The 131898-nt window shown below is 32.8% G+C and overlaps 2 protein-coding genes across 3 annotated transcripts; both read right to left on the minus strand.

Annotated features, from left to right (window-relative positions):
- Positions 1–14418: 14418 nt before the first annotated feature.
- On the minus strand, positions 14419–38616 carry VIP (vasoactive intestinal peptide). Of its 2 annotated transcripts, none has more exons than XM_074309492.1 (6): positions 38517–38616; positions 21126–21239; positions 18471–18611; positions 16632–16751; positions 16196–16269; positions 14419–15243 (listed from the first exon to the last, which is right to left on the minus strand). In XM_074309492.1, exons 2-5 carry the CDS (start codon positions 21227–21229, stop codon positions 16239–16241), a joined length of 396 nt encoding a protein of 131 aa, XP_074165593.1. In that variant the 5' UTR covers positions 21230–21239; positions 38517–38616; the 3' UTR covers positions 14419–15243; positions 16196–16238. The 2 variants fall into 2 exon arrangements, with proteins under 2 accessions (XP_074165593.1, XP_074165592.1); XM_074309491.1 differs by lacking the exon at positions 38517–38616 and adding an exon at positions 22467–22659.
- A 39022-nt stretch (positions 38617–77638) lies between these two features.
- MYCT1 (MYC target 1) lies at positions 77639–107293 on the minus strand. Its single transcript, XM_074309490.1, has 2 exons — positions 107127–107293; positions 77639–80243 (listed from the first exon to the last, which is right to left on the minus strand). The coding sequence occupies exons 1-2, from the start codon at positions 107176–107178 to the stop codon at positions 79732–79734; spliced, it is 564 nt and encodes a 187-aa protein (XP_074165591.1). The 5' UTR covers positions 107179–107293; the 3' UTR covers positions 77639–79731.
- Between the last annotated feature and the right edge of the window lie 24605 nt (positions 107294–131898).

Here is a 131898-nt window from a genome sequence, read left to right on the forward strand (position 1 = left end):
CATTTTCATGGGTCTCATGTTCAGAAGCATTGTTTAGTGGGATCATTTGTCAAAATCACAACCAATTCCCTGTGTATTGTATCTGTCTACTATCTTTGAATTTTTCTAATTTGCCAAGTTTAGTGTTTCATCAAGAAGTGATTGAGATGATATGTGGTATCCTCAGACACCATGAAAGAGATAGGATCCTTAAGACAACTCTGTCTTGGATTCTAAAAAGTCATGTTAACAATTCATAGTAACATGTTGCTGTGCTGACTCTGTAGAAGGAAATGGAATATTTTTACTTGACTTTGATTGATTCCTGAAGAGTTATATAGCAACTCTTAGAATTTCAAAGACAAAAGAAGCTCATGCTTTAAAATGAGTTTAGAGTTTAGAGTTCTGCCTACAGGTGACTAACTGCTTTAGTTAGAACAGCCATACTTTAGTTTGCTCAACCTAATCTATGAAATTTGTTGACATATCTTTGACATTTGGCTAATGCAATACATCTTCTTCCCATAAGGCTTTGCTATTCACTTTTGTACTAATAGTTTGGAACATAGTATATATAGTTAGTTCTCTTTTTACTCCAGTTCACTCTTGGTATATGTAGTAAGATTAATTTTAGCTTCAGATTTCACATTCAACAGGCACAGACTTAGAAAGAAAGGTGTAGAAATCAGAACCTTACAGTAAACAAGATATAGGGGTAAAAGAAGCTTCCTAGTTGTGTGATCCTGGGCAAGTCATTTAACCCCAGCCTCAGGAAAAAATAAAATAAATAAATAAATAATCTAGACATAAGGGATGTAATTCTAAAAGATAAGGAAGATGTTGTTCTTTTTCTGTAAAACACTAAAGTTTATATAATAAACATAAATACATTTTTAACTGTATGCAACATATTAACAATAGCAAATTACTTTAATATTTCAAATATCTATAGTTTTGTTTGGGTGTAAATACACTCTATAAAGCAGATTACCACCCCACGATACCATAATAGATGATTTTCATGACTTGCTACAATATAAAATATTTCAGGACCTGATAGCCATCTTTCAGATAATGAGTTTAGTTCAATCTTCAGATCTTGGCCAATCATCAGGATGATGACTAAAGAATTTCCAGTTGTAATCTGTCAAATTTTCTGCTTTGTTTGTACAGCTTTTAAAAGCCTATGCACTATGGTGGGGCAGTGACAGTAAAACTTTGAGGAAATAACTTAAATAATAAAATTCCAAATGTTGATTTCCCAACTATTGTCAAAAATACTCAAATATTATTTAAATGGGATAAATAAAATGTTCACAATTAGGAATTTCTTCATAATTGTGAAATATCATACTCATAGATTTAAAATATATTTATGAAAATATTCCATTGAATAGCACTAACTCATCTTCTGTTCTATTCATTATTATAACTAAATATTTGTATTAATTAATTAGTAGTTGCCTAGAATCTTCCCATTCAATAGGTCAGCCTGACCTCAAAGGCAGGTTTTGTCTCAATTCTAATTCTGTTCTACCAGAGTCTCTTGGTTACTCCTTTCCTATTTCAGAATTTAATTTCATTTGGTTCTTCTTAATTTAATTTCTTATCTTTACATGCTTTCCCATGGTTAGTTCCCTAAGCCACTCCAAACCAGTTTTACTCAGTGAAGGACAGTCATTCTGTATCAGTCCAATTTTGGGAGAAGTATACAAGTATGACCATTGTTATACAAAATGAAAACATATCAAAATATCTTGTCTCTTATAATTCACACAGCACTATATATATAGGCATGATATAGGAATAGAGAATTGGCCTTAGAACTAGAAAGACCTAGATTCAATTTCTCCTTTTAACACATCCTGGCTATGTGAACCTGATCAGATCACTTTAATTTTTAATTTCTGTAAACTCTCTAAAACTGTAAGTTACAGAGAAGGTGACAGTCTACATTGGGAAAGGGAATTTCCTCACCTATGAGTTCTCTATATTAATAAAATCATAGGCATGCCTTTATCAATATGTATATGTCTATATGTGCATATTTATATATGTGCATATGTGTATGCGGATGGATTCTACAACCTTTAGATTTGTGGATTATCTATCCACAAAATGCCCTGGGGAATTTATATTTAATCCCACTTTGGAAAGAGAAAAATAAGTGAAATCGTCCTTATGTGATGAAGATTAGAGGTTTGTCACATTAAATGGGTGATAAGAAAGACAAAAAAGTGAGAGCAAATGAAAGTCTTATGACAATGGTGTGATAGAGCTGCAATTATTTTTTCCATAAATGCAGTTCCTTTTTTCTTTTTTTTTTCTTCCTTTTTTTAAGAACATAAGAGATTACATCTATCTAAATGGACAAACCAAGAAATATGTGTGTTTTAAAGAGGTTAGAGGTTTGAAGCAATGCTAACTTAAGAAAAAAGAAACCAGCAGGGTAGACTCTATCCTGATGCAACTTTACTTCCATTTGTGTTTTTATTAGATTTCTTCTGTTAAAGAAAGTATCTGTCAAATTTGATATTATTTCCCATAACCACCTCTAGGCTAGCCTATTCTCATGTTGCTAGATGTCCCTTTGTTTGCAGCATGAAACTGCATGAAAAGTACACAGTAGGGAGTCAAGTCAAGTCAACAAGCCAATAAAGCAGTTGCTATGTGGTAGACACTGCTGAGATTTAAAGAATTTTTATAACTGTGGACATAAGCACAAGCCATTTCATAATCAGCCTTTTAAGTGCAAAATTACTAAGAATTTAGGCCCTATTTTATAAATCAACCTTATAGATGCATATATATATATGTGTGTGTGTGTGTGTGTGTGTGTGTGTGTGCAATAGACTATATGTATATGCAATAATTTATATCTATATATACACATATAATATATTGTTTCAGGAAGTAGGTAGAATGCAAGATCTGAATTTAAGAAAACCTGAGTTCAAATTTGGATAGATGATACTGGGTATGTCACTTAACCTCCTTCTGTCTCAGTTTCCTAACTTTTAAAATTGCTACAATAATACCTCCTAGATTTATAGTGATGATAATGAGATAAGGCTTACAAAGTGATTTGAGAACCTTAAAGTATTATGTAACCACTAGTTATTATTGTTGTTAGTATTTTACATATCTGTGCATATATGTATATATTCATATATGTACACATACATACATATGTATATACAAACACACATATAAATATATACATATGTGTATATATGTGTGAATATGTTGTGTGTACCTCAGTTTCTACAACAAAAAGAATTGACTAGTAATTTCATTAGTACAAGAAACTCAAAATGAGAAAACTCCTTTTAATAGGTCATCACCTCTGAAATTTAGTTGTACAAAGTTATCTAGAAGGAGTCACAAACCAGGCCTTTGCTCATTATATTTAAAAACATACAAACCATTCTTATTTGGTGGACTATTTAAAATCATATAGGTAATTAACACAAGGCAATGTCTACATCTTTATCGAGAGCATGAAGAGGTTGTTACCTGCGCAGGGTTGGTATTACAACTATTATTGGCAGAGGTGGCAATGAAACTCAGCTCCAAGATTATTTACTATCTATTTTATTATTCCACCATTCAATTTTTATTTCATGACTTTGAAAAATAAATGCCTTAGGAATGAAAATTAGAAAATGTACTTTTCAGAGAAAAGAAAGGAAAGAAGTTTCCCATCTGCAAAATAAAGGATCACATGCTCTTTGAGGGCCCCTTTCATTATTAACATTTTCTAAAATTCCATTATCCCAAGTAAGATACATACTTCTAAAAGATGTAAAAAAAATCAAAATTAAGAAATTGAATTGTAGTGCATTACAGAGAAAGAACCTGAGTAAAGATAAATTAAACTTTTAGAAGAAGAATTTCTTTCCTAGCACAAAAGCAAACCAGCATGTGAGAAGGGTAAGAAACATATAGCAAGATATCAAACTGGCTAAACCCATAACTATAAAGAGTAGAACAGCAAATGAAAAAAAAAAAAGTAGAAAGTTGGAAACAACAATATTGGAGGACACCAAGGAAATATATAAAGAAAGAGCTCTCTTCTATATTAAGAAGTGAAATGAGAAAAGTTAGACTTAGAATAGAGATGCAGCTCATTAAGAAGAAAGAATAGAAAAAAAAAATCAATTACCTAAGGAGAAAGAAAAGGACCAAGGAAAATGTCTCTGCATGAATCAAGTAGGGACAGTTGTTAACAGAGGACTATTAAAAGGCAGACACTTGTGTGTGTGTATGTGGAGGAGGGGGGGTTAGTCATCTAGATTGATCTCTAAAGCCAAAGCATAATAGACAAAAACATAATCAAAGTTTAAAAAAAAATTTAAAAAACTATAGCAATATGTAATTTTAGCATTCTTAGGAATTAGAGGATCCTATTATATAGCTACAACCCATAACTAGCAAGAATTCTTGAATTATGGGGAAAGTCCCTGAATCCAAAAAAGGAGTAAAATACTAATTGTTCTCTCAAAACAGAAGAAATCAAGAATCAAAAAGAAAATAAACTTTATTCATTACATACTAGATAAGTACCTCCTATGTTATTACTCATAAAATATCCTTCAATGTCCTATCAAATATAGAACAACAGATTAGATTAAATTATTATTTAAATTTTTTTGGAGGTGGGAGTAAGGGATATCAAATCATGACAAATTATTATCCTGAATCAGCAAGAAATTACTAACATTTGTGGTTAGGTTCAACTCAGAAACTTATTAGTGCCTACTTTGTACAGACCACTGTGTTAGGCTCTATGGAAGAGGAACAAAGTTTAGATTAAGACATGGTCCATGCTTTCATGTAATTTACAATCTATAATATGCATACAACATATGCACAAATCATAATTTAAAACATTGGTATGTGTTTATTAGTGATGCACAAAACAATGTGCTCCATGAAATGTGAAGCAGAAAAGATCATTCACTGAAAATTAAAGTGAATGAATAACAAAGTAAATAATAACAAACAATAAGGCAGTATTGAATTGAATTTTTAAAGATTGGTAGGAATCCTTAATTCAAAAAGGTAAGGGAGAACAAATATTCAAGCAAAAAAGAATAGCATAAACTAAGGCACAGAAGATGGCAGAATAGGTTTTTCTCAATTGACCAAATTTGGTTAGAATGAAATATATGTCTGAGATAAGGGAAATAATTGAATGGGACCAGATTATATAATGTTTTGAAATGGAGGCAAAGGAATCTGGATATTACTCAGTAGCTATTAGGAAATCCCTGAAGATTAGTGAATAAAGAAGTTTATCTACCAGATAACCTGAGCCTGTTCATATATATATATATATATACCCAGCTTTAAGAAGTCCTATACTCATCTAGGTGATTATGATGTCCTTCTCTCTTTCATTTAATGCAAGTGCTGTGGTTGGAGAAAGTGGGTAGCATAGGTGATCGAAATTCTCTTTGGTTCCCATGGAACATACCAGATTTTATCTTCCACTCACAGACAATTCCAAATCAAGGAGTTTAGAGGATAACTGCAATTCAGTTTTTGTACTCCCATAGTTTATCTTCCTGCAAACCTCCAAAGAATTATAGACAACATAAAATAGTTTGCGGATAAGGTGGTAAACAAAGAAATATGGTAAGAAATTGGTAGAAGTTACTGTGTGAAGCAATAAAAAGAGTATTCAAATTGTAATCAAAGAACCTTCATTCAAATGTTGCCTTTGCCACCTACTATCTGTTAGGGCAAATCATTCAACTTCTCTGCACTTTGATTTTTTCCCCTTATAAAGTGAAGGAGTTGAAATGATTTCTAATTTAAGCTCTAAATCTTCAATTTTGTCATCTCTTAAAGGCATAGAGTTCATAGATTCAGGATTTGGTGAGAATAAGCATTTTTACAGTACCTCCAATATGGCAGGGTTACTGTGTGCTAGGCATTGTGTTCAGTACTATAACAATAATGATGATAACAATTACGGAACCATGTTAAACACTATGATAACAACAAAGAAACAATATGCTCACTATCTGCTAGACACTGTTAATACATTACATTTATTATCTCATTTGATTCTTATAATAATGTCATTATTTCTGTTTTATAATTGGGAAAACTAAGTCAAATAGAGATTATGTGACTTGCCCAGAAATATATAGCTACTAAGTATTTGAGGCCAAATTTGAATTCAGGTTTTACGATTCTTATTCCAGTGCTGCATCTACAATGCCATCTAGCTGGTTCTTGGAAGAAGAGCCAAAAATATGTTACTATAACTATATCTCCATTCTACCCTGACACTTCTCTTTGATTTTGACATCTTAAATCATGGCACAACTTTCTGTGACCATTTCTCACCACTTTTCTGATGTATACTTTGTCTCATTTATCCATGGGCCAAAACTGTCTCTATGGACATGGCTGGAAGGTAACAAAACAGAGCAGAAAGTTACTACATTAGTCACATGATCAAATTTTAAAGTAAGAAAAAATATCCTTGAAGACCTATTGTTAATATATTTGTTATTTTTTAAAAATTGATAAACATGCTTCACTATAGTTTCCTTTGTAATCCTGTGCATTTTAAAACCACTATTTTGTGAAGGGATCTGAATTTTTTTCATCAGATTTCCAAACATTTTCATGAAACAAAAAAATTGTATAGACACCCTAATTAGATTGAGATAAGAGGATTACAGAGAAAAACTATTAGAGGACTACTATTTTAGTTCAGATAAGAATGAGGGCCTATAGTAAAGAGATGAAAAAATAGAGAAAATAGGACAGTTGCAAGAGAAATTGTGAAGGTAGAATGACAGGTTATTATAATGGGTTGGATATAAAAGAAGGAGGGAATTATAAAGGATAAGACCAAGTTTTTGAAGCAACTAGTTTATTCAGAAATATGTTTAGGAGGCAAATGAAGCAAGTCTATTTTGAACCTTATATATTTGAGATTCTGATGTAATGTTCATAATTCATGACCAAACAAAGGTTAAAGAAATTCAAAATAGAAAATAGAAAATTTTGATTGCATAAATTTAAAAGGCTTTGCATAAAAAATTGTCTGTCTCCTACCCAGGGCATATAGGGAACTAATTCAATAATAATAGCTAATTATTCATCTAACAACAATAATAACTATATTTATATGGTGTTTACTCTATACCAGGCACCGTGCTGTATTCTTCACAATCATTTTGTCATTTAGTTTTCACAACAGCCCAGGGAGGTAAATATCATTATTATCTCCATTTTACATTTGAGGAAACTAAGACAGACAAAGGTTAAGTTACTTATGCAAAGTCACACAGCTAGAAAGTGTATGAGGTAACATTTGAATTCAGGTCTTTATGTTCCAGACCTGGTGCTCTATCCACTGTGGTTTCTAGTTGTCATATAGTCTTTAATATTTGCAGATTACTTTACAAATATTATTTTATCCTCACAACAGCCATGTTAGGGAAGTGCAATTATTATCTCCATTTTACAGATGAGGCAACAGAGGTTAAAAGACTTGCCTAGGGTCATATAGTTACTGAGGCCAGATGTAGCCTCAGAACTTCCTGACTCCAAGTCTAGTATTCAATGTACTGCACCATTTCACTTCCTCAATTCAAAGGCATAAGAGCAAGTGCCATTTCCCAATTTTTAAAAAAAATGGTCAAAAATGTGGTCAGTTCTCAATGGAAGAAATCAAAGTTATCAGCATCTATACTTTAAAATCCTGCTTCAAATCACTAATATTTATAAAATATACTTTTAAACAATCCTGAGATTCTACCTTAGACTTATCAGACTACCAACAATAATTAAAAGAAAAAAGAAAGAAATGAGGTGAGTCATTATGAAAACTAATTGTAAACTATACCCCACAGAGCACCAAACTCTTTCTAAAAATTTTATAGCACTTTTTCCAATTATACATAAACATAATTCTTAGCATTCTTTTTAAAAAGTGTTTCAAATTTTCTCCCTCCCTCACATTCTACTTTCTAAGAAGGTAAGCAATTTGTTATAGGTTATATATACACAATCATGTGAAACATTTCCATACTATCCATGTTGAGAAAGAAGAAACAAGTCAAACATAAAGAAACATTGAAAAAAAATGAAAATAGTATGTTTTAATCTGCATTCAAACTCCAGTATGAATGTGGATTGCATTTTCTATCATAAGTCCTTTGGAATTCACTTTTATCATTGAATTGCTGAGAAGAGCTAAGTTGTTCATTGTTGATCATCACACAATATTCTGATACTTTGTACAATGTTCTGTTCTGCTCAGTTCAATTTGCATCAGTTCATGTAAACTTCTGCAGGTTTTTTCTGAAATCTGCCTACTCATAATTTCTTATAGCAAAATAGTATTTCATTACATTCATATACTACAATTTGTTTAACCATCCCCCAATTGATGTTTAGCCTTCTATTTCTAAATCTTTGTTCTCACAGAAAGAGCTGCTATAAATATTTTGAACATCAAAATCCTTTTACCTTTTTGGTAACTTCTTTGAAATACAGACTTAGTAGTAGTGTTGTCGGATCAAAGAGTATGCATAGTTGAATTGCCCTTTGGGCAAAGTTCCAAATTTCTATCCAGGATGGTTGGGTGAGTTCACAACTCACCTAGCAATTGTGTCCCAATTGTCCCATATTCTCTCTAACATATATCATTTTCCTTTTCTTTCATATTAGCCAATCTGATATGAGCTTTTAATTTTTTAATTTGCATTTCTCTAATCAATAATAATTTAGAGTATTTCTTCATATGACTATAGAAAGCTTTGATTTATTGATCTCAAAACTACCTGTTCATATTCTTTGACTATTTATCAATCAAAAGTTCAATCAAATCAAAAGGTTTAATATTCTCTCAAGGTACAATGCTGACTTTAAGTAATCTTAAAGGGAGATTCTTCACTCTCTAATTTCCAGACACAGTTTAGTAAGTACTCCTTGAGGGTGTGATTCATTTTCTCCACCTTTCTAGAAGATTGAGGATACCAGGCCGAGTGGAGATGATAAGTAATTTTAAGTGCCTCAGTCACAGGTTAGATTATTTGAGAAGTTAAGACTGGACCATTGTCGCTCTCAAATTTGCCAGTGTATATAGAAGAGTCACCACCTTCAAGGATGATGACATCAGTCTTGTCTCCCAATATCATGATTCTGAAAGCATCCAACACCATTAACTACTTGATTGAAAAAGGCCTCCTGCCCACTTTCAGCCTGCAATTGAGCTCCTCTGTTTTTGGAAGGGTCTAGCCTTTTCCATCAGTCTCTAGATGCTCTCTCCCACTTTAATGGTTTCACACTCTCCTTGAGAAGAAGAAAGTAAAAATTGTTTTGGGATTTTTGTTGTTATTGTTGTTCTCCAGGTCTAGGAAGGAATGGAAATGAATGGAAAAATACCTTATGGAAACTGTCTTGCCATACATTGATCCATGTAAGAGTCTTATTGTTATTTAAACTGAAATAGGTCCATGATATTATTGAGGCAGAAGACACTCCAACAAGATTAGGGTCCCTGGGAGATGTTTTGAGTATGGTGAAAGAATCTGCAAAATCAGTCTCCAGATTAGGATTTATTATGTTACTTAACAGTGGACTAATTTCCAATGAAATTTTTGCAGAGTCAGATTCAAGAAAATAATTTTATTGGAAAGAGAAACAAAGATTAGGTTGAAAGCTAATATTATGGCTTAGAAGTATAATTGAGAAGTAGTAGGGGTAGGTTAGTTCTCATCATTGAGTTCTACAGCTTACTGACCAACAGATTGTTCTCTGACAGCTAGCGTTGTTTGTGACACTCCCAAAGCCAAGTAACCTTAGGATTTTTCAGAAATTACAATTTTCTCGTACTTTATCATTCTCCCTTCAAGCAATCAAAACCCAAATTCATTTGGGACAAAGGGATGAATGTCTCATTCATCTTCTAAAGCTGTTTCAGGCTGACAAAAGATGTAGAGTTGGCCCTGCTTATCTGAGTTCAGACTGAGGTGAGACTTGAAGATGGCAACAGCAGCATCCAGGGAGTGTTGTGTTTTAGGATTAGGGAGCTGCTGATATTCATGGCCTGAAGTCTGGAATATAAAAAGTTTAAAAGTAGTGAGGGAGAAAATAATTAACTTGGAGAAAGTGGAGGATAACAAAAACACAATTTCACCCTTCTCTGTCCAATGTGTTTTTATTGTTTCCATGAGTCATGCAGAACAATAATTTCAAGACGTATTGTTCACAGACATATCTAGGAAGTTCTAAGGAGAAGAGGTAACAGGAATGGCATTTTTAATTCTAGAAACATGAGTCCATCTGGGAAGGCCTTCGAGGTTAACTGAAGATGAAGTAATCAGAATGAACCTGTATAGTCCTTTTCATTTTATATCCAGGGAGCCAATACCTTGGGCCTTCCAAAATTTTAAGTATACCATGTCCCTTGTATTTACTGGAGTGACAATCTGAGCATGAGCATTTGTAGGTTTAGGGATATGTTTTTTGGCATATTCAGAAAAAGCCTTCTGAACTGCACCAAGCTGTGTGGCAAACTGAGTGATAAGGTGCAGTTCTGGATCTACAAGAATATCAGAGGTTGAGAAGGGCCTCCCATGCAAAATTTCAAAGGGACTAAGCTTAATATTCTCCTGGAGTACAATGCAGGACTCTAAGTAACCCTAAAGAGAGATTCTTCACCCAATCCTCTGGAGCCTGTTGGCCTAGTTTTGTAAGAATTCTCTTGAGGTTGTGATTCTTGATTACACCTATGTAAAATATATCTGCCAGTCCTCCCCTAGTATGTATCCCTCCTCCAGACAGGATTCAAAGAGGAGGGAGAGTTTTAACAGCCCCTTCAGGATTTACTTAGGCACAAACAGGACAGGCCTAGCAGACCTGTATAATTGTTTTTTTCCAGCTTGAGACCAATAAAAATAAGTTTTACAAGGGATTGGAGAACATTTTTTCCCAAGTAAGTAGCTAGATGTAGGTTATAAAGAAGTTTCCAATGGCTTACCTCTGGAATTAGAAGTTGATCTGTGGGTGTTTGAAATCACTCAGAAGAAGAAAGAGTATATAACCTTTCTTTAGCAAGGACCTGTTCCTAGAACGTATATGAGGGAGTATAGGAATTGCTTACTAAAGGTACCATAAGGAACAACAGGGCAGCAGTATGGGCAGGTGAATCTGCCAATCTGTTTCCCTTGGCCTGAAGTGAATCCTCTTTCTGATGCTCTTTACAAAACATAACAGAAATCTTTCTAGGTCCATGGACAGCTTTCAATAATTGTAGAATTTCACCTGCATACTTAATGGGGGAATTTTTGGCTCTCTTGGAAAAGGACCCACCTGTACAAAAATGTTTATAGCAGCCCTTTTTGTAGAGGCAAGGAACTGTAAACTGAGTGGATGTCCATCAGCTGGAGAATGACTGAATAAGTTATGGTATATGAATATTATAGAACATTATTGTTCTATTAGAAATGAACTCAAGCAAAGTAAAATATACTGTATACAAAGTAACAGCAATATTCTGGGATGAGCAACTGTAAATGATTTTGCTATTCTCAGTAATACAATAAAATAATACAATAAAATTGTAATACAATATTATCTCTCTCTGTTTCTTTCTCTTTCTGTCTTTATCTCTGTCTCTTTTTCTTGAAGGTTTTTTTTTTTTAAGGGTTAGAGATCTATGTTTTCTTTCACAACTTGACTTAATTTATGGAAGCATTTTGCATAACATCATGTGATTGTTTTAATGGAGGTAGGGATAAAGGAAAAAATCTGGAACTCAAAAAAGTTTTTTAAAAAATGTAAAAATTGTTTTAAATGTTACTTGGAGAATATATTAAATAAATAAAAGAAACATTTAAAGCTTTAATCCCATGATAGTAATTTAGTGTAATATTTATTCTTAAACTTTTATAAGTAATAAAGAACATCATTGAGTATGAGCTCTGAATTCTGCCCTTTCTGCCAAGTAACCCCTATAGTCATCTATTAGCTAGGTCCTGAATCTTCTCATGTTACTAAGAAGATAAGAGACTTCATCAAGATGACACAAGTAAGTGAATGTCTTAATTAGCATTTGAGCAAAAAATTTATTACATTATTTAAATTATTACATCCCAATATTCTTATTACATTATCCTTCCTCTGCTACTTACTTTCTGTGTAACTGGAAAACTTCATCACTCTGAGTTTCATATTCATCAATCAAATAAAGGAATTTGGATTAGAAAATTTCTGAATTTTTTTTCATCTCCAAAAGTCAATATCATAGCAAGTTAATTATTATAATGGGAGAGGTAGCATAACCTAAGTGATAGCACATTGGTCAAGAACATCTAAGCTGTACTTCACTGTACAAATGATAAATGAATTGCTTAATTTCTTTGAACTTCTTATTTTCCCATCTATAAAATGAGGAGACAAAATCCTGTAGTTTGTATTTCACATCTTTTTCTGAGTGTCAAGAGAAATCATATATGGAACAATCTTTGCAAATAAAAGTATTTTTATATGAACTTTAATTAACTACATAATATTCACTGAAGATAATATGCAATGAGTCACATCTTTAAAATGGATGAGGGAAAATGTAGAAACCTTCAATTTTTTGTTCTAGTACAATAATATCTAACTCTCCATGACCCCAGAGACCACAGATATCCACTGAGTTTTCTTGGCAAAGATGCTGGAATGATTTGCCATATCCTTATGGGGTGGATTCAGTGGATCCTTTTATCAGTCGTTTAGAGATTAAGTCATTTGCCCAGTGTCACACAGCTAAGAAGTGTCTAGGGTTGAATTTGAACTCAGGTCTTTCTGATTGATTTCATGCTCAGTACTTTACTAATCCATCAGTGACCTGTGTGGCTTCAATTTCAGGGAAAACTTAAATGTGAAAACTGAATTGAATGATTCATTGAACACAGAACTTGTTTGGAAATCACTTTTTTAAAAATTTATTTTAGAAATCACTATATATTTTTTTCCAATCTCATAACTGCTTTTAGCATTGTACTTTTTTGGGATTAACCAATTTGCCCAGGGTCACACAGATAGGAAGTGTTAAGTATCTGAGATTGGATTTGAATTCAGGTCCTCCTGACTTCAGGGCTGGTGCTCCATCCACTGCAACACCTAATTGCCCCCTAGCATTGTACTTTTAAAGGGGAATTTTTGTTTTTGTTTCTGTTTTGATAAGATCACTGATCATGTCTGTTCTCTGCTATGACCAACTTTATTCTCATCCCATAATGAAACATATCCTTGACTTCTCTTGAGTAAAGCATGGCAATTTCCCAATCTTGTGGTACTGGGTATTAGAAACAGCAAAAAAAGAAAAGAAGGAATAGTAATATTTTTTTATTTATTAAGAATCTATTTACATTATGTTTCCATGACCCCCCCCCCAAATATCCAGCCATTTACCAAATCCTACTCTTTCTTTTTGTATTTTTCAAATCTATTACTGTTCTTTTCCATTCAATTGTCACCATAGAAATCCAGGTGAACATGCTCTTACATTTATAATATTGCAATTTCATCCTTATTAATCTTGACAATTTAAATCTTTTCTTTTTGTTTAAATTCTTTAAATTGCTCTTAGAGCATGGTGCTAAAACAACAGTTTCATTGCTCAAAAATCCCTCAAATGACTTTTTCATATCCTCTACAATTATGTCCCAGCCTCCCTACCTTTTCAAAGTCATCTTTCCTTTAATATTCTAGATGGACACATTCTGTTTCTAACAAATTGGTCTGATTGAGCCAATAATTATGCTTCAAGTATCCCCTGTGATTTTTTCATCTGTTATTCATAGTATTCCCACTTCTTCCACTACTTTTGAAATTCTTGTATCTATAATTTTAAGGTCCAATTCAAATTTTAATTTCTTTTGCAAAGTCTCCCTCACTCCTGGAGCTTCTAGTAAGTTTACTTAGGGTCTCATTATAATTTTATGTACATATTTTTTAGAGTCACAACTTGGATGTTACTAAAAAGCATTAAAGGCATTTCAACCTTCTTTTTGTATCCCATAGCATGATGCCTTACACACAATTGGTGTTCAATAGTAGACATTCATGGGTTGGCCATAGTCAGATCCAATATAAGCAAAGGATATAGAGATTACAATTCACCATTGCTGGTGAAGCTACCCATTCAGTGGTAGAATCTGATATTTGTGACATAGCTTCTACTTTTGAATCATTATGTATTGGTTATGGTGGCTACACTTGAATTAGCCCAAAATATAGATTTTTGTTTCAATCTTTTTTTTTTAAGTACAAATCTAAGTAATTACTTTTTAGTTAGTTCTCTAAATATTTACATTTTTCTGAATATGCTTTTCATAATTGGCAGTGGCATGGTATCAAGAGTTTGGAAACTCACAACTAAGTCGATCCATTAAATCAAACACATAAAAGATATTTGCAGTGAAAATCAAATGTCTTTATTGTCTTCATTTTGTTAGTTACATTCATTTTGGAAAAAAAATATTTTTATCTCTGGATCTACCTTCTTCATAAAGCTGCTGATGTCATTGATAACCTATACTGAGTGTTGATGGAAAAAAAACTTTGCAACTGTAAAGCAACACACCTTTCTCAAAATCATTGCACACCTTCACAAACACAGAATAGAGTGAGAATTACATACCCCAGAGCTACATAGAGTTAAACTCCTAACTCAAAAGTGAATCTTTTCCAATGCATATTCATGTTTTAGAAATTATAAAGCCAAATGTGGGTAGTTTCTAATGATGTTCTAATGAAGGTTGCCTTTTAGAATTAGAATTTTAAAAAGGTTCCATGAACATGAGGGAATACATTAGTTTTCTTTTTGGAATGAATAATTTTAGTTACACTCATGAATTATGAATGGTCTATAAGTTAACCATCACAACACAGTTCTTTATGTTGTTTTTTTCTAGCCATCTTTCTAAATATTGTCAGGGATAATGGAATATTGAATCCCAGTGTGCACTTCCTTTTTTTAATGCATTTATTAAAATAAAGAATACATAGCATATGAAGCAATGGGGCTTTTCTAATTTGAAGATAAGATTTAGATAAAGATCTCTAAAATGATATTTACAGGATTACATCACTTTCATTACATGAGAAACAAATAAAGCACAACTTTTACTACAACATATATTCGTTTTGGTTTTGATATTGAAGATGTTCTTTGATAGATTTTCATAGAACTCAAAAAATATTCAATTTGTTCATCATAGATTTCTTTAAAGAATTCTGAAAAATAAAAAAAAATAATTTTAAGAACAAGCCTCATTTTATTTAAAAATTTCAGTTTCATTCTTATAATAAAGATCTTAAGGTTAATCAACACAATCTTGAGGTAATTATGCTAGCTCAGAGAGAGGTCTACTTTTCAAAGAATGTGATCCTTAAACAAAGAAATGAAGTATTAGAAGTCTAGCATCTAGCAGATATGTTATTAAACATTGGTCACTTCCACACAATGAATCATTAAATATTCTGCCTCAGAGAAAATTCACATATATTAAGAAGATATTTAATCAGAGAGAAAAATTAAAGATGGACCTTGGATTAAGAAAAAATAAATCATGATTTGGTTCTCAAAAGAAAATTCAATTTCTATTCTACATTTCAGCACAAGTAAAAAGTGAGTTTGGGGGAGAAGGGGAAGAGAAATCAGGACACTATTGAAAGTATCAGACTGCTTGCTTTTAACTCTTAACACAAGTAATGGTAAAAAACCAAAATGAATTATTTTAAGCTCATTATTGGTTTGGGTTCTACTGCAATAGAAAGCAGAACTGTAAAGAACTAAAGTGGTCCACTAAAATGAAGTGCTCCACTCTTATGGTAAAATATTTCCCTCAAGGAAGAAGCAAGTTCATGCAAAATGACTCTTGGTTATAGAAGGAGGAGAAATGAATATGCATATAGTGCCTACTATACACCAAGTAGTATGCTATATTTATGCTATAAAGTATTTGGCATACTATATATATAATTTATCTGTCCCATACAACAAAGCTGGAGGTCAATAATGTCATCCCCATTTTAGCTGAGGCAACTAAGGCAAATAAAAATTAAGTGACCTCCTGAAGGTCACACAACAAGTGTCTGAGGCTAGATTTTAACTCAAGTTCTCCTCCCTCCAGTGTGAATAAAGCAATTATCCCTAGAGCAGAATGATTAATATTTAGTAACTTACCATTAGGAAGGAATGCATCAGCTCTACTTCTAGAGTATAACTTTTAAGATGTTGAAGCAGGGGGATTTTCTTCACTGTGATAGATTAGAGAGGGGGAAAATTCATTTTGAGATTTAGATAATCACAACTTCTTTTACTGAAGATTGGGGGCCTCTTTACCAATATTTGGGAAAACCTATTTGGAAAAATCTATGTGAGCTACCTCCTGAGTATCTTTAGAGTTTTAACTAGAGATGAAAGCAATGAACTATCATGAGAAGATGCTCTTCTTGCGATTAGTATCTTACACTGGAACCAGTACACAGAGGACAAAGTCTTGGCTTTTATACCCATGTAGATACATAAGAAAATATACAGATAGGTAGCTAGGTAGCTAGGTAGCTAGGTAGGTAGGTAGGTAGGTAGGTAGGTAGGTAGACAGACTTTTTTCTTTTACCTTCTCTTTCCATTAAAAGCATTTTCAAAATATTTTCTCAATGCCTCCCTCCTCAGGAATTGGGTGTAACTGTCAGTGAAGACTGAATCAGAGTGACGTTTTTCTAGGTTACGAATGTTGCTATGGATAAAGAAGGAAAGGAAACACATCAGATTTTAAAGTTTTGGCAAACACATCAATAAAGCAATAATTTATGAATATAAATAGGCCAAAACATTAAAATAATATCCATTTATTACACAAAATGAAATATAAATTCATGACTAGTAGATTAAAATGAAATTGGTGAAATAAATAGCTTGCCCAACTCTTTTTTCAATAAGATCTGTCTTATCTGTCTAGCAACATGTTACTCCAGGTGTTTGTTAAATTCATTTGTGAATACCCCATCAACATACTTGCTTTTTCTAAAATGGGGGGAAAGTCACTTAAAGTTGAAAATATTCATATTTTCAAAAGATAATAGAAAATAAGTATTGTCTTTCAACATCATGAGGAAATTTATTTGGAATAAATTTTTACTTAAAAAGTCTTATTCTAATCACCTTAAATACAAAATAATCTTTATCCAAATTTTATGACAATGATTTCTACTTGTTCAAGTTCCAATATATCCAATTAGAACTTTAAAATAAATTGGAAAATAAAAGAAATCTACCTATAGTTAAAACTATAGCAATGCTTTCTTTCTTTTTTTTTTTTAAGGTATCATACAAAATCAAGTAAATTCTTACAACTAACTGCATTCATTGTTTTTAGTTCTTATTGACTGACAGTTTTGTTTATTCATTATGTTAAGGCAAATAGAACAAAATGCATTTATAACCATGGAATAGTGGAATGAAAATAGACATTAATGTCTATACCAATTTGAGTAAAGAATCTTCCACTCTCCCATTCTCAACAAATGGTTGGTCAGTCAAATACAAATATTTCTAGTGACAGGGAACTCACTTTTTCAGACAGTAAGTTCAAATTTTAGTTTACCTTTAGTTTTTTAAAGTTCTTTGGATACAGCTAAGATTTCTTGGATACATTGACAGCAGCTTTGATGTAGCCCTTGAACATTTAATGTTCTTAGTGGATAACACAGACTAAGACATGAATGAGTATTGTAGCACTGGTGCTATTGGCAGATTTGATCAATCTGACTTATTATAATATATCTAGCAAACACATATAATTGTAGGAAATTTAGAAATAATAAATGAATGAACTTCAGTGAGGTAGATCAGCCAACTTTATGGTACACATCGTACGACCAGCTTAGTGCAGGAATGGCCTTCAATAGTGTAGTATATGGCATTTTAACATAAAAATAATAGTGCTGATAACAATGATAATAACAATAGCTCTCATTTACAGAAGATTTTATTGTTTGCAAAGCAGTTTACAAATGTGATCTCCTATTATTCTCTCAACCAGCTTGGGAATTAGGTGGTTCTATTAGGTGGGGATAGAGTACTGAGACTAGAGGCAGGAGGAATTGAATTCCCTCCCAGTAGCAGACACTTGCTAGCTATGTGACCCTGGTCAAATCTCTTAACTTTTTTGCCTCAATTTCCTCAGCTGTAAAATGGGAACCCTGGAGAAGAAAATGGCAAAGCACTCCAGAATATTTATCAAGAAAATCCTATTTACAGTATGACATGACTAAACAACTTAATAACAATAACAACATTATATGTTATAGAGGAAACTAAGACAGACATTGTGATCTACCTAGATTTATAAAGCCAGTGAGTTTCTGAATCTAGATTTGATTTTAGTCTTTCTGATTTCAGGTCCAGAACCCTATCTAAAATCTCAGATAACAGAACAGAGTTTGAATGAACTCACCTGTTCAAGGCTCTGAGAACATCCAAAGAAGACAAACCATTTGCAGGTAATGCGTTTCTCAGACGATCATTTTCTAATTTTAATAAAACTAGATTTTGATCAGGTTCATTAGGGCCATCAAAGAGCACATCATTGCCCTGCCTGTTGGAAAGAAAACTATAATGAGTTTGCTATAAACTATCATATTACAAAACATCTCTAGAAACACTAAAGACCATTCAAAGCTTATCTTACAAATTCTTAAAAATAATTCTCTATTGATAGAGAATAGATAAAAAATACAAACAGTTCTTCACTATCCTATGATGTATGTAATAGAGATTGTACAAATTTTAAAACTATGAAGTAAGACCTGAAGGATCTATTTCTATCATGGGGTAAAATGAAAAACAACAAAAAGGAAGTCAAGAATTAGTATGACTAAAAGAAAAGCAAAATATAGGGAAGAGTGGGAAAAAATAATATAAAAGATGAGAATGGCTTGTTTTATGCAAAAAAGGAAAACTGGTCTCCTAACTTCAGGTTCACCAGTTTTTCTCCTTTTTCCAGCTATATCTCATCTCGCCTATACAAGCCATAATTGTTTGTGTATACGTGCATGTGTGTTTGTGCATGTGCGTATATACAAATATAGATATATACATATTTAGAAAAATATGATATTTCATATGCACAATGATATACAGATAGATTAAGTGTATTCATATTATGGATGTAATAAGAATATAAAGAGAAATAAGATAAGTATATGAATATACTTTTTTTCTCCCTAAGAAAGACATTCTTTACATATACAAATTCAAGGAAATGATTATTAGATTTCCCATTACAAGATAGCAATATGTTTGTTGCAATAGGCATTTGTAAATGGATCATGCAGCCAAACTCTACTATTGTATTTTCCAAAATTAGCACTCAAAACAATTTCATATGGGACTTCTTGAAAGCAGAATAGTAACTTTATAGATATGGTAATTTTGCCCTCTGTTGAATAGTATTTTTTGAGAACTTGGTGTATGTCTAACAAAAGTTTTCTCACAGAAACCATGAGTTTATTCTTCCATTTACTTGAATTTAAACTTGTATAAAAATGAGAGGAACTCTTCTTGTAGCTAGTTTCCTAAGCTTCACTGGGAAACACAGGCTTAGCACTTGTTATTCTAGATATCTTTGACTGGCAACTTATGTATTTTCTGAAATAATGCAATAGCATGAAAGAGATATCATCTCTTAGCATTCATGTGAAAATAAATAATCTCTAGGGTTGTTTCTGGTAATCATTGCATTTGGCAGATAGTTGTCCTCTATATTTGTGAATGAGAGTACTTTTACTCCAGGGAAGGTACCATTATGAAATAGACAAATGGAGAAGATGTTCATATGAAAAAGGAACATTTTTTAATTCCAAATTTAAAAAAAACAACAACTATGTTTCTTAGAATGGAATTTGGAATGTTAGTTTGAAAAAAATAAGATGATAAAAATTATATGATCTTATTTAATTACATTAGCTTATTCAAAGCAAAATCCTCAAGTTCTTCCCAAAGTTCTTAAAATGTACAATGATGCAACACCCTACATAGGAATGTATCCCTCAACAAGTAATTTTGTTCAGGATTGCAATCTGGGCCAAGAAGGTGAATAACTATCAATAATTTACACTCCAGAGTACTCTGTTGGTGCTGCCTTAGAACTTACTGCTTTCTGGATAGCTTTCAGAGATATACAGGAGCTAGCCTTGATGGGTTACCTTAGAGGTTGAGAACTCTTGACAAAAGTGTAATTTTTATTCAGCTGGATAAAAGTCTTATGTGTAGGAAATGAGGAATAAGGAAAGGCTAAGAGAATGATAAAGAATGGAAGATTCAGACTAAGAATTTTTTTCTTTTCCTTTTAAAGATTTAGCATAAAATTACTTTATACAAAAATCTGAAAGATATACCTTTTGCTTGACCTCCATTCAGTTTGTACAGGAATTTTTTTTTTAAATTATGAAATGTGGCATCCATCAGAGAGGATGGAATAGCTAAATATTTATGAATAAAAATCAAATCATATCATAAATCGTTTGTTTTATATATGATTTACTTTTTAAAAGACACATTAAATTAATTCTGTCAATATCTATGATTTAAAAGTATGTCACTTTATTCATATATGACCAAAGTGCTACAAGAGGAAATTTTAAAATGACAACAATAACATTGATATCTGTGATATTTCCTGAAATTTTTATCTAATGTATTTCAAAAGAAAGCAACTGAAATGAAAATATCCCACCCAGGTAATTGATGTTACATGAAAAAGTGCACCAAGTTAGATAGTTTTTTTTTTTTAATTGTACAAGTGAGACCTTAACATTGAAAAAAAAAGAAAGGCCTTTTTGGAGATGTGCTATGACCTACCTATGGCCTTCATCCTACTGCTTTACTTTATGTTAGAACAGTGAATTCTAGACATCTTTATAATTACTTATATTATAGTTTAGAATTGACTGGGAACTACAATGAGCAAGTACATCACATCATTAAAGATCAGCAAATAAAAGTCTCATTTTCAAATAGCTCTAATTTTAAGTAGTCACCAGGATATGGCCTCTCATTTAATTTGAGAAAATTGGGAGATAGTAACTTTTCAAGTTAAAAGACATCTTACCTCATGGTAGAATAAATTTCAAGAGGTAATGCCAGTGTTTGTGAGCAAAAGACACTAAGAAGCATCAGTGATACCAGGAGCTGGGAGTTACTTCTGGCTTCCATCTTTTTGGATCTGAAATTAGGAGAGAGAGAGAGAGAGAGAGAGAGAGAGAGAGAGAGAGAGAGAGAGAGAGAGAGAGAGAGAGAGAGAGAGATCAATTTAAATGACCTTCAGGTGCCATAGATATCATCTTTAAAAATAACTAAGAATATCAGAGTATCATGTAGAGAAATACTGTTTTTGTCAAGTTCAAAACAAGTGACTGTCATTGCATCTAAAGAAATAAAATTGTATCATAATTATAGATTCAGCCTATAGAATTTCTGCCATTTCCTTCCATCACTTTGAATATAAATTAGCCTCCAGCTACATGCAGCATACTACAAATGAATTTCAAACAATTACATACTATGTGCTATTTTTTTCAAAGAAACATATATGAATTCAAGGCACATTAATTCCCCTCCCCCCCTTTTTTTGAACATAGGCATAAATAAGCAATTAAACCAAAATAATTTTCTAACTAAAGGAATGAGTTTCAAAGAAGGGAATCAATAAGTAATTGAACTCTCATCCAGTTCTTATTTTAATTATCTAGTAGGATGAGAAAGTTATGGAGAGACATATAAACAGAGTTGTTGAAACATAAAAAGATTACTCACAACTCTCTTCCTTTGCTCTGCAGTCAAACATTTTAAACAATAGGAAAAAAAATAAAAGCCAAGTTCTCATTGAAGAGTATATTATCTTTAAACATTTATTCCTTTAGGGAAAAAAGTGTATGGAGGAAATATTTATATTCATTCTCTTAATATATTTCTGAAAATTTCTAGAAAGAAAAGGAGGGTTTTTAATTCTTCTAGAAGAGAAATAACAAAATGTGAAGGCTTAATTACAATCATAATGAAGCAATTGATTATAAAATGAAAACTTCAGTGCTTGAACAAGACACAAGTTAAAATCTTGTCACAACCACTGATTAAGGAAAGTTCACCTGTAAGACAGAAAGGAGTCAGTCTGGAAGCAAGAGAAATCATGCAATAGTAACTATAACTGAATGAAGAAAAAAATCAGGATAAAATATTTACAAATTAATAGAGTGAACAAAAATATATAATCTGAAATAAGCTTTCTCATTTCATATTATTATCTGAGGAACTTGGTTTTGTTATTCATGTAAAGAGAAAGAAAAAACAGAAAACTTATTGCTACAGAGAGCTGTATAATCTGTATGATATTTCTGTATAACCTGTGGGAAATTCCAGGGAAAAGATAAAGACAAGTAGAGTTTCTACTTACCCTGACATGTAATGAGGTGTACTCCTCTCTCAAAGATGCTGGTAAATGTTCAGAATCTTCCTGTGCAGTGAATTCCTGTAGAGCCACAGGACTTCACCTATTCACTGAAGTAGATCGTAAGCTTGGCTACAAGGAATTCTGTTCCTCCTAACTCCTGAGTCTGACTCCTCGTCTCCTCACTATACTCTGACCAGCATTTCAAACACGCTCCTTTTTATAGGGCTTACACATGGGACCAAGCAATCACATAGCTATCTGTGATAGACGTCACCATTGTTATTTCCCCGGAGATGAATAGATGATTTTCGTGCTTTATGAGGTAGAAGATCCTATGTAATCCATGAAGAACACTCAATATTCTTATTATGAATGATTTATATTATGTTGAGTAAGTTCAAGGGGGAAACTCAACTTATTTAAATAACCACTAGGCCCACGCTTAGTAGGAAATTATTTTTTATTCTTTAAATGAATGTGAATATAATAAGATAATGAAAATTTAAGTGGATTTTGCTGGTCATGAAGCAATATTTCACAAGAGAGATTTTTCCTAAAAAACGTTTCAAAGGAATTGGAAATAAGATCATCTTGTGAATCAAACTAATGCAATTGTTTGGAAACTGTCTATGTCTGTATAATTTCATGTGAAAAGACATGTATCACATTTATAAAATGTTAACTGTGTATTATTGCTTATTCTTATTCTAAGAGGAAAAAGTATTGTTCATGTTTTAGTTATTTGCATTTCATTCCTATTACTACAATTTTCTGTTTAGTGAGATTTGTGAACTATACCGAGAATTTCAAAATAGCTGCAGGATAATTTGGATATTCAAGAGTTACTGATTATCCCCTAAAGAATACTGTTTTAGGATATTAAGTTTCTGAAGTTTCATTTCTTTGAAATAAGTTATTTTACCTTTTTATCCAGGTCTCATATTGTAGAGATATTTTATTTCACATGTTAAATTTTAATTTATTATTGTAATATACACTTATTGATATTTTCTGACTAATAACTTAGTGCATTATATATATATGTACATACATATATATGTGTATATATATCTATTTAAATGTACATGTACAACTCTTAAGTTCTAATGTTTTACCACTGAACTTCAAAAAAAAAAAAAAAGAAAGAAAGAAACTAATGAGATGCCTCTCTAATAGGGAGGTTCTCTTGGAAATAGGTTGTAAGATGGATTTTTGGGAAGGAAATGAGATTTAGAGTCAAAGGCCTAAGATTTGAATCCTCCCTCTTCCACTAACTAGCTGTGAATTCCTAAGACAATAACTTATGACTCAATCATTTAGCAGAGTAATTGATCTCTAAGCTCCCTTCTACCCCTAGAATGATTACTTCATCACCTATTTTCCCCCAGTTTCTTTCCCAAATATTTTGCATCAGAATAGATTTCCTAGTAAAGAATGTAGATTAATTTTTTTTTACCCTCCAAACAGTTCAAAATCAATCACTATGACTTAGAAATTTACAAACAAAAAATGGAAAAGGGATTTTATAATAATCTCATTTCTATTTATGAAATATGCACATTATGGAAGCAGAACGTAAGGGAGTCAAAGATTCAGTTAAACAACTTTATGGACATCTAAGCAAACTGATCCATCAACCCTTAGTTTTCATTTCCTGTGACTAATCTTTGTGTGTTTGTTTGAAGTTACCTAATGGAAGAATGACTAAATCTCCCTCTTCTTCTTTTAAGGTTTTAGCATATCTGTTTGATCCATTCTAAGACAGCTTGGAGTAGCAAAGGAATATTTTGTAATTCCTAATCACATCTTCTAATCCATTTACATGAAAAATTGAATGAATTAAATTTCCTAATTCTGGAAATTTGTTTCCCAGCTGACAGCTCTGACTTAAACCAGAGTTCCTGTGATGGCTTAATTCCAGGAAATAGTTGGGTTGTTTTTTAACCTTATTATTATAAACTGGAGATCAAAACAATTCTCATTTGGATGGGAAGATTTGAAGATGGAATTATTTTTCATCCCTCAGTACACAGTGAAGCAGTTTTGTTTATGATATAATCTGTATTGTATTGGATTTGATTCATTGGGATAGATAGTGTAACAGATTGAGCAATGAACTTGGAGTCAAGAAAACTACAATTCCAAACTAATCTCAAACACTTAATATTTGACCACAGACAATGTGTACCTCATTTTTCTCATCTGTAAAGAAAGTTAACACTAACTCTTGCTTCCAAAGGTTTTTGAGAGAATCAAATTACATAATATTTATAAAGCAGTTCACAAATCTTGAAGCATTAAATAAATATTATTGTTATTGTTAGAGTCACAGGGTTTTCATTGATAGGTATATATCATGGGAAGAACGAAGAAAAAATATAGAAAAATTTCACTATCTAACTAAAATGATAACAAAAACACTTAAAAAGGGAGAATACTTACATTTTTTTCAAAGTAAAAATCAATTAAAAGATGTTTTATCAGTTAATTTTTTAATGAAAATTAAGGAATTAAAAAATTATTATTGGAGATGTAGGAACTAAAATTTTTAATTTAAATAGAGGTCAACAACACTGAAATAAACTAAAGGATATTATGGTTTCCCAAAAATGGAATCTTTAAAAAAAAAAAAAAAAAAAAAATCAATCAATAGTTCTAAATGATATGAGAGCACCACCTACAGGCTGTGACTCTCAATTCATATTTTCCTAAAAATGTAGTGATCCAATCTCCAACTTTTCTAAGATATTTGAGTGATGGTATTTATGTGGTTTTAAAAAAACAAAAACAAAAAATCTATAAAGATAGATGTGGGGAGAATGTTAGATTAAATCTTAATATCTTACTATTTATAAATATCTTACAAATCAAGAAAATGCAAAATGTTTACTGTGCACAACCATGTTTTACAGTTTTAGATCATATCTAATCTGATCCCACAGTATTTTAAGAATTTAGGAGTCTAATACCAATGCACATCTTTTTATAATATTTCATTTTCTAGCTGAAGGATCATCAGCATGGCAGTACTTATAATGCATAGACCCATCACCAAATTTTAGAGCTCATTCTGGAAGATTATCTTGTCCAACCCCTTTCATTTTACAAATGAGGAAACTGAATTCTCAAGAGATTTTAGAACTTGTTCAATGTTATACCAGTAGTTACTGGTAATGTTGGGATGAGGACAAAAATCTTTTGACTCTTGGTTCAATGTTCTCTCCATCATACCAAAATGCTTTTGAATAATTTGCAAAATATGAAAAAAATTAAAAGGGACACTATCCTATTTTTAAATGGGAGAGAAAGTAGACATATATAACTTCAGAATTCTTATTGAAGATACTGAAGGGAGGTTGAACCAAGATGGTCAACTAAGGCAGGAACTTGCCTGAGCCTCCCCCTAAACCCTCCAAATACATTTAAATGATGACTGAATAAATTCTAGGTGTCAGAACCTACAAAAGGATGGTGTGGAGCAATTTTCAGATTGACACAAGTTTCCAGCCCAGGATAATTTATAAAGTTAGCAAGAAAGTTTTGTTACACCAGAGAAAAAGTGGAACATAGTTCAGTGCCTGCCATCCAGTGCAGACTTGCAAATCAACAGACCAGGAGCAGACTTTGGGGCAATTAGATTAGTGGCTGTAATGGTGGTTTCCAGGCCTTTCATCCCACAACACCACAGAATGTTGGCAGGAAAGTTCTGTCACACCTGGGTTAGAGTGTAATACAGTCCAGCATAAGCCATGCTAGCTCAGCCCTAGCCTTAACAAACCAGGAGCAGGCTTTATCAATAGCTGCTACTGATACTTGAAATCAGCACAGGGATGGTAAAGAGGTCAAATAACTGGTCAGATGGAAATTACTGGGGGGTTTTTGTTTGTTTTTGTTTTTTTGTTTTGGTTTGTTTTTTTTTTTTTTTTTTTTTTTTGGGGGGGGGTGGTTTCCTTGTTAGCACTGAGGCCAGACTCTGTTGATTTCCCCGTGCTTGGATCTGATTGTAATTCTGAGTCACTGAGTAAGTGGTCACAGTGGAGCAGGTACCTACCTCACAGTTCTAGAGCAGAAAAGAGTGCTTGTAATCATTCACAGACCAAACCACAGGACAGAAGAGGAGTAAATTCCTTTTCTTCAATCATACTTACTTGAAGAACTGAAAAGTTAACAGATCTCTAGAGGTATCTCTGACACTAAGGCAAGATTCCTATTGTTTTTCCCATCTTCAGATTTGAGTAGCAGTGCTGAGTTACAATAGAGGTCCCTATAAGGATCTCTGGAAATAGCTGAACAAAAATTCAGAAGCTTGGAGCTATGTATCCCCCCTACCGTAGAAGCAAAGTCCTATTTTAATAAAGAGTTAGAAGTAAAATAATAAACTGGGAAAATTAACAAATAACAAAAAATTACTCTGACTATATGAAGTCATTATGGCAACAAGAACATCAAAACACACTCTCTGAACAAAGTCCCTACTGCCAAAGCTTCCAAGAAAAAAATATGAATTTGTCTCAGGCCACAGAGGAGCTCAGAAAAAAAAAAATTGAAAAATAGTGTAAGGAGTAGAGAAAAAATTGGGAAGAGAAATGAGAGTGATGCAAGAAAATCAACAATTTAAAAGAGACAGAAAAATAATGAAGAAAATAGCACTTTAAAAATCAGACTAAGCCAAATGTTGATTTAGCCAATGAGCCAATGAGAAGAATATTTTGTTTGTTTGTTTGTTTTAGTAAGTTTAGTTTTAGTATACATTGCTTTATGAATCATGTTGGGTGACAAAAATCAGAGCAAAAGGGAAAAATCATGGGAGAGATTTTAAAAATAGAAATAAAAACAGAAAAACAGAAAATAGAAGTGAACATAGCACATATTGATTTACAATCAGTCTCCTTAGTTCTATTTCTGCTTGCAGATGGCATTTTCTGTCCAAAGTCTATTGGGATTGCTTTGAATCACTGAACTACTGAGAAGAAGGAAAGAAGGAAGGAAAGAAGGAAGGAAGGAAGGAAGGAAGGAAGGAAGGAAGGAAGGAAGGAAGGAAGGAAGGAAGGAAGGAAGGAAGGAAGGAAGGAAGGAAGGAAGGAAGGGGGGAAGGAAAGAAGGAAGGAAGGAAGGAAGGAAGGAAGGGGGGAAGGAAGGAAGGGGGGAAGGAAGGAAGGAAGGAATGGTGAGGGAAAGAAGGGATTTCTTAAAATAAATTTTTATTTATGCCTTCTATTATTTTCCAATCATCATAGATATCTCTATTATCTTTCCCACTAAATATCCCAGAAGCATCCCATAGCTAAAAAAAAAAAAAAAAAAAAAAAAAAAAAAAAAAAAAAAAGGAAAAGAAAAGAAAAGAAATTAGCCCAACTAATCAGTACATTGAAAAAGTCTGAAAATATGTGCAATGCGTAACAATTATGGACTTCCCTCTTCATTAGAGCCATGTTTTACCTTGATAATTGTTAATTTAATTTTTACTTTTGAGTATATGTGTTATTCTTTCCATATTGTAGTAATCGTGTTTTGCTTACTTTAATATAAATCAGTTCATGTAGATCTTTCCATGTATCTCTATGCATGACAGTTTTTTGGGTACAGTAATTATGTATTATATTTAAACCACTACTTTGTTTCCAATACTGTGCTATTACAAAAAGTGTTGCCACAAATATTTTGTTTTATTTGGAGACTTTTTGTCAATTTGGCCAATTTGTAGGGTGTGAGGTAAAATCTTAGTGATTTTGATTTTCATTTCTATTATTATTAGTCATTCAAATAATTTTTTCATGTGGTTATGAATACTTTGTAATTCTTCCTATGAGAATTGTTTGTTCATATCTTTTAACTTTGTATACATAGGCCTATAACTATTGGATATAGATACAGTTTCTTATAAGCACCATATTATAATTTTTTTCTTATCTAATCTGTTACTCTTTTCCTTTTTTGCTGAATTGTTTAATTTAATCCAAATGCATTTAAGTGTATGAAATTATACTTATGTTTGTTCATTTGTCTCTAATATTTTTAAAGAATTCTTTATTTTTTATTTAAAATTTAAATAGAAAATAGAAAAAATGTCACAAGAAAACAAAATGATTTAAAATATGTAACAATAATTTTCCATTTCAAGACATTGTATATAACAGAACACATTGTATTTTGAACTATTTTTACTTCTTTGTACATTTTCTTTTTTTCTCTGCTGTGCAATTTTAATCTATTCCTTTTTCTCCTTTTTCCCCTCCTCCCACTTTCCTGAAGCAGACTATAGTTAAGCATGATGACATTTATCTTCACACACACACACACACACACACACACACACACACACACACACACACACACACCTCTTTCTTGTTTCCTATCTCTGCCAACTCTTCTACTTACTTCTAGTTAAATTGTCTTGCTATTGCTTAATTTCCCTTTCCCCACCCCAAGGCTTGCTCCTTTATCCTTTACCCCATCTTTTCCTTCCCTCTTTATCCCTTTCCCATTAATCTAAACACTTTATTCCACTTTTATTAATCTCCCCACACTTCTATACCCTATCTTATTCTATTCCCTTGCCCTTATTTCTTTGTAGATTTTGGAGGGTGAAAAAAAAAAATATATATATATATATATTCATCTCTATCCTAATCATTCTTTTGTATTACCCAATTGCTTATGCCAATCTTAGACATATGATTTGCTTTTTAACATATAAAACACAAACAGATTATCCTTACTGAGCCCCTTGAAATTACTTTATATTGGCTCTTATATCTCAAATTTTCTATTGAGTTTAGGTTTGTCTGCAATGAAATCTTGAAAAACTGAAAATCCATTGAATGTTCATTTTTTAAAATTTTATTTTTATTTTGTAAAATTTTGTTATTAAAGCCATTTATTTTCAAAATATATGCACAGATAATTTTCAGCAAAACCTTGTGTTTCAAATTTTTTTCCTCCATTCCCTTCACCCCTTCCCCTAGATGGCAAGTAATTCAATATATGTTAAACATGTGCAATTTTTCTATATATATGCTGTACAAGAAAAATCAGATCAAAAAAGATAAGAAAGAAAATAAAATGCAAGCAAACAATAAAAACAAGTGAAAATACTATGATACTTCCCACAGTCCTCTCTCTGGGTGCAGAGGATCTCTTCATGTCAAGGCCATTGGAACTGACCAGAATCACCTCATTGTTGAGTCAACAAGCTGGTTATGTGCATAGAGAACCAGCCCTGAAGTCAGGAGGACCTGAGTTGAAATCTGCCCTCAGGCACTTAACATATCCTGGCTATGTGACCCTGAGCAAGTGATTTAACCCCAATTGCTTCAGTAAAAATAAATAAATATATAAACAATGGCAATAATAATAATAATAAAGAAAAAAAGAGCCACATGCCTCAGAACTGATCATTTTATAATCTTGCTATTGTCATGTACAGTGCTCTCCTGCTTCTGCTGACTTCACTTTAGCATCTGTTCATATAGAACAAAACATAATTTACCTCTCAGATCTGTGAAAAAGGAAGGAATTTTTGTCCAAAGAAGAACTGGAGTACATGATTGACTCTAAAGTAGATAATTTAGATTATATTAATGTAAAAAGTTTTTATACAAACAAAACTAATGCGGACAAGATTAGAAAGGGAGCAATAAACTGGGAAAAATTTATATTCAAAAATTCTGATAAAGACCTCATTTCTAAAATAAAGAGAGAATTAATTCAAATTTATAAAATTTCAAGCCATTCTTCAATTGATAAAATAGTCAAAAATATGAACAGACAATTTTCAGATGAAGAAATTGAAACCATTTCTAGTTGTATAAAAAGGATTGATAGATCAGAGATAGATAGATCACTACATACCTCTCAGATTGGCTAAGATGACAGGAAAAGTTAATGAGGGGATATGGGGAAAATGGGATACTGATACATTGTTGCTGGAGTTGTGAATTGATTCTTACATTATTATGTCAAGATTCTTTTTTTTAACATAGCTTTCTGGTATTCTAATTATTTTTATGTTTTCTCTCCTTGTTCTGTTCTTCACATCTTTTGTTTTTCTTATGAGATATCTCACAACTTCTTCTATTTTATATTCCATATAATTTGTTTTATCATTACTTGGTCTCATAACTTCATTGACTTTACCTATTCTAATTTTCAGAGAGTCATATTCTTCCTTAAGATTCTAGATCTCCTTTTCTAGTTAGTTGACTTTTCTTTTCATAATCTTATTTTTCTTGGATTGCTCTTATTTAAATTTTCAATCTCTGTATTTGAGTCTTAAAGGTTTTTTTAAAGTTATATGAATTCTTTTTTGGGTAAATGGCCTTTTGACATTATTCTTTAATGTGGAAGAAATTTTGTTTTGTTTTTATTTGGTATCCTCCTCTGAAGATGAACTCCAATCTTCCCTATTCCCATAGCAACTTTTTCTAATTGTGTTCTTTCTCCTTTGTCTACTTATAAAAAAAAAAAAAAAAAAAGCTTGTTTGTGTTTTCACTTCTAGTCCTGAGATGGTTGGGATGGTGCCTCTGGCTTCAGATCTTTCTTCAGTTGTCCTTTCTGTCCTGGAACCCCAAACCAAGAACTCTACCCTCCTATAAATGGCCACAGCCAGCAGTTTTTGGTATTATTTATCAGGAGAATTTCCCTCAATCTTCCTAGACTCTTGAAAGGTGAAAGTTCCTGTGGCTGAATCTAAAGCTATCTCAAAACCCAACTAGTTCAAGACTCACTAGCTGTTTCAGCAAAACTAGCTTGGAGGTGTTTTCATAACACACTGGCCAAACTTCCTTCCTCGGGTCTTTCTTTGGATCTTCTTGGGTTGTCTCAGAAGGACCTCTGTTCTTCTTTAATTCTTAGTTGTTTTTCACAGGTCTACATTTACTTTGAGATGCAATTTTACTTTATTTGGAGGGGAAATTTGAAGAGTTTGTAATTTTCTTACCTTCTCAACTATCTTCCTTAATGTTATTTTTTAAGTTATGATTTTCCCCCCCTTCCTCTGTATACTAAATCAGTGTGATATCTATACAGTTACTTAGTTTAAATTTTTTCAAGGTGGCATGCATTCTCTTCCTTCCCTCTAATCTCCTTCTCTCTTTGGATTTCCAATGCCAGGTCATCTTGACAACCTTGTCAGGTTGAGGGTAAGTGATAGGCCTCAACCTCATAAATGAGTTAGGAGGATGTCTACTCTGAGCATGTGAAGACTTTCCCCAGGAGAATGGATGAATGAGAATAATGTCAGGCACTACATTCAAGACCTTGCAAAGATACTCCCAAAATACAAGCCAAAAAAAAAGGCTAAATACCATAATGTCAGAAAAATATGAGAACTTTCAGAACTTCTGAAGATAGAAAATGAAATACTAATTAACATAATGCATAGATCACCTTAAAAATTTACCCATAGCTAAAAATTCTAAGAAGTATTATAGTTAACTGTAACAATTTAATTCAGAAACAACAAATCCTGCAAGTAGTTGGGAGATCTCCAAATATAAATGAAAGGAAATTCAAATATTACAAGACTTTTCTGTGCCCATTAGAAAGGAGAAAATAAAATAAATGTGTTTCTATTTTTTTCTATTTTGCATTTGTTTTAAACAAATAAGTAACTTTAAAAATAGATAAATAAAAAAGACCCTGGGGGAAAAATTTTTAAAAGGGTAGAATAAAGAAGAATTTGTTTGAGCAAGCCTAAGCAGAAACTATTGTTTTTTCTTACATTTGCAAAGTATTGTTTTATTTTTTCTGGTTATATAAGTACACTAACTTTTTTTTTTAATTTTTATTTTTTTTTATTTAGAATTTTTTTCCCACAGTATATATGCATGAGTAATTTTTTTTATAATATTATCCCTTGTATTCATTTTTCCAAATTACCCCCCCTCCCTTCACTCCCTCCCCCCAATGACAGGTAATCCCATACATTTTACATGTGTTACAATATAACCTAGATACAATATATGTGTGTAAATACCATTTTCTTGTTGCACATTAAGTATTAGATTTCGAAGGTATAAGTAACCTGGGTAGATAGACAGTAGTGCTAACAATTTACATTCACTTCCCAGTGTTCCTTCTCTGGGTGTAGTTATTTCTGTCCATCATTGATCAATTGGAAGTGAGTTGGATCTTCTTTATGTTGAAGATATCCACTTCCATCAGAATACCTCTTCATACAGCATTGAAGAGTACACTAACTTTTTAAAATACACATTTATTTATGAATCATCTTGGGAGAGAAAAATCAAAATAAAAGGGAAAAACCATGAGAGAAGAAAAAAAATGGAAAAAAAGAAGTGAACATACTTCAACATAGAACACAACAAATGTGTTGATTTACATTTAATCTCCATAGTTTTGTTTTTTGTTTTTTTTTTTTTGTTATTGGTTTTGTTTTTGTCATTGTTGTTGTTGTTGTTGTAGTTTTTGGCTGGATGCAGATGACATTTTCTATCCAAAGATTATTGGGATTGCTTCAGATGGAAGCATCAAAAAGAACCAAGTCTTTCACACTTGATCATTTCACAATTTTACTTTTCCTGCACAATATATTCCTGGTTCTCCTTGTTTCATTCAGCATCATTTCATGTAAATCTTACCAGGACTTTCTAAAAGCAGCTTGTTCATCATTTTTTATATAATAATAATATTCTATTATCTTCATATACTACAACTTATTCCATCATTCCCCAATTGACAGGCATCTACTCCTTTTCCAATTCCTTGCTACCACAAAAAGGGCCGCTACAAACATTTTTGCACATGTGATTCCTTTTCCCTCCCTTATGATTTCTTTGGGATACAGACCCAGTAGTGGTACTACTGGGTCAAAGGGTATGCACAGTTTTATAGCCTCTTGAGTATAGTTACAAATTGTTCTCCAGAATGATTGGATCATTTCACAACTCCACCAACAATGTATTAGTGTCCCAGTTTTCCTACATCCACTCCAACATTTATCATTATCTTTTCCTGTCATCTTAGTTAATCTGAGAGATATGAAGTGATACCTCAGAGTTGTTTTAATTTGCATTTCTCTAATCAATAGTGATAGAGAAAATTTTTGTATTACTATAGATGGCTTTCATTTTGTCATCTGAAAATTGTCTATTTATATTCTTTGACTATTTATTAATTGGGGAATGACTTGTAGTCTAATAAATTTGACACAGTTCTTTATGTATTTTAGAAATGAGACCTTTATCAGAAACACTGACTATAAAGATTTTTACCAATTTTATACTTCCTTTTTTTTTTTTCCTGAGGCTGGGGTTAAGTGACTTGCCTAGGGTCACACAGCTAGGAAGTGTTAAGTGTCTGAGACCAGATTTGAACTCGGGTCCTCCTGAATTCAAGGCTAGTGCTCTATCCACTGTGCCACCTAGCTGCCCCTGTACTTCCTTTTTAATCTTGTATCTCTTTGTTTCAAATGTATTTCTTGTAAACAACATATTATAAGATTCTATTTTTTAATTCACTCTGTTATTCAATTCCATTTTCTGGCATAGTTCATCCCATTTACATTCACAGTTATGTTTGCCAGCTTTATATTTCCCTATATCCTATTTTCTCCCCAATATATACCTTTGTTCTCTTTCCATCCTTTACCTCCTTAGTAGAGTTTTGTTTTTAACCCATACCACTCACTACTTGTTCTATCTCCTATCATCCCTCCCTCCCCTTTCTTATTTCTTTTTTCCTAATGTTCCTGCCCTAATGTTGTATCTAGCTCCTCTTCTTTCCTCTTTCTCCCACTTTTTTATAGAGTAAGATAAATTTCTGTACCCAATTGAATGATTAATTTATGCCCTCTTTGAACCAAAATTGATGAGATCAAGCTTCAGACAATGCTTATTCCCCTCCCTTTTTTCCCCTTTATTGCAATAGAACGTTTGTGCCTCTTCATGTGATCTTATTTGTCCCATTATATCTTCCCTTTCTTCTTCTTCCAGTACAATTTTTTTCCATCCCTTAATGTCTTTTTTATATCACTGCATTAGAGTCCATTCACAATCCTCCATCCATGTAATTCCCTCCTCTTAACTGCCCCCAAAACAGATACAGTTCTCAAGAATTGCAGATATAATTTCCCATCTAGGGATATAAACAGTTTAACCCTTAAATAATGTATATTTTAATGATTAAATAATGCATATTTTCTCTCTGTTTACCTTTCTATGCTTCTCTTGAATCCTGTATTTGAAGATCAAATTTTCTCTTGGGTTCTGGTTTTTTCAATAGAAATGACTACAAATCTCTTACTTCATTGAAGATCCACTACCTCCCCTAAAAGATGATGCTCAGTCTTGATGGGTAGTTAATTCTTGGTTATAACCCAGATCCTTTGCCTTCCAGAATATGACATTTCATGACCTTTGATCCTTTATTGTAGATACTGCTATATCTTGGGTGATTCTTACTGTTGCTCCTTGATACTGGAATTGACTTTGTCCTGTAGTTTGCAGTATTTTTTTTTCCTTGAAATTGTAGTTCTAGAGTTTTGCAACAATGTTCCTTGGGGTTTTCCTTGTGGGATCTCTTTCCAAATGTGACTAATGGATTCTTTCAATGACTATTTCCTACTCTGATTCTAGAAGATCAGGGCAATTGTCCTTGATGATCTCTTAAAGAATGCTATCTAGATTCTTTTTTTGGTCATGGCCTTCAGGAAGGCCAATAATTTTTAAATTGTATCTTCTAGATTAATTTTCCAGGTTGGTTCTTTTTCCAATGAGATATTTTGCATTTTCTTCCATTTTTTCCTTTCTTTTTAGTTTGTTTGACTGATTCTTGATGTTCCATAGAGTCATTAGTTTCTATTTGCCCCATTCTAGGTTTTTTTTTTCCCCATTCTAGTTTTTAATGTGTGGTTTTCTTCAATTAGCTTCTCTTTTTTCCATTTGATTAATTCTACTTTAGAAGGCATCATTTTCTTCAGTTGATTTTTTTTTCATTTAGTTAATTGTATTTTTAAAGGAATTGCCTTCCATTTCCAAGTTGTTAACTTCCCCTTGCATACCTCTCATTTCTTTTCTCATTTTTTTCCCTTCTACTTCTCTTATTTGCTTTTTAAACTCTCTTATAAATATTTCCAAGAAGCCTCTTTGTGATTGAGTCTAATTCATATTACTCTTTAAAATTTCTTCTGTGGACATTTTGTTCTCATCTGAATTGGTGTTTTGGTCTTCTCTATCATCATAGTAGCATTCTGTGGTCAGGATTCTCTTCTATTTCTTGCTCATTTTCTTTCCTTTTTTTTTTGTACTTCCTCTCTTTTTATTTTATTTTATTTTTTTTACTTTTGTGGTCAAACTCTGCTCCTGGGGTGCAGGAGGCATAGTCCTAAGCTTCCTATGGAGCTTTGTGCCTTGGCTTTGAGCACAGGGACCCCTTATGTTTGTTATTTTGCTCTCAGCAAGGGGTAATTTTACCTGCTTTTTTCAGGAAATAATGTGGTTGAATTTGACTTCTGAGCTACCCTACTGGTCCACTATTCCAATGAGCTAAGATCTAGGGGTCTCAGTTGCTGATCTGTTATGCTTAATATTCTTTCATTGGTTTTCCCAGACTCTGTCTGAGCTGGGCAAAATATGCTTTTCACCCCAGGGAGACTGACCTTTCTTGAAATCCTTCCAATCTATCTTGAGCTAGAGTGGTTTCATTCTGTCATATTTTATTCAGAGTCTTAGTTTCATGTGGCTTTTGAGGGAAACTGGGAGAGCTTTAGGAGCTTCCTGGCTTTACTCTAGATCCTGGCTCCACCCCCTATTTAAAGTATTTTAAGACTTACAAATAGCTTTCCTCACAATAGTCCTCTGAAGTGGATAATATTAGTAATACTGAGCCCAATTAACAAGTTAGAAAATTGAAACTTAAAAATCTTCCCAGAATCACATAGCTAATAAGTACCTGAGGATGAATTTGACTCAGTTTCTCCAGACTTTTGGCTTATCATTCTACCTACTGCATCACTTAGCAGCCTCAAAAAATATTTATGGCTAACCAAAACTCAATGTAAAAAAGTCACCCCTTCTTGGATATGGATCCCTCAAAATAGGACTGCTCATTTTCAAGTTGTGAATTTTCCTGAAAGTCATCTTCCTTTTCTAATACTCCTTGACTTTCAAACTGCCTTTTTTTTCATCCAGCCTACTATAAAAGAAAAACTTCATTGAGATTAAAGTAAATTACCACATAACAAAATATTTCTATAGATATTAAAAGTCAGTCAAAGCAAGAGATTTACAAATATTTCCTTTTAAAAAATTCTCTATTCAACAGATGAATAAAAAATATGATTTTTTTGTTATTTCCCAGTATTGTGTGTGTGTCTGTGTGTGTGTGTGTGTGTGTGTGTGTGTGTGTGTGTGTGTGTGTGTGTGTTTGTGCATAATATAGACCACAGCAGCCATCCCACTCATGGGTTAAAGCGAGAAAAAGAATAGAAAATATTTGAATTATAAAAAGGAGAAAGGAAGAAAAGGAAGTAAAAAAAATAATAAAATACCTATATAAGAATACTATATTGTACACAGATTTGTGAATAGGAAAATGAATTTCTGAGGAAGATATAAAAGGAGGCAAACTAAGGAGGAAGGAGAAGATGGAAAACATTTAATATTGGTGATATGGAAGCAAAGAAAGAACAGAAGAAATAAGATTTTGGACAAGTAGGTGGCACAGTAGATATAGTATGAATACTGGAGTCAAGAAGACATGAATTCAAATTTTGCCCCAGACTCTTATTAACTGTGTGACCCTACACAAGTAACAAGCCTGATTGCCTCCCTCCCCCCAAAAATCAATCAATAAATAAAAAATTAACAAGGAAGAATAAAGTTGTAGGAAATGGGAACTTATATCTGAAATCTTACAAGAGAAGAACATATTAAGGTTCACCAAATGATGTTTTTCCTTGTCAAGAATCCTGTACTCCATCCATCATATGATACTCAATTTATATGAACTTACCTCTTTTTGGCTCTAAACTCTTTAAAATTGTTGTAAATGAACAAATGGAAACTATGGGAATTCTTCAGCCTGGACTTCCATCTCCTACCCAATTGCCTGCAGAATGGCCTCTATGAGTTATAGACATTAAGGATTATTTCTATTCTATCCTTCTGGATAAGAAGAATGTGAAAAGATTTGCCTTTTTAATATCCAGCATTAACTTAACTAAGCCTTATAAAAGATATGAATGGACAGTGTTGCCACAGGGAATGAAAAATAGCCCTATTATGTGTCAAATGTATGTTGAAGCCACTTCATTCAAAAACTGAAAAGCATGCCTTTTGCTTGACTTCCAATCAAAATTGTTTAAATTATGAGATATGACTCCATCATTGAGGATGGAATAACTATTTAGGGATAAAATGAAATATTTCTAATAATCTATACTTGATGTGATGTAGCTTTTTAAAAAGTACTTCATATTAAATAATTTCAGAATTTATGATTTAGTGATTTGTCAATTTATTTATATGCGTAAAATGATAATGTGTTGATTTTATTAACACAATATTAGAACATTTGAATTTGCTAAAGTGTCAAAAGAGAAAATATTGATATAAGTTATATCGATTTCTGTAATAGTTCCTGAAAACATCCGCTACATTCCAGAAGAAAGTTATTAGAATAAAAATATTATTCAGATAACTGATGTTTCATGATAAAATGCTGTGCAATATAGATGATTTTTTAAAAGCTTGGTATTTTTATGACTCAGTAATAAAAGAAAGGAGGCAAATTTCTCTCAGAATTGTTTGGACATATCCAATTCACTGTAGCCTATATCCTATAGTTTTAGCCAATGCCATGGAAATGAATTCCAGAACAACATTATACTTATTTGTACTTTAGATTTAATTGGGAAATAAAAGGAGAAAACACACCACATCATTGAAGATCACCAAATAAAAATAATTCATTTCAAATCACTCTAACTTAAAGTAATTGGCAGATTGTAGTTCCTCATTTACTGCTCAACAGATTTAGGAGAGAGATGGCAACTTTTCAAGTTCAAACAAACAACAATAACAAAGACTTACTTTGTTGCAAATATGTTCCAAGTGTTTGTGACTGCAGGGCACTAAGAACATTAGTGACACCAGGAACTGGGAGCAACTTCTAGGTTTCATTTCTTTGTACCTGAAATAAATGGGAGGGCAGTTTAGATCACAGAAAATTGTAAAGTTTCGTATCAAGTTCAAAACAAATGACTATTATCCCTTTGAAAAAAATTAAAATTGCACCAGTTACAGGATCAAACTACAAAAAACATTTCTGCTGATTTCCTTCATCTCTTTGAACATAAATTAGCATCCAACAATATCTAACACACCATATATGAATTTCACACAAGCACATACCATATATTGTCTTTTCAAAGAAAAGTGTCTGAATCTGAGAAATCCGTTCAAACTCTCCCCATATATTTTTTTAACAAAGTCTGCAAGCAGTCAAATTGCTTTTCTAACTAAAAGAATATATTCAAATAAATAAACTAATGGATAATTGAATTTTTATTTGGTTCTTATCTTAATCATCTAGTAAAGATGAGAAAGTAATAGAGAAACAGATGGGAAAAAAAACTGTTGAAACAGAAAGATTGCTCAGAATTCTCAGCTTAAAGTTGAACATCTGAAATACTTGATAACAAAAGTAACACTGTCAATTTATCATATATTGTCATGGTATCATTTAAGTATGTATTTCTTTTACAAAAAGAAAGGGTATAGAGGAAAGAAGATATATATATATATATATGTATATATATGCATATATATTCTCTTATATTTAACATTAAATTTTCTAAAAAAGAAATAATTTTTTTCTTTGAGAATTAACAAAATTAAGTATTTAAAACTCCAAGATAATGACTATCTGATAGTAAAGCAATTGATTATAAATGAAACTTCAATGTTTAGTGTTAAATCACTGAATAAGGAGCACCACCTGTAAGAAGTCAATCTGGAAGCAAGAGAAACCATAAAATAGTAGCTAAAACTGAATGAAGAAGAAAACAGAATAAAGTAATTAGAAATCAGAAGAATAATTAAAAAGTAGCAACATTCTAATAAGATATTATTTCTTAATAAAATACCTGAGAATCTTTGTTATTTCTAATTGATGTAGTAAAACACACACACACATACACACACACATATTGAAAACTTGCTGGAGAAAAAAAAAAAAATCTGTATAATCTGTGGACTAGTGAACATTCAAAATCTTCCTGTGCAGTGAATTCCTGTGGAACCACATAGGACTTCACCTGTTCACTGAAGTAAATTTTAAGCTTGATTACTGAGTGCTGCTGTTCTTATTACTGAGTCTGATTTCTCATCTCTTCACTATACTCTGACCCGATTTTCAAATACCCTCCTTTTTTTTATAGGGCTTATAACATGGGGCCAAACAATAATATGGCTATCTATGTTGTAACTATGTAACTATATCTATAGTTGTTCCTCCCCTGCAAGTTAATTCACTTCGTTGTGAATTCACTTCCTTCTGAAGAGAAAAATGATATGTGTTATAAATGATTATGGTGAGCAATTTCAAGATACAGGATACAGGGGCCAGAACTCAGCTTATTTAAATTACCACTTAATCCTTGTTCAATAAAAAAAAATTATTTTTAAATGAATTTTGTTTGAAGCAATGTTATAAATGGATTTCACTAGTCATTCTGCAATGTTGCACAAGAAATGTTTTTCCCTAAAATTACTTCAAATAAGTTGGAAATGGGGTCATCTTGTGAATCAAATAATAAAATCATGTTGGAGTGTGTGTGTGTGTGTGTGTGTGTGTGTGTGTGTGTATGTGTGTGTGTGTGTGTGTGAGAGAGAGAGAGAGAGAGAGAGAGAGAGAGAGAGAGAGAGAGAGAGAGAGAGAGAGAGAGAGAGGAGGGAGGGAGAAAGAAATAAAGGGAGAGAGCCCATAGGTAGAGACACACATTACAATTATAAGATTTTAATAATGTATTATTGCTTTTTTAAAGCAATAGGTAAACAGTATTGTTCATACTTTCATTATTTGTATTTCATTCCACATATTACAGTTTCTCTCTCTTGTTTAGTGAGATTTGATATCTGTGATGAGACTTTTAAAATAGCTTCAATACCACTTGGACATTAGTAACCTAATGATTCCCCTACTGAGTAGTATTGTAGGATGGAAAACCTAATACTTTTTTATTTCTTTAAAATAAGTTTTTTTTCAAGTATCACATGTATCATAGGGATTTATTTATCTGTTGTTTTCATCTCTTAAATATATATATATATATATATTATTTACTACTTTCTGAATAACATAATGCTAAGTACATATTTCCTTTGTCTATTTTTTATCTCTCACTCATCTCTTAGATCTATTAATACTTTATGAATAATGTTATGTTAAGTACATTATTACATATTACACTAGGTACAATTCTAGGTTTCTAATGTTTTGTTATTAAACGTCTCCAAAACAAAGAAACAAAAAATAGTTGTAGAGCCAAAGCTCAGGATTGTTTTGATTTTCATTTTACTTGTCATTAGTGATATGAACAATCTTTTATATGATCATCATAATTGTAATTTTTGAAGAACTTTCAGTTCATATCTTTTAACTCATATATTAGAATCATCTCTTTGTATGTGTATCATATGTGTCTATATGTGTCTTGTTTAAATATCTTGATTACAATAATTTTTCAGGAAATGTGATAAAAAGTTTTCTCATTCAATTATCTCTGCTCGCTTTAGATGCATTTTGTCTGTGCCAAAGTATTTCATTTTCATATAATTAAAGATATCTATTTTGTCTTTTGAAATTTCTTCTGTGCCTTGTTTAGTAAAGAATATAGTTTACTCTATAATTGTGAGAGAGATATGAGCTGCTTCTTTCCTAATTTTTTTTTTCCTGAGGCAATGGGGGTTAAGTGACCTGCCCAGGGTCACACAGTTTGGAAGTGTGAAGTGTCTGAGGTTGATTTAAACTCAAGTCCTCCTGACTTCGGGACTGGTTCTCTATCCACTGCATCACCTAGCTTCCCCCCTTCCTAATTTTTAGTAGTTATTTTTAATATTCAGATCATATATCGATTTAGAATGCAGTATGAAGTATGCTATAATGTATTGATATAAAGCTAATTTCTGTTAAACTAGTTTCCAGTTTCTTCAGCAATTTTTAACAAATGGGGAATTATTTCATAAGTAATTTCTGCTTTTTGATTTATTGAATACTGACTTATTGAGTTTCATTGTTTTTGACTCTGCCAATTAATCTGTTCCATTGATATATCTTTTTTAACTCAATACATCATTTTAATGATTGCTGCTATTTGCAATCTCATTTGAGTGCTAAGAGCATCATTTCCCTCTTTTGTTGCTACCTTTTTCATAATTTTTCTCAATATTCTTGGTCTTTTTGTTTTTTCAACTGAATTTGGCTATTATTATTTTATCAATTTCTAGAAAGTATGCCTTTGGTAATTTGATGATATAGCATTAAAAGTGTAAATCAACTTTGATACTATTGTCATTTTTAATATTTTGACATGGCCTATCCATGAACATTGATTATTACTCCAGCTATTTAAGTGTTTTTCTTTATTTCTTTAAGGGAAATGATATAATTCCAAATTGATCATATTGGATAATGTCTTACAAGTTTTTGGATAGTATTTTATTTAAATTTTTTTTGAATTCATTAATTATTTTGTACTGTGGTTTTCCTGTGTTTTAGGAGTATTAGGACTATATTTGTATTCTAGGAAAATATTTTAAGTTTTTGAAAATAATTTGTTGTCTGTAAAGGCAGTTAGGTGGCTCAGTAGAGAGAGTGCTGGTTCTTGAATCAGAAACACCTGAGTTCAATCCAGCCTCAGACACTTACTAGTGTATGACTCTAGGCAAGTCACTTATCTGTTTGCCTCCATTTCTTCATATGTAAACTAGGGGTAATAATAGCACCTATCTCCCAGGTCTGTTTTGAGGATCATATGTGCTAATAATTTAAAATCTTTTAGCATAATGCCTGGCATATAGTAAGCACTATATAAATGTTAGCTCTTATGATTAGTAGTAGTATGGGTACTGATAGTTATTTTTAAAATTGACAAACTTACTCTATGAATCCAACAGAACAAGGAATTTCTACCTTCACCCCTGTTAGAGTCAGGGACAGATCTCAAGGGCAGAGGAACTCAGAGGCTTATTCTGCCTTAGCCTGATAGAGCATTGAAGATAATGAGGAAAAGCCTCCTCATTCTTGCTGATCATGCTCGAACTTGTGCACTGTCAGTTATGTGACCTGGGGACTATAAAAAGGGGGTTGCAGAAGGTGGGAGGAGGGAACTCCAGAAGAACTTGGGGGGAACTCCAGAAGGGAAGGAAGAACTCCAGAGGGAAAGCTAGAGGGAACCTTAGGGAACACTATGTAAAGAGTTAGAATAAAGACCTGTTGCTGCATATTTGAGTGACTCTGGTGTTCTGTGGGGGGAACCTCTAAAAAGGTAGCTCTCTGATTGAGATAGACAGAGCCAAAGACATCCGAAGACCTGGGGAAGGTAAGAAACCAGTTGACCCCTGCTGAGGTGAGCAGCGGGAGTTAATGCACCCCACATTCATTTGGTAGCTTCTTTGCATCTAGTTCTATTTCCTTGAGATTTATTTTTAAAAATTTCTGTTTCCTCATCTGTTTATTTGGATATTCTATATTTTGAAGGTATTCCTTTATTTCTTTTTTTATTCTTAGTTTTTTTTTAAGCATATAAATGTGTGTGATACTTTTAATTTTAATTTCTTATGGTTCTCTTGTGATAATTATTAACTATTTGTTGATGTGATTTTCTACTTTCTTCTTTTTTATCAGATAGGTAAAGGTTTATCAATTTTACAAGAACCAGGAAGTATTACTAGAGCCACAATTTAAAGGGTTTTAAATGAAAAAAAAGAAAAAGAGTAATTACAATTTCATCTGGGAAGTTATAGAGTCTACCAAAGATTATCAAGCCCAACAGAAGTGTGGCCAGATTTGTATGTTAGGAAAATCAATTTAGCAGTTGTGGTTAGTTTGGAGTGGAGCATCTGTAAGAGGGAGGATAATTAGGAAGTTATTAAAATGGGCCAGGCAAGAGGTGATAAGGCTCAAAACTAATATGGTGAACATATGAGTAATGAGCAGTATTATTATACATAAGACTTGGCCACTGAATGTTTAAGGACAGTGGGGATGAGCAAAATATTTCTTACCACTTTGAGATGTTGAACTTAGGTGATTCAAATGATTGCGATAGGTGCAAAAAATAAGCTTTTATTTTTTTTATCTGAGGAGGGATAATAATCAGGTCCATCTTGGACATGGGAAGTTGAAAACAATAAGTGCTTGTTGACTGATTAACTCTTGTTTTCAGATAAAACTCTTCTTCCAGATAAAACTGGACATATGAGAGTCAGGCTTGTTGATGAACAGCAATATTAGGAATTTGTACTTTATTTTTAGCTAGTGAAGACATATGAAAGTTTTTGAATAGAAGAACAAAAAATAATTAGGACAATAACTTAAGCAATAGTATGATGATTGATTTGAAAAGTACAGTTTAGAGAAAAGATAACCAATTAGAGAGGTACCACAATGATTTAAGAAGAGATTGGGCCTCTTCAAATTTTTTTAGGATATTGCCTGAATTCACTCCTTTATCCTTCCAATAACAAAATTTTTCCACCAAAGAGCAAGGGTGCACAGAATGTCCATCCAAGAACTGAACCTGTTATAATTTAGGGTCTAAATGTTCCATGAACAATGAAGTAGTAATTCATTTCTAAGATATAGGGAATCTGTGCTTCAAAAAAAAAAAAAAAAAGAAAAAGAAAAAAAAAAAAGAATAGGCTGGTTAAGCTCTCCTTGGGTTTTATAGAAGGAAAAGACTTTACACATCATTGATTCTAACCTTCCATTTTACAGACAAGCTGCTACAACCCAAGGTGGGGAAAAGACTTGTCTAGGACCATGGAAATAGGAAATGGCAAAGCTGCTATTTTGAATTGAATTGGAATTAGACTATATTGTGATTCCACTATTAATATTTTACTCCAACATCATGGTGAAATTATTTCCTTAAGTAAATAAAATTATTTTCATCAAAGTTTTCTTCATTCCTTGTCCTTCTGCCTGACAGTTCATAGCATATACAAATTGCATTAATCACAATTAACCTACTGTCTAAAAGTTTATTACAGAGGTATCATAGTTCATCCCTTTCATACCCTATTAAGATTATTGTTTGAATTTTATCTGCATCAGATTCAACAACAGCATGTTAAAAGAAATTCTGCTCGATGAATCTATAAACGTAACTTAGTGGCCTCTGTGCCCTATTGCCCCTTACTCGCCAGTGCTCCACTGAATTAGCCCATTCTGATTTGCTATTTCTCTAATAATTAGGAAGTTTTTCCTTGCATTGAACTGAAATTGACCTTTGCCAACATTTGGTGAATAATAAGCACGATATTTTTGTTGACTTGTATCCATTTTTCCTAATTCTTTTCTCAAGAATTAAGAGTAAATGGCCTGTCTTTCATGTGACGAGCCTTCAAATACTTGAAGATGACTATTGTGGTCTCCTTAAGATTTCCCCTCTCTAGGGTAAATCTTAGTTTGGAATACTTTCTTGTCTTATTACTACCCTGCTTGCCCTTCTCTGGATACATTCCAATCAGCAAAGATCTTAAGATTTAAAAGAATTAACAAGGAGAGTAAGGACAAGATGCAAATTTAAGACATTAAATTGAACTACAAATGTAGATTTAGTTTTGGAGAATGCTGAATAGTGTGGGAACCCCAGAAATTCTTTTTGTTGCATTTTTTTTTCTTTTTGGAGTCGTTTGTCTCTCATCTTGAAGAATCATGCATCTTACACAATAGAAAAAAGAAAGTTGACAAGTCCAGAGCATTTCTATGGGACATACTTGGAGATTATCATGTGATTATGAAATATAAGACTTTTAGAAAAAAGGTTTAGAATAGACTCAAAAACTTTTCATCTATGATGATATTTGGGTACTGTTAATTGGTGAGAAAAAGAAACTAAGTCATTTTAAATAGAAAACCTCACTCTTTCCAAAAATGCCAATCCCACTAACATTTTTATTATGGTAATTGCTCTTAAATATAGCCAAGTAGAGGAAAAATTGTGTGTATATGTTTACATGTGTGCATGCATGCATACACATGCACATTTGTGCAAGTACATGTATGTTCATTCATGGATAAGAATATGTGTATTAGCATGGGAATACATGTTTATTTTAAATTATAAAATTGTTTTATTTATATTGGTGTGATGATAATGGGATATTTTTCAAGGATGGGAAAATGGAATAAGTATGGAATAAGTACCTGGGAGATAATCCCAAAATGTATCTGACAAATAAATTCAGTATAGGTAGGAACTCTTATTTCTTGGTGTCTCTCATGGTCATAGCTGAAGCTTTCAAAGTTCTTTTTTTCCCCCTGAGGCAATTGGGGTTAAGTGACTTGACTTGCCCAAGGTCACACAGCTAGGAAGTGTTTAGTGTCTGAGACCAGATTTGAACTCAGGTCCTCTTTATTTCAGGGTTGGTACTCTATCCACTGCTCCACCTAGCTGCCCCAGCTTTCAAAGTTCTTTAGAAACCATGGCAACAAATATCTTTGAAGGGTATGGGAAGGTTTCAAATATTTTAATCCAAAATGTTTTCATGCTACCTCTTCAAATATCCTTTTTTTTTTTTTTTTGTTTCATCAAAATTAAAATTTCAATTTACCCAATAAGTGATTCTCTCTTGGCAATAGCTCAGACATTTGTGTTAAAATGGCAGATAATGTGATTAAGCTCAGATAAACTCATCAACAATTCCATTAAGAAATGCATATCTATAAATGGTCATAATTTAGTGCAAAAATTCCAGTCAGGCTTTAATGGGCACAGTTCCCAAGGTCATCAAATAGCCCTCAAATTATATGCCAACATTTGTTCTTTAAAGTCTGATAATAGTGGACTAGTGTTCCAATTCACATTGCTCTATTTTCATACATATATCCCACTTTACACATATGAAAAATTTATGTTGATCTCTGTAAAGTGCTACATCATTTAGAAGGGAAGTAATTTCATATATACTCTAATATTCCTTTAGATAAAAACATATTGTGCGAGACCTATTCCCAAACCATATGTATCATAACTCAAATACTTGTTTTTTAGGTGAATAAATCTGTGTAAAAATTACTTTAACTATACCAGCAGCCACTTTCTGAAGATTGATTCTTTGTTGATAAATAAAGCCTTAGTATGCTTCTGAGTTTCAGAGGATGATGAGTTTTTATTTTTACCAAAGCTAAGAAATTCTTGATTCAAGATTGTAGTTGGAAAAATCTCCTGTCCTTCTTTCTCATTTTCCTCTTTTTTAAAAGTTTAAAATATTAATTTCTGTTTGAAGTATGACAAAGAATAAAAGTTGAAATGGTACAATCATTTAAGTTAGAAAATCTCTCCATAAATGGCATTCATTTTCTTGGGTTTCTTAGAGACACTGTAAAATGATTTTAAATTTGATTCAAATCAATAATATCTGGATCTGAACTAATTGAATAGATTGAAGTAAAATTTTAGAAGGGGGTAGGGCTCAGCTGCATGTATATCAGTATTTTACCCATCCATCTGGATGGTAATATCGAAAAAAAATTATAAATATAGGATATTTATTGATAATGGGTTATATTCCATCATTATAAAATAATGATGGAATCAATGGTTGAATCATGCAATAATTTAAAAGAATTAATAAATTCCTAATTCAATATTAAGCTTAATATACAAATATTAATATATTATAAATACATTATATATAAATATATTAAAATAAAAATTTATATTAACATATTAATATTAAATCTCTTAATAGATTTCTAGACATCTTCACTCCATATTTTAAATTATATGAAAGATTTATTATATCCTCAACAAAGGCAAATTTTTTATAATTATGCATTCTGTGGTATTTCAAAGCTATTAATAATGAAATTAATTATTAAAACAGGTAAGAGTCACATTTTGCTATTGATATTTCAGGAGATTCTTTTATTAGTAAATTATAAGTTTTTGTAGGGGTATTTTCTCCTTTTTTTGTCCTTTAGTAAATGCCACAAAATTCATTTTGAGTCCAGTCTCCTATGTGCTACACAACTATTTCACCAATATTTTAGGCAAAGTAAATTCAGAAGTAAATACTATATTGCTCTATATAAATTCTACATTCTAGGTTAATTAAAGGGAGGGAGAAGATACCATGAGTGATAAAAAAAAACAAAACAAACAAAACAAAAAAAAAAACAACAAAAAAAAAACTTGGTTAGTATCCCATCTGATTCTTCATTGTAGAATTTGGATGACAGGACATAAAAGCATAGCAGCAGGACAGGATAATGATGAGATTTAGGGAACACATATTCACATTCTGTTACCCTTCTTAGCAGCCAGTATCCTGTGAATTTGCAATAAATATCCAGAGTACCAGTCTTTAACCAAGGAATGAAGATAGAATTGGAGGAAGAATATAGACTTTCTACCACAAATTATACAATTATGCAAAATTATGTAAAAATACCAACAAAACCCAGACAAACCTTTTCATTCCTTCCCTAAATTCTGCATCAGGACGAAAAACTGACCAAACAAATTGAAATCTAATTGTTCTACTTTGGGGCTACAATTTCCTCTAACAGATTCACATTATAATATAGTTTATTTGATGCTTTGTCTGATAATTATAAAATTTAACCACTATATTCCTTGGAATTTTAATTTTGGGTCTCTTTCAGGAGGTGTTTGGTGAATTCTTTCAATGGTCATTTTACTTTCTGATTCTCTTTGGGCAGTTCTCTTTGATGATTTCCTGAAAAATAGTGTCTAGGCTCTTTTTTTATTATGATTTTCAGGAAGTGCAATAATCCTTAGCTTATCTCTCCTAGACCTATTTTCCAGGTCAGTTATTTTCCCAAGTAAATATTTTATATATTTTTTTCTTTTCTTTTGTTTTTGGGTTTTTGGTTTTTTGTTTTGTTTTGTTTTGGTTTTGGTTTTGTTTTTCTTCACTGATTCTTGATGTCTCATTGAATTCTTCATTTCCATTTGCTCAGTTCTGATTTTTAGTGAATTATTTTTTTATCTACTTTTTTTTTTAACTTCTTTTTGTATTTGTCCAATTGAATTTTGAAATGAGTTGTTTTGTTCTATGGCTTTTTTTTTTTTTTCATTTCACAAATTCTGTTTTTCAGGAAGTTGTTTTCATTTTCCATTTTGTCAAATCTATGTTTTAGGGAGTTATATGTTGTAGAGGGTGGGAGCTCTGAAAAGGTATATTTAAGACTCAGTATGATTTTTTTTTCATATCTAATAGTTTTTATTTACCAGATATTAGAATAATGACAATTTCCAAACCATTTGTTCCAATTTTTCCCCTCCTTCCCCCCCCTCACCTTTGGCAAGTTGACCAATACATGTTAAATATGTTAGAGTATAAATTAAATACAATATATGTATACATGACCAAGCAGTTGTTTTGCTGAACAAAAAGAATCGGACTTTGAAATAGTGTACATTTAGCCTGTGAAGGAAATCCAAAATGCAGGTGGACAAAATTAGAGGGATTGGAAATTCTATGTAGTGGTTCAGTCATCTCCCAGAGTTCTTTTGCTGAGTATAGCTGGTTCAGTTCATCACTGCTCTATTGGAACTAATTTGGTTCATCTCATTGTTGGAGAGGGCCACGTTCATCAGAATTGATCATCATACAGTACTGTTGTTGAAGTAGATAATGATCTCCTGGTCTGGCTCATTTCACTCAGCATCAGTTCATGTAAGTCTCTTCAGGCTTTTCTGAAATCATCCTGCTGGTCATTTCTTACAGAACAATAATATTCCATATTATTCATATAATATATATATTCATATATATATATATATATATATATATATATATATATATATATATAATATAATAAACCCAGTAGCAACGCTGCTGGATCAAAGGGTATGCACAGTTTGATAACTTTTTGAGCATAGTTCCAAATTGCTCTCCAGAATGGCTGAATGTATTTGCAGTTCCACCAACAATGTATCAGTGTCCCTGTTTTCCCATATCCCCTCCAACATTCTGTATTACCTTTCCCTATCATTCTAGTCAATCTGACAGGTGTGCAGTGATATCTCAGAGTTGTCTTAATTTGCATTTTTCTGATTAATAATGATTTAGAGCATCTTTTCATATGACTAGAAATAGTTTCAATTTCTTTATCTGAGAATTGTCAACTCAGTATGATTGATAAGATAATGATTCTCTAGCTAAGCACATACTTAATGTGGTACTTAATGTGATATAATGATGTCATGTTCTACAGCTGGCACTTGCTCAGTGTGGTGTAGTGATGTAATAAAAAACATGAATCAACATAGTGATATAACAAACAATATGAATATATATGTCCATAAGATCAAGAAGAAGGGTATATAAAATATAAATAACAATCACATATACACCTCTTTCAGAATCCAAGAGGTAGTCCAAAACCAATCTATTGTCCATTATTTCATGCATCAGGGAATCCAATGATTCCTGCAAGTTTTGAAGTCCTGCAACAGTTTCTTCATGCCTTAGAGAATCCAATGATTCCTGCTGGTTTTAAAGTCCTGCAACAATCTTATCAACAATTTTTGATGTTCATGAGTCAATTGCCATAACTGCCATGTTCTTTCAGTGGTGGGCACAGTCAGTGATGGAATCATCTGATGTTTCTTAGGTCTTCTCTGTTTCAAGGGTCTGCTCCATATCTCTCTGATGGACAAGGTGAATACAGCATTGGCACTCATTTGATTCCTTCTCCATTGTGAAGATACAAGCAAACCCTCTCTCCAAAGCAGTTAACCTATCTGGTCCCTTACATTCACCACTTTCTGGGTCTCTTCACATCACCTGGCAATTATCTAAAGATAGTGGGCCTGCTTGCACTGGACACTGCCCTTCTGGTGGGTTATGAAAACTGTCTGCTGGAGCCAGTGCATCAAAAATAAAAATAAAAAAATCAATGGTATAGAGAGCTAAATTTAGAAGTTCTCTACAGTTACTTGTGGCTCCCCCTTTCTTTTGTTTTTGGAAGAGCATCTTGAGAGCTCTGTTTCTCCTCTCAACTATTGCTTGTCCTTAAGTATTAAAAGGTATGCCAGTGGTGTGTAAAATCTGATACTGTGCACAAAAGCATATAAAATGTTTAGAAATATATGCAGGTCCAGTTATCTGTTTTTATTGCTTGTGGCACACCCATAATTGCAAAAACTTGTATAAAAAGTCAGTGACCACTTTGGCTGTCTCTTTTGCTGCTGGTATTGCAAAAGTAAATCCTGAAAAGGTGTCTACTACAACATGGATAAAAGACAGATGACCAAAACATGTATAATAGGTCACATCCATTTGCCAAATTTCATTGTGTCTCAAAACATGAGGGTTTTTGCCTGGAGGGACAGTAGAAGCATGGAAAGAAAGGCAAGCTATACAGCTTTTTACTATGCTCCTAGTTTCTTCTTTTGTTATCCCAAATTGCAAACATAAAACTCAAGCATCCTGATGATATTTAGAATGAGATTCTTGGGTTGCCTGAAATAAAGCAGTATTGGCCAACATAGTTAGAAAGCTATCTACCTTTGAATTTCCATCAAAGAGAGGACCTGGAAGTCCACTATAAGAGTGGACATGCAAGATATATCTCTTACCTGGATGCTTTCTCACTTGCTCTTGAAGTTCCTTAAAGACCTAATATATATTAGAAGCTACAAATTTTATTTGGGCTGTGGCAATTCTTTGTACCACACCTACTGAATAGGCTAAATCAGATTTTATATTTACATCTCCTGGATAATAAGTAAGAGCTAGCATGATTGCCTACAATTCATTCTGCTGAGTGGACTGAAAAGGAGGTCTGACTACTTTTTTTATAGTTAAGTCATGATAGTATACAGCACAAATGTTATGTTTGGATGCATCTGTAAAGGTAGTTGTTTCTTTAAGAGAAACCTTAAAAACATTTTCTTCAAGAATCCATTGCCAATTTTGTAATAGTCAGGTTATCTTTAATGAAGACCCGTGTGTAAAATTTGGAGCTATGGCCAATAAAATTTGCCACTCTGGGATGGTTTCACAGCATACATTAATTTGTGCATTAATGTATAATGTGTATAAAAGCTATATATGTTGTCAGGTCTTATCCCAGATAATTGTACTGTTTGCTTAATGGCCTTTAATAAAACTCTGGCCACAAGCACTGGGTAAAGAGTAAGACTTTGTTTTGGTTGTACTAGGAGGTTTATCCACTCTATCACACTATGTACCTGATGAAGGACTGCTGTTGGTGCCTCTTTTGTAGCAAAACCTGATATTTCCAAGGGTTTTTGAGTAACTCTTTCAACCACATTGGATAAAGCCAGTTCAACTTCTCTCAAAGCCTCTTGAGCTAGCTTGGTGACTTTAAAGCAGTGTCTCCCCTTAAAATGCCATATAATAGTTGTAATTAATAGGTAGTTAAGCCTAACACTGGATGCATCCTTTGGATATCTCCTATCAATTTCTGAAACTCATTTAAGGTGTTCAACTTCTCTGTTCTTAAAGAAACTTTTGTATTGCAAGCACCTTAGGATATACTTCATATCCTAAATATTGAAAAGGAGTGTGCCTTTAAATTTTTTCTGGAGTTATATGCAATTTGTAGTTCCTTAGTGTTTCTATGGTCTTTTGTAGACATGCTTTTAACATTTGCTCCTCAGGTACACACCCCAAGATATCATCCATGTAATGTAACAACATAACTTTTGGAAATGCTTTTCTTTCTGGAGTAAAAGCTGTAGCAACATACATTTGACACATAGTAGGGCTATTTTTCATTCCCTGTGGCAAAACTGTCCATGCATATCTTTTATAAGGCTCAGCTAAATTAATACTGGGTACTAAAAAGGCAAATCTTTTCATATCCTACTTATCCAGAAGGAAGAATAGAAATAACCCTTAATGTCTATAACCCACAGAGACTATTCTCTAGGCAATTGAGTAGAAGATGGAAGTCCAGGCTGAAGAATTCCCATAGTTTCTATCAGTTTATTTATTTTTCTTAAATTATTCAACATCCTCCATTTTCCAGATTCTTTTTTACAACACGTAAAGGGGAATTCCAAGGACTTAGAGAGGTTGTAAGTGTCCTTGGTCAAGTTGCTCTTGTACTATATCTAATAAGGCCTGAATTCTATCGTTTGCTATGGGCCACTGTTCTACCCACACTGGTGTATCAGTTTTTGATTGAATGGGAACAGGTAAAAGTGCAGGTAGTCTGCTGCCCTGCCTAAAAAGCCAAAGTACTCATTTATAATCCTAACTGTTGTAAGATGTCTCTTCCCCTTAGATTCATGGGAATTTTTTCAACTACAAAAGGAATAAAAACTCCTGTTTCACCTTCAGATATCTATCTCAAATGGGTAGCACTAACTTCAGCTGCTATTGATCCTTCTATGCCAGACATATAAGTGTCTGCCTTAATCTTTGGCCAATTACTGAGCCAATTGTCACCTCTAATGACTGTATGATCTGCACCAGTGTCTACCACAACTTTCAATGGTATGCCATTTACATAGATGGTGAGCATTGGATGGTCAGGTGTAACAGCTGCAGTCTAGAATATTCCTGGATTCTGTTGTTGGGAGTCAAAATCTGGGCAAATATCACCAGATTGCCTATTACGAATCTGTGTCAGTAAACCTGATGCTACTACTTCTCCTGAATGATAAGTTACACATCGTCTATCTGCATTAGTGACTGGGATATTAGCTACACATTTCCCAGTTTTCCACATCAGTGTATGGATGGATACTGTTTTGTAAACACTCTCAGGATGTGAAATGATTAAGCCTACTGTGACTAGAGGCAAAGGATTGATAGGGTAGAAAGGGACAGATTTCACTTCTCCAAGGGATATCTCAGTAGTCCTAGCTGTAAACAACTTTATTCTCCCCAATTGTAATCCCCTTCTCCCATCACGTTGCTTCTCAGCTTATTGATCACGTTGGAGTACTGAATTTCTAGAGACTCTCTGAGTTTAATATTGACTGTTATCATGCCCCAAGTGTTTTTTTGCCTGGGGCCCTGGAGCTGGGCCCCAGCTCCCATTTCCCTGAGTCAATCAACATTCTGATGCCCAATGCAAGTCTTGTTGCATTTTGGACATGGGGTTTTGGGTCTTGTTCTCCCATCCTGTTTTTTCACTTTATCTTTATCCCAACATTGAGCTTTCAGATGCCCTGCTTTACCACACTGAAAGCATTGACAAGTCTCTGTGGAAGTTCCTTGCCAACACTTGTCTTTCTACATTTAGATCTTGAGAAGTCTACACTATAGCCTGGATATAAAAGGTATTTGTGCCCATTGTGGCACAGCATCTTATGATCTCATCTAAAGGGTTATCCTTGTGTAGTTAATTCTTCCAGAAACATCATTAGCATTTTCTTTAGCAAGTTATCTTATCATAATTTCTATTGCTACATTTTCACCAATAGTTCATATGACAGCTGTCTGTAGACATCCCACGAAATCAGCTTGTGCTGTTTTTGTGAAGGCTTCCCCACTATCTTGCCTTCTTGGGAGGGTGCCCCATACTTTTATAGCAGCAGAAACAATTTGTTCATATGCTGTCAAAGAGTAATTAATCTGCACTAAAATGTTTGCATAATGACCTACACCTGTTAGTTGGTCAGAGGTGACTGGTATATTAACTCCAGGTTGCCTATTTTGTTGGGCTTGTATTCTATAAAGTTCACTATACTCAGAAAGCCACAACACATTTTGTCAAAGTTCTAAACATGTTCTTGCTATGGATTTCCAATCATTAGGGATTAAAATTTCAAAAGCCAAATTCTTTAATATCATCTTAACATAAAATGATGTAGACCCAATAAGAGTGCAAGCCTTTTTCAGATCTTTGATAATTTCCAGATGAAAAGGAGTGTATTTTCATTTTTCTTGACCTGAAGAGTCAAACTCTTCAATCACAGGGTACGCTTCTATTCTCAACTTTACTAGCCAGAGTAATATTATTATGTGCTTATGTAATATCTCCCATGCAGATAGATTTATGTATACTTGTTTCAATTTCAGCCCAGAGGAAATTTTCTTTTTTTGGTGTTTTCACTTCCCTTTCTGAGAAATCAAGGAGGGTGTGACCACCTATGTTCTAAAACAAAAGAAAGCAGGATATGTAGAGGGTGGGAACTCTGAAAAAGTATACTTAAGACTCAGTATGATTGATGAGATAATGGTTCTCTAGCTAAGCACATATTTAGTGTGGTACTTATGTAATTATTGTTCTACAGCTGACACTTACTCAGTGTGGTGTAATGATGGAATAGTATTGAAGTATTTAAGGGCTGGGACAACTGGGAAAGCTCTCTCAGACACAAATCTCAGCCACAGCTCTCAACCATAGACATGAGAGAAGACACCAGATTCCAGACTCCATCTTTGATCAGCCATGTGGTAATTCTTCTGCCTCCTTCACTCCTCTACTAATACCAAAGACTTGGGCTAATCCCGAGGTCCGCCAGAGAGCTAGTCCAGACATTACAATATGCTTTTTCCATTTTACTAAATCTATTTTTTAGTAAACTTTTTTCATATAATTTCTGTGTTGCCTTTTCCAAACCCTCTTGCAAAGTTCTCATTTCCTTTCCCCATTTTTCTCCCAGCTCTCTTTTAAGATGCTTTTTAATTTCTTTTAGGAGAGCCTTGTATGATGGGGTCTAATTTATATCACCCTTTGGGGCTTCATCTGGAGATGATATTTTTTAGTCTCCTCAGGGTTTGAAATCTGTTCTTCTCTTTCAACATAAAAACTATCTATGGTCAGAGTTCTTTTTGCTTTTTTACTAAATTTTTTTTAAGTTGAGGTCAGCTTTTAGGTCAAGTGGGATTGTCCAAGCTTCCTCTATAAGTGGCAATGGCTGCACTGAATCCATGCTGACTCACTCCATGTGCTGGGTGGGCATAGCCAGTCCATGAAATTCTGGTGTTTCAGAGTTTACTATTTACCTTTTGTGTTTGTGTTAGATGTTTTATAATTTCTCTGCTGATCTACTGGCTTACAAACTAGGCAGAGTAGCCAACACTGCTATAGATTCCTCCCTGTAGATTTTCTGGCACACACCACCTCAGGTCTGTGCTGCCTACACTCCCAATGGTCTGTGCTCAGCCTGCCGTACTTGGTCCACCTTCCTCCATGCTTGATTGAAACAGACCTTTTCTGGCAATCTTCAAAATTATCTTCTGCTGGTAATTTGTCACACTCTCAATGTTTGTGGATTCTGCCAGTTCAGAACTAATTCAGAGGCTGGATTTGCTAATTAGTATGAGAATTGTGGGAGAAGATCAGAAAGAAATGTGTATCCTCTCCACCATCTTGGCTCCACCCACTATATGAATTCCTTAGAAACACAAATCAATAACAAGTCATTCATTCATACCCCTCTATGAAGACTTTGAAGAACTAGAAATAACAAATCAAATCAAAACCATTAAAGATAGGAAACCCAACAAAGTTGACCTTGCTTAAGAAATCCCAGTTTGAGATCAATTTACTTTTGTACAATGAACACATGCATAAGATCACCATCCATCTTATCTAGAATCATAGTACTAATTACTGAGCAATATGTCAGAGAATTACTATTACTCTTATAATTTCCAATAAAATAATAATCCATGGTTAAAATGTCTATATCTTTCATTTTGAAAATAAGCACAAGGATCTTTAATTGTCAAGCATGCTAAAGGTGCTTAAATTTTTTTTGAAGGATTAGTCTTGTTTCCTCTTGAAAGAATTGTTTAGGTCTCTTTTGTTGGGGACAGAAGTTTAGACTATTCTAAAACCTCAGGTCTAAAGTTTTAAAGCCCAGGTATTGATGAACATGTATTGCACATCTGCCCAGAAACTAGGTCCCAAAGTAATGATCAAGGTAGGAGGAAGAGGGAAAGATGGTTGAGGTAGCCTTCCTTGACTACTCCAGCTCATTACTATCTCAGCCTTACCCTGGACTCCTAGTATTTATTGTTTGTACCACTCATTTGACTCCATATTGCTTTGTGGTCTCTCTTGTGGTATTTCATCTAGTATTATTTAATTCCCATATTATTATTTCAATTAAAAAAATAAGTGTATGTGTCTTGTTTATATACTTAAAGACCATTGAGAGAACAGATGGTTTCTAATTCTTTTTTCTTAATTTTAATTTGATTTTCCTCCAGTTACATGTAAAAACAATATTTACAATTTGTTTTCTAATCTCTGAGTTCCCAAATTATCTCTCTTCCTACCTACCTAAAAGCCTAATCAAAAATGCAAGCTATTTGTTGTAAGTTAAACATGTGTAGTGATGCAAAACATTTCCATAATAGTTATGTTGTAAAAGAAAATAGACCAAAAAACCTTTAGGAAATATCAAAAAAAAAATGGAAACAGTGTTATTCAAATGGTATTCAGACACTATCAGTGTCCCTGAGGATGGATAGCATTTTTCATGATAAGTCCTTTAAAGTTGTTTTGGATTGTTATATTTTTGTTGTTGTATTGCTGAGAATAGCTAAATTGTTCACAGCTGATATTTTACAATATAACTGTTACTTTGTACACAGTATTTCCCTTTGTATTAGCTCATGGAAGTCTTTCCCTGTTTTTCTGAGAGCATCCTGCTCTTCATTTCTTTTAGCACAACAGTATTCCATCATAATCACATACCATAATTTATTCAGCTATTCCACAATTGATGAGCATCTCCTCAATTTCCAGTTCTTTGCATCAGGAAAAGAACTGTTATAAATATTTTCATATATGTATGTATATATATATATATATGTATATATATATGTATATATATATACATACACACACACATGTTTCCTTTTTTTGGTCTCTTTTGGAATACAGACCTAATAGTGGTATTGATTAGGTCAAAAGCTATGCACTGATTTATAGTGCTTTAGACATAATTCTAAATTGCTCTACAGAACAGTGAGTCAATTCACAATTCCACCAGTAGTACATTAATATCTCATTTTTCCTACATCCCCTCTGGCCTTTGCCATTTTCCTTTTCTGTCCTATTAGTTATTCTAATAGGTATGAGGTAGTACCTCAGAATTGTTTTAATTTTCATTTCTCCAATCAATGGGGAGTTAAAGCATTTTTTCCACATAGCTATTGATAGTTTTGATTATTTCATCTGAAAACTGTTTATATATTTGATCTTTTATCAATTGCAGAATGGCTCTTTTATAAATTTAACTCAGTTCTCTATATGTTTGAAAAATGTGACCTTTATAAGAGAAACTTTTTTCAATTTTTTTACAGTTACTTTTGCTAACTTTATTTCCTTCCATCCTATTCCCAATATTTATTCTATTCTTTATCTCCTTTCATCCATCCCTCTTCAAAAGTATTTTGCTTTTGACTTTCAATCTGCCCTTTCTTTTATCAGTGCTCTTCCTTCTCTTATGTCCATCTCCTACTTTTCTGTACAGTAAGGTTTATTTCTAAGACCATTTAAGAGTATATGTTACTCAGTCTTTAAGACAATTTTGATGATAATTGGACTCATTCATTTCCTTTTCCCTCCTCCTTTTTACCTCCATTGTAAAAGCTTTTTCTCTCCTCTTTTATGTCATATAATTTATACCATTCTATATCTCCCTTTTATTTTATTCCATTACTTTCCTCTCATCCCTTAAATTTTACTTTTTTAGATAGCATCCCTTCGTATTCAAATCATACTTGTGACTTTTGCCTATATATACTCCTTCTAACTGCCCTAATAATGACAAAGTTCTTGAGTGAGAAATATCATCTTCTCCTGTAGGAGTATAAACACTTCAACTCTATTAAGTTCCTTGTAACTTCTCTTTCCTTTTTATCTTTTTATTCTCCTCTTGAATCTTATATTTGAATATCAAATTTTCTATTCAACACTGGTCTTTTAATCAAGAATGCTTGAAACTCCTCTGTTTCAATGAATATCACTCCCCTCCTAAAGGATTATACTCAGTTTTATTGTATAGGTGATACTTAGTTTTAGTCCTAGATCCTTTAATGGAGAAGCTGCTAAATCTTGTGTTATCCTGACTGTGGCTTTATAGTACTTGAATTATTTCTTTTTGGCTGCTTGCAATATTTTCTCTTTGACCTGGGAGATCTGAAATTTGGCTATAATATTTCTGGGAGTTTTCGTTTTGAGATCTCTTTCAGTAGGTGATTATTGGAGTCTTTCAATTTCTATTTTACTCTCTGATTCAAGAGATTTCTTGATAATTTCTTGAAAGATTATTTCTAGGTCCTTTTTTGATCACTTCTTTCAGGTAATCCAATAACTTTAAAATTCTCTTTCCTGAATTTATTTTCCAAGTCAGTTGTTTTCCCAATGAGATTTCACATTCTCTTCATTTTTTTTCATTCTTTTGGTTTTGTCATTAGCTTTCATTTCCTCAATTCTAATTTTTAAGGAATTATTTTCTTCAGTGAACTTTTGTAACTCGATTTCATTTGGACAATTCTACTTTTTAAAATAATAGCTTTTTATTTTTAAAATATATCTAAAGATAGTTTCAACATTCACTCTTGCAAACCTTGTGTTCCAAATTTTTCTCCTTTCTTTCCCCCTACCCCATCTCCTAGACAACAAGTAATCCAATATATGTTAAACGTGTTCAATTCTTCTATTTTTTCCCACATGTATCATGCTGCAAAAAAAAAAAAAAATTTCAAAAAAATCAGTAAGAAAGAAAACAAAAAGCAAGCAAAAAAGAAAAAAAATGAAAATACTACGTTTTGATCCACATGCAATATCCACAGTCTTCTTTCTGGATTCAGATGGCTTTCTCCAACACAAGTCTATTAAAATTGGCCTGACTCACCTCATTGTTGAAAAGAGCCACATTCATTAGAATTGATCATTGCATAATCTTGTTGTTGCTGGGTATAATGTTCTTGTGGTTCTGCATTTAGCATCAGTTCATGTAAATCTCTCCAGGACTTTCTGAAATCATCCTGCTACTTATTTCTTATAGAACAATAATATATTCATATACCATAACTTATTTAGCCATTCCCCAACTGATGGGCATCTACTCAGTTTTCAATTTCTAGCCATTCAAAAAGGACTACTTTAAACATTTTTGCACACAGAGATAGGTCCTTTTCTCTTTTTTAAGATCTCTTTGGGATACAGATCCAGTAAAGATACTGCTGGATCAAAGGTATGCATAGTTTTATAGCTCTTTGGTTATATTTCCAAATTGTTCTCTAGAGTAGATGGATCAGTTCACTACTTCACCAATAATATATTAGTGTTCCAATTTTCCCCCATCTCCTCCAACATTTATAATTATTTTTTCCTCACATCTTATCCAATCTGAAAGGTGTGTAGTGTTACTTCAGAGTTGTCTTAATTTGTACTACTCTAACTAATAGTAATTTAGAGCATTTTTTCATGATAAGAAATGGTTTTAATTTCATCTGGAAACTGGCTAATCATATCTTCTGAGCATTTATCAATTGGACAATGGTTTGCATTCTTATAAATTTGAGTTAATTCTCTATATATTATAGAAATTAACTCCTTATCAGAACCTTTGGATGTAAAATGTTTTCCCCAGGTTTACACTTCTATTCTAATCTTGTACAAAACTTTTAAATTTAAAATAATCAAAATGATCCATTTTTGGATTTCATAATATTGTTATTCTTTGGCTATAAATTCCTTCCTTCTCCACAGATCTGAGAGGTTCTCCTCTTTTCTTTTTCTCCTAATTTGCTTATAGTATCACTCTTTGTGTCTAAATCATGAACCCATTTCAACCTTATTTTGGTATAGGATGCTTTAACCTGGCTCCCTAGCCTAGGGTAGCCAAGCCAAGCTGATGGATAGCCAAGAGAGGTAAGGAGTTTGGTAGTGAACACGTGGGTCTTCAGACTAGGGAGCTAACAAGTCAGGGCATTAAGTCAGGACATTATGTGAGCAGGTATAATAAAGGCTTTTAAGATTACATGTGGCTGTTCTTGAGTGCGCTATCGGTTATTAAACTATAGATTCAAGAAATCATGGCCAGAGACGTTTGAAGGCTTCAGAGGAGGCAAGCCAGGTAGAGTTGACACTGCAAAGGTCAGTGGTCAAAAGTACTCTGTTGGGTCTAGGACAGACTGGTAATAATAGTAACTGCCAGGAGTGCATGTTACAAATGCCTGGTTTTTGTCATACTATTTTCCAATTTTCCCAACAATTTTTGTCAAATAGTGAGTTCTTATCCCAAAAACTGGGTCTTTGGGTTTATCAAATACTAGATTACTAGTCATTGACTAGACAATTCTATTTTTTAAGGATTATTTTTCTTTAATCAATTTTTGTGTTTCTCTTTCCTTTTGACCAGTTCTACTTCTTAAGGCATTCTTATCTTCATGGACTTTTTGTGCCTTCTTTACAATTTGTTCTGACTAGTTTTAAAGGTATTATTTTCTTCAGTATTTTTGTGTATCACCTTTACCTAGTTGTTGTCTCATTTTAAATAATTTTCTTGGATTACTATCATTTTTCTTCCCTACTTTTCCTATACCTTTTTTACTTGATTTTCAAAATCCCTTTTGAGGTCTTACCTGACCTGAGACCAATTCATATATTTTTAGAGGCTTTGGATATAAGGACTTTGATTTTATGATCACTTTCTGAGTGTGTTTTGAGCTTCCTTGCCATCATAGTAACTTTTTACAGTCAGGATTTTTTTTTCTTTTGTTTGCTCTCATTCTCAGCCTGTTATTTGACTTTCACCTCTTTGCTAAAGTAGGCCTCTGCTTCCACCAGTAAAGGTGAATTATTCCAAGCTTCATGGGTTTTGTGCAGCTATTTTCAGAGTTATTTCTAGGGACCTATAAGTTTTCAATTCTTCCAAGGTAGCATGATTCAAGAAGGTGTTTATTACTCCCTTGGCTTATGTTATAGTCTGTAAATGACAACAAGTACTCTTTTTTGCCCTTCAATGGTAAGGAGGGTCCCCACTCCACTGTGACTGCAAACTGGTATGCTACGGCTTCTCCTTGCCCTAGGACTGCCAGGGCAGGAGATCTGTGGTCCAGATCCAAATGTGGTCAAAGCAACTTACGTCTTGCCTTAGGACTATCAAAGATATCCCAATAATCTCCTTCTGACCAGTTATTCAACCCCCTTACCTTTTGTGGATTGAGAGCTCTGGAAGTAGCCATTGCCACTGCCAATTCAATGGCTGCCAAGACCTGCCAAGACCTGCCAAGGGCTATGGTAGGTGGTCTTGTGCTAGATTGAGCTTTACTCTCAACTTAGTGTGATCATCTTTTCTGCTGACTTTTTATATTGTCTTGGCTCATAAAATTGATCCATACAGTCTTTTGTGGCTCTGCCACTCTAAAATTTGTTTAAAGTCATTATTTAAAGGTATTAGAAAGGGTTTGGAGAATTCAGATGAGTCTCAATGTTTACTTTGTTATCTTGGCTCTGCTTCTCCACATTCTAATTCTTTATATGCTACCATATATCTAAATGTAGTATGACTCTCAATAAACATGTTGAATGTAAGAAAAAAAAAAGTAATTGTCAACTTAATGAACTTAAAATCTATGGGGAAAAAATATGGAGTTTCTTAAGAACATTAACAGTGAACATCAGTAAGTGTAGAGACTGAACACAATACTCTAAGGAAGGCTGCATGATTTCTGCAGTAGAAAGCACACAGATTTTCAGGAATCAAAAGACCTGGATTTGTTTCCTCACTGAGATTTACTGCTTGTGTGATCTTAATCAAGTTACTTCATTTCCTTAGGCCTCATTAATCAGATAAAGATACTAGAGGAAATAGAATTTGAGATAGATTTGAAAGTGAAAAGATTAGGGATTTGGATTGGGGTAGGGACTAGAAAGGCATCCCAACTACTGAGGATAGTATGTATGTGTAAGGGAGAAGAAAGGAACAAGTCCAGTGGGAAATGCAGCAATAAGTCATTAAATAAATTAGCTTACCTAGAGTACAGGGGTTGAGATAGAGACAATGCACTATGAAAATGCAGAGTGGAGATGAGGAAAGATTCATTCAAGAACCTTGAGGAGCTAGGATTATATGGCAAGAGGAAAACATTACATGATGGGAAAATAAATAAATATATGAGATCACGTACTTGGAGCACATTTTGTGGAATTTAATAGAAGAAAAAAGTTCAAAAAAAAAAATAAAAACCTTTATGAAGTACAAAGGGTACATCACTAAAATATTATTGATAGTGAAAACATGCCTTTAACTCATTTAAAACAAATGTTATAGACAATATAATGAGGACATTTTGGCAATTTTGTCTAGCATTTTTTCTTTCATGCAATCAAATATATAGTAAAAATATATTCAATTCTGGTAAATATTTAATTATTATTTCATAGAACTTTTTTAAAAGTCATTGCTTCATCATATCATGCAATTATTTACACATTTTAAAATATAGACACACACCCTCTGTTGACGTTTTTCTTCTGAACTGCACAAATTTTTGCATGTGGAATCTAAACTTTTTCCAGACAAAAGATTCACTTTTATTTTTAAAATGATTACTTTGGAAGCACTATTGTCTTAAGGCAATAGAAGATAGCAAGATTCTTGATCTGCAAAATTTTACAAAAGGCGCCATATAATCCTAGCTCCTCAAGGATAGATAAAATTCCCTAAGCTAAAATTATATAGGATGTATCATTCAAAAAATTTTTGGAAGATGTCAAGATATAAATTATAAAAAAAAAACCAGAAATAATTTTTTAATCAAGGAAATGGAGAGGTTCATACTATCTATACCTAGGGATTCTTTCTAGACTTGTTAAACATTATTCCTCTATATTTACTCTTTGTACCAGTCTACCTGATATTCTTCATACCCCATACTCCATCTCCCATTTATGTATTTTTGAGTAGTCTGGTTGATGGATTGAATATTTATTTAAAGAAAATTATTTGGATACATGGTACTACTGGATTTATAATTAGGAGATACATGGGTTTTGATTCCACTTTTACTTATTAGATATATAACTATTGACTAGTCATTAATCTTTCTAAGATCATTGTCAAAAAAGAACTAGAAACATGGAGATTACCCAGTAAATTGCCCATTCAATAAATTGCTGTGGCTCTCTTACCTCCAAGATCATATATGAAAAACCCCTGTTTGGTATTTAAAGTCCTCCAAAACCTGACTCTTTCCTGTCTTTCCAGGTTGTTGTTGTTGTTTTTAATAATTTATTCTCTTTCACACATTCTGAAATTCAACTACACTCAACTATTTACTACCCCTCACACTAGCACTCCATATCCTAACTCCACTGTTTCACTGATTGTTCTCTTTGCCTGAAATGATCTCACTCCTCACCTGTGGATTCTGTCTTCCCAGACTTCCTTCAGAACTCAACTATAATTACAGCAGCACTCTCTAATATTCCTTTCATTGACTAAGAAGCAAATAGCACAGCGAATATATTTAGATCTGAATCAGAAAGACTTGAGATCAAATCTGATCTCAGACACTATCTACATGAACCAAGCCACTTCACTTCTGTTTTCTCAATAGGGAAATGGGGAAAATAAGATTATTAACTCCAAGGCTGTTTGTAAGGATCAATTGTAAAGTTCTTAACAAAGTGTTATGTAGTACCTAACACCTGTTTGCTTCAGTTTCCTTATCTGTACAAATCATCATGGTAGCACCCACCTCCAATGTTATTATGGGGGGTCAAATAAAATAATAATTACAAAGTCCTTAGTTATCATAGTGCCTAATATATAGTAGGCAGTATATTAATGTTGGACTTATTATTATTTATATTATACTATATATATATTTATATACTATATATATATTTATATCCCTGTTCTCATTCTAATGAGATGCAAGATTCAAGCAACTATGAACATAATAGTTGCTTGAATCTTGCATCTCATTAGAATGAGAACAGGGATTGTTTTTGTCTTTCTTTATATCTCTAGCACTTAGCATAGTGACTGACACATTGAATATCCTTTATAATTTCTATTGACTCACTTGTTTATTCTTGACAGTAAAAATAATAGAAGCACATTTATTTAATATCAAAAGATCTTACTTCTGTATTCTATACATATTTAATTTTATATCTAAATGAATTCCTGAGTTTACTCTTTTTCCAAATCAAGGACATTAGGAAACTTCCCTTTTTCTTGATCAGAATAATTTTCTTTGTAACTTTAGAATTTCATTTTTGAAAATGTTCCATATCTCTTGAGTTGGCTTGTCATGTATAATTTTAGTCCATGGAATTTTGTTCCTATTTTCTCTGAACCCTCTGTAATTGCCTCTCTTAATATCCAGAATATATGTCTGACATTGTCATTCTTGTGAAACTACTAGGTGGTACAACACATGGAATACTGGGCTTGAGTAAGAAAAATCTGAGTTCATAATCTAGCCTAAGATACTTACTGCTTGTGTGATTTTAGGCAAGTCACTTAAATTGTTTGTCTCAATTCAATTAATTGTAAAGTTAGAGTGACAAAGCACCTCTCTAGCAAAATTGTTTTAAGGATCAAGTGAGATAATATTTGTAAAAGCATTTTGTATAGTATCTGGCACATATTTGGTAGTTAGGCACAGTAAAATATTTGGTATAGTATTTGTCATATGCTATATAAATGTTTCTTTCCCATCTCCTTCTTCTTTCCTGTCACAAATCATAAGAAGACATCATATGGTGGCTATAAATTTTAATTCCAGAAATGAATTCCTCCTTCGCTGGTGAAAATCAAATTCTCAGTGAACATTCTCTTTTTTGATTCTTTTGAAGGATAAACTTTTAAACAAAATAGGAAAAAATTCAGAAATAACATAGTTCTACTTTTTTTTTTTTACTGGTTTTTTTTTTAAGTCAATGTCTCATCCATAAAAATCTCCCACTTTTCCTTAACTCTTATATTTGGTTTTACCATAGTTTGAATGATTTTCCTATTTAAGGCTAAATTAACTTATTGAAAAATAAAGTCTTAATTCTAATTTCACTGCACCATGTCTACCACAAAATGTTAAGGGGACTATTGTCGTTTTGTTGTTGTTTTTTAACCAAACATTGTTTCAGATGAATAGGGTGCTTCCAGTATGAAATTGCCTTTACTGAATCAGCTAATGGGTTACCCTACAATTTAATATCTTATTGAATTGCCTGGAATACCTAGATATTAAGAAATATTCTCAAATTGTGTAACTATTAATCATATCTTACAGATCAAAACAGGCAAGAACTGTGATGGCCATTTTATTAATTGAATTTTATGGATGAGGAAACTGAGGCCCAGGGAGATTTATGGATTAGTCCAAGATAATATATAGCAAGTCAGATGTAGAAACAAAATGAGAGCTTGAATTCAGATTTCTGATGTCAGAATCCACTCATTCCACTATACCACTCTGTCCTCTTTATTAATATGTGTCAAAGGTGAGACTTGAACCCAGATAGTCTATTCCAAGCCCATGTCTATGCACTACATCATATTATCCAAAGATTGTTATTCTATAATATAGGTCTGACACTGTCATCCCATTCCCCACTCCTGTCAGTAAACAACAGTAGTTCCCTATTATGCCTAGTTTCAAATACAAATTTGTTGGTATTCAAAGCCTTCATAACCTAGCCCTTGCTCAACTTTCAAGTCTTCTAAACACACCTCCCATTCTTTCATTTCCCCCCCCCCCACACACACACAATATCCTTTGATCTAGTCAAATTACCATACTACTGTTCTATGAACAAAACACTCTTAATTCCAATATCTTCTCTGACATACTTTTCATCATTTCACACAGATTTAGATGTTTTCTCTGCCTGTCCCTCATGCCTGGAATGAATTCCCTCTTATCTCCATTTCCTAACTTCCTTCAAATCCTACCTGCTACAGGGAAGCCTTTAAAAAAGGCTTTTTTTATTTTATTTTAGTGCTTTCTTTCTGTATGTTGCTTATGTATACACACACACACACACACACACACACAAACACATGTAATAATCTAATAGTGGACACATATATTTGTAGAATAAATTCATCTTGAAGTTTCCTATAATTAAAAAATAATCTCAAATATCTTAAGAATCATAGAACTTTATTGCTAGAAAAAAAAACTAATATTTGATTAATGAATCAATCAGCATTCTTTTGTCCAGATGAAGGAATTGAGCCTCAATGGATAAAATGATATCCTCAAGGTCACACAAGTATTAAACACCAGAGCCAGGATTTGAATGTATGTCTTCTTAATACAAATCCTGGTTACTTTTTACCATTTCACACTGATTAAAAGACTTCCTTTCCAAAGATTTTCTGCTTTTAGTCAGAGCCAACAACTAAATTCTTGACTTTTTTAAGGACTCACGGGCAGCTGGGACAGGAAGAATCTATTAAACCAGGATGCATGGTCTTCTGACCTTTTCTTCAAGTGCAGAACAGAAAGTCACAACAGGAACCCAGAGTATTATAATTCAAATGATGAATGGCTTTAGAATAGAGTGAATGGCATCTGGAAAACCAATTATAATCTTTGTTAAATGACTGCCCCTTATAACTTTGTAGGTATAGTTTACACTTGAAAGACTCAATAATCCTTAAAGCTTTGTTATTGGCAAATAAACTATAGATTTAAAAAGATAACTTTTGAGGGGATTGCAGTTATACTGTGCAATAAATATCAGTCACTGAGTGAATCTTCATTTATGACTGCTGTTGCTTCATTTGTCTGTCAAAGAGTATCATTACCACCACTACTATCATCACCATCACCACCACTACTACCATTACCACCACATCAACAACAACAACACACCAGGTATAATAAGAAGTTTTACCTTTTTGCTGATATATTAATCCTCTCAATTTCTCATATGAGATAGGCTCTTTATTTCTGGTTTGGGAACAATTGAATATACCTTCACAAAAATCTTTGCCCAGAGTATAAATTTGAGGGTTACAAATTACAAATCATTGAGGAGTACAAATTGTAATTCAATTACAAATTGTTAGAGACATTGTTAAAAGAATCTCAAGTATATAAGAATTATTTTGCAATAGTACTCCTCAAAGACTGCCATGGTGGTAACAAATTATATTGAGTTCCATTTTCCCTTTCTTTGAATTTTGTATTCTCTGATTCAATTTAAACTCCTAGTCCCCAATAGAAGAGGTAGGATAAATAAAAATAGCTAGAAATACCAGTGAATGCAGATATGTACCCATGAATTACCAAAGAAATTTGTCAGTCCCTGTGTCCATCCTTATCTAGCTTATTTATGATTCAAAAGTACCTGGCATCTACTTATCCAAGAATCATGCATTTCTAAATGGCTCTAATTTTCAGAAGACATTCATTTCAGTGTGTAGTCTGAGAATATTTGACTAGCTCCTGAACTGATGTTCCTTATCATTTGGCATGTTCTAGTATAGGATAAAGGAGTATGCAAGTAGTTTTGCCACAGTCTCATATGTGTTCTTTTTTATTTTAATAATATTTTATTTTTGCAAATGTAGTTTTCAACATTCATATTCACAAAACCTTATGTTCCAAATTTTTCTCCCCCTCCCGCCTCCCCAAGATAGCAAGAAATCTGATATAAGTTAAATGTACAATTCATCTAAACTTCTATATTTGTCATGCTGTTCGAGAAAAATCAGATCAAAAGAGGGAAAAAATGAGAAAGGGAAAAAGCAAGCAAACAAAAGCCAACAATAAATAAAAATTTTTACTCAACTCAAAGTTAAAATACTAGGCTTTGATCCACATTCAATCTCCATAGTTCTCTCTCTGGATGGGGATGGCACTTTCCATAACAACTCTGTTGCAATTTCTTTGAATCACATCACTGTTGAAAAGAGCCAAGTCCAACACAATTGATTATCACATAATCTTGTTCTTTTGTTCTTACTGTGTACAATGTTCCCTTAGTTCTATTTACTTCATTTAGCATCAGTTCAGATGCATTCTTAATATATACACTGCTTTTATATCAATAATTTGTAACTAGATAAATACACTGTTAGTGTGGAAACAATCCTTTGACTGGACAGAGGAGGACCAATGCAGACTACAAGTTGAAAGAGTCCTTGTGTATATTGAGGTCCTCTATATTTTCCTGTTTATTGAAAGCATTGTACTCATTATATAAACTGCTACAACTTTGGAGCTTTCTGAAAGATGGGTAACTATTCAAAAGAGTTGTTCTAAACAGCCTCACGAAAAAAAAAACAACACAACAGCAACAACAACAACAACAACAAAAGTGGATGAAGAATGTCTATTGTCCATAATATGTATAGGATTTAGGTAGACTCCAAAGATTTATCAGTATAGACACACATCTATACATACATACATATGTACATACCTATAACCTATATCAGGGCATACCCTGGGTGTGTAGGTATATGAAATAGGTATACAAACCAAATCTTTACTGATAATAAATAATAGTTTCACTACTCCTATATTCATATGACAAAATGGGGTTGTGACTCCCCATTTAAGAACTTTGTCCTGTATCATGTACCTAATTTTTTAAAATGCTCTGGAACCACCTTATTGTCCATTGTAAATGTTTCTCTCAGAGACTGAATGTACAGAATAGATATTTCTCCTAGAGAAAGTTATGCTAAATAGACAGCGAGTTGGGCTCAAAATTAGACAGAAGGAAGAGAACAGACTAAATTTCAAATCTCCTTTAAAGAACTCCAATTTTTTTCTGAAAAAAAAAAACAACATGTTTTTAAAGTAACTATTCTATGTATATAAGATATGGAGCACAATAATTTCTTGAGAACTGTAAGTGGATAGTACATAGGAAACAAAAGAGAGATTTATGATGAATATATTTCAAATGATAAAAGTGTGAAGAGTGACCTTATAATGTATGAATAACAATTTAACTCTAAGTAAATTTTGAATTTTTATAAACTTGAATTTTAATAAACTCACATAACACTGGTTCAAAGTTAGTTTTGTATATAATTCATGTTGCATTTTCTTTCTGGATCCTATCATCACATCATAGTAACATAGTATAAGGCAACAGGTATCATGTTTTTTGGTGGTCAGTTCCCATTTACACTTAAAAAACATATTAAAGACTCCTGAAAGAACTTTTGTTTGTGTGCTTTAAAATGATAGATTTAAATATTCACTGAATTGGAATTTAAATGTCTTAATAATATAACAGTAATAATTTTGATCTTGCAACTCCTAGGGATCCCCAGACCATACTTAAAAAAAAAAAAAAAAAAACAAAAAAAAAACTGGTTTATTGAAAAGAGCACTGGATTTGTATTAAATGACTTGGTTTTAAATTCTTCTTATGCTGCTTGCCACTTTTTTACTTTCAGTTTACAAATAAAGGAAACTGAAGCTCAAAGAGATTCAGTGATTTGCCAGGGTAATGGAGCTAATAAGCAGGAACATAGGCAGAACCTATACCCAGATTATCTGTCTTAAGATATTTAACTCCCTTTGGCCTCAGTTCTTTATCCATGAATTAAGGGGATTGTGCCAATTCTAAAAACTCTCCTAGTTCTAAATGTATTACCCTCTAATTCTTGATTGGAGACCTCACCTGACAAATATTTTTTCTCATGCATATCCATTCTCTGTGTTTTTTACAGAGTATCAGTGATAGGCAACAGAATAGTTTTATACATGTTCATTACAGGATTCAGCTGGATGGTTCCTTTATCATCTTTATAACAGTTCTATTACACTTGAATATTGGTGATTTGGCTTGCCTTCTGGCTAACTTGACCTCATTTCAACTGATTCTTTCAGATTAATTCTGATATAATTGATAATCCCACCTTTATATCCTGAGAACCTAAACCTGCTTTGACCTAGACTACCACCACCTCCAGACCCAACTATTCTCAATCTTAACAAGTTTAATTCCTTAGATACTAAAATAGTTCAGATAATAAATATTGTAATATATGTACTGACTCTATTGATATGAATCAGCTATAGTCAATAGCCTATCAAAACAATTCTAGAAGTCTCAAAATAGTCATTTTTAAAATTCTGTATCCCTAATGCTTACCACAGTCCTTGGTACATATTTGCCCTTAATAAAGACTTATTGAGTGAATAAAGGAATGGTGAATACATATACGTATTTATTTAATCACAATAAGTATTTCTGACATTTGTTTCTACTTTCTACATTTTTGTTTTTATTGAAAATAATCATCATTCACAATATATATCTTTCTTATTCTTCTCCCCTTCCTCTACATCTTCCTCTTCTTTTTACTCCTTCTCCTCCTCCTCCTTCTTCTTCTTCCACTACTACTACTACTATCACTACTATTCCTTCTTCTTCTATTACTACTATTACTACTACTACTTCTCCTCTTCCTCCTCCTTCTCTTTCTCCTTCCTCCTTCTTTTCCTCCTATTCCCCTCTTCCTCCTCCTGCTCCTTCTTCTTCTTCATTTTCTTCTTCTACTACTATTATTATTACTAAGACTCCTTCTTCTATTACTATTATTACTACTACTACTTCTACTTCTTCTACTACTACTACTACTATTTCTATTATTACTACTACTACTACTTCTACCACTACTACTACTATTACTACTCTTCCTTCTTCTTCTTCTACTACTACTACTACTTCTATTAGTACTACTCCTTCTTCTACTACCATTACTATTTTTAACACTATTACTTTTACTTCTACTACTACTACTACTACTCTTACTACAACTATTACTACATCTACTACTATTACTACTACTACTATTTCTTCTTCTTCTTCCATTTCTCCTTCTCCTTCTCCCTTTGTTCCTTTTCTTCTTACCTACTATTGAATGAAAGCAAATACGATTGTCTTTTTTATGTTCCTCAGTAATGGTTCAGATAAATTTCATTCCTGAATCCTCTTTCAACAGTAACATTACCTCATGAGCACCAACTAATTTTATAAAGTGTCTGTAGATTAGTGATCTGGCATATGTCATTTATTTTTAAGAAGATATTTCCAGTAAATGCAATCTTCAGTTTACACTTATGAAGTCAAAATGCCGAGATGACTCAAAAATCATGTTAAATTACAAGTGAACTTTAAAAATTTGATTTGGCAAAGATAGAACATATTCAAAGCAGTTGTATACCCACAATATGCCTGAGTAAGCAATCAGAAATCATTTAGTAAGAAAATGTCAAGGGATAGAGTGAGAGCCACTTACATTAATACCTTAGGTTGTAGCAAACCTATTAAAAGATTTTTTTTGATATGGAAAAAAAAATTCAGGTCAAGTCATAGGAGAAATATTTCTGATGCATTTCCTTTAAAAAGTATCTCTGTGAGGAGTGATATATGAAAAATCTTGTGTTTTTAAAAGCAAAAGTAAATCATTCCCATCCTCAGAGAATAAAATGATAGATTTGTTCTCATAAGGGACTCCTACCATTCCTCTGATCTAGCCCAATTTTTCCATGCAAAAAAAAAAACAAAAACAAAAACAAAAAAACAAAACTGAGGACTAGCAAGATTAAATGATTTGACCAATGATTTCACATGCTATTACCTATGTGAAGTGTATTGACTCAACTTATTCAACTCTAGCTCCAAACACTCTTCCTTCTTTATCTACCAAGTATTGGGGGAAATTTTCTCCAAAATTTGAATGTTATTTACATAAAACTAGGGTCAATCAATTAAGATACACTTATAAACATATTAATTGAAACACATACTTCTAGTGTGTGCTATTTTTTTTTTAACATTTGAAAGCTCCATTCAGTCAACATTTATTTAAAGATTCTCTTAATAAATGTTGATTAATACAACTCTAAAGTTCACTAGCTATAGAGGGGAAATTTTACATATATGTCTCTAATTTCTACTGCTGCAACAAAGCAGTTGACTGTTCTTTTCACCTCTTTCCACAAAATGCTGTGGTTAAAAAATAAAATTTAATCCCTGAGAGGTATTTCAAATGTTTTACATGTCCAAAATAGGAAAGGGTTACCAGACTGACTCAGAATGCATCTCTCCCATTATTCCCATCATCTCTATCTGAGTTGCATGAATATTTCAAGGGCCATTTTTTCCTTCAGCCCTTTATACTTCAGAGCTTCACCCTCAGTCTACTGAATTCCAGGCAATCTAGGGAAAAAGCAAACAAAAAACAACCAAACCTTCTTCATCATTATCGATAATGTTTTTCACATTCCATTTTCCAATAGTCATTGCTTGGCTACAACTATCATACTTTTCTGTGAGGAATATCATCATGTTATAACAGTGTCTACCCTGGTACCCACTGCTGGGTACCAGCATGCATTAGGTGAATCCAAAATATCTTCCCCCCAAAGGGATCTCCTGGCATCTTCTATCTTAGGAGATATAAGCATATACCAAAAGTACCACAACAATATCAATAACAATATAATTACAGTTAAATTATTGGCTTCCCTGTTGCTCCTGCATATTATTTTGCCACATTGTTTGTATGTATTTCCTGTGAGCAAAACACCTGTTTGTTTATACTTAATGTGGGTTTTAAACTCTTTAACTTCTTTTGACCCTGAATCAAATTATATCAAATTGATGGAATGTGCTCTTATAGACTCTGCATTTTGAACCAAGGAAAATGCTTGTTTTTTCACTTATTTGTGAAAATTTGTTTGCTCAGAGGAAACCTATACACAATAATGAACCTACAATCTCTTTGACATGGATAGTCCATTTAGTATATAGTCTCTAGGATCTCTATCCCATATCATATTTCACTGACAGGTCAGATGCCCTGAGCATGGCAGGATAAAACTTCCCTGAGGATTCCAAAAATAATGTTGAAGGAACTAGGGTTATTTTTCTAGAACTGGAATATTTTACTATGGACTCCATTTGCTGGATATTTGTTAGTTCTTATGATCTGAAGTTAACAAAGTCATAATATGGTTTCTCTCTCTCTCTCTGATATTTATCCATTTAATTGTTAAGGACTATGCCTTAGTTAAGGGGCATGTCAATTCTTCGAGATAATCTGTGATTCACAGCTGTGAATCATAACACTTGAAAGAGTTGCAAAGCAGCCTTTACTAATGCAGGTGTTCCTTGTGGTTTGGGAATGAAATAAATCGGAGGCAAGAGGGAAGAGGAGAGAGGTCAGAGAACGCAACTGCCTCTCAGTCTCCTTGTATCATCATCATTCTCTCACATGAAGAGATCCATTCTACAGGTCTGAGTTAGATCTCCAGCAGCCACTGGCAGGTGGCTCCCATATCACAGCACCTAATATCAGGGAAAAATAAATGCAATGAATAAAGTCAATATCAATAGTATGCATTCATGGCCACATGGTGATTACAAGGTTGTGGGAGAGTGGTCCCCAAAATCTTCTCCATTAAGCACCACTTACAAAGATTGCTGCCAGGGAAAAGTAAACTTTATTCTAATCCTTTCGATGTACACTTAGTTGCAGCATAGAAGCAAATTAAAAGATCTTTCATAACCACATAAGAAATTGATGGAAAGTAGCCAAAGGATCCTCCATCTTCTAAAGCAGAGAAAGGACCCTTCCTCATTAAAACTCACCATTGCTTCATGTAAATTACAGCATGTAGTATACATTTTTCATACTTGAAGGATTGGACCCACATTTAGTCCACCTTCCTTTTATGATCTCACTTACAAAAGCCTATTTGCTGAAAGAAAATCTCCATATACCAACAAATCTATCATCTTAGTGATATGGTACTCTATGCAGATCATATCCCATCCAAATATTCTTACTCTGTGCAATTCTTATCTATGCAATTCTGTGCAACCCTCTTAAGTCCTCTACTGATAATCCAATCAACTTACTAGGGAAATTCTAAATTTCTTGCTATTCTCTAAAAAGTTGTAGAGCACATATTTTGTTCATTTGATGGCTTCCACTCATGTGCCATGAATGACCAAGCTTTTTTTTTCTTCATATATCTTTTGTGGCACATCTATGAAATCCACTATGGGTTTTGAATTCTATAGTATTTTGTACTTCACAAATATATGTTATCTCAAGAATAATATTGGACTTTAAAAGGCAGTAAATAAAATTAAATGCCTACTATGTGCAAGACAAAGCAATGATGTTATAAAGGAGGCAAAAGATTACTTTTGTGTGTGTGTGTGTGTGTGTGTGTGTGTGTGTGTGTGTGTGTGTGTGTGTGTATATAAATAAACTTTAAACAAGGTAAATAAGAAACAATTAAGAGAGGGAAGACACTAGGATTAAGAGGAACTGGGAATGTTTCTTATAGAAGTTGGGATTTTATCTAGAACATGAAAGAAACCCTGGGAAGCAATGGAAAGAGGTGAAGGAGATCATTCCAGACATGAGGATCTGCCAGAGAAAGCCAATAGATTATGATTAAATAAGGGGATTTCCAAATTCTTGAATATGGAGGTAGTATATTTGTAGTTTAATGTGTTAAATTAAAAGGAATGAAAATTAAGTCAATGCTTTAGAAAGAACCACTCTTTTTAAAGAGTGACCAGTGAGGTTGTTGTATCAGTAGGAAGCCAAATTTTAGGAACAGCTAAAAGATGAAAGCAGTAAAATAGAGAAAGATTCAGGATGAAGAGAATTTTGTCATCTATGGAACAAACATTGCAGAACATTGGGTAGTACTTGATTAGAATTTTGGAGTAAGAGAATTGAGGGAAATGGGAATAAGAAATTGAGTGGTGGGGATGGGAGATGTAGCTTAATGATGACCTATAGAAATTCAGAATCTTTATGGCTAATAGAATATGACCAGGTATATGAACATCCATTATTGAATGGAAGACATCACTTCAGAAATGTCTAGAGATCAGACTAGAGAAAAGTGGAATTTGAGATAGAAAATAGATATTAGATAAGATGTCCTATTTCACTACTTTTCTTTCCTTTGAAGATAGATTAGGCAGGAAATTGCACAGAAGATGAAAATCTTCCCAGCAACTGATATCATAGAAGATAGGCCCTATTTTGGAGAGAAGATTGGGATCATTAAAAGTACTGCTCAATTTCCCAATAATAACACATCCTTTTAAATACTGAAAGGTAGCTATCATGTCTTCTCTCTGCTTTTTATTTGTCAGTCAAAAAAAAAAAAGTCAAAAAAATTTTTTTAAGTTAATCAAGCATATACTATGTGTCAGACCTTATGAGAAGTTAGGTTTCTGATTCTCCTTCAGCTTTGTCTTTAGTGACTCTCCTCTTTGGACACATAACCACTTGTCCTTCCTTGTTCCTAGAGAGTATTAGAATATAGGTTTCTTTCTGGAAGTTAGGATCCCAAGATTCACTAAGAAAACACCCTATTTTAATATGAATGAGTGTTGCTTCCTTGATCCTTGACTCATCTTCCAGAATGAAAGAGAATAAAAATGTCAGTTAAATAATTATTCCCTCTGTACTTTTATGTGATGACATTTTTTTTTCAGATTTGGGCATTTGATTAATGTTCATTCATTTTGTATACTTAAAATAGTGTCTGTATAACAGCTAAATAAGTTGTCAGTCCAAAGGAAAATTGTTTTTTAATTAGAAAAAATTCTTATATGGAAGCAGACCAATTGAGGGCTTAAATTATTTTCATTTTTCACAGATATAACTGAAAGATAACTATAACAGGCATAATTAACATAATTATCTACATTTGTCATTCTCAGTACCATCTATCTTTAGACTGAAAATACATAGAAGGCATATATGGCAGCTAAATGGTGAAACAGGTAGAGTGCCAGGCCTGGAATCAGGAAGAATCTTGTTCCTGAGTTGGAATCCAGTCTTTTATATGTACTAGCTGTGTGACTTCGGGCAAGTCATTTACCTCTGTTTGCCTTAGTTCTTACTCTATAAAATAAGCTTGAGGAGGAAATGGTAAACCACTTCAGTAACTTTGCCAAGAAAACCACAAAATGGAATTGGATATGATTGAACCACCACAACAAAAGAGGCCATATAGTCTTCTTTCTAATTATTCTCTCTGCCTTGTCTCACTATTTTCCAGCTGATCCTCCACACAGATTTCAAGAGGATATTCCTAAAGTATAAGTAAAATCAAGTTACTACCTTAATGAAAGTGTTCCAGTGTCCTCTAGGATGAAATACAAATTTCTCTGTTAAGTATCGAAGCCCTCAGCAATATGCTCCTAGCCAAACTTTCTCTGCATTATTACTATTCTTCATGCATACTTTCTTCTGGTTAAGCTGATCTATTTATTGTTCTTCATTCATCACATTCCATTTCTGATCTTTTTTTAAAAGTTATTACCTAGAATTAATTTCCTCCTTGTCTAGGAAATTTTGAGTCCCTATTTCCTTTTAAAATTCAACTCAGGCTTTCTTGTCCCTGCCCCAGTTGTTAGTATTCACCTAATTATTTTGTATGCATTATGTATATACTATATCTTATATTATCTATGTGGATCTATCATATTATACTATCCCTATAGTTTCCTCTGATATAATATAAGCTACTTGAGGGCAGGTACTGCTTTATTTTTGTCTTTATATTCCAGTGCCTAATATAGTTTCCAAAACATGAAAGGCACTTATTAACTTCACGTTGATTGACTGAATGTTTTTGCATATCATTCAAATGTATATTGTGTCTTTTATAAATACTTTACATGATAAACATTATTCAATAAGATGTAAATGGTGACTATTTAGCTGTGCCAACTCATTTTCAGCAACATTTACTGTTGTTGTGCACTGACAAAATAAAATGGAAAAAAAAGCAATTAGCCAATCTGACAGTTAACTCACGTACATAATTAAGAGTTCTAACTTTCCGCATTATGAAGATTTTTTCTAAATCATATCAATAATCATGTCAATTATAGATATTTTTGTCTTTTTAAAATGCAAATTTAATTTTAGTTGTTACTAAATAATTCCTAAATAATTCTATGTAACATACATGTACATTATGAATAAAAGTTTTAATTAAACATTTACCCATGGAAAAAGTTTCTATGAAAACAAAAGATTTTATTTTGGCCTCTGCACAATCCAACACACACACTCTCTATACTCTCTACTACCTTAACAAAATACTTATTTAATTCATATTATGATCATTTTTTAAATATCCCATTTGCCAAGTTGTATTGTAATTCCAAATATTGGAAATTTTGCTTTTATTTCCTTATTAGTAAGCTTTCTATTTCCAGTGTAAATTTCAGATAACCCCTCCTTTAAGTGTATGTCTCATGCAAATAAAAAAAGTAAATTTTTTATAAATATAAAGCTTTTTTAAAAATCTGGCTTATGATGATTTTAAAAGTTATAGCTTTTTTAAAAATTCCTCATTCAAGAGCAACTTATATCAATTCAATTATCACAGGATTTTCTGAAAGAGAATATAGCATTAAAGCTTATAAACCTGAAGGCAACATTCAGAACAAATAATTTCACTTCAGAATTAAAAAAGCATAAAAGAAGTCTAATTAAATTATCAAAAAAGTTCACAAGTAGAATATCAGAATTAATTTTGAAAAATTAATTTTGGACCCATATTTAGCTATTATTAACAGAGCCACTTACTAACTTTTAGAAGTAAAAATGAACAAAATATACACATCCAAAAAATAAATGCATTTTCATTATAATTGAACCTAACCATGGGCCTCATTTACATTAATTGAACTTATTGCCTGATAAAGGCCAGAGAGCCTCAGCATGAAATTGAACCAATTACATTTTCCAGCAGCTGGAGAGATGTTCTTTAAAAGGATATCAACCCACAAAAACAGCCCCTTTAAATTGCATAGATCCCTATACTCAATGTATGTTCCCTATGCCATTCAGTATCCATTATCATTAAGCAAAAAATCATAGGGAATTTTCCACTCAGCAGTTCATATTGGTAAATTAGGAATGATTTCTTTGAAACAAAAGCTAACTTTTATTTTCATAAAGGATAGAATTCTTTTCTAACTAACTATTATACCTTAAGTACATAAAGGGGAAAGATGATAACAGAATTATATATTTAAGTTTTCTGAGATATAAATCAGATCTAAATCTTAGTATAAGAAAGAAAATCTTTTAATGCTATATAGTTTTATTGTAAAAATTCCTTTCTTGGTACAAAATATAGTTGGATTTCTTTTTTCCAGTGATGACAATTGCTAAGAAAAAAAGTGAGATAAGTATGACAATGAAAGTTCTAACAGATAATTAGGGTTATAAATCTAGGACAATTGATGGAGCAGGGAATAGAGCACTGGACATGGAGTCAGGAATATCTGAGTACAACTTTGGCCTTACATATTTATTAGCTGTGTTCCCTGGACAAATCATTTAACCTCATTTTCCTTAATTGTAAAATGGGGTTAAGAATAGCACCTACCTCCCAGAGCCATTGTGAGGATCTAATGATTTATTATTTGTAAATGTACTTATTAAAATTTTTGCCATATAGTAGCATTCTATAAATGCATGTTCCCTTCCCTTCTCTCTATAGATGAGATTACTATAGTGACTTTATTGATATGAATAATCATGAATGAAAAAAACCATAATGGAATCTCTTTGGAAATGAAGAAGTCCAATGATTGTTTTCCTATAGTATCTTTCACAGGTCACTACAAATCAATTTCTTTTTGTAACAATTTCAAAACCAATAGATGATTTAAAAGTGTTTTGAGATGTGATGCTAAAATGAAAGGAGTTTTTAAAAATAAAAATAAAAAAGGTTTCATCATGAAGCATAAAGATCGGTATTTAAATAACTCTTCCCATAATAACATGAGAGAAAGGATCTTAAAAGTATAGGTTCATCAGTTATGTTTTTAAAAAAACACTAATAGGATATGCAATATTTCAGCAGACCCATCCTCCTAATCTAAAAGCTTTATGATACAAGAATATAGAATTACAAAACTTACATAGTGGAACATAAAGTTTCTGTGGTACACAATCAATTTTTTTGTACAAACCAAATGTAGTGCATTAATTCCAACATTACCAGCATAAAACAGGCCTGGGACTTTCTAATCATCTTGATTACCTCTTATGAAAAAAAATAATAAAATAAAAAAGCCCAGATAATCCTCTATTCAAGAATCTGGAAATGCCTTTATAATAGACTCATAAGCTGGTGGAGGAGTTTGTGTGGAAAGGCCAATACGAAGACTATGGTTAGACCAATGAAAGTCAGGACGGCTCAAATTATGTGTGGTATTAATGATGGGAGAAGTATTGGTGGAAGGAAGAGTCATTAGTTGACTGTCAGTTTCCACAGGTAATGGAGGACACTGTAAGAAAGGGTGGAAGGTAGAAGCCCGGAAACTTGATTTTCTAGGAAAGGAGTTGGTTTGTTCCAATGAAGCTTGTCGCTGGAAGGTAAGGCTGGCCAAACTGAGATTGCTGCGACGTTCACAGCCACTGTGACGGTAAAATCCAGTCCTGTTGAGACTGTGGGAATAAGGTCTGGAACGACGACCTGAACTCCATCGGGAGATAGGCGCACTGGCTCTTCGTCTGGACAGACAAACAAGCAATGCCCAGATGATACCTCCAATGACAAGTCCAATGGCCATGGATACTGTGAAGGATATTATGAGATCATCTAAAAGAAAGCAAGCAAGGTGCCAAAGTTATTACTTAAATAGTCAGCTAAAGAAAAGGGTACAATATAAGGTTTTATATTATTCAAAAGAATTTGAGGATTCTTTTATTCAATATTAAATTAGAGAATTGGGAGAATTTACTCAAATGCATAATGATTAATGACCAAAGTAATACAATTATTTTTTAAAAGATAATGCATAATATAGTTCTTAATAGCCCTGAATGTATTTTTGAGTCATTTTAATCATCCTAAAGAACTTAAAAGTAAACATTTCTCATAGGGGCATAAGTTTCAAATACTTTGTAAAAAGACTTATTTGGAAGAATTCAAGAAGTTTTAGATTTGAACTTTTTTGGGGACATAATTTCCAAGTAGATCAAATCAGAGGGGGGAAATGGGGTGAAGAAATGATTCATTCAAGTATAGTTAACAGCAAGGCTTCTCAAACTTTTTCCATTCGCAACCCTTTTCTACCCAAGACATTTTTTAATGTGACATGGATATATGGGTATATTAATTAGATGTACAAATCATACATTTACTGATAATAAATTATAACTTGCAGTACCCACATGCAGTTATGAGACCCCATATGGGGTCATGAATAACAATTTAAGAAGCTGGATTTTACTGCTACCAGAAGTATACAACTTCTAATTGAAGAATGTAGTTCCACAGTAACAAATTTACAGATTCCCTTTAAAACTTTGTTTTAAATATACCAGTCCAATTAATCTTTTTTTTTTTTTTGATGCTTTGGGAAGATACATAATTATGTTTATATAGGTACCTCTTCCATTAATATATATCACAAGCCCTCTATGTTTCATGAATTGTGACCAGGATTGTTGTTGACATTTTTTGTCCTTTTTTTCTTGAAGAGGACCATGACATCAGGAAGGAGATGCCATGGCATGCAAGTAAATTGTATTTAAGTGAGGGAAGAGTGTACAAAGTTACTAACTTACTTTCTCCTCAGAACCACTGTATTCATTGGGTCTGTCACTGATTCCTTTCTAATAGGAACTTATTGCCTTAGTTAGAAATAATCTTTTCACAAATTTTACCAATCATATCATTGATTTGATATTTATATTTGGTATTTATCTTCTTAACCAAAATACAAATTCCAACATTTCACAATTCAGAACATTAACAAATTTAACAAACAAATTTATAGACTGTTATCTTCTCCTTTTTTCACTTGAAAAGCATAGAGACACAAGAGCATTGGACTGGGATTCAGAATACTTGAGTCCAAATCTTGGCTCTTCTTTTTATTTGTAACCAGACCAACTGGGAGTTTTTCCCCATTCTTTTGGAAACTACACATTTTAAGGAGAGTTTGGGAAATGATCCTGAAATGCCTTTTAAGACATCCTGGGAAGTGAGATCCAGTTGCATTTTCAAGTGTCATCTTAAGTTCCATTGTCACATAGCTGATAATGAGATGGTAGAATCTAAATGATCTTCATACACTAATGAAGAGAATATGAATATAAGTATGAATTCAGGCATTCATTTATCTATTTGCTTGTTCAATAATACTATTTTGTTATTTGTTAATTTCATCTGAATTTATGATTTTATTAATATAGGTAGTCTCTATATAGAAATGATCCTCTATATAGAAATGATCCTCTATATAGATCCTATATAAGCGAGATGTTACAGCAGATAGAAATACCTGGCCTGAATCCAGAAAGACCTGAATTTAAATCTGACCTCAAATCCTTACTGTGTGACCCAAGACAAGTCACTTAACCTGGTTTGCCTCAGGTTCCTCATTTCAAAAATGATTTAGAGAAGTAAATAGAAAATCTTTGTCAAGAAAACCCCCAATGGGGTCCCAATGAATTGAACATGACCAAACAACACTAACAAATATAGAAAAAATACTTTTACTTATGCAGACTAAAAACTCTTCCGTAACTTTATAGTCATAGAGGGATGTCTGGAGTACTGAGAAGCTGAGGATTTTATCTTTGTTTATATAGCATGTAACAGCTAAAGGCAAGATTTGAAGCAGGTCTTCTTTACAATAGTTAGCAATCATTTTTAAACAGTGTCTCTGAATTCTAATGCTGGGTCTTCTAGAGATCTATTATCTTATTATTCAAATCATTCTGTTTAATGTGATATTTTTATATAGATATGAATCTTGACCTATGATTTTATTGTTATGGAAATTCCCAGAAATTACTTTTTACCATTACAAAAGGACAAGTATTCTGTATGTCTTAAGAATGCTGCTTGAGGCATTGAGAGATAAAGTGATTTGGGCCATAGTCATACGAACTATGTATCATACATAGGACTTGAAATCAATTCTTCCTATCTCTGAGGTGGGATCTTTGATTTACCAAAGAATGCTGCCTCATCAGTCTGCTAGTAACAGAAATAAAATTACTAATGAATTCCAACAAATCAATCAATAAGTACTTATTGAGCACCTACAAATTACAAGAAATTAGGCTAAGTTTTGTGAAAAATCAAGGATTGTAAGTTTATATATCTGAAAGCATACATTTGTTCATAATAATGATTTTGAGAAGGGAGTGAAATAAATTGAATCATAATAATTTTTTTTTAAGATTCACTAGTATTGTAAATTGCATATGTTTTTGAACTTTTAAATTGTAATGCCAGAGAAACTGAGGCAAGATAGAGATTAGAGAGTATTTAATAATTTATTTGAAAGGGAGAGATTTACTGGGACCAAATGGATCCATGGTTTGGTTCCAGGGCTGAATAAGACTATATATACATGTGGCTCAGATACAGAGAGTAGACAGAGGCAAGGGCGCAGACAGAGCACTGAGAGTGGGAACTGAGAGTGAGTTCTGACAGGGGACTAACAATCCAGTTCTGAGAGGGTCAGGGGAGGCATGGGGGACATCTGATGAATTAGGATTACAGAATGGGGAGAGGCACAGAACATTCTGATGATGCCTAAGATAGAAGGCCTTTCTCCTTATCTGGATTATCATGATTAGGAGAGAGGGGTGGTTGAGCAGAACAATTCAGGGAAATTGAGGCAGGATAATTTAGGGAAACAGAATCAAGACAATAAGAGAGAATGGTGGCACAACAAATATATTGATCAGCTTGCTTTTTTATTACTTTTTTGAAGGTCTTTAAAACACAATTTCTTATGACATGGTTCTGGAAGGAGGAAGTGTAATGATACTAGGGGTAACTATGATGATGTGAAAAAGAGAATATATCAATAAAATAATTTAATTTTTTTAAATGTAGCCAGAAAAAAACGTTTTAAAAGTATCAATAAAATTAAAGGAATATATAACCTGTCTCTCCATCATCCACATATCTTGTAGGCAAATTCTAAGAATCTGTTCTTTCATAAGAGAATAAAGGAAAAGGAAAATTTTTCTAATAATAAGATATTCTTTAAAGTTGGCAATATGCAATAAGTACAATAAGAAATCTCAAATTTTTATTTTTATTCATTAATAAAGAGTGCAATTTAAAAAGAATAGTCTAGTATATAATTTAATAGAAAAATAAACTTTATATGATACAGAATCAATATCAAATAAAAATGATATCATTTTGAATCTGAATGGATACATTAAGAGAAGAATTAGAAATTAACATTTAATATTTCTTGTCCCTTCATAATACCACCCAATTAAACAACTGAAGAATATAAAACTGACTTTAAAATATCAAAAATGCTTGAATTATATTATTTTTATTAAAAAAAAAAAAGCTTTAAAACATAAACAAGTCTGGAAGCATTTGACTTCAGACTATTTGTAAAGAATTGTATGACATGGATACAAGGAATAAAAATAAGGAGAGATCCCCCTCTAGTGGCCAAAAGACTCATGTTGCTTACATTTGAAAATAACTGTAATCTTGAAGATTTTAAAAATATGAATTTATTTTGATTTAAATTTATCAAAAATTTCCTCTCTTCTAAATTTTACTAGTAAAACTAATAGCAAGTTGGCATAATGGAGAAAGTATCAAGTTTCAAATCAGGAAAAATTCATCTTGAATTCAAATCTGGCTTCAAACACTCCCAGTTGTGTGACCCTGGGCAAGTCACTTAATCCTGTTTGCCTCAGTTTGTCATTTGTAAAATGAACTGAAAACAATTCCAAGTATCTTTGATGAGAAAACCCTGAAAGAAATCTTGGACACAAGTGAAAAAAACTGAACAAAAACAAAATAATAATTCTTAATACTGATAAATGTTAATATCAAGATTTATATTAGCATCAAGATTAATATAAAAAACACATGCAAATCATTAAGATTATATTCAGCGTTGCTTTAGTATTATGTATATGTTACTGATATGCTATTAGTATTATATATATGCTATTTCATATATAGGCAATAGCCATAGGCAATAGAAGGGTAAAAAAAAAAAAAAAACAAAAACAATTCTGGGAATTAATCTCAATAATTACAATGTTATCTGTTTAGATCTGAAGCAAACTATTCAACATCACAATTATGCAAGTCCATGCTCCAACCACTGATAGTGAAGAGGTCAAAGCTGATTACTTCTATGAAGACTTCTAACATCCAGAAATAACACCAAAAAGTGACCTAACAAGAGGAGACCATCTCCACCATAGCAGTTTTGAAAGTTACATATCTACATTACTGTAGTAAGGTGGCTCAATTCTTCTAGTGAAAATCACATCACATATAGGACATCATTTTGGGCTTCTAATATTTGTTTCTTTTTTAAATAATAATAGCTTTGAATTTTTCAAAATACATGCAAAGATAGTTTTCAATATTCCTAAGGGACTATAAGCATCTACCCTTCCCATAGGGACTTTCCTCACCAGTCTTCTCTGTCTCATGAATATTCATGGTTGAATTCTCTTGTTTTCATCTAGTTCTGATTTTTCTCAGACCATTCCTGGTCTCTTTTTGGTAGCCAGATGGAAGACAGTAGCCAGCTGGGGTGATGGCAAAGAAATGGAAAGATGGGAAGAATAAGAAAGCCTGACAGCAAGATTTATGAGGCTACTAAGTGCCTTCTCCCTAACTTGGGACTTAGGGCTCCATAGGACCCTGAATATTTTCCAGCTACTTGAGGTGAAACCTAGTTTAGACACAGAGATTTTCCTGCATAGTGGGGTTCTACATTCCATAGTCAAACTCAGCTGCTCTAGAGGGAGAAAACTCAACTTCAGCAACCACTTGGCCTATCCAAATCAATCCTAAGGGAAGAAGTCTCCATCACTTCCCTTTCTTTGTTTTCTTTCACCAATTTGGGACATGTCCAAAGTCTCATTCATATAGTGTTGATGGCAACTATGTTTGTTAAGTGGTCCCTGTTTTCAAGTCTCTCTATTCATCCAATGTAATGGGTAAAAGCCACATCCATCCACTAGGTTTCTTCCTCAGTGTCAACTCCTTGCTTTCCTCTTTGTAGAGCTTTGCTAGAGAACAGGGGGGTAAAGAGAGGGCAGAAAACTTCCTGAAGCTAGTTATCTGCCTCTAAAACCTCTGGAATCTGCCTGTGGCATCATCTGTACCTTCTTCAAACATTGGGGGTACATTGTGACATCTGGAGAGAGACTGCAAAGTCTTCATTCTAATCTATTGAATGACCCTTTTTGAATCTTTTTTTGAATTTCTATTTATCTTTAGTTGTCCTTTCCGTCTTACCTTTTACCCCACACTCCTTCTATACTCTAGGAAAATTCATGACAATCTTGATTTTTCCTCTCTTTGGGTGGAATTTAGATAGGGATTATGTTGCTCTTTAACAGAAATAGAGGGAAGGAAAAGAGCTATAATCTATTTTGACCTAAATATTATCAGGGAAATGGTGAGAATGGAAAAAAAAAATAGATTAATTCCCATTAATTCCCTATATAACAAAAAGTCTCGGTTTCTCTGCAGATTCAGAATTAAGTGAGGAAATAAGATATTCAAAGGTAGACATCACTAATAACCATGCAATTTTATAGTTCCTGAAACATACAGATATCCTGGAGAACAAAGTCAAGTGAATCTTGGGAAGTATTACTAAAAATAAATTTATTTGAGGTAATGGAATTCCAGTTGAGCTATTTGAAATTCTAAAAGATAATGCTGTTAAAATATAGAACTTAATAGTTCATCACCTTTGGAAAAGTCAGTAGTGGTCATTGGTTTGGAGAGAAAGACAATATCCTAGAAAAAGATAATGCCAAGGAGTATTCTAATTATCAAACAATTTTGTTCATAACCAGCAAGGTTATGCTTAAAATACTACTAGGCTTCCACAATTTTTTTTAATTAAACCTTTTTAATTTTTAGAACATATGCATGGATAATTTTCTAGCATTAACCTTTGCAAAACCTTGTTTTCCAATTTTCCCTGCCTTCCCCTTACTGTCTCCCTTAAATGGCAAGTAATCCTATATATATATATATATAATATATATATATATATGTATGGTTAAAAAGTATATGTTAAATCCAATATATGCATATATATGTATACAATTATCTTGCTGCACAAGAAAAATCAAATCAAAAAGGAAAAAAAAATGAGAAAGAAAATAAAATGCAAGCAAACAACAACAAAAAGAATGATCCATACTCAGTTCCCACAGTCCCCTCTTTGGTTCTAGATGGCTCTCTGGCCTGGAACATTGTTGAAAAGAGCCACTTCCATAAGAACTGATCACTTTATAATCTTGTTGTTGCCATGTGAAATGATTTCCTGGTTATGCTCATTTCACTTAGCATCAGTTCATGTAAGTCTTTCCAGGCCTCTCTGAAGTCATCCTGCTGATCATTTCTTATAGAATAATAATATTCCATAACACTCATATAATTTCCATAACATTCATATACCTTATTCAGCTATTCTCCAACTGATGGACATCCACTCAGTTCCAGTTTTTTGCCACTACAAAAAGAGCTGCCACAAACATTTTTGCACATGTGGGTCCCTTTCCCTCCTTTAAAATCTCTTTGAAATAAAAGCATAGAAGAAACACTGCTGGATCAAAGAATATGCACACTTTGATAGCCTTTTAGGCATAGTTCCAAATTGCTCTCCTAAGTGGTTGGATCACTTTACAACTCCAGCAACATTGTATTAGTGTCCCAGTTTTCCCACATCCCCTCCAACACTGATCATTATTTTTTCCTGTCATCTTAGCCAATCTAAGAGGCATGTAGTAGTGCCTCAGAATTGTCTTAATTTGCATTTCTCTGATCAATAATGATTAGAGCATCTTTTCATATGATTATATAAATGGTTCTGATCTCTTCATCTGAAAATTGTCTTTTGACCATTTATCAATTGGAGAATGGCTTGAATCTTACAAATTTGAGTCAGTTCTCTACTTTAGAAATAAGAATCTTTGAATGTAAAAATGTTTTTCTAATTTATTGCTTCCTTCTGATCTTATCTGCATTAGTTTTGTTTGTACAAATTTTTTTAAACTTAATGTAATCAAAATTATGTTCAAGAATGAATTCCAGTTCTTCTTTGGCCACAAATTCCTTCCTTCTTCACAGATCTGAGAGGTAAACTATCCTTTGATCTTCTAATTTGCTTATATCACTCTTTATGTTTAAATTATGAACCTATTTTCTTGGTATATATTGTATATCTTGGTATACAATATTAGGTATGGGTCAATGACTATTTTTGCCATACTAGTTTCCAATTTTCCCAGCAGTTTTTGTTAAATAGTGAGTTTTTAATCCCAAAAGCTAGGATCTTTGGGTTCGTCAAACACTAAATTTCTATAGTCATCAACTATTTTTACCTGTAAATCTAATCTGTTCCACCGATTGACTACTCTATTTCTTAACCAGTACCAAATAGTTTTGATGACTGCTACTTTGTAATATAGTTTTAGTTCTGGCACAGTTAGGCCATCTTCATTGGCATTTTTTTTCATTACTTGACTTGAAATTCTTGATCTTTTGTTTTTCCAGATGAACATTGTTATTTTGTATACAATTATTATTAAATCCTGAACAGATTTTAAGAGATAGTGAAGGATAGAAGAGCCTGGAATCCTAAGAGTGACATTAGTAATTGAATAGTTCAAAATAAATGTTGGAATACAGCTAAGTGTAATGTAACTCTAAAAAGCAAAACTGTCTAGGAAAAGATAAATGTAAAAAGTATGCTATATGAATGAGGTGCAAGAGCAAGAACTGACATAGAAGGAGGAGGACTAGTAATTCTGAAAACTTACATCTAGAATGGGTTAAAGAGTTAACAATACATACATACACATACATACATTGTATATGACAAGAGGATTGTAAAACACCCTCAAGAATCTATTTAAAAATTAAAAGAGGAGGGAATAGGATATGTTAGAGTATAGAAGAATGTATAGATTAATGGGAGTAAGCCAAGGTATATACCTTGATAAGTGGGAAAGAGATAGGGAGGGAAGGGGTGGAGGGAGAAGATAAGGGAGGGATTCATGAGGGCAGGAAGAGGTTAAATAATAGTTAGGCAGGCTAAAGAGTAGAATTAAAAGTGTTAGCAGGGACAGGAAATCAGTGATATATAAAAACACAATAACAACAATCAAGAGTAGAATTTATTAGAAAAAAAAAAGTAGGACCAGTAATCATTGATCTCAGACAAAGAAATCTCATTAATATTAATATTGTTTTAGATATATGTGTGTATATATATATATGTATGTATATGCATGTGTATGTGCATGTGTGTGTGTGTGTGTGTGTCTCTGTGTGTGTGTGTATGAGACGGCCAGGATCACTCAGGCACTTTGCATTCAAATATAAGAGTTGAACCAAAATCTTCTGAGTTCTTAGGCTTCTAAGGCTCTCAACTACATTCCAGTCATCTTATCTCCTTAATTACATTAAAAAGAATAGCAATCTATATGGTGAACAATATAATCTAAAGGGAGTGATTACATTGGAAAACATATATTTCCATCATTTAATTATAGAACCTTGTATCATGACTCTTTGCTCCTCACTGTGAAGGTACTGTGCATTCACTTCTGACATCATTCAAATGGGTATAGGGAATTAAGTTGAGAGGAAGTTTTTGTTTCTGTAAATTGATGATTCACCAACAGTGCATAAGACCTTAAAAATTGACAAGTGTGATTCAACAACTTTAATTGTGGGAAAGCTTCAGGTATTTTTAGTCTCATGGGAAGACAGCATCCTCAGAGCAAAACTATAGAAATGTCAGGCAGAAGTACAAGCATTTTAAATGAACTGATCATATCTGACAAATCATTTTGGTTTCAACAGTAGGAAATGGGAACAATGTTCTGGTATGCTGAGCATGTGATGTCCTTTTCTTATTGCTGCTCTATAAAAGGAATTCTGGCTCATATCCTTTTAGGATATGATTAGGTAACTGTCCATGATAGAGAAATATAAAGAAATTGAGAAAAGATAAAGAGAAATGAGCTTTAGCAAAGAAATGGATTATACTGGTAAGGAAATGTTGGCTTGGAATTTTTGAATGAAATGATGCAATTATGCCAACATTTTGATGGATTTGACCTGGTTTTTCTTCCCAAGTAAAGTATGATTAGAGATGTTGAGTAAAATATTTTACAAGATTGTGGGATTCCTTTTTCATCTACTTACAGTTTTACACATAAATTGCACATTGCTTAAAATATTCAATGGATGGAATTCACTTCCCACACACACACACACCTATGTGTCTGTCTGTCTATCTATCTATCTATCTATCTATCTATCTATCTAGTTATCTGTGTGAACATATATAGATGTATAACCATATTTGAGAGAGAATTACTTAGAGATAATCTATTTCTAATAGATACGTTGAAAATAACTATATCTATATATTTCCTTCTAAGATTATTTCCAGTTTATACTCTTTCATTTTCATACAGGCTCTGCAAGGGCAAAGACTTTGTTTTGACTTTCTTTTTATCTTAGAATTAACACAGTGCCTGACACATATTTGATATTTAATATTTGATATTATAATATAGAATAATGCATATTCTATAATATGCATATAAGGTAAGTCTATAAAATACCTACTTAAAAAAAAACACATATCAGAATTTATATCACTAATGGCAAAGTAGATGGAGCACTGTCAGTGATGTTTGAAAAAAAATGTGGAGATAGAAGTGTCAAGATAGATAAATGTACTGATTTTTTCACAAAGGGAATTGGTTAGGTTCTTTAAACTTTGTTCTAATGAGGTGAAAAATCTTTTGTTGTTCAGTTGTTTCAGTAATGTCTGACTCTTTATTACACCCTTTGAAGTTTTCTTGGCAAATATATTGGAATGATTTGCTATTTCCTTCTCCAGATAGTTTTACAGATGAGAAACTGAAATAAATAGGGGTAAGTGATTTGCCTAGTGTCTGAAGCCATATTTGAACTCAGAAAAATGAGTCTTCCTGCCTCCAAATTGGACATTCTATCCACTGTGATACTTAGTTGCCTCTGGAGGAAGCAAAACAAAACTTTAGGATACATTCTTAAAAATGGATGATTCCTGAATACTTGAAAAAGAATACTTTTAAAAGAAAAATCAGGAAAAATGTCATGTCATGCTAACCTCGCTTCCTGGTTTTCATAGTATTACTAGACTAGTAGATTAGAGAAATATATGTATCTGGATTCCATCTGAGTATCAATAAAGTTTTTTTAATTATATTTCTCTGAGTAAGAAGGAGAAATAGGGATAAAATGATATTATCAGGTGGACTCAGAAACTGGTTGACAATCATTCTCAGAGTATTGATTGCTTGATGGATGTTACATTGAATAAAGTCTCAAGTGGAATACTACAGGGTTCTGACCTTGAACCTGTATTATTCTGCATTTAACTTGTATGAAATCATAACTTGGAATAATAAATATGAAGGTATTGCATGTTAGGTAAATAGTAAATCAGATGGTTTTATGATAACATTGTGTCCAAAAAATCGAGAGAAACAGGTTCAAAAATGAAATGACTACAAATGGTAAGGTGGAATTTCTGGTTTTTAAAAAGACTTCAGAAATGACTTGCATGGTGGCAAAATTGTTCAGAAAATGACTCAGGACTGATAATGGATACAATTAGGGATATATATACATATATATATGTACATATATATATATATTTTAATTCTCTCCCCACGGTTTGAGACTTTCAGTTAAAAATATAAAACAAATAAGCAGCCAAGGTAAAGAATGATTCAGAGCTATTTCTGGGAGAGGTAGAGAATAGCACTGGCAAAAGAGCTTTATGCCTAGAGGCAGAAAAAAAAAAAAAAAAACTTTTCAAAGGATAATAAAAATAAAAATACCAAACATTTGCATAGTGAGTACTATATGCCAGGTATTATGCAAAGCATTTTGCAGTTATCTTGTTTAATCCTCACAACAATTCTGGGAATCAGGCATTATTATTATTATATCTACTTTACAGATAAGAAAATTGAAACAAATGGAGGTTAAGTAACTTAGTGACATAACTAGGAAGTGTCAAAGACTGGATTTGGGCTATTGGTATATGCTACAGCTCCTATTATGGTACTAGCTATATAAATTAACAAAGAGATCATAAAATGATTGCAGCTTATACACCAATATCACTTGCTGAGGATCAATTGGTAGGAAAAAATTATGAGAAATTTGATAATCAACTCAAAATCAATATTTAATATGTGGTAACTTCAATGCAAACACAAGAAAATGTGAAAATAGAAAGACATTTAAGAAAGTATGATACATAAAAAAGAATTTAAAAAAAAAAAAGATTAACATCCTAAAAATTACAGAAAAATCTCATACCTTTACCTCTTGAACACTGTTTTCAAAAAATAATAATAATAATTGGTAGGCATTAGACATTAGGCATTAGAGCACCAAATAATACCATAAAGAATATAATAGATTGCATTTTAGCTGACAGAAAGGAAAAAACTTGTAATGGATGTGGAAGTTAAATCTGAGTCAGACATTATGTGTAGTCAGACCATTGACTCATCACAGTTAAGAGCAAGATTAGTTTATTTTTTTTTAAATCAGACATAAATAAATGTGAAAAGGATATGACATACACATGAAATGACAGACCTAAATTACTTACACAGGTAATTAATTAATTACTCAGAGGGAATCCACTACTAGGAATATAACCCAATGTTATTGACAAAAAGGAAGGGCTTATATAAATATTTATAGCAACACTTTTTGTGATAATAAGGTATAAGAACAAATTAGATGCCCATCACCCAAAAAGTAGCTTTGAAATATTATTATATTTGAATGTAACAGAAGACTCCTGTAATGTAAGAAACAGCAAGATACATGGAAAAACATACATAAACGGACACAAAATGAAGTAAGCAGAGTCATGAAAATAATATATACGATGTCTACAGCAATATATATATATATATAATACAATAACTATTAAACAATAAAAACTGAATATGAAATTGTAAAGGACAAGTTTGGCCTCAAAGAAAATATGAGAAGATACCTATTCCCAGTTTGTTATAAAGATTGAAGTTTGTGCATATAATACCTGTGGTTTTTCTGTAGTCTATATAGATTCTGTAGTCCATAGATTTGTAAATATTGATCAGTTTTATTTTTTCTCTTGTTTCTTTTTTTCTTTAAAAAAAACCTCTGTAATACAAGTTATTCTTTGGAAAGGAAGAAAAGGAGAAATACAGTGTATAGGTATGAGTGTGCAGATAATTGCTTTAACAACTGGCTCTGGGGGGTGAGTGTATAAATGATATACAATTAAATTTTATCTGCATTAATATTTTCCCTCATTCATTCTCTTAAGTCTAAACAATCAAGAAAACAATAAACCAATTCCTGATTTATGGCATTTGCCAGTTTATTGAGTGTAAATACATTAAATAATAAGTTTTTGTGAACTGGTATGCCATAAATTATCTTAATTTAGAATTTAATGTCATTTGTAAAAATCTTACAAAAAAAGAATGTTTAGTGATTATGAGGAATATTGTCTTACATAATTTAAGGAAATTATGAAAAGTAAAACCTACTTTAAAAGATTAAAGGGGGGCTACTAAACAAAATCATACCAAAAGCATTATAGGATTATAAACAGAAGCAAAATGTAAAGTATTTGTAAAACCAGCTTATCAAAGATGGTGAACCCACTATATTTAGTCCTTAATCATATAGTCTCTGAAGGGTTTATAGAAGAGATAGGAATCGCATTCAAGATAATAAAAACTGGTTAAAAGAAAGGTACTCCCCATCATATGTGGATGTATGCATGTTTGTAGATATACAAATATGTGTGTGTATATATATATATATATATATATATATATATATATGGAGAGAGAGAAAGAGAGAGAGAGAGAGCAAAGATATACTAGAGCCAGCTTGAATTTGGTAACAGTTAAGTTAGCCAATTACAAACTGGCAAAGGGTTAGTTTTTATATGAGCAATTTGACCTCAGAAGTAAGCAAATAATAATAATAATAATAATAAGCAAAAGAAATATTTAATTTATTGTTTTATTCATTATTTAGACTTTTAAAAGCGATAGATAAAATGTCAATAATAGATTAAATTTAAAGTATGTCACATGTACTTTTTTTGATGGACAGTTGTTAAAACATTTACCAACACATCTCTGCATGTATGTATCTATACACTCATGCATGTATAAACACACATATATTTAGGGGTATGCTGGTAAATGTTTAACAACCAGCTATCAAAAAACTTGAAACTGTATTAAGATATTTGGGATAACTTGTGTATATATATTTCTTCCATAATGTACTGATCGTTCAATTTCCTTAGAATTGTATTACCTCTGGGTGTGTGTGTGTGTGTGTGTGTGTGTGTGTGTGTGTGTGTGTGAGTATGTGTGTGTGTGTTATGTGCACATATATATTCAGGGTCCTAAGTTTTCTTATCTATTTTTCTTATCTATTAAAGGAAGAGGTTGGATGAGCATTCTTTGTTGTATTTTCATGTATGATGTTATCATGACAAGAAATTTGAAAAAATTGCTTTCCTCTAACTTCATAAAATGATGCTTTAATTTATTCTATACTGATGGCTTCTGCTTCCATAACACACACTTATACTTATAAAAATAAGCTTTTAAGCAATTTAGTAAATTTGCATTCACTACTTTGCCCATACTGCTAACAAGATTAATTCTTTCAGAATTGTGGTTAAAAAAAAAGCATTGAACTCAAAGTTCAAAGACCAAAGTTCTGCTCTTTGCTCTATTACCTTTTACCTTTTAGATTTTTTTGATCTGAGTCTTTGTATCTCCAACTATAAAATGAGGATAATAGTAATAACAGAATTTAGATAGTACTTTACAGTTTACAAAGTACGTTGTTTGGAGGATGTCTAAACAAATTTTTCTACAGGAATGTAATAGAATGTTCCTGTGCTATAACAAAAGATGAAAATCATGGCAATGTGGAAAGACTCACACAAATGGATACAAAATAAAGTAAACAGAGCCAGGAATACAAAATGTATAATGCCTATATCAGGGTAAACAACATTGCTGTGAAAGATCAGTTGAAATTATGTATATCAAAATTCCTAGATAAATGTGTGGAAGAATTTGGTGTTTGGTGTTTTGGTCACAAATCTGCCAGAGACAGATTCATTAATTAAAGAATTCTAAGCATCTCTGCATTGAGACATAAAACCCAAAGGACAGAGATCCATCCTGCCTTTGAAAATCACTATGACTTTCCACTAAAAAGATCAAAGATAGACAAATCACATAATCAAGATAAAACCAGGAGTCACAGTCTAAGGCAACTGTTTTTCATTCTTTACCCATAGCAATAGTCACTTAACTTTTATAGAACTCTGGAGAATCATTCTCTTAAAAAACTTTCCAAAATATTTTTAACCATTCCCTTTGAAAATTCCATTTTCAGCCTCATTGAAGACCCAGAACTCAAAAAAGTCTATTAATAGAATTAATGAAAATTCTTCTTCCTTCTCTTACTCTGATCCTAATGACCCTAATGAATTTCAGAGACAACTATTTCCTGAGCATATCAGGCCCCACCCTTTTAAAATTGATTAGCTCCTTAATAAGAACAATACAAAAAGGTATTTGTTAAAGAAAGACTAAGATTTCTTCTTCAGATTAATAGTTAGCATTTATATATGGCTTTAAATTTTGCAAAGAACATTACATATATTATTTCATTTTGATCCTCACTATTTAGTGGTCCTGAATCAAGATCTAAAGTTCTATCCACTGAACCACCTGGATGCCCTTATTAGATCAATGATTATAAAGTAGCAATTTTGTAATCCAAGTTCCTTGTTTTCTACACTTATTTCAAAACTTCAAGGATCTGAAATCCAAGTAGTATTTTAGTAAAGGCATTTTATCTGAGTCAGACTACATCTGGAACAATGACTAATGTCTATACTAGAGAAGAATTGTTACTAAATATGTTAAATTTTAAATTTACATTATGATCAAATTAAAATATTTTACTACTCTCCAATTCATGTTCCACATGACTATCAAATTGATATTCCTAAAACACAGATCTAGGAACATCACTTCTCTGCTCAAAAATCTTCATTGGCTTCCTGTTTCGTCTAATGATAAAATACATATTCCTATTTTCATTTAGAGGAATTCAACAATCTAGCTTTTATTTACTTTTTCAGTCATATTTCCTATTACTCTCCTTCACATTTTCTGAATTCCAGACAAATTGATCTTTTAATGCTTCCTATAATTTCCCTATGGCACAGTGGAAAGATGAGGTATGAACTCTGATGATAGAAAATCTGACTTCAAATTCTGTTTCTGACATGATATAGAACCTTAGGAAAATTATCATCCTCCTGGGCTTTAGTTTCTTCAACTGCAAAAAAGGTCATTGAACTAGTTGGCTTCTAGGCTTCCTTCTAGTTTAGATCTCTGATCCCATGAGGGACAGTCTTTGTACAGGCTGTCCCTCATACCTGAAATATATTTGCCCCTTTGATTGTCACCTCAGGTACCATTTGGTGTATAGTCTTTCCTGCATTCCTCATTTTTCAGCACTCCACTTCTATAATTTTTGGTACTTTTTTATATATTTATTATATCCTCCTAATAGGATATAAGTTTCTTAAAATATTGAAGGTAGTCCTGGGCTTTAACTCCAACTGTGGCCTTGGATAATTTATAGCTTTGTGCCTCAGTTTCCATATCCATTAAATGAGAAGGTATCAAAAATGTTGTTTAAGGACTCCATTTCTCATATGATCCTTTCCAAAAGGAAGTGACTTTTTGGCTTTGCTTGTCTAATATTTCCCACAATGTCTTGCACATCGTAGTTATTTAATGTTTGTTGGATTAAATCAGAAATGTCAAATATATATGACTTACTTCTCTCCTTCAGAAGGCTTCCAGGCTCAGTGATAAGGAGTCAAATCATTTTGAATTGTAACACAGTGACACATATAGGGTCATAACACTCCACAATTAGGTAGCAACCTGTCCCCTACCCCTCACAGACACACAGACACACAGACACACAGACACACACACACACACACACACACACACACACACTTCTGAGCATTGAATCAGGTTGATTACTTATGAATTAGCTTAAATTGAGCCAAAAAAATATAGAGAACTCACTACTAAAATGGGAAAACCTCCTGGATTTTCAGAGAAGTGGTATATGTGGTATGAGTGTGTGTGTGTGTGTGTGTGTGTGTGTGTGTGTGTGTGTGTGTAATTTTCACTGCTAAAGTCTAACACTAAGACTATTTTAACTAGCCAAAGTCAATTTTGGCTCAGATTTGAGGTCAGTGACAGTGTTACCAGCACCATCACCCCCTCTACATCCTAGCCTTGTCTAATTTTCTGAGAAGGAACAAAGATAGAACAGGAGTTTCCTGGTGTCTGGCATTGGACTTTCCCAATTTATCTGTTAGAGTCTAGTGAAACTTCCTGAGATGAAGACAAGCTTCATATTATCTTCACAGATGAGAAATAAATACATGACTATGAGAAGAGATTTGCACCAAACTTAGTCCTTACTCAACATCACAAAAACAACATTGAAGAGAAACATACTTAATTATCCACGAGGAAAATCTACAATGAAAAGAAACATAGTGAATGTCATCAATGTGGCAAAATCTGTAATTTGACTTCAGAACATATCAAATGGAAGAGAATCTAAACAGGAGAAAAATATTATGATTATTAGGATGTGGAAAAGCTTCCAGTATGGCCTCAAAGATAAACTATTAAAGAATACATGCTGAGGAAAAAACAGTGAATATGGGGGAAGAATTTTTATGTGGCATCCAGCTTTTAATAATCATCAAAAAATTTACTCTGGAGAAAAGTTTTGTTGGTATGGTGATCATGAAAAAGCCTTTACTCAGATTTCAATCTTTATTTGGTATCAGAGAATCCACACTGAAAATAAAACTTATAACAATAGTATTTATATAGGATTTTCAAGTTTGAAAAATATTTTACATATATTAACTTATTTGATCTTATTCAACCTTATCAATTACTTTGTGTTAGAAAAGTATTTGGTGGGAACTCAAGGCTTACTAGTATCAATGAATTCACAAGAGAGAAAAATTTGAATGTTTTTAACATCAAGAAATTACAGGGGAAAAGTTAATCAATATAACAAATCCAGTCTATTAATTCATACTTATTGTTTTTAAGATATTAGAGAAGTGATATTAGAAAAAAAGAAATAAAGATAACAATTTAAAGTTAAACTAAGATTTTGTCAAAGACTTTTGTCCTTTTAATTTTATAAATTCTAATTAACTTCACAAGTGGAAGATAGCAGTTGTGTAATTTATACACATAGTCTAGATAATTCCAACTTCATAATGTGTTCTTTCTCTTCAAAAATTCCTCAGTTTGTCTCTCACTTTTGCTCCTATCAATCCCTGACTTTGTATAATAGTTATGGATACAACTATTCCCTTTCCCCATAGAATTTAAGGTCTTTGAAGTTATTGTGTTTTTGTATTTGTATTTTTAAATTTAAGAGTATATCCCTTACCCAATAGAATCTTAGCTCAATGAATCTGTTTTATTTTTGTCTTTGCATCATCAGTGTCTAGCATAATTCCATATGTAAAATAAGTATTTAATATTTTTTAAAAGTCACTGGCAAACTAGAGGCTATCCAAATATGCCAAAATAAGGAAGACACTTAAGACCATGCCATATGAGGTTTGGCCTAGTACTAGACTAGCTGTGTTGTAGGTCACAAAATGGCCATCATTTGATCACTGATTGTCTCACGTATGTACTAGAAAGTTCCTATGAATTGGGACTCATTTAGTTAGGTACACTTAGGCAATAAAAACAAAGTTCAATTGAGAACAGTCAGTTTAGCAAACTTCATTTAGTCCAGATATGCCAGTTTAGCAAAACTTTCTACTTAAAATGTTCTTATTGATAAGAGGTGCAGGAAGACGCACATTTCTGACTACCCTTTTGATAACTGCCTATAAGGTCCCACCCTTTATTCATTCCCTTGAATCTTCTCAACAAAAGCAATCATATAAAAGTGCAAGACCAGAGATCTGGGCTCTCAGGATATGCATCCTACTATGCCACCATCTGTGCTCCCTATGGGACTGTAGGTCCAGGAACTAGCTTACATGCTTGTGAGAAGCAAACTGTGTTCTTTTAAATGCTTATGTTCTTTTTTAGGATTGATCTTCTCACAGAATCTCATCAGAAAGAATCAATAGAAAGTACTGGAGTGAGGAGAGGAAACATTTAAGCTAGAGAAGAGAAATCTTTAAAAAGATCATAATAATAAATAAAATAAACAAAAGGATAATAATAGCTGTCTTTAAGTATCTGAAGGGGCTGAACACTGAAAAGTGATTAGTGGTATTCTGCTTTTCCCCAGTGGCTAGAAAGTTCTAGGGAGGTTGAGTTATTCCCATTGTTAAAAATCTCCTAACATAACTATCCTTAAATTGTGTAATGGACTGCCCCCAGAGATCTTCAAATAAAGGCTGGATTGTGCTGGGAGTACTGTAGAGGGAGGGATCCTTAGTCAGGTATGGATTAGATTAAGTGTTCCTTCAAGATTTTACAATACTGATATTCTGTATAAAATCTTTCAGTCAAAGTTAGCAATATCATCATTTTACTAGAACATAGTTAATGAAGAACAAATCCATTGAGCAAGACTTTCCTTTAGCAATAATAAAGCAACTGTCCTAATTACAATCCCATGGAATCACACTTTTTCTTTCTTTGTTTTAAAAGCCAATGGAAAAAAAAAAAAAGCCAATGAAGATGGAAAGACTGTAGATTATATAACATGTCCAAAATACTGACCTTTATACTGGTATCTAAATGCTCTGTATTTATTAGTTAATATTGTCCAATTCTTATCTGCATTTGTCTTTTTTTAAGGTAAGGTCTTCCACTGATCTTAATTTGACTGGGGTGGCACCCATTCACAACAACAACAATGTACATTTGCATTAGTAATTCTCCTGATTTGATTGAAAGGATAAGATAATATACTTTTGGATTAGAATAGATTTTATTTATCTTGTTACTCAGAAGTCGCTTATTTAATTCTCTTTGTTACTAATTGAAAGAAATACTTGAAAATGAAGCAGTAGATTTCACACACATATACTGAGTTTACTTTTCTATAAATGATATGACATAAAGTATCTTGTAAATCTTAAAGCATAAGTTGAAAGCTATTATTATTACTATGTGTTCTGTTTCTCTATTCAATTTCCTTCCAGAATAGGAATATAAAAAAATTAAGAAATCTAAACTAGATTATTGAACATTTTTATTAATATTATTTTACTAAATATGAAAAAATGAGTTATCACTATGTAGTAATATTTATGGAAGAAAATTCTTCAGTGATATTTTCACTATAAACTCTGGAAAAAACAAGTTAACAAAATATAAATAGCTTAAAAACATTTTACAAAAAAAGTCATATAAACCAAGGACTTTAAATTTTAAGTTTTTGAGAAGTAAATAGAGCATGAAATAGATCTAAAAATATTTACATATAAGAAATCTAAATTTTAGGCAATACCATGAATATACTATAAGAGGGGGAAAACAGCAAAAATGATTTATGAATTAAAAAACTCATTACAATGACACAATGTTTTCATATTTTTTTTAATGATTTAACAAAATCCCAAGTCACATCCCCTCACCAATTATATGAATTTCTTTCTGAAAGTAAAATGAATGCTACATTGCCTCTTTGAGATCAGTAGAATCTAATCTAATCTGCTGAAAGGCAATCTTGAGATAGTACTTCAGTTAGCTAGTTATCTATTATAACAGACAATTATTAAGCAAATATATACCAGACATCTAGTGGTCCAGACATTGGGGATACAAAAGTGAAATGCACCACATACTTTCCCTTAGAAAATAATATAAAACAATTATTCAGATAACTTTTAGAATTTGAAAAGTACAAGGAAGTCCAAAAAAAAGGCAGATTTGGGAGGTAGGAATCAACTCTATTTTAATGTAGTAAAATACATCTATCTTGTTCCTAGGCAATTTTTCTATCTGTTACAGAGACAACAACAACAACAAATTCCCTTCAATAATTATCATCCAGCTGAGGTTCCTTGCTATATGTGTTGTGAGATCTGGGTCTAATTCTATTTCCTGCCAAATAAACAACCGGTTTTCTAAACTACATTACATAGTGAATATTTTCTCAAATTTATATATGTATATGTGTGTTTATACACACATATATACATATACATATATACACAAATATATGTAAATATATTAAATGTTTTGTGACTTTATCATAGACTTATTTTACAGTCCAGTGACATAAAGGATAAAGATCTGACTAGAGCTAAGAAAAACTGGGTTCAAGTACAATCTTTAATACAATTTATGTGATTTGAGGAAAGTCACTTAATTTTTCAGTGAAGTTCTAAGGTGTATAAATGACTATAGATTTTAAAGAAGGAGAAACCTACATATTTATACAGGAAGTTCCTCAATATGGATATTCCCTATGTTAATGAAATCATAGGCTCCAGTTGCAATCTCTTATCAAACACTATTCTTTTGTGTATATATATATATATATATATATATATATATATATGTGTGTGTGTGTGTGTGTGTGTGTGTGTGTGTGTGTGTGTATATTTCATTAAATGTCTCATATATCAAATATATTCCATTTATCTAGTTCCCTCTTTTGTCCAATACAAGATATTTTCTTTAGATCTTGGTAATATATTCATGAAGGTAATGCTTTTATCAGTTATTATTTTCCCTCAACATGCCTCTTGATAGTCTTACTGTTTTTATTTTTTAATATAAATTTCATTATTATTTTGCCTAGTTCTATAAAGGTATCCTTGGTATGTTAAAGAGTATTGTCAATACATATATATATATGTATATATGTATATATGTATATATATATATGTGCGTGTGTGTATAATATATATATGTACATATATATACATACATATAAGAACTATTTTCATTTTTACTATATTAAGCCAAGTCATTCATCAATATTGAATGTTGGGATATATTAATTACTGTTAAAGGGTGGATCAGAGAAAAGCTAACAGAGATAGGGCATCTGTCCTAGACTTTAAAGAAAGGATCAATTTTAACAGACAAGAATTTTGAGAGGAATAGCATAGTAAAATGGAAAGAAGAATTCCATTTTTTAGAGTTTGACAAAAGATCTGAGTTCAGGTCTCAACTCTGAGATGATAGCAATGTCATTACAGTTAAGCCAATTAAATGTTCTAACCTTCAGTTTCCTTCTGTATAAAAATTCCCTCCCTCTTTCCCCCTTCCCCTCTCCCCTCCCCTCTTCTCTCCCTTTTTTTTTTTTTTCTGAGACAATTGGGGTTAAGTGATTTGCCCAGAGTCACATAGCTAGGAAGTATTAAGTGTCTGAGGTTTGAACTCAGGTCTTCCTGACTTCAGAGCTGGTGCTCTATCCACTGCACCACCTAGCTGCCCCTTCCCTTCTCTCTTGCTATCTCTATCTCTGTCTCTTGCTCGCTCGCTCTGTCTTTTTCTGTCTCTCTCTGTCTCCATCTCTTTTCCTCTTTCTGCTTCTCTGTTCCTGTTTCTGTCTGTTTATCCATTTGTCTCTCTCTCTCTCTCTTCCTCTCGATTTATCATGTCCTTAACTAGCTGATGCTCCAGTCAAACAAATGTAAATTTGGATGCCTAAAACCTTTCAAGACATCTTGGGGTTTACACATCAGGACCATTCTTTAAATCCAAATCATTCTGGTTCTCATTATTTGGCCAATATTAGGAGCTAGATCAAGCTCCACTTGTAGCTGTTTGGATCCTGACTACTCAGAATAAATGTAAATAGTAATTGTTTTAGTTTTGGCCATGAACCCTAAAGGTCTTCCACTCCAAGGTTGACTTTTTTTTTTTCACTAGGTAAAAAAAGACCATTTTCCACTTCATTTTTACCTACCCTTAATCCCTGAATGGGCATTGCCTCCCTCAACTGGAAGTCTATTAAAGATCTTAGTTTAAAAATGTTAAAGTCTCCTCCTGAATCCAAGGCCATCTCCAGTCACTCTGATCTAAATCTTGCCACTGGAAAATGAGACTAGTGACTTTGCACAATCTCCCCTCACTTAAACCCAATTAACTTGCATGTCATGGCATTATAAACCTATGCCATAGTCCTATTCAAGAACAAAGGACAAATAGCAATACTGGTGTTATTAAGGGAGGACTCAAGCTTTGTCATTGCTTCCACTATAGTCAGTCAGCAAACATTTATTAAACATTATGTATCAGGTGTTATGCTATACACTGGGGATAAAAACAAAAGCAAAAATGGTCCTCTCTTCAAGATTCTCACAGTGAAATGAGGGAAAAACATGGAAATAATGATATTTGTCAGTTCTAAGTAGTTCAAATAGAAGATAAACTCAGAAGGAAGGTTTTAGTAGTAAGGAAAGGGGAGCCTGTAAAAGGCCTCTTAGGGAAGGTGGAATTGAGTTGAGTCTTGGAGGAAGTCAGGGAAGCCAGAAGGCAGCTAGAGAAAGAGTATTTCAGGTAAGGGGGACACTATTGAAAACAGATATGGTATTAACTACCCATGTGAGTGAGGTTCTACTGCCCTCTACCAGTAGCACTGAAACACATGAATGCTTTTGGCTCAATTTTTATTACCTCTATCAGGCCCAGAACCCTTTCTCAGGTTAAAACTCTCTCCTGCTCCACTAGAAACCTAATTTAATTCCCTTTGGTCCATTCCTGGCTACTTAGAGCTCTTTCCTCCCACTCTAATCAATACTCTAAGCTCAGTTATATGAACTACATGCTTCCATCACCTTTTGTTTTTTGTATCCCCAATGTTAAGCATGATGCTTGCAATTTAGTATGTATTTAATAAATACTTATTGACTGACATTATTTTCCCCAGATTATGTTGATTTTATTGATATTACACACCCATAGGACCCTGCTTCTTCCCACTACTACAGAGGCATTTTGGAGCAAAGAAAGCAAATGAGGCATGGAAACTACTCTTACAGCGAAATGGATTAGGACTATGGGGTCCTTAATGAAACATTATTTGGCTAGAGAATGAAGATCCATAACTTTCCACTTTATTCTTTAAAGTCCATATAGACCATGAAGTCTATCTACTATTTCATTGCTATGACTATAATTATTGTCATAACAGTAAATGAGCTTGACAAAATGGTCATTGAGGGAAATAGCAGGATCAGCATAAAAGGATACCATTTAGTTCTCTGGGGAGACCAAGATACCTTCTGATACTTGATAAATCATGTTTTTGATATTGTCATATTTAGCAAGTTTCTCCTGGTGTCAGGTCAGATCTACAACAGATACACTGGAAGTAGGAACATGGAAGGTCATGTCTATATGTTTCCTTTTTAGCTCTGGTACGACCTTGCCTATAGCCTTAGCAGTATCGCTGGAAGATCTCCTAAGAGGATTTTCACATTAATGTTAGAATGCCTATCTATGTTGCCTAAACTTTGTTTCACTGCTGGGTGTCTCCTAGATTTAAGAAACATCTTCTGATTGATCAAGAATGTTAGCAACATGGATTTCTTTCTAATGATTTTGAATTTATGAACAGTTCTCTTTGACTCCTAGAAAAGGAAATCCCAATGTCCCTAAGCTATTGAAACCCAGGTTTATTTCACTAGATATTGGCTTATGTGTATACCCTGAAATGTAATGTGTTCTTCCTTTTTAAAAAAAATTGTTTTTGTTCTTGTTGTTTCACAATCACCATCACATTTAGAAGGATATCCCTCCTCCTTTTCACCTACCTGGCAGATCACCATCCTCTTTCAAACTTTTTCTCAAATACAACCTTCTGCAAGTAGCCTTTCCAAATCATCTCTGCCTCCCCACTGCACCCCCTATGCTATGCTAGTGCTTTACTTCTAAGATGAGTATTTATGCTTTGTATTTATTTTTTAAACAGCTTAGTGATATATTGGTTAGAGTGCCAGGTCTAGAATAAAAAGGATTGTGGTTCAAATTCAACCTGAGACACTTGTAGCTATATGATCCAAGTCACCTACCCTATCTATCTCAGTTTCCTCAACTGTAAAATGAAGATAATAACAGACTCTACCTTCTGGGATTGATATAGGGATCAAATGAGATATTTGTAAAGCACAATACCTAGAACATAGGAGGTGCTTAATAAATCCCCTTCAATACATTGCATATTGTATCCCCTTCTTAGAATGTGAGTTCTCTGAGTTCAAGAACCATGCTTTTGTCTTTCTCTGTATTGTCAGTCCTTAACACAGTGCCTAACACATAATAAGTGTTTAATAAATACTTATTGACTGATGACTGATTTCAACTGATATGAGTGACCTAGTCCCATCATAGTAAGCTGTGAATTACTAAATGAGGAAACTCCCTCTACTAGAGCAGTTAAGCACCTATTCTGCAATTTAGATTCTTTGAGGTTAGGTTTAAGTTCTTTGAGGTTAAATGATTGGTATTGGATCATACAGCCAATATGGAATACAGGCAGGACCAAGGTCATCCTGGCTTTCAGGTTGGTTTTCTATTTACTAAATCATACATATATTATAAATATAACACATTCCTAATATCTATTGTTTAACCTACTCATCTTTTTAAAATGCATTTTATTTTCTTTTTATCTTTTATATATTCAAATGGCATATTTTTTTCCTGAACTTAATACCAAGTAAGAGCATTGCCATGCATAAAGCAGACCAGAGGATTACATTTAGAGTCTCAAATATGCACAATGCAAGTTTGTTTCTTCTTCCAAGCACACAGAAAATTCAACATGTTCTTTTCAGAATGTATTTTCTATCAATCTTACTGTTCTTTTGTGTCCATTTTTATAATGCCCTTTAATTTTTTTTTTCATTTTGATAACCCCATTGCTTTCTCCTAATTCTTTTATCCCATTGAAATAAAAATAAAACATGGAATATATGTATAATCAAGCAAAATAAAATCCACACTCTTCCTAAAACTGTATGGGAAAATGTCTGTGATACTGGACCACTAGGGGGTGATTGGAGTAATCACATGCCTTTTCTACTCACACTATCCACTACCACATACACTTTATGCCAGAGATGAAAAAATACATTTTACTCCTCAGACCAGTTGGTAAATACATAAGATTATCTCAGAAAATTTTTATATTAATTGGAACTGGAAGAAACCTCCAAAATTACCTAATGTCAGGGACATTAATTTTTCATGTTATCACCCTTTGGTGTACTGGTAAACCTATATAGTTCTCTTCCCAGAATATTTTTAAATACATAAAATAAAATACACAAGATTACAAAGGAAATGAATTGTATTGAAATAATCATCAAAATATATTTTTAAAACAAATTCCTAGACCCTGGCTCTAAAAAACAAACTCTGATTCTAGTTCAATTCCTTTGTTTCATTCAAGCACAGTTCCAGAAAAAATCCTAAGACTTTAAGATTGAGCTCAGAATTGCTTCTTTATTTTTAAAATATTTGCAACCTCATATATTTCAGAGAAATTGCCTTTTTCCTTATTCTTTTTCCTTCTGTTCCTTTAGTATTTCCTCGTTCCTAACAACCTGCCACTTAGGAAGCAAATAAATATACAAATTCTCTGCAGTAATTGCCATTGTCAACAAACTTGTTCTCTGCCCAACTTGTTTTCAGCGGAGATCTGTAAAGATGCATATTGTCATCATACAGAGATCTTTACAGATTTTTCCTGAAAGCATTTTCCTCTTATTTATTTTTTAAATTTTCTTTTTCCTTTAATATTATTTCCTTAACTTATATTATTGAGCTACATTTAACTTGACTGCCTTACTCTATAATATATATTTCACCAATATCCATAGTACATGCATACTTATACCACGTATAAAACAATTTACTTAAAATCATTTTTTTTCTTTCATGTTGAATATGCAAGCAAATAGCAAGAACAAAGAAAACATAATCCTATGAAACAAGGACTTGTATTCAATAGTTATAAGCATAATAAAATAAACTTTGTTTTCAAAAAGTTATATTTTCCCATTCCTGAGTCACCATTATAACCACTCCCTTTCTCTCCCTATTCCAGTATTAATTTTTTTAAACTTCTTTTTTGAACTCTAATTCTATTTAGCTCCCCAGCAAATCCCTTATTCCTGTGTCCTGGATTCTTTTACAAATGAGTATAAAAGGAGGTATTCTGTAATTTTTGTTTCCATAGATCCAAATTTATGCTAACTTTTCTCAAATTCCAGGAATCTAAATATTTAAGAGGTTACAAATGATGCAAAAAGTTAAAACTATTTTTCTATACAAATTTAAATAAAAAATAAAGAAACATCCTTACCCCAGAAATTTTCAGGCCATGGGCTTCCTAAAGTATTTGTGTTATTAGCCATAATATCCACAAGAACCAGAGGAGAGGGAGGGGGAAAAGGAAAATTGAGGGATCCAAAAAGAGCCCTTTGATTCTATGTTTTGTGGTTCAGCCCAGGAACAAATACCTTGCCACTGTTCAGATACTTTTGTTTGCATAAAAGGAAATAAGAGTATCATGTTTCCTGCTTTTATACTCAAATTAGCAACTGTTTGTCTTATCTTGGAATGCCACATGGTTCCCGAGACAAAAAGAGTTTCCTTCTCGTCATTTCCTCAGCCCAGGAGTACATGGACTTAGGGTTAAATTACTAAATATCTTCCTCTCACATATTTTCAAATTTGGGTTGAAAAAGAGATTCGCTTGTTTTAATTTTTTTCTCTCACTGATTCTGTATAGGAAGATCCTACATAGTTTGTTATTGAACTTCAGGTAAAATGTGTTTATGAAGCAAGCTACTATGTTGTTATTGTTATTGGATCATTTTAGTCATATTCAAGGCTTTATGATCCCAAGGTTTTTCTTGCAAAAATACTGGCATGGTTTGACAGATCCTTTTTTAGCTCATTTTACAGATGAAGATCTGAGGCAGATAGGATTATGTGACTTGCCTAGGGTCACACAACTAGTAAGTGTCTGAGCCCATATTTGAACTCATGAAGTTGAGGCTTCTTGATTTCAAACCCAGTGCTCAATCTACTGTTCCACCCATCATTATCATAATGAACAGATAGAATATATATGACTTTTAGGGTTTGTAAAGTATTTTATACACATTATCTCATTTTATCCTCAGAATAACCCAAGGAGGAAGTTGGGCATATTGGGAATAAGATTATCCCCATTTTAATTCTGGGAGGTTGGTGCTATTATTTGAGCAGCTAGATAATACAGTGAATAGAGTGTGGGACCTGGAGTCAAGATAACACATCTTACTGAGTTCAAATCTGGACTCAGATACTTGTTAGATGTGTGACCTTATTTACCTCAGTTTAAAACTTGTGAAGGAAATGGCAAATTACTTCAATATCTCTACCAAGAAAACCCCAAATGGGGTCATGAAAAGTCTGACATGACTGAAAATATTAAATATCATTTACAACGAGGAAGAGGAGGCAGATAGAAGTTAAATACTTGTCCAGAGCAATACAGTTAGTATTTCTTTTTTTTTTTAAATTATATTTATTTTATTTGCAGAATGACTTATTGTTAGCAACCAACATGACTACTAATACATATTTAAGGCAGAAGTATAAGTATTAACAAGACTAATTAGATCTTCATCGCTCTTCTCCTAATAATACCACCACCAATGAAAACAAAAATGATAACTAACAATCATATAGTCTAGACACTGCATAAGTGCTTTACATTTATTATCTCTCTTAATCCCCATAGCAGCTCTGGGAGATAGATGCAATATGCTCATATCCTGGTTCCTGGAAATAAGAACTCTAATCCTCACATTCTGCTCTTCCTTTTGACTTGAGGACAGTGAATAACTTCAAACTAGGAAAATCTCTATTCTGATTGATTGTTGATCCTGAACTTTTGCAGAACTATAAACTTTTTTTTTTTTCTGATTTCTTGTTTGATTTTTCTCAGGACTCAGAATTTGAGAAAATATATAAATTTCCCATGAAATATTGAAAAGAAATTCCTGCTCTGAATTACCAGCTGGGAGGAGAGCATTCAGAATACTGAGTTTACATTTTCTCAGTTATAAAAGTGGGGAGTGGGATCTAAGTGGCTTTCACTTCTATCTTTGAGAAGGATTTGAACTCAGGTCTGCCTTATTCCAGGTCCATTGCTTTATCCCCTGCATCACTAGCTGTATCTTACAATAGTAATGGATAATTTGACCAAAAAAAAAAAAAAAAAAGAATGGGAAGATATACATTTGTTATAAATGAGTAACACACATAATTGTACATATGTAATAGATTTGAGTTCTATTTCAATGCTTATAAATTACCTTTAGTAAATTGAGGAAACAAAAATAAAAAAGAACTTAATCTTTATGTATACTAAATTACCAAGTGCACCACCTTCTCTGAAACTTACAATCTTTGAAAGTTCCCTGGGATAATGAATTCCCTGGAATACCCAGCATGCCCAGACTTACACAAATCCATGTGCCAGAGGCAGAACTTGAACCCAATTCTTCTTCATCCTTTGGCCAGCTCATGACCTAGTATTATGCCATGCTGCTTTATCTAAATATTAAAAAATAATTATATTTCAATTTATTCATAACACTCTTCTCTAAATAACATCAATCATATTAATTCCATCTACATGTCATTTCTTCTGCTATTTTTATGAATTATTCATTATAATGTAATCATAGGTACTTTTAAAAAAATTGTCAGCATATTTATGGAATTCTCATTGGCTGCTATATTAGTACCTTTTTTATTACTAAAAATTGTTGAAATAATAGTTTCTATGAGATAATAATAGGGAATATCAAAAGGATTTGGATTTAATTATTCAAGGTCTCTCTGTGCAGAAGATATTCCAAGGTAGAAAGCCAAGAGTTACCAGCAACTGAATTAAATCTTATAGTTGGTCACTGGAATATCACTGAGGATACTGAAGAAGTAAGCATATTTACAAAGTTCCTGAATAGTTTGTGCACTGGAAAATGTAAATAAATACATGAGGTATTTAATCTATATCGGATGGTTTGCTGTCTTGGGGAGGGGAGAAGTAAGGGAGAGAGAGAATTTTGGAATACAGTCTTACAAAAATAAATGTTGAAAACTATCTTTACAATATTTGGAAAAAAAATACTACAGAACCAAAAAAAAAAAATGAAGTTCATCACAAAATAATTCTTTGAAGCTTTATTTTTCTTTATGTTTAACTATCCAAATCCTTTGAATTTTTAACAGTGGAAAGGTATCTTAAATGGATGTTTGACATGTTTGTCACATTAAAAAATATATTTAGAATTGTAAAATATTACATGAAATCCTAGATAGCACAGTTAATAGAGCATTGAATTTGGAGTCAGAAAAACCTAAATTTGTATACTTTCTGTTTGTCTGACTCTGGCAAGTCATTTTACCTCTTTCACTCAATTTTTCAATAAGCATAAAGACTTCTCAACATAAAGATATATAACATAATGTCTATTCTATATATAAATATGAATATACATTGCATGAAATACCTCTATGTGCAAATTTCTGATCAAAACAGTCTTGAAAGCACTGCAATTTCTTCTTCAAAATTAATTTTGGATATTTAAAAAAATAATTTAATATTGTGCCATTGTAGCACTTTATCAAAATAAACAATACAAGTAGAAAGAACATTGAACTTAAACTCAGAAAAGCTGAGTTTGAATTCTATCCCTATCTCTTCCTAGCTATGTGGTCTTAGATAAGTCACTTTGGTTCATGGGCATTCAATTCCTTTATCTGTGAAATGAAGAGATTAGGTACTAAATTGCCTCCCAGCTCTATGGTTCTATAATTTCCACAAAATCTGTTTACATTAATTGGCATAATTTCTGATGAACTACAAAGGGTAAATATATAGATGTTATAGATCAATATATAAATTACATTTTTCTCAAACACCACAAAAAAGGAGGGGAGCCAATTAGACTTTGACTTTTAGTAAGTTATCTCTTACACAAAATAGCAATCTTTCTAGCTAAGGTTGTGTTTTGTGTTTTAGGCTGGGATTTCCTTTCATTGTTTCATGCTTTAGTCACTTCATATTTTCCCTTAGTTTATAGTTTTACAGATGGCCAAAACCTAATCAAAATCCTAAAAAATAAAGCTTTACAGGAGCAGAAGTATAATGACTTTTTGTACCATTAAGACAAAATTCACAATGACTTTGAGGGATGGGGAATGGAGGGCAAGGGGGGTGTCCTGTTTCTACAGAGTAAACATCACAGATGTTAACAAGGAATAATTATGATTGGCAGAGATCCATCTGTGTGTCTATGTACATGGGCACTAAGGAAATCATGTATTTATGTGAATCCTGTGACTTATAAACCTATACAGGAAGAGAAGTATTAACATAGCCAAAATGTACAGTTGGCTTTTCCTCTATTTGTTGCTATGCAATAGAGTATTTATGTCTGGTATTCCCTACTGCTAGCAAAATAAATTGTTCCTTAAGTTTCTTTATTTCCATTAAATATTTCCAACAATTTGAAAAGAAAAACTCAGAGACTGAAGACTCAAGAGAGTGGACAGAGCAGAAAAGGCATAAAAAGTGGAATTCTTAGCAAATCAGAGCTGGAAGGCACCTTAGAAAACATTTTATTCAATACTCTCATTTTCCAGGGGAAAAAAAACTGAGACTTAGAAACATGAATTAACTGACCCCAAGGCAGGTACTAGGCTAGAATCCAGGTTATAGGCTCAGATTTAGAGTTGGAGGGCAGCTTTGTGCAGTAGATAGAGCACCAGCCATAAAGTCAGAAGGACCTAAATTCAAATTTGGCCTCAGACACTTAACACGAGCTAACAGTGTGACCCTGAGCCAGTCACTTAAAGCTAGTTGCTTCACTCATGATCCCTCCCATTTCTTCCTAGCTCCGCCCCCCCCCCCAAAAAAAAAATCAGGTAGAACTGGAGGGGATTTCAGAAGTCATAAAACCTTAAAGATTAGGAAATAGACCCAGGAAACACAACTAGTAACTTTTCCAAGGAAAATTTGAACCCAGGCTTTCCTAGCTCCAAATCCAACAAGCTTTCTACTACACTATTCTACCTCTAGTATTAACCAGATTGAGAGTTCATAATTGCATTTTTGTAATTTCCTTTACATTACAGGTTACACTAATAAAAAAACAAAAGAAACAACATGATTGCATTTTAGTAATAGTACTTTTAGAATTGAAATACTGAAATTCACTTTTTTGCTATTTATTTTTAAGTTTATTTTCATTATAAAATATTTTTATTTTTAATTTATGAAATGAAACAAACATTTCCATAACTATAATTTTTAAAAGATGACTGCACATGAAGCTACAAATTTATTATGTACAACTTACTACTTTAAAAATATATATAATAAAATTGGCATATATATTCCTTTCCCCCCCTCCTTTTTTCCTTCCCACTTTCTTCTACCCTAGAGATGTCTACTTTTAGTTATAGTTTCTTAAATACATTCTAAAAACACACAAAACAGCACAGGAACAAGTTTGATCTATACAATTTAATTGCTCATACTATGAATTATGTACTCATACTGCTGCTCTGAGATAACTAATATTCTAGTACATTATTTGGCTTTATCCCTTATACCGCTCTAAAAGTAGCACAAGATTACATTAGCTTTACTATTTGAAAAATAACATTGTTGACTCATATATGAGATTTATTATTGAAAATTACAAGAGTGGCAAAAAAAAAAGGACCTGAGAGTGATTAGTATTTTAAAACCCAAAACAAACATATGAATAACATTAAACTATACTTGTAATATACCTTAATAGTATGTAGTTGGTAAAATGAAATCTCACTGTTTCAATTATATAGATAGAAGGGCAGAGAACAAGTTATAAAAAGAATTAGGGAGGAAGAAAGGAGTAGGAAAAATCAGCAAGAAGGCCATGATTTTAATGAACGAAATTTTTCTCCCAGCTTTACCCTGCATAACGGCATCAATTAGGAAAGCTAAGAAATATCAATGGATGAGAAAGGATACAGTTCCATGTTTTGCCAGTTTGTTCACTCTCATAATTTCAGCATCTTGCTTTAGAATGATTCCTAAATAATCAAAATCACTAACCATAGGATTTCAAAGATGGAATGAACATTAGCAGCCATGTAGTCCTATCATTACTAAAACAAGTCTCCTCATTATAATTAAAAAAAAAAAAAATTAGTTATCCAGCCTCCATTTGAAAGTTTCCAGTGAAAATGAATCCATTATGTTTGGAAATAGACTATTCTACTCTTAGACTGTATGAATTATTAGGAAGTTTCTCCTTATATTGCGCCTAAATTTGCATGTGCAACTTGAAAATATTATACTTCTCTTTGGAACTAAAATGATAAAATTTTATCCCTCTTCCACAAAGATGGTCTTCAATTACCATATCCTTCCCAATTGTGCTCTCTTTTAATCTAAACATTTCCCATTATTTCAACATCTCCTCTTAGGACTCAGACACAAATGTGACTTGCCATCCTAGCTATCATCTTTTGGGTGCTCTCTGGTTTTTCAATTTCCTTCATAAATTCTTGTTATGGGACAGAACCCTGAACTTGAAACAAAGGATTCTTACAAGGTTCTTATTCAGTGGAATTGTTAGAGACAATAGTTATCTAATTTAGCATGATTCAGAATGATTGATTTATTCCTACAAGGAGATGTTCTGAGCCAGAACTTGAAACAAGGTACTAAGTGGAATTGAGGAGACAATGGTTAAATCTAGTTTAGCATTGATTTAATCCTACAACAAATAATGGTTTCCTAGAAATATAATGATTGGTTTGTACTCAGTGTAGCATATAAGCTAGAAATCTCAGCCAGGGAGATTCAGGGAAAGAGAGACAAGCAGACAGAAGGATGGAGGCTGGAGGCTAAGGGTTGGAGAACAAACCCTTGGACTCAGATGGATTCATCCCATCTCACACCATCTTGGTGGCAGGCTCTCCTCCTTTGCTTTTCCACTGAAACCAAGACTTTGGAAGGCTCCCAGAAAACTAGCCAAGCCCCAAGTGAAGGAGATAAGACTTTGAAGGAGACAATAAAGGATTTGGACTTTAACACCTGGCTGCACTTGCGGTGAGAAGGCTACTTCCAGAGACCCCAGGAAAACATCAACAGAGAACATTATATTTTAGACAGAACATTACAAATTCTAGTGGTCATTTCTTAACACAAAGCTCATGTTGTCAGTTGAATAATTACTTCCTAGAAGTTATACCTCTCTAAAAGTAGAACAAGATTACATTAGCCTTATTATTTGAAAAGTAATATTGTTGGCTCATATTAAGATTGGAATCAATTGAAACCTCAGATCTTTTAATAACTGCTATTGAATCTATCTCAAGGGCTATGGTACAATAGATAAGATTGTTGGAGTGGGAATCAGGAAGACTTGGATGAAATCCAGATTCAGATATGTACTTACCTGGGTAAGTCACTTATCCTTCTTTACCTCAGTTTTTTCATGTGTAAAAGGAGCTGAAGAAGAAAATGGTAAATAATTCCATTATTTTTGCCACAAAAAGCCCAAAAGAGATCATGAAAAGTCAAATATGAGTGAAAAGATCATGTTTCTCCCACATTTTATTTGAAGAGTTGGTTTTGGAACTCACATAAGATTTTACATTATACTACTGAATTTTACCTACTAGAGTTAACTTAGTGCTGTAGTTTAAGGGTCCATAAACTGCAACTTGAAGGACAAATCAGGCCACTAACTCCTTTTGTATGTTCCCAGGAACTGGAGGCTGGAGGATGAGAATGTACAAAAAGAGGTGGCAGTCCATATTTGGCTATTGGGCTACAGTTTGATGCCCCTATTCTATGCTTTTAAGATATGTTTGAATCCTTACTCTGTCACTCTATTCCTTCCAATTATGTGTCATCTTCAAATTTGAAACATTGTCCCTTTAAATCACCTTTCTCATATTTTTTAAAAAATGAGAATATATATGCAAAGAAATAGTTTCAAGAACAAAAAAAATGAAATGACTAAAATTCAGCACTGCAGGGAACATGAGCCTCTAGAATTGGCATATAGTTTATGACTAAGGAGGGTGAAAAAATATTACTATTCTGAATATTTTGAAACTAAAATATGATTTTGAAAAAAATGATTATTTTCATAAGAAAACATCAAGTGACCTTTTAAAAATTTTTATTGAAGATTTTTAAATTTTCAAAACATATGCAAGGATAATTTTTTCAATATTGACCCTTGAAAAACCTTGTGTTCCAATTTTTCCAATTTCTTCCTCCCACCTCTTCCCCTGGTTGGTATGTAATCCAATATATGTTAAGCATGATAAAAATATATGTTAAATCTAAAATAGGCATACATATTTACATAATTACCTTGCTAGACAAGAAAAATTAGATAAAAAATGAGAAAGAAAATTAAATTCAAACAAACCATAACAAAAAGAGTGAAATGCTATGTTGTAATCCACCCTCGATTCCCACAGTCCTCTGTCTGGGAGTAGATGGCTTTCATCATCACAAGATCATTGGAACAGGTCTGATTCACCTCATTATTGAAAAGAAACACTTCCATCAGAATTGATCATTGAATTATAATCTTGTTGTTGCTGTATACAATGATCTCCTGATTCTGTTCACTTCACTTAGCATCAGTTCACACAAGTCATCTTTCTGATCATTTCTTATAGAATAACATTCCATTACATTCATATACCGTATTTATTCGGCCATTCTCCAATTGATGGGTATCCACTCAGTTTCCAGTTTCTTGCCACTATAAAAAGGGTTGCCACAAACATTTTTGCACATGTAGGTCCCTTTCCCTCCTTTAAGATCTCTATAGGATAACAAGCCCATAGAAACACTGCTGGATAAAAAGGTTGCATAGTGCAAAGTGACCTTTTAAAGGAAAGACTTATTACTGAGGACCAGAATTCTCTGTTTTAAGACATTGATAAGTATAGGAGCCAAAAATAGAGGCTGGTGTTGTGAAGAAATTTAAAAACCTGAAAAAGAAAAAAAAAGAAAAGAAAGAAAGAAAAGAGACCAGTACCAACAACAATTAACTAACCAAAAGTTTGAATTATGTGAATCCTGATTGGCTGGAGAGAATCTTCACTGGACAAGAGCTTCATTTCTAAATACTGTTCCTCAGGAATTAAGGTTAAGATAATTTCATAAAAGTGCATGTGCTTTTTGCTGCTTCCCTCTGAATTGAAAAGAAAATGAAGACAGGGAGAAGGTAGGTACTGCAACAGTTTTGCTGTATATAAACAAAGCTGGCTAGGCTAATTTGCCCAAAGAATAAACTTAAGCTTTTCACTGAGAGCTCTATTTTTATACATTCTAGCTAGTGAGATGCTGGTTGGTTTCATCTATGATACAGTCACCTTGACAACTTTGTAGTTCTCTGATTTAGAGAAGCGAACATTTTCTTACAATATGAAGGATGATTGCATATTGGAAAAAACTTTAAAATGCCAGATAGGCTTGAGTATAGATGGAAATAATATTTATTTAGATGGAGAGCAGTAATTGAGAATTAGTTTTTTATGGAAAAATATTTCTAAATGGACCAATGACAACAAAGTCTAGAGTCCAAAATTTAACGAAACCTTTCATATAGCTTCTCCATTTTATACTTCCATGCTAGATTTATATGTGTGCCTACTCTCTCCCATAAATACTGAATGCATTGGTGGTAGTGGTCAGTTTGTATAAATAGAAATGGATTGGTGGAGATGCTGATAAAAAGAGTGAATGGGAGGGCTTGGATAAAGTTTTCACAAGAAGTCTGAGACTAGACCTAAGTCACAGGATCCCTATTCTCAGAGCAGGAAGGTCAGACCCTCAGGCAGTGAAGTTACAGGAAGTGACATAACCGATGGGAAGTAAACACTATGCAATGAAAAGGCTTGGGTCTTTTCCTATTTAACCAGGTGTTCTACTTCCTGCTGGTGGGGTCCCAAACACAGTAGGAGCTAGGATGCCTCCTGGGTGTACCTCTCCCTGCAGGGACTAAATAAATACTTTTTTCTTTCAACCTGAAGATGTTTCTGATTAGTTAATTTGAGAAAGGGGGTCTTGCACCCATCTCACATAAAGGGGGTTTTGTTCCCTTTATTATTTCATGTTAATATTCATTATTTCTAAAATTTGAAAACATTTGGATATTTCCATCTGCTGATAATCTATTTCTGAGAACTTAGGCTAGTCTATTTGAGAGCAAGTTGGAATGAGATAGGGCCCAAAAAATGAGTAAATGATCACATGTCCATGTGAGTGATCCCATCCACTTTTCCATATATATATGGGTATATAGGGATATATATATATATATATATATATATATATATATATATATATATATATATATATATATATATATATATATATATATATATGTGTGTGTGTGTGTGTGTGTGTGTGTGTGTATAGATATAGATATGTGAATGATCACCCCATTCACCTATTACAAGAGCATCTCTTTCTTTAAAGGGCTAGAACTGAGCAAATACATTTGGATAATGAAGCACGTGAGGCTAATTACCAATTGGACAATTCTCTATTAACATGTTTGAAGGATAACCCTCCCCAACTATTCTGTGCTGGTTGGATCTGTGGGTGTGGACAAAGAAGGGGAAGTGACATGAGTGGGTGGAGTAGGAGGAGGAAATTGATTCATTCTCCTGGTGGTGGAGAGAGAGGAAGGAGGTGTGGAGATTGCTAGATCTAATCCCCTGACTACAACTGCAAAAGACCAAGAATAAAGACTTTTAATTATCCTGATTTCGGCTGATTCTAAAAGATCCAGGGTCCCAACATCTTTCTCTATCTCACTCCTAGAAAAATGATAAAAAGCATAGTACATAACTCTTTTCAACAATGAGGTGATTCAGACTAATTCTAATAGACTTGTGATGGAGAGAGCCATCTGCATCCAGAGAGAGGACTTTGGGGATTGAATGGGGATCATAAAATAGCATTTTCACCTTTGTTGTTGTTTTTGTTTGCTTGCTTGTTTTATTCTTTGTCATTTTTTTTTCCTTTTTGATCTGATTTTTCTTGTACAGCATGATAAATATGAAAATATGTTTAGAAAAATTATACATCTTAATTTATATTGGATTATTTGCTGTCTAGGGGAGGAAGAAAGAAAAATTTGGAATACAAGGTTTAGCAAGGGTTAAATGTTGAAAATTATCTTTGCATGTATTTTGAAAAATAAAATATTATTTTATATATATATAATACAGTGGAAAGAGCAATGAAATAGAAGTCAGAAGATCTGAATTTTAATATTTCTGCCATTTATAGTTCTTGTTACCTTGGGGAAATAACTTCCCCTTTAGCAAAATGAAGGAGTTGGATTAGATGAGAGTATGTTAGTATTACATTCTAGATAACATGCCACATAGGAAGACATTTGGTTCTCGTAACAACACTGTGTGACAAGTGCTATCTTTATTGCCATTTAATAGATTATAAATAAGATTAGATTAGAAAACTGGATGAGAGATTAAATGAATTGCCTAGGATTACAAAGTGAGTAAATGTCTGAGGCAGAATTTGAATTCAAGTTTTCCCAACTTCAGGCCCAGCAATCTCTCTACTATGCTAACATAATTGTAAGAATAGTTGATACAAAAATTATTCCACCCCAAAGTCTGGAAATACTCTTCCACAAATACAACATAATACAGGAGAGAGAGTAGACTCAATCTTAGCACATGTGGCAAAAGAGGAGTTCATGTTTCCTAATTGAATGACCATTCTTTCTCTTTTCTTTTGTTTGAAGTGTAGCTCTTTATTGGGTTCCAAGATTTGAAGCCTCTAAAGAAGGTTGAAACTGTCTTTCTCCAATTTTGTCCTATTTCCTATAAAGTGATTGTCATTGGACACTGCTATTCCAGGGACACTCATATTGTCAAAAATAGGATGTCCAAATATTATGAATTTTCAAACTTTACTAGGTCTTATCTCTTTGAAAGTTCCCCTCAAGGACTTAGCTAGAAATGTTCTGGCTCTAGGTGGGTCTGCTACTGGAATCCTGGGATTCTGAAATAGCCCTTCATACCAGCTGTGACTGATTCTCTTCAATCAATTCCAAAATATGTCTAGTGTAGTTGATGTGGGTTGTGATCCCTTTAAGAAACTAATGCTTTCAGATTCATTTATTTCTTTCTGATTCCCAAGCCCTCCTAGAAGATCCATTATCAATTCAAGAAGCTAGGACCTTTGATTCACAAATCCTGGTCAAAAGCACCCTTTTGAATTTCAATAGGAGATCCCACCCTGTCCCAGACCCCATTGGCCCTGAGCCAGTTTGGGACTCCACCTGTAGACTTTAGCTAAATCTCTCCTTATAAAAAGAGCCAAACTGGAGTCCTCTCTTTGCAGAGGTTCCAAACATGGCAGCCTTACATCTGGAATGCCAAGGATCTTTGCCCACTGGAACACTGTTTCCGGTGCCCTCTTATATCTACCTTCACTTTTTACTAATTAGACTTTAACTTTACTTCCAAATCCCATAATAAACCTCTTTTATCAATCAAGGTTTTCAGGCCTGTAAATTCCTTTACAGAGGACTTTTGCACCACCACTAGACCTCATTTAACTCTGTATCCTTGCGCTGAATCCAAAGGGGTTGAGGGGAGCTCTATTTGACTCCCTGTACCCCAAACCTACCACTAGACCTCAATTAAACCCTAATTTCATTTAGGTACCCCAATTCTAGACCTCATCATTGTGTCAATTCATTTCATTTGGCTGGAAGAATTTCATCCCTTCTCTAAAAATAATTAAGGTCTTTTTCCATAACTAGTTTATTTTTTTGATTGCTTAACATGTTTGATAAAGCTTTATAGGAATTGTTTATATTCATTTTATACTTTTGATTGATTTATCTAAATCCATGAAGGAGATCTTAGTACATTTTAAACTTATAAGGACTACAGTATTTTGCTAAATACCTTAATTTTCTTCCCAAATTATTTTTACCTTGTGAATACGATCCTTCCTTTGCAACAACAACAACAAAATTCAGTTCTGCACATATATATTGTACCTAGGATATACTATAAGATATTTAATATGTATGGGAATGCCTGCCATCTAGGGGAGGGGGTGGAGAGAAGGAGAGGAAAAACTCGGAACAGAAGAGATAAGGGATAATGTTGTTAAAAAAAAAAAAATCTTCCTATGCATATATACTGTCAAAGAAAATGTCATAATTATAAAAATTAATAAAAAAAATGAAGAATTAAAAAAAAAACATTCACCTTTGCAAAACCTTGTGTTCCAATTTTTTTTCCTTTCCCTTCCCCCAACCCTCCCCTAGATGGCAAGTAATCCAATATGCTAAACATGTGCATTTCTTCTATACACATTTCCACAATTGTCATGCTGTACCAAAAAAAAAAAAAAAAAAAATCAGATCAAACAGAAAAAAAAAATGAGAAAAAACAAAATGCAAGCAAACAACAATAAAAAAGGTGAATATACTATGCTGTGATCCACACTCAGTGCTCACAGTTCTCTCTCTGGGTGCAGATGGCTCTATTTATCACAAGACCATTGGAACTGGTCTGAATCACCTTGCTGTTGAAAAGAGCCATGTGTGTCAGAACTGATCATCATATAATCTGGTTGTTGCTGTGTACAATGTTTTCCTGGTTCCACTCACTTCACTTAGCATCAGTTCATGTAATTCTTCCCCAGGCCTCTCAAATCATTCTACTGATCATTTCTTATAAATGTTATGATAAGGGTGCCAGCTGCCAGTGGCAGAGACTGGAGGTCTAACTCAGACCTGTAGAATGGATCTCTTCATGTGAGAGGATAATGATGATACAAGAAAACTGAGAGGCAATGGCATTCTCTAACCTTTCTCCTCTTTCCTCTTGCCTCCAATTTATTTCATTCCCAATCCATAAGGAACATATGTGTAAGTAAAGGCTGCTTTACAACTCCTTCAAGTTATGATTCACAGCTATGGAGTCTCTTGGAGAATTGACCTGCTCTATGGACCAACACTTAACACCATATAAGATCAAGATGGGTCCATGATTTAGGCATAAAGAATGAGATCATAAATAGATTAGAAGAACATAGGATAGTTTACCTCTCAGATTTGTGGAAGGAATTTATGACTAAAGGAGAATTAGAGATCATTATTGATCACAAAATAGAGGATTTTGATTACATCAAATTAAAAAGCTTTTGTAGAAACAAAATTAATGCAAACAAGATTAGAAGGGAAGTAACAAATTGGGAAAACATTTTTACAGTTAAAGGTTCTGATAAAGGTCTCATTTCCAAAATATATAGAGAACTGACTCTAATTTATAAGAAATCAAACCATTCTCCAATTGATAAATGGTCAAAGGATATGAACAGACAGTTTTCAGGTGATGAAATTAAAACTATTTCCACTCATATGAAAGAGTGTTCCAAATCACTACTGATCAGAGAAATGCAAATTAAGACAACTCTGAGATACCACCACACCTGTCAGATTGGCTAAGATGACAGGAAAAAATAATGATGAATTTTGGAGGGGATGTGGGAAAACTGGGACACTGACGCATTGTTGGTGGAGCTGTGAAAGAATCCAGCCATTCTGGGAGAGCAATTTGGAATTATGCTCAAAAAGTTATCAAACTGTGCATACCCTTTGATCCAGCAGTGCTACTATTGGGCTTATATCCCAAAGAAATACTAAAGAAGGGAAAGGGACCTGTATGTGCCAAAATGTTTGTGGCAGCTCTTTTTGTAGTGGCTAGAAACTGGAAAATGAATGGAAGCCCATCAATTGGAGAATGGTTGGGTAAATGATGGTATATGAATGATATGGAATATTATTGCTCTGTAAGAAATGACCAGCAGGATGAATACAGAGACACTTGGAGAGACTTATATGAACTGATGCTGAGTGAAATGAGCTATAGGATCTCTATAGGAGATCACTATACACTTCAACAACGATACTGTATGAAGATATATTCTGATTGAAGTGGATATCTTCAACATAAAGAAGATCTAATTCAGTTCCAGTTGATTAACGATGCACAGAAACAGCTACACCCAGAGAAGGAACACTGGGAATTGAGGCCTATTGTCTTTCTGCCCAGGTTACTTATACCTTCAGAATCCAATTCTTACCGTGCAACAAGAAATTTGGTTTTACACACACATATATTGTATCTAGGTTATACTGTAACACATTTAATATGTATGGGATTGCCTGTCATCTAGGGGAGGGAGTAGAAGGAGAAAAGGGAAAATTTGGAAAAATGAATACAAGGGATAAGGTTGTAAAAAAAAAAAAAATTACCCCTGCAAATGTACTGCCAAAAAAAAATTATAATTATAAAATTAAAAAAAAAAAAGAGAGAATTGACCTGCTTCTTCACTTAGGCATGGTCCTTAACAAACAATGATGTTCCATAACATTCATATCCCATAATTTATTCAGCCATTCTCCACCTGATGGATATTCACTCAGTTTCCAGTTTCTTACCACTACAAAAAGGGCTGCCACATACATTTTCGAACACATAGGTCCTTTTACCTTTTTTATGATTTCTTTGGGATACAGGCCTAGTAGAAACACTTGTTAGATCAAACTGTATGCATTGTTTGATAGATCTTTGGGCATAGTTCCAAATTGTTTTCCAGAATGGTTGTATCATTCACAACTCCACCAACAATGTATCAGTGTCCCAATTTTCCCGCATCCCTTCCAACATTCATCATTATTTTTTTCCTGTCACCTTAGCCAATCTTGAAAGTGTGTAGTGGTACCTCAGAGTTGTCTTAATCTGCATTTTATCATCAATATGATTTAAAGAAATTTTTTTCATATGACTATAAATAGTTTTAATTTCTTCATCTGAAAATTATTGGTTCATATCCTTTGACCATTTATCAATTGGAGAATGGCTTGAATTCTTATAAATTTGGTGAATTCTATAACTAAAGACATTATTTTCATGTAAATTGAATTTGCTTTTGGTTTTAAGTTAAACAAAAGCACTTGAGAATGAAAAAGAAAAGAGAAGAGGGAGTCAGAAGCACAATTGCCGGAAATAGCTTTCAGCAAGCCTTGAGCAGAGCATTTTCATGATCAGCATATTTGTATTGCATTTTGTACAGTGGACAATTTCTTTAAGATTGAAAATAATGGTTTTTGTTGTTGTTGTTGTACCAACAACTGTAATGCTGGAGAAACTGAGGCAAGATAGAGATTAGAGAGTATTTAATATTTTATTTGAAAGGGAGAGATTTACTGGGATGAAATGGATCCATGATTTGGTCCCAGGGCTGAATGAGACTATCATCTCCAAAAATCCAGCAAATAATGTGAGTTCTCCATGACATATACATACATACATATATATATATATATATACATGGTTCAGATACAGGAGGTTGACTGAGTCAGAGTGCAGAGAGTGGAAACAGGACTTTGACTGGGTGGGGAGAGCCACTGGAGATAGGGATGACATAATGGAGGGAAAATACCCAGGAGAGGGGAGAGGCATCTTGATAAGATAATATCTGATATTCTGATAGCTTGGGATGGAGAGAGGCATTCTGATATTCTAAAATATAAGATCATTTATCCTTATGAAATATTCAAATTAAGAGGGTTGGGTGGTTTTGCAGGATTGAGCAGAAATTGAGATAAACTGAAGCAGAACATTTAGGGAAACAGAGGTCAATAATTGAGCAGAACAATTATAAACTGAAGCAGGACAATTTAGGGAAACTGAGTCAGGACACTAAAAGAGAACTGTGGTATAACACAGCAAAAGAATCATTTTGAATCCTCAAAAAATATATTTTTTTTTCCCATGGAAATTACTGTGCTTCATAACTGCCATTCATTAGGAGAAAATTCAACTAAAGGGAGGTAGCTTCTTACAACCAAAAAGGCTGGTGTAAAGGCAGAGGGTTTGGTTTTGAATCCCTATCTCTATCACTTGATTGCCTATGTGACCATGGTCACACAATTTAATTTCTTTGGTCTTTTCTTTCCTCATTTATCAAATAAGGCGACTGAATTAGATGACCTTTTACTCCAAAACTAGAATCATATTTAATACTAAGTTAAAAACTTCAGTATTTGACTGGCAAAATGGGAAGAATGTTTCTACCACCCACCTCCTAGGATACTATGACAAAGGTGATATGCATCAATGTGTTATCTGGCCCTTTGTTATCATTTTTTAGGAAATTCCTCTCCTGTAGACAAATGAAACCTTTATCAATACTTTATCAATACTTTACAATAAAACACTGTAATATATTGATAGCTCATTTATTTAAACAACCTAGTTTTCTTCTAATTTCCCCTCATTTTCAGGGGAACATTAAGATTTAAAGATGAAAAGCAATTTATTGCTTAAGCAGTTGTTTTTAAGATTAATTATTTTTTCCCCAACTCATTTCCTTTTTCTTGGTACACACCCTAGGAGAAGAATTCCTGGGGAGGACATAGCAAAAAATAGGAATGTCCTTGAAAGTTGTGGATAATGAGCACAGTATTATGCTCAATTATTATTAAGCACACAATTATTCATTGTATCTTTTTAAAAAAAATTTTTAGCACTAGATGGACCAAATAAGTCAATTAATGATTAAAAAAAAATTCAGGTGAGTCAATTGATTTTTAAAAAGATTCAAGTGAGACAATTAATGAAAATTTTTTTAAATTCTAAAAATAATTTTGTTTTTATAATTTTATTATGGCATATTTGTATTTAATATTTAAAATATTTTATGTGAAATTTACTTGAATGATAAAGTATTCTAAAATGTTTATAAAATTATGGTTATAATTATATAATTTCTTCTATCTCTAAGATATATTTTAAATACAAGTAATAACAAATGGATATTAAAATTATACTTTGAAATAAAAATTTTCATCCTATCTCTAGCATATACAAATATACTACAATTGAATCAAATTGTTCCCCTAAGATATTCACAAACTGCTATTCTTCTCACTCATACAGTTACAAAGGATAATGGCTATAGCTACCTGAAAATAGAAAATCCTCAGGGTCACAATCTTTTCATTCTTCAGTTTAGCTTCTTCCACCAAACTCTCCATATATAATCTAACCTCTGCTTTAATTTAATTTGAGATAGCTCTCACTAAAATGATTACCAATTAATCAACAAACATTTATTAAACACTTACTATAGGCAATATACATGTTTGAGAAAGCTATATTTATATCCTAGGCAGGTTAAATCCTTTTCATTTTGTAGAAGGTTTGTATTTCCTGGTGGCAAATCCTTTTATAAAATGAAGACATCTTTTGCAATCATAATAATTATGAACTTAATTGAGCTTTTCTTAAAAAAGAATAAAACTAAGCATCTTAAAACAGAAAATCACAATTCTTTAAATATCTTTAGGGCAAACAGGTATAAAATACTTTTTTTACTTGTCACACTACTTTTAATATTATATAATTAAATAAAGGAATAAAGAGGAATAAAAGAATCACTATCTGATTCTCAAATTCTTCCTTTTACTTCTTTGCTTCAATAAACACTGAAAGCCAAAAGATGTTAGTGTGGAGGTGATACCTAAAGGTGTGGAAAGAATAAGATCAAGTTTATTACACTTTTAAAAGCTAAACATATAAATACTGATGCATGCAAAGAATAAGGACTGATGCAAGATAATAAATTTTTAAAAGTGCTAATTAGGAGGTGTTAGAGGAAAACCCTTTATATTTCACATTAAAACTAATTAAGGCAATTGAAACTAAAAGTGGTAAAATTTTAGCAGGAGAATTTTTTAATGAAGTTAAAAATAAGCTAAAGTAGGATAGATTTGCTATAATGACAAAACAGTATCTGAGGGGGAAATACTTTTCCAACAATAATCCCCATAAAAGTTCTCATCAAGAATTTGTGAAAGTTCATCTACTTTATCCTTGTCCCATCACATAAATGTGAGGAAAAGTGAGAAAGAATCAAAAGCAGGGAAGGGGGGGAAGGAGGAAATCCTGCATAAAACAATTCATTCTCATATAAATCCATATAGATGGCTATATATACATACATATATATATATATGTATATATATAATTTTTGGATTTGAAAAAGCAATTGTAAACTCCTCTCCCTGCCCATACAATATTATAGGCTAGTATAATCAAGGAATTCATATGGCTATGGGAGGCCCCTCCCCCCCTCTCCACCTTTTCTCCTGTTTCAATGGAAAAGTGGTCCTCTTTCTTGCCAGAACACTCTTTTGGAGCCTATTTGCTCATGTCTTCCCTGGGACCTCAATCCTTTAGTCATCCCTCTTTTTTTTTTTTTTTTTTTTTTTTTTTTTTTTTTTTTTTTGTCTTCATATTCTTTGCTTTCATAGGGAAGAGAGCTATCACTCATTTTACTCTGCTCTATCTTTTTGTGGTCTAGGCCATTATACCTTTGGAGATTGATTTATTTCAAATTAAGTCATGAGCAATAGAACATACCGATTTCAATTACAAACAGCTCATTTTTCTTTTCTCCCCTTTGACTTTGAATGCTTATTCAGAAATTTTGTTCTGATAGATGCCATGCTTTTGTCTCTCTTCAACTGCATCGCTCTCAATCCTTCCCCTTTCCTACATGATGCATTCAAGAAATAGTTCATACAGTTCAGCCAACATTTCCAACTTAATTAAGAAAGTAAATTTTTAAATATAAAAATTTTAAGCATTTCCATAGAACCAGGAAAGCATCTTCTTAGGATAGAGAGAAAAAGGGAAAGGGGATTACAATTACCTAACCAAAGGCAATTCAGCCAGCAAGTAGGCCCTGTTTCTAGGTATAAAAATAAGGCCAAATTCATAGATATCAATGATTCTCAGTCACTAGTAATCTTTTATCCTTTCCTAATAAAGGCAATCTTTCTGCTTTCATATCTCTGGCCCCCAAAGCCTTTCTGACTTCCTATTTTCATCAAATTCAAAAGGTAGAAGATATAAATTTAGGAGTCAAGATTAATTACTCCTACCAATGAAAGCAGATGTCCCCTTCCACATCCTGTGCCCCAGGGGATATTTTTCCCTGGGATCAGAAATTTTTCAGTGATTTGAAAAACAATGCTTGATTAATCACTAGTTCTGGCTCTTGACAAAATATCAGCAGTTATTTTATGAAGTCACACCTGGTGGAATTTTTGCTTGATATATACTGAGATTTTGCTTATATAAGAAATGAAATACACTGAGATTTTTTCTGATCTTATTCCTATCTTGAATGCCTTCAATTAAACTGCTTAGGTTCTGTGTTTCCTTGTGGTTAGTTGCACTTTTATCTTCCTAAAAGTGAAATGAGTTATTTTGGGTTGTAGTATATTGAGGTAGAAAAGCAGACTGTAAGTCAGCCCCTAAATTCATTAAGAATTGAAAGAGAATATCTTGGGAATCAACAGATAACATCTACAAGAATCAAGATTGGATGATAAATTTGGATTGGATAAACCTCAAAAAATCATAAGTTGCTGAATGTTTATGGGATAGAGGGGAAATAATCTGAAATTTAATATTACTATTTCATCACTTTCTTAGAATTCCTCTTTTCCAAACCTCAATCAATATATCCAACTACCAAATTATTTATTCCCATTCACCTAAATCTTATTCCCTAGTATCTGCTCCAGATCTTTCCACCCCTTTCAATCTACTCTTTGAGATGCTTGATCCAAAATTAACAAATATTTACCTTAAACCTTTTCTACCAACACCTTTATTGTCACTCTTTGAGACCTCAATTCCTCCTGGTGTCATTCTAAACCTGGAAACTCTTCATTGTTTACCTTTTTACTCCTATGCCTTCAGTAGTAGATAAATAGGAATACTTTTTGATCCTCATTGTTAGGCAATCTGAAAGTTAAAGGAACCTCAGCAGGCAACCTAGATATGAAAGAAATCACCACTAAAACATGCTCAAGTCTGGTAATCTCATTACCTACCATATGTTAAATTATTTCTATGCTATAATGATTCTCAGATCTACTTATATAGCTTTAACCTTTTTGCTGACTTCTAGTCTCTTATCACCTACTACCTCTCAGTTATCTTGAACCTTTTCTTGAATCATATGGACAACTTCTCCAAATCTTTAATTCAGCATGTCCCAAACTTACTTTATTTTCTTTCTCCAAAATTCTTCCCAACTACAAATTTCCCTGTCATGCATCATTCTCCAAACATCCAGGTGCACACTCCTCACTTTTTCTCAGTCTCCTCCCCAACATCAAATCCAATCTGTTGCCCAGGTCTATTGATTTTACCATTGTAATATTTCTCATACCTCCCTTCATCACCTCACTCCTAGACTTAGTGCAATAATCTGCTGGTTGGTCTCCTTGTCTCAAGTCTCTCTCTATTACAGTCTGTCCTCCATTCAGTTATGAAATTAAACTCTACAAAATACAGATTTAACCATGTCATCCTCCTCTTCAATAAGGTTTGAGGCCTGCTCTTGGTTTTCTGGATCCACCCTGCACAGGACAACACTCCAACAGACCTTTTCTGCCAACCTTCTAAGTTGTCTTGGGCTGGAAAACTGCTTCACTCTATCTTTATGTGGATACTGCTCTAGAATTTGTTTATAGTCATTATTTAAAGGTATCTAGAAGGATAGGGGAGTGAGCTCAGGAGAGTTCCTACCTTTACTCAACCATCTTGGCTCCAACACTCTCCTCAGCCTTTTTTTTTTTTTTAAACCTAAATTTTCTACAATCCTTTATATTTTATTTAATTTTCCCTGGTCATGTTTCTCTAAAAACCTGGAAAGATAACTTAAAATAGTACTAGGATCTGGAGAGTTCTTCAGATGTTCCACATTTCTCTTCCGCATAATCAAACCTTTATCTATTTCACTAGTCCAAACTTCTTCAGATTTTCCTCTTATTTTTCTCAAGCTCACTTCTCTTTACTACTCCTCTTCCATTGTTCTCCTAAAGGCCAAAAGTAGAATATTTTTTTTTAAATCCTGATAATGGATGATCATTAAAAGATATGCGATACCAAAAAAGCAAAAAAACAAAACAAAAAACAAAAAACTTTTAATGAACAAAAAATTACTTTTCTTCCCAAATTCTTGGAAGAAAAGTAATACTGTGCAAGTATGAATATTTATCTATCTATGCACATCCAAAGCTTTCTTAGGAATAGAAGTTGATTGCCTTGGCCATACAGAGAATAATCTTCCAAATCATCCTTTGATTAGTGTCATATAAAAAATGAAAGCATAACCAGAGAAATATTTTCTAGACTTTTTACAAATCCATCTATATTGACTGTAGTTATTAGGTATGCTCAATTCTAATAGGATACTTGATTTTAAGTGTCTTCCATCATGTATTTAAATTCATTCCTTTTAATGCAGTGGTTAAGCAGATCCAAGAGAACAATTTACACAATGACAATATCAGAAAAAAGAAATAACTTTGAAAGGTTTCATAGAAGATCAACAAAATAACCAACCATAATTCTAGAATACTCATAATAAAACATACAGCTAACCTCCTGGTAGAACTGATAGAATCAGAGTGCAGACTGAGACATATCTTTTTGAACATTACTAGTGGAGGAAATTTTTTGCTTGACTATCCATGGTTGTAAAGGTCCTTGTTTTCTTGTTTTCTCAGTCCAGGAGGAGAAATAGAAGCTGTTCAGTTGAAAATAAAATGTTACTTAATTTTAAAAACATAATTTAATTTAACATTTTAAATTCAAATAAATTTAAATTTTCAATTTAAAAAGTAATTAACAGTTAAGAATAAATTACAAAAAAAGCACATTATAGAGGACAAAATTTTAAAAAGCCCTGCTTTCAAAGAACTTACATTCTATACCATATTGTTGTCATAGTAGAAGGTAAAGTAGAAGAATAGAGTTATCCCTTCCCCATCATAATTTTCTCTATCATAGTCTCATTATATCACAGATCAACATAAGAAATTAAATGTAAATTTTTTGGAAGTTTTGTTGAAGCTGCCAAATGACACCCAAAGGCCAGCAGACAACACAGAAAAAGTTTAAAAACACAGGAATACATAAAATGTATGCATAATATTGTTTAATATCAACCCAAATTTTTATAATAAAGTACCATAAACATCATAAAAGATTAAAAGAAAAAAAAAATCAGACATTTTCTTTGGGTTGAAGGAAGGGCCAAAACTTTTTACAAGGATTTGCCAAATTGTGGGGGTAGCATTTTCCTAATCCCCGCCATATTAAAGTAGCTTTTTCTGCTTTATGGATACCTAGTTATGATTAATAAAAAACTGGGCTCTAAAGTTCCTTTAACTCTAACATTCTGTAATCTTAAAATAAAGTCTCTAAAATTTATAAAATGCCTTGGAAATATAATACTTCAGTTTTCAAAATGCTCTCATCTACAATATCTACCTTGATCCTTTACCATTTCGCTCTGAGTTAGACCCATTTTAAATGTCAAGCAAAGTTTCTTCTATATATTATATATATATATATGTGATTCACCTTGTTTTGATTGTGGCATTTCTTAAAAGGCTATGGGTCATTAGACTTGTTTGGAATTCAGTCTGGCACTAGCATGTGTGGACTTGGACAAGATAGTTTATTTTTTTATTTTTATTTTTTTATAGTTTATTTTTCTCCAATTAAGTTTCCTCATTTGTAAGAATACTAAATTGGGATAGGAAAGTTGATAGGCTTCTCATTATGTAAAATTTTGTAATTTACCAGCAGATGGCAGAAAACAACCACGAGTCAACCCCTGTTTGAGGTATCAATTGAATGAGCATAAAATTGCGTTTATTTAGCCTTAAGTAATGTGACCACTACCATAGCAATCTGTGTGACCCTGGGCAAGACACAATCCCAATTGCTTCAACCAAAAATATGAATTAGACTTTACATGCTGCCTGCCTTCAAGGAGTTCATATTCTAAAAAGTGGGACAACATGCAAAAAAAATGTATGTACAGTATATATACTATAGTATACAGTATATATGTATATATATATATGCATAGTGTATATATACATATATATATATATATATATAAAATGAAATATATGCATATAAGTATAAATGAAAGATAATTCAGAAGGAAGGCACAAGTGGGAAAAAAGAGGAAGGTGCTAGGAAAGGCCTTTCCAGAAGGTGAAATTTGAGCTTAGAGGAAGCTAGGAGACAGATCATTTCAGGGAGAGACAGACAGTTCATTGGGGGAAACATATAACACACAAATACATGAAGACATGTACATATATACAAATATATGTCCCCCATTTTTCTATTTTCAAGAACTCAGTCTCTGAAGGTAAGTTAATCTCCTCCATCAGATCCCAAATAACATTCCAAGGAATCTCTAGCTTAGGGTGAATTCCATTCAATCAAACTTGAGCAGAGACAAACTCTTTTGTTTAAATTGCCCAAAACTGGGGGTGCCACTCTCAGTCTCTCATTGTAATATTCATTTTTCATTTTTCTCATTATTGTTAACCAATCAGGGTTGAGTTCCACCCTGAGAAACTCCTACTCTTCAAAGGTATAGACCTCGAGACCAGTAATGATTACTTTTGGTCTAAGAGAGATGATCAAATGACCACCCTTTTGTTAATAAATGTGCTGGACTTATTTAATAAAATTACTAAATTATGTCTTTCAGACCTTTTTAATGACCACAAGCTAGTTTTTATAAAGTGGTTTAACATTTACAAAAGTACTTTACATGTATTATCCTCTGAACATTTGTTCCTCTGAACAATCCTGTGAGATAGATGTTTATTATTATTATTATCCCCATTTTACAGATGGGGAAACTGAGGCTGAGAAATTAGACCTCTTTGGCAGATTATTGGAAAAAGATTACACATAAAAGAAAGTTCAGATATAAAGCATATAGAAAAACTTAACATTCTTACAGAGGCAGCAATAGTTTAAATAGCAAGATTCAGGAGTTCTTAGATAAGGAAATCAGAAGACAGTTTCATGGAACCACTAGCTATGGGGAGTAGGGCAGACAATAAAGCCTGATGATAACT

This window comes from Sminthopsis crassicaudata, chromosome 4 (assembly GCF_048593235.1).
Source record: "Sminthopsis crassicaudata isolate SCR6 chromosome 4, ASM4859323v1, whole genome shotgun sequence".
Classification (NCBI taxonomy): Eukaryota; Metazoa; Chordata; class Mammalia; order Dasyuromorphia; family Dasyuridae; genus Sminthopsis; species Sminthopsis crassicaudata.

What these genes read in the sequence shown, in the direction of transcription:
- MYCT1 (XM_074309490.1), bottom strand. Translation starts at nt 107,178, where the DNA reads ATGGCTAATAACACAAATACTTTAGGAAGCCCATGGCCTGAAAATTTC. An exon ending in ATGGCCTGAAAATTTCTGGG is followed by an intron (nt 80,244 to 107,126) that starts GTAAGGATGTTT and finishes GCTTTCTTTTAG; the next exon opens with ATGATCTCATAATATCCTTC.
- VIP (XM_074309491.1), bottom strand. An exon ending in GAAATTTATTCTACCATGAG is followed by an intron (nt 18,612 to 21,125) that starts GTAAGATGTCTT and finishes TCTTTCCAACAG; the next exon opens with GCAGGGCAATGATGTGCTCT. An exon ending in GCTTTTAATGGAAAGAGAAG is followed by an intron (nt 16,270 to 16,631) that starts GTAAAAGAAAAA and finishes AATCTATCACAG; the next exon opens with TGAAGAAAATCCCCCTGCTT.